At 46.7% G+C, this 143549-nt stretch overlaps 4 protein-coding genes and 1 long non-coding RNA gene across 13 annotated transcripts; 4 read left to right on the top strand and 1 right to left on the bottom strand.

The window, feature by feature from the left end:
* The first annotated feature begins 12287 nt into the window (after positions 1 to 12287).
* LOC144094100 (uncharacterized) lies at positions 12288 to 26807 on the top strand. Its single transcript, XR_013306401.1, has 3 exons — positions 12288 to 12541; positions 12939 to 13090; positions 26559 to 26807. It is a non-coding gene; the product is annotated as an uncharacterized LOC144094100 (long non-coding RNA).
* An 11778-nt stretch (positions 26808 to 38585) lies between these two features.
* On the top strand, positions 38586 to 80266 carry LOC144094097 (uncharacterized). 7 transcript variants are annotated; one of them, XM_077628000.1, is made up of 7 exons: positions 38586 to 38801; positions 39167 to 39262; positions 40433 to 40470; positions 50502 to 50656; positions 57491 to 57688; positions 69819 to 70190; positions 76374 to 80266. In XM_077628000.1, the coding sequence occupies exons 4-7, from the start codon at positions 50546 to 50548 to the stop codon at positions 76605 to 76607; spliced, it is 915 nt and encodes a 304-aa protein (XP_077484126.1). In that variant the 5' UTR covers positions 38586 to 38801; positions 39167 to 39262; positions 40433 to 40470; positions 50502 to 50545; the 3' UTR covers positions 76608 to 80266. The 7 variants fall into 7 exon arrangements, with proteins under 7 accessions (XP_077484126.1, XP_077484125.1, XP_077484128.1 ...); XM_077628001.1 differs by having other exon boundaries at positions 38785 to 39087; XM_077627999.1 differs by lacking the exon at positions 40433 to 40470.
* LOC144094096 (pyruvate dehydrogenase protein X component-like) lies at positions 80253 to 81858 on the bottom strand. The gene has a single exon (XM_077627996.1). It carries the CDS (start codon positions 81819 to 81821, stop codon positions 80412 to 80414), a length of 1410 nt encoding a protein of 469 aa, XP_077484122.1. The 5' UTR covers positions 81822 to 81858; the 3' UTR covers positions 80253 to 80411.
* A 189-nt stretch (positions 81859 to 82047) lies between these two features.
* LOC144094095 (metaxin-2-like) lies at positions 82048 to 107088 on the top strand. 3 transcript variants are annotated; one of them, XM_077627993.1, is made up of 9 exons: positions 82049 to 82241; positions 82370 to 82417; positions 82528 to 82647; positions 82767 to 82843; positions 87161 to 87253; positions 88667 to 88705; positions 91585 to 91710; positions 97716 to 97792; positions 106815 to 107088. In XM_077627993.1, exons 1-9 carry the CDS (start codon positions 82196 to 82198, stop codon positions 106966 to 106968), a joined length of 780 nt encoding a protein of 259 aa, XP_077484119.1. In that variant the 5' UTR covers positions 82049 to 82195; the 3' UTR covers positions 106969 to 107088. The 3 variants fall into 3 exon arrangements, with proteins under 3 accessions (XP_077484120.1, XP_077484121.1, XP_077484119.1); XM_077627994.1 differs by lacking the exon at positions 91585 to 91710 and having other exon boundaries at positions 82048 to 82241; XM_077627995.1 differs by lacking the exons at positions 87161 to 87253; positions 88667 to 88705 and having other exon boundaries at positions 82048 to 82241.
* Positions 107089 to 115947: 8859 nt separating this feature from the next.
* LOC144094094 (uncharacterized) lies at positions 115948 to 117559 on the top strand. Its single transcript, XM_077627992.1, has 3 exons — positions 115948 to 116334; positions 116447 to 116626; positions 116710 to 117559. The coding sequence occupies exons 1-3, from the start codon at positions 116107 to 116109 to the stop codon at positions 117106 to 117108; spliced, it is 807 nt and encodes a 268-aa protein (XP_077484118.1). The 5' UTR covers positions 115948 to 116106; the 3' UTR covers positions 117109 to 117559.
* Positions 117560 to 143549: the final 25990 nt, after the last annotated feature.

Raw genomic sequence — 143549 nt, 5'->3', positions numbered from 1 at the left:
GAGAACAAGGACGAACACAGCGACTGTGTTCGTCCTTCTTCCCCTGGCCAATCCCCCGCCGTCGGTATGTGCCATTCAGCCTGAGGACATCATCATCATCACCGTCCTTCTTTTCTTTTGCTGTGTGCCGTTGCGCCGAAAAACTATGAGTTTGAATCAAGAATACCAATTAGCCCAAGAGCTAACTCTACCTTAGTGGGAGCAATGCCTTTCTGCTTGTGTTTGTATGTCTTGCATCTACGGTCTAGAAACGTTTGGTAAATGTTGTACTGGGACTGGAATATTCCATCCTTTTTGGGCGCACATAGGGAGGTACGTTGCTTGCTGGGCTTTTACGGCAATATTGAAGGTAATGGTCTATTCTTCTGATATGTAGCAAAATATTTCTTTTAAAGTGTTTCCGTCGGTCGCATCGAACAGGTGAGACTCCCTTAGAAAATCAATAGGGAACTCTTTTAACGATAGAAAAAACGTTAATAGGAGAAAAATTAAGACTGTCGTCGGGTGATCTGCAGATATGTTGATTGTTATGCTGAAATTTTACATTATATGAAAAAATTGCGTTCTAAAATGGTTTTGTCCAGAATTGCTGGGTATGATATTCACAAACGTCGCACGGCAAAATGCCGTGCCCATGCCGAATGCATAGACATTGGCAAAAATGGCGGACGAGTTCACTGCATATGTTTTTCCATGAACAGTGTTTGCGCGACCAACGAGCGGCGAGCTGCAGGATAATGCAGAGCCAGTGACACCACTGACATCCAGGGGATTGTCCCTACCGCAAGGGATATGTCCCTGCGAAATCTAGAAGGGACACGAGGATATCCCCAGGATGTGCGGAGAAACTCCCGCAGACATCCCTCACATATTCTTTTTGGCCACACTTTCGGTATCCAAGGGTGGTCCGTAGGAAGTCCGTGAGGATCTTCGAAGGCATTAACAAGGACATACTGTATATTTGTTAAATAACAGTAAATTTCCTTGCGGACTTTTATGACCCCGAGAAAAAATTGGCGGTGGTTTAGCTCTGGTTAAACCTGGAGTGACGCGATAGCTACAGCTGGCCGAGCAGAACTTGGTCACGTGACCAGCCACGTGACGAATCACGTGATCAGCCATGGCGCATCGCCGCCGGCAGCTGCTCCGTACCACGTGACCAACCGCGTGACAGCGTGGCGGCGCCGCCACGCTGAAGGCTCGAAATGCTAGCGTAATGTAGCTATCCCTACAAAAACTTGCTCGACCCGCGTGAAGAATATTCGCAAAGCCTGATTTACATTTTCTGCGATTTAGACGTGAAGAAATGACTAGCTGATTACTGGTGTGGTCACGTGGCACAGTGCTGACATTTTTACGACAAAATCTGAACAGCATCACACGCTGTCACGGAGAACATGTCTATAAATAAGCATGCATATGCAGAACACAGATGCTACAGAAACGCTACAAACCAAAGCCATGGAGCATCAACCATATTGAGCATACATTCACAGAACAAAAAAAATTTCATGTGCTTATGCATATATATATATATATATATATATATATATATATATATATATATATATATATATATATATATATATATATATATATATATATGTGTGTGTGTGTGTGTGTGTGTGTGTGTGTGTGTGTGTGTGTGTGTGTGTGTGTGTGTGTGTGTGTGTGTGTGTGTGTGTGTGTAAGAGCACCGGACGCGATATTCGGAGGTCGTGGGTTCGGATCCCACCGGCGGCATGGTTGTTTTTTCTGCTGCTTTATAAGTAATTTTCTTTACACCGATTGATTGGCACTACAAATTAAAAAAACATTCCCCTATGCACCTTGGTTTCGGTGACTGTTGGCTTCTTTAATATGTTTGTCAAACGAGCCCCTCATTTCCTTTACCTTGTCTGCTACTAGCATAACGGGGGTCTCGGTTCTGGCAGTCTTGTTGCCATAGGTAGCATAAGAGGGCTCTCGCACAGTTTCCGCCCACGCCGTTAGATGACGTTCTACGTCACACTCGCGGTATTACAGGACGTGCTACGTCCACCGCTATGGTCGAGGGTGGCGCTGGTGAACACTCTCAAGGTTCGCTTATACCTAGTAAACATAAATACACACGAAAGCAGCAGATTGGACAGCCGTCGCCGTAGCTCAGTTGGTAAGAGCACCAGACGCGATATTCGGAGGTCGTGGGTTCGGATCCCACCGGCGGCATGGTTGTTTTTTCTGCTGCTTTATAAGTAATTTTCTTTAAACCGATTGATTGGCACTACAAATTAAAAAAATTAAAAAAAAACATTCCCCTATGCATCTTGGTTTCGGTGACTGTTGGCTTCCTTAATATGTTTGTCAAACGAGCCCCTCATTTCCTTTACCTTGTCTGCTACTAGCTTAACGGGGGTCTCGGTTCTGGCAGTCTTGTAGGTAGCATAAGAGGGCTCTCGCACAGTTTCCGCCCACGCCGTTAGATGACGTTCTACGTCACACTCGCGGTATTACAGGACGTGCTACGTCCACCGCTATGGTCGAGGGTGGCGCTGATGAACACTCTCAAGGTTCGCTTATACCTAGTGAACATAAATACACACGAAAGCAGCAGATTGGACAGCCGTCGCCGTAGCTCAGTTGGTAAGAGCACCGAACGCGATATTCGGAGGTCGTGGGTTCGGATCCCACCAGCGGCATGGTTGTTTTTTCTGCTGCTTTATAAGTAATTTTCTTTAAACCGATTGATTGGCACTACAAATAAAAAATATAAAAATAAAAAAATAACAAAACATTCCCCTATGCACCTTGGTTTCGGTGACTGTTGGCTTCCTTAATATGTTTGTCAATATATATATATATATATATATATATATATATATATATATATATATATATATATATATATATATATATTATATATATATATATATATATATATATATTTGCAATGTTTGTTCGTTTTTCAAATCTGCCGCCACACCACCTTATCGCTTCCTTTGCAACGCAAGACGCGACTAGATTTATCTCGATTGATCGCAGCCAGGCAGAGCTCATTCTACGTTGTTCCGGAATGTTCTAGTAACTTTGCAATCTTTATCTCGAAAGTTCGCTATCAGCTTTAAATTGAGCACGGCCGACAGCGGGGGCCATTCTATTCGACGACTGCCGAGCACGCTTGTTGCTTCGCCGCCGCCGAGTGATTCTGTCCATTTTGGGTGCAAGTCAGCCCAATAAACAGTTTTCTTTTAGAAGACCCTTTCGTCCGTCTTCATCGCTGCTTCGACTGCCGTCATCACTACGTGACATCTGGTGGAGGTGCGGGGTAGCCTTCCATGTTCCAGACGCCCCCATCAAGTCGTGAAGCCAGGGCACTTCGATTCTGCGTGGATTACCGCCGCCTGAACAACATAACAAAGAAGGACGCCTACCCCCTCCCCCGCATCGACGACACTCTGGACCGCCTCTGCAACGCCAAATATTTCTCATCGATGGACCTCAAGAGCGGCTACTGGCAAATTGAGGTCGACGAAAGAGATCGCGAGAAGACAGCATTCATAGCTCCGGATGGGCTGTTTGAGTTCAAGGTGATGCCATTTGGTCTCTGTTCCGCATCAGCGACGTTTCAGCGAGTAATGGATACAGTGCTGGCAGGCCTGAAGTGGCAAATTTGTCTGGTATATTTAGATGACGTCGTTGTCTTCGCCTCGAACTTTGAAGAGCACTTCAAAAGACTTCGAACAGTACTAGACGCAATCAAGTCGACTGGCCTAACCTTGAAAGCAGAGAAATGCCACTTTGCCTACGAAGAGCTGCTGTTTCTAGGCCACATCGTTAGCAAGGAAGGAGTACGCCCAGACCCGCAGAAAACAGCTGCTATTAAACAGCTTACACCGCAGGCCGATAAGAAAGCAGTGCAGATTTCTCGGACTGTGCGTATATTACCGACGATTTGTCAAAAACTTTTCGCGCATCGCCGAGCCCCTGACCCAACTGACGAAGGCAGACATGCCGTTTAAATTGGAAACGCCGCAAGCAGAAGCCTTCAAGGAACTTCAGCGTCGTTTACAGTCCCCACCGATCCTTGCGCATTTTGATGAAAACGCCGATACTGAAGTTCACACCGACGCAAGCAGCGTGGGACTAGGCGCCGTCCTCGTTCAAAAAAGTGACAGGCTGGAGAAAGTCATCGCATACGCTAGCCGTTCCCTCTCCAAGGCCGAGGCTAACTATTCGACAACTGAGAAGGAGTGCCTTGCCACTATCTGGGCTACGTCGAAATTCCGCCCCTACCTTTACGGACGACCGTTCAAGGTGGTCAGTGATCACCACGCGCTCTGCTGGCTTGCCAACTTGAAGGACCCCTCTGGCCGACTCGCTCGATGGAGTCTGCGTCTCCAGGAGTTTGACGTCACCGTCGTTTACAAGTCCGGACGCAAGCACTCTGACGCCGTTTGCCTCTCACGAGCCCCTGTAGATGCACCGCCGCCGGACGACGATGAGGACGCCTTCCTGGGACCCATAAGCCCCAGTTCTTTTGCTCAGCAGCAACGCTCGGACCCCAACCTAAAAGGCCTCATCGAGTACCTGGAAGGCAAGGTTTCTTCACCCCCCGCTTCATTCAAGCGAGGACTGTATTCCTTCTGTGTGCAGAATGAGGTCCTTGTGAAGAAGAACTTTACAGCGAACAAAACAGCCTACCTCCTTGTTGTACCTACTTGTCTCCGCGAAGAAGTTCTACAGGCTTCACACGACGAGCCGACAGCTGGACATCTCGGGTTTACTCGCACCCTCCGCCGCATTCAAGACAAGTATTACTGGCCCCGACTGTCTGCCGATGTCGCACACTATGTGAAAACCTGCCGTTATTGTCAGCGACGAAAGACTCCTCCCACACGACCAGCAGGATTTCTGAACCCCATTGAACCTTTTTCAAGGCGCTTTCAGCAGATCGGCATGGACTTGCTTGGCCCTTTTCCAACGTCAACATCTGGAAATAAGTGGATCATCATAGCGACCGACTACGTGACCCGCTACGCCGATGCGAAAGCCCTACCGAACGGAACAGCAGCAGAAGTCGACAAATTTTTCGTGGAGTGCATTCTTCTTCGACACGGCGCCCCCGATGTGCTCATCACGGACAGAGGAACAGCATTCACGGCGGAACTAACGCAAGCCATCCTGCGCTACAGCCAAACCAGCCACCGGAGTACAACTGCATACCATCCGCAGACCAACGGACTGACCGAGCGCCTGAACAAAACCATCGCCGATATGCTCGCCATGTATGTCGATGCCGAACACAAAACCTGGGATGTCATGCTGCCGCACGTCGTCTTCGCCTACAACACCGCAGTGCAGGAGACCACCCAGATGACGTCTTTTAGACTCGTCCATGGCAGGGAGGCCACGACCACGCTAGACGCCATGCTGCCCAATGTTACAGAAGAAGGGAACGTCGACGTTGCCGCCTACCTTCAAAGCGCACAAGCTCGAAGGCTTGCCCGATTACGGATCAAAGATCAGCAGCGGTCCGACGCCAGAGGCTACAACCTACGAACACGCAATACGGAATACAAGCCAGGAGACCAAGTCTGGGTGTGGACGCCCATTCGCCGCCGTGGATTGAGTGAAAAGCTTTTGCGCCGCTATTTCGGCCCGTACAAGGTTATTCGTCGGCTAGGTGAACTGGATTATGAAGTCATCCCTGACGCAATGACTGCATCCCAGCGACGCCGCGTACGACCAGAAGTTGTCCATGTAGTCCGTCTGAAGCCGTGTTATGCGCGATAGAGGCCGCTGCATTTCCGTGCTCTATTTTCGTAAGATAATTTTTTTTCTTACTAGTCGCATTATTTGTTTTAATGCATCGGGTCGATGCTTCTTTAAAGGGGAGTAATGCCGCGAATATTTGCAATGTTTGTTCGTTTTTCAAATCTGCCGCCACACTACGTTATCGCTTTCTTTGCGACGCAAGACGCGACTAGATTTATCTCGATTGATCGCAGCCAGGCAGAGCTGATTCTACGTTGTTCCGGAATGTTCTAGTAACTTTGCTCGCTTTATCTCGAAAGTTCGCTATCAGCTTTAAATTGAGCACGGTCGACAGCGGCGGGCATTCTGTTCGTCGACCGCCGAGCACGTTTGTCGCTTCGCCGCCGCCGAGTGATTCAGTCCATTTGGGTGCAAGTCAGCCCAATAAACAGTTTTCTTTTAGAAGACCCTTTCGTCCGTCTTCATCGCTGCTTCGACTGCCGTCACCACTACGTGACTATATATATATATATATATATATATATATATATATATATATATATATTTATATATATATATATATATATATATATATATATATATATATATATATATATATATATATATATATATATATATATATATATATATATATATATATATATATACTTCAAATCTAGAGACTCTCCTTTTAGTTTAGAGCCACTGTCTCTTGCACGTTAAGCAACATTATATATATTTCATTCAATTGTGAATCTGTGTTGGCACAAACAAGAAATGAAAATGAGTGGACCACGTTGCAGATTTTCTATTAAAAATAAAATAAGAGTTCACTTTGCCATCTTTGTCGCGAACTATATGCAGACGTAATGAGACATGATTCAAGTTAATCATTCAAACGAGATATGCAACGGATAATGTGTCAGGACAACTAAAACGAGGACTTGCTACGGACGGCACCCTGCAAGTACACAAAGGTATTAGGATATGATTCGGATATCCCTGTGACCTGGTGTTGTCACTGGGATGTTAGTGTTTTTAGGCCCACGCGGATTTGCATGTGGTCCCCGCAGGTACTTGCAGACAACACCAAACGTCCCGAGGAGGTCTGCATGGTCAGAACATCCTCACCCCGAACAAGACATTCTGAGTACTTTTTGAGTGCATCACGCGTCCAAATGTTGTCATGAGGATGTCCCCAGTTCGTAATTTAGTGGACGACTCGAGGATGAAAATTCCTCAGATGTCCTACAAATGTTTTTTATGAACAAATCAAATAACAAATGTCCTATTGCCCGACAATACTATGGAATTTAACTCAGATAAAACCAGCTTTATAACACTCGGCTTTCATTACTTATAAACCGCAGGTTTATTAAATATATTGTGTTCAATAGCAATATAAGTAAGGAAACCATTGCGGCTGAAAAAATTATATGCCTTGAGGAGACATCTTAAGATATTTTCGTTGAGATGCCTACCAGACAGGTTTATTCCAGCCAGGCGAATACCGGCACGAGCACGAGACACGTGCCAGCCGCCGCGAGCCTCACGCGCAGTGATGCCAACTCAGGTCAACGTTTTATCCCTAAAATGAACCCCCAAAAATCTCTAGATTGAAGAAAAATCCCTAGCTTTTAGTTCTTTACTTGTTAATGTGGCGATTACATCTTTAACAAAGTCTCAACGCGGTTCACGCTTTGTTTCATGTCTTGTACATTTTATCAGAGATAAATAAATGTGTGTTAGCCGCAACTGTAGCTTTTCTCTTAATTTTTTGTAGAGTTACCATGCATAGAAGGTCCACAGAAGGCACCACCAGATAAAGGGGGAGTCAGCAACGATGCTCTCTGACTCCCCCTCTATCTGAAGTAAAATTCGAGCAAATGACTCCTGTTTCACCACACCGCCTTTTGAGCTGCTCCTTCAGCAGGCTCATCTTTACGCGCAAAGAACCCTTGCAGCCCTTTGTAAATAGAATGGAGTTGATCCCAAGAGCTGGCATTGTTTGCTAATTGCCCCCTTAACGCATCAAAGTATTTTGTTCAGACAACGTTAACAGTCTTTTTAAGATGCAGACAGAAAGACGAACACGTTTGACTTCGTGAAAGTCCCGTTCTCGCCTCAAACAGAACACTCAGAAGCGGTGAAATGGCGTACCTCACCGCCCAGTATTTAATTTATCAAAGTTTCAATCAAAGATCGTCAAATTAACAGCAGTTGGAGCGACTAAGAAATGACATCACGAGAACTTGACATCGTCAAAAATGTAGTCTTGCTAGTTATATAACAGTGATTCAGACGTAGAGTTGGTAATTACAAAATCAGAAAATGGTTCCTTAAAACTGAGAATATATATGTTGTTTTGGAATTGAGCAGCACGTTGAAACGAAGCGGTCTAGCAAACGCTTGATGTAGCATTCAAGTATGCATTTCAGCATGGCCGAAACTTTTTCATGGAGCAAGTGGATTCTGGTTTCTTCCGACTGCATTTCCTTATTTAGGTTAGTGAAAAAAGGCAGGACATATACTCAAGGAACTCGAGGTATAATTTCGTTGACGGGTCAATCAGTTTTTCTAGAATGGCTTCTGCAGCAAGCAGGCGGTCGTCAGTGGCGGCTTTTTTGAAAAACAAAATCAGGGCAGACATCTGCTCAAGTAAGCGTGTCACAACAACTTGTAGAGATGACAGCCACCTTGTTTGGCTTGGGTGCAACAGCTTGTGTGGTTTCACCTCTGCAAGCTTCTGGAATTCTTGGAAGGCAGATGTCTGCTTCGGCGACAAAAGGTAGTTGAAAACATCGCGTGCCAGATCCTCAACTCCTCTCGGAAAGTGTTTTACATGCATACGAGGTGCACAGATGCAACGAATGACAAACGCACTTCATAATGAAGGGGCCTGGAATTTCTGCCTGTAGCAGCGACGTGACGGAATGATGTGCACCCATCATCACGTTCGCTCCGTCAGCCGCAAAACCAATCAAATATTTGTCGTACGGAATTTCCGCAGCACTGAACACTGCCTTCAGGCTAGTGTAGAGAGGGCTGGCAGTCGCATCACTGAGTTGCACTAAGTCCAAAAACGCATCCATTATGCCGCCGTAGACGTTCATTACTCGGGCGACGAGGGACAGATGCTTCACCGTTGCCATGTCAGTGGATTCGTCGACTAGAAGTGAGAACTTCTGTTAGCGCAAAAGCTCACAGAGCCCTTCGCGACTCTCCTCTCCAAGCACATTCTTTATGATGGCAGCGCACTTTGTCCGGCGGCAACTTAAGTTCTTTTCAATCTGCGACTCGTCACACGATGCTTTGACAACATCAACTAAATGCCCCATGGCATTAAAGGGTAGATTGTGTTCCGTGATAAACGCCGCAAGTCTTATTTCAGCCTCTTTGACAGATTTGTCTACTTGAGTTTGCCCACTTATTGAAGGCATGGATGTCAGCGCGCGGGTCGATTGCCAGCTCGCAGCGCTTTTTTTTGTGTGTTTGGAGCTCGCAAGGTATGTCGATTTCGGATTTTCCCCCTTTGTAATCGGATCTGCATGCTTTGCAGGAAAAGAACAAGGGCCCTTTTTTACTGGCTGACAACCAGCCTCTGTACTTAGGATCCGCCTCCCATTTTGTCAAATATTTTTGGTCGTATGCTTTCGCTTTCTTTTTGCTTGGCTCACCTTCCCCAGTCTCCCGGTCCAGAAGTTGCCATCTGACATGCAGCACGTTTGAACGGATAAGGTACGCGGTGAGTGTAAACGTAGCGCGTTGATCCAGACAATGCAAGTCAACACTCAACTTTTTTCTGTCGTAGAGCAGCAGCCACTCGTAGCGTCAGTGATGACACGCACGACTAAACAGTTTGAAAGTCATATGGCTTCGTTTCTCCTCTCTGTGCAGCAGCCGATTATTTCGCGTTGAAGAACTGCTTTCGCCATCTATCGGTTTGGCACAACACCAAAAATAGAGGAGCAGTAACTAGGATTTTTCATATTTTTTTCTGTTCGGAAGGCAGTATAATCAGATACGAATTATAAGGCCTCAAAATCCCTAGATTTCACAAAAAGACGCTAAATCTTTAAAGGAAAGAGAAAAATCTCTAGATCTAGGGAATCTCTAGGGTTGGCATCACTGCCAATCACTAGAAGAGGCTAGAAGTTTTGACTAGTGTCGTGAGCAGGCGCCCTCGACAGCCGCCGCGCCGAAGCCTGTTTCGATGCTAGCGTAGGTGGCGCTGTTTGCGGCAGGCGAGGTAGGCGAGCAGAGAAGCCGATGCCGCCGCCGCCGCCGCAGCTCCTCGTGTCGCTCGTCGAGTGAAAGCGCGTCTTTCTGGTGCGCTTCCGCTTCGCTAATCTGTGTCTGCATTGTGACCACGATATTGTTTATTGTGTTAATCGAAGCGAATTTCCATCTTTCCAGCATTAGCCCAGGAAATCAAGTGCGAGGTTCAACATCCCGTGGACAAAACAAGGAACCTTCATTTCATTTCTGATTTTCCTAACATCGTAAAATATATAAGGAATGCATTTACTTCTAAGGGAGTCCAGATCCTAGGTGGTAATGCATACGTCGGCGTTATCAAAGAAGCTTGAAACTTGACAAAGACGCGCTTACATTGAAAGTCATGCCACATTTAACTTTATCCCATTTGCAGCCGAATGCATTTGACAAAATGCGTGTCTACCTTGCCTTCCAGCTGTTAAGTGATGAGGTTATGAAAGGACTTTTTTTTTTTTTTTACAAGGATAAGCTAGACAAAATTTTTCGTACAACTGAGCCAACAAAACGATTTCTGAAGCTCATGGAACGCTTGATATTTGTCATGACATCAAGGGTGCTCTCCAAAGGGCTTCGCCCAGAGGCAGCAAGTGCGAGAATTTTAGAATTTCTAACCTTCTTGAACGAATGGGAACGGTATGCCGCTCAGCACGGCGGTGGATTTCTCAGTGCAGGGACTGCCTTCGGACTTAGTGACGCTGAAAAGCACACTGTCACTTGTGAATTATGTGACGCCATCACTAAAATACAATTATTTCCTGACAGCCAATTTGAGCCAAGACAAACTGGAGAATTTATTTGGAATTGTAAGACAATCATTCGGCTGCAATGACCACCCCTCTCCAGAGCAGTTTTTGCTTATAGTAATAACCTTGCCTTCTACAATAATTGGCAAAGCCGCCAAAGAACGGAAATTCACCAGCTGAGGTTGCAATTTCTCTTCTGCAGCCCTGTGATGCAAGGAAAGAAAAGGCGGCACAGATAGCAAGCCTAATTGATGACCTGTTGGACGAGGGAAACCTGGCACATGCTTCAGCAGTGCTGCAAGAGCAGGACAGCATGTTTGACCATAAAGGCTGCGTAGAAAAGAAAAGCAACAGCCGACTCATTTTCTATGCCATGGCTACGTTGTCAGGAAATCACTGAAAAGATTCCCATGCCCCGCATGTGCATCTGCCTTGGCTATTTAATTTGCCCCTACAGGCTGATAAAAATGAGATCTAGAATGCCTCACTGACGAGGCAGGCTGACCATGGAGGTTTGGTGTACGCTCCAAAGCGCATTGAAGTGCTAGTAACTAAACTAGAAAATGCATTCACTGCTTTTTTCAGCAGAAACGAGCTGCATGCTGGGAGCATGATGTCGTTTTTACATTTTCTACAAGGGCATGAACTCCAAGAAGTCCGCGGCAACGAGCACTCCCACGCTCTTACAAGGGATGTGATTAAGTGTTATGTTTGACGAGGTTGCATTTTTTTACTAAGGCAATGAGCAAAGATAAGGCGTCCAATCGCGAGAAGCAAAATTAAAACTGCTCAAACTGAGGCGATGCCGATGGAACTGCATCAGTGAAATGTTCCTGTAAATAAACATTGCGTTAATATGTTCTGTTCCCTTATTTATGTGATTACATTAATGTATTCGGGGCTGTAACGACCATCCGTGAATGGTGCGTTCCACACGTGAGGCCGTAATTTCGCTCAATCGTTATATACAAGACGCGCTCAATTTCTTGGATGACGAGCCTTTCTTGTTTCTACGCATGTCGTGTTGTGCTCGTTCATTTCCCTTCGTCAGTGTCTTGTTGCGCACCTTTTCCTTGTTCCTTTTCCCGCGAAAATGTGTTAACCAAAGCATAAACAAGCAAAAATAGAAGCGCTCGCGGCTTCAACAGTCTATGCCCACCTGAAGCAGTAGCTTCGAAAGTGGTTTGCTGAGAATATCGCTGCTGACCGACGCCGCATGCACCGCAGAACATATGGACACTCGTATTATATTTTGTGCTTTGCCCAGACGAATATCGCAGCCGTTATAGCGAGATGCTCGCAGCGAAATGCGTTTCCCGGCATTGCTGCCGAGCGCGCGCACAACACACCTGCTAGCTGCAGCGCCATCTGTGAGCCGTCATTGCAAATTATTTTCTCTCCGCTGACGCGTTCACGACACTAGTCAAACCTTCTGCTACAACCAGGCAAGCGTTATTTCAACCCATGACGTCGCATCCGGTTTGAAGCAAAGACGTCACGTCTGGCAAATTTTTTGCTGTTTGAGCCGAGCCGAGCATTGCTTTCAGTAGCATTATGGCCGGTTGACGGAAAGAGCGCGCTATCGTGTTGCACGCGAGTAATTTGTTCTTGCTATCTTTTGGTATGTACATACTGAGTGATTGCCCGTTATCTGACACTCAGCATTCCGTTGTCAACTTCCTTGCGCCCGAATATTTTGTGTTAGCAGATAACCCAGGACTAGCGCTGAGCCCGCTTGCCCGGCAGTGGACCCAAAGGCTCGGGGGGAAAGACTCATCTGTTTTTTCGTAAGTTCTGCTCAAAAGCTCTGTGCAGTTCAACAGAAAAGAGCTTGCGCTGAGCGTGTTTTATACCTTTTGTCAATCCAGCCCAACGTAGCTCATGGTCATGTAAAACACGCATAATTACCAGCTTTTGCGTGCTCCCGAAAAAAGGCGGGAAACTTTTGACAACAGTCTAGTTGAACTAACCGTTTGTGCGATGAGTTTTGTACGCGGTCCGATTTTTTGTGGCTCCGCGGCTGGGAAAGTCTGTAGAGTGTAGAATTAATGCTGCCCTTTACAGTTGTGTTCTGCTGTTACAATTCGCTTTCTAAAACAGGTGCAAAAATTGCGGCGAGATAAGCAATTACGCTTTGGTGCCTGCAGCGCGAAACATGTTCTTTTAAATTCATATTTATTTCAGAAAACTGGACTTTAAAAACTGACTGGCAGTTTCCTGGTATGCACGGACCTTCCCGATTCCTGCTTCGAGTCCGGCGTTGGCTTGCTGGCGCAGAGGCTGAACAAATGGGACGTTAAAATGCTGAGGCAGCAAAGGCTCTAAGGCGCCACAAGGTGAGCCCTCAACCTTCTGTGAGAATTTTAAAATGAGTGCTGTGCCACCTGCGCCGAGCATTGGTTTTACGTGGGAAAGGTGCTTGGACCCAGGTAGCCAACTAAAATGGAGCGCATGAGGCAGCTGGAGAAGCAAGCTTAATTTTAAAGCCTCTAAGCTTAAGACTTTTTTACAGCTAATGGTGTAAAGAGCCCTTAAAGAGATGAACATTGTGGACAATGTGCTTGATGTCCTTTGACTGTTTGGAAGCTTGTGAGGTGCATAAAGCTCACAACGCACTGTTGCAGTGTGTGACAGGTCATTGTGGCGATACTAGAAGAAGACATAGTGCAGCGCAATGGGACAGAGAAAAGGAGCACACAGGATAAGCGCTTGTCCTGTGTGCTTTTCTCTGTCCCATTGTGCTGCGCTATGTCTTCTAATATGCTATACGAACAAGCCCAAACTACAACTTTGTTAAGATTGGTCATGATAGCTTTCTTTGATTTGGCTGCACTCTCTGAACTAGTTCTGTGAAGTTCCGCGTTGGTGTCGGCAGCGTGCAACAACAGCTCAGGCAGTTCAAATGCAGCTTGGCACTGACCGCTTCCAAAACAAATGGTCGAGTGCAGGCCCGATTGTCCAATAGCCTTGCTGTCGTCACGAAATTGCAACACACTGCATGCCGCCGACACCACCAAAATCCTGAAACACTTGGAAGAATTTTCAAGCAGCAAATCGCAATGAAGTTTTACCATAAACCTGCTCTAGGAAATGGTCGTTTCACAGAAAGAAAAAAAAAATCGTTGCATGTATACACACAGGCGACTTACGAATTAGCGCTGAAATGCTGCCCATGCGACTCGACTTGACCGCTCAGGTTTTCATTATGACTCCTCAAACAGTCACTCACCTCCTCTATGTGTAGGTCGAAGAAGCAGAGAACGTATGGTACAAGCTATTTAATGAAATGGTGACAGTTATTTGCTGAAAGGTTATGGCTTATGGGGGTTTAACGTCCCAAACCAACTCAGGCTATGAGGGACGCCGTAGTGAAGGGCTCCAGAAATTTTGACCACCTGGTGTTCTTTAAGGGAGCATAGACACCTAACTTTTGGGTGCGTGGTTTCTTCTTTTTTGAATGTAATGATGCCACTGCGGTGGCTCAGTGGTTATGGGGCTTCGCTGCTGACCCAAAAGACGTGGGTTCGATCCCGGCCGCAGGGGTTGAATTTGGATGGAGGCGAAATTCTAGAGGCCCATGTACTGTGTGATGTCAGTGCACGTTAAAGAACCCCAGGTAGTCGAAATTTCCAGAGCCCTTCACTACAGTGTCCCTCATAGCCTGAGTCGCTTTGGGACATTAAACCCCCATAAACCAAGCCAATCTTTTTTTGTAATGAGGTGTAAGGCGTTATTATACCCGGATTACCATGTGGTATGCTCCTATGGCTGCTAAATAATTTATAGCTGAATTTCTTTCTTGAGCTGTTTCAGTTTCACTAGCTGAAAGATGACTGTGACCTTAAAGAGAGGTTGTAGGTCATGTGAGGCGTGAAAAACTGCAATATAATTGGTGCTTCTACATTTGTTGTCATTCCTGCTCTTGAGGAAGGCTGGCTTCAGTACTGCAGTAAATTAAAACGATTAAGCAGCAATTATATCGCAGTTTTTCTCTGCCTCATGTGACCTAAAACCTCTCTTTGACGTCACAGCTCTCATTCGGCTGTTGAAACCGAAACAGCATGACAGAAATATTCGATTATAAATTATTTAGCGGTTGTAGGCGAATACCACATGGTGATTCATGCATAGTAGTGTCTTCCGCATCATTATAAAGAAGAAAATATGCCACCAAAATTAGGTCTCTATGCTCTCTTAACGTGCACTGGCATCGCACAGTACACGGGCCCCTAGAATTTCGCCTCCATCGAAATTCGACCACCGCGGCCAGGATGAAACCCGTGACCCGAAAGACGCGGGTTCGATGCTGGCCGCGGCAGTCGAATTTTGATGGAGGCGAAATTCTAGAGTCCCGTGTATTGCGATGTCAGTGCATGGTAAAGAACCCCAGGTGGTCGAAATTTCCAGAGCCCTTCGCTATGGCATCCCTCACAGCCTGAGTCATTTTGGGACGGTAAACCCCCATAAACCATAAAGCTTTCAAAAAAGAACTGTCATCATTTCATTGAATAACTAGTGCCATACCTTTCCCGCTTCTTCGACCTACACATGGGCACCGCCGTATTGCTGCACCGCAGCTGCGCTTCCATTTCGGCAAGTGCAAGCCAGCCTTGAACTAGTGCAGAAAGTGCAGCCAAATGGAAGAGACCTTATGATTATGTGGCTATTTCCTTTGCATTGGGTGGGCGACAGTTTTTGTCCTAGCCATTACATAGAAAGAAGAAACAAAAAGGAAACGTGGAAACATTCACTATTAAGACAACAGCTTTCACCTGCAGACCCCAAATGAACAAAGCCTGCCTGTATAGTGAACAAAGCAGCTAGGCTGTCACGGATCTAGCAAATTATAATTTTGAAAGTGGGCCTCCTGCTGTGAAACTGGCAACGTTTGTGCCCCTAGAGATAAGCAGAGGCGAGAAGCCACAGACGAATGTATGTAGGACAGGGAGCTGAACGAGGAAGTAGTTCCCATAATTGAAGAATACATGAAAAGACAAGGACGAGACACGTTTATGTTCTTCCTTCTGTGTTCGTCGTTTTGTTTTCACAAGTTAGGAGTAGATGTTTGTTGTAGTTTCACTTTTTTAGGAAAATGGGGAGAGGATTGTTCATCTTGAGACAAGTAGCCCAAAAGACAGAGCACAGGAGTGACTCACACAACATTAGTCTTTGCGTTTTGTTCCTACTGTTCTGTGTGCTTGCCCCCAAATTGTCCCCAAATGAGGCATTGACATGATCTTACGTGGTGCTTTGCTGGTAAAGGATGTGTGCTGCATGCATATGGGTGTGTGGCATTCAGATTCAAGCACCAACAAGACGTGTGGCTTCTAGTGCAGTAGGAATTATGGGAGGAAAAAGAGCCTCAAGGATGTAGATGAATAGTTTAGCTCTTCAGTTTGCCTTTTCTGAAAAATTTTGTGGCAGGAGGTTTTAGTACATGTCAGCCCACCCCTCATGTAATAGTCCCTTGTGGGCCTTTGAGGTACAAATAAATAAAAAGTAATGCCCTTTCAGACAGTATAATTTGCAGCTTTGGTGCAAGATTTTTGGTGGCCACTTCAGGGAGTGTTTGCCCAGAGCTTGTAGTGATTGCTTAATGGCGCTTGGTCCCAAGAACCGTACAGTTAACCAATTGCCCTCGTGCCTCTTGGTGAGAAAATCTGAGAGGTCAAAATGACAATTTACCATAGCTGTGAGCAGTAATGAGCTGGATGTATTGCCTAAGAGAAACGAGGTCATCTGCTTGACAGTAGTAAGAATTTTGGGTTAATTAGAGCATAGATGGCTTAACACCATCTTCCATATCTTAATAGATGTGGCATTGTTGGCATGTGTAATTAAAAATTTGTTTCGATGTGTGTGGCTGGTGAGCTGTCAGCTCTGGCATGACGAAGTTGTAAGCTCAACCAGAAGTACCTGTGCTGTTTGAGCTCAGGGCAAGAGCTTTGAGCGAGGCCGCTGCACTACGTCCTTGTTGTACATTTGGCTTTCATGGTACTCCAACTTCCTCCTTCCCCCACCTGTGTTAGGAATGTCGCCATGGGGCCGAGCAAAAGTGGTGGGGTATAATTAGAGCAGTGGCATGGCCATAAGGTCCATCCGAACAGCACTGCGTAAGACTTGTTTGCTGGATTGGCCCCGCAGTCAAAACTGGGGTGAGTTATGAGTGGGCCACTGTGGAAAAAGACAGTAGAGCAGCGGAAAACATGCCACGAATGGTGGAGAGCTATAGTTTGGAGGCAACCTTTGATGCCTTTGTTGCCATTGTGGTCAAAGTTATCTGTGCGACCATCAAGGGCAGCACCTGTTCTGAATGCATCGCATAGCAATAGATCAGAGCTTCAATTTTATAGTTGGATCATGGGCCTTACTGCAGGAGGTGTATGAATCGGTTCAGATTTCACATTGACATGCATCAAATTCAGCAACGTTAGTACTCACAGGTACAGTAAAACCTCATTAAGGCATACCTCGCGGCACTGTGGAAAAACTGTGTGCAATGCGGCAATATTGTCACGAAGACGACGAAGCTGGCAGTGGTATGGGAACGGAAAGGTCACGTTATAGGCGAGCGGCCATTAAAATCATCTCACTGCCATCATTCATCGCCGCTTATCATTTGGTGTGAGATGCGGGGTATCATCCCCATCCTGGTCCTGGATCTTCAGAGTCCTCCGCCTGCCGTTATCATCGGCCGTGTGCACCTGGTTCGCCCTGCTGTGCCCCAGCCCGCCGAACATGAACCGACCTCGCCGCTCACCCCAGTCCCGTCCCCTGCCCTGACCACAAGGCATGTTGACATAACAACGCTGCCACGACCCGAGACACCGCCCACACGTGAGGACACCGCCCCCTGCCCATGCCATTCGGTGCATTCAAGGGCTTCGTCCGTCGGCTACTGGCGACCTGTGTCCCGGAAGCTTCGTCAACCAGGATTCATTCACACATATCTTTCATCGTGGCAGCCAGCACTTCCCCCCATGCCATGTACCATCCTTCTCTGAACCCATCTCCACTGAGCCGTCTCTCCATCGGTGTCTTCTATTCACTATCGGGACAATCGCTCGGCAGCCCCGGGTAGTCTCACTAAAACGACGAAGCTGGCAGTGGCGCAGGAACAAAAAGGTCGCACTATAGGCGAGCGGCCATTAGAATGATCTCACTGCCATCGTTCATCGCCGCTTATTATTCGGCTGGTCGCCACTTAACAATATGCCCAAACTGAAAGCAGCCTGAGTATATCCGTTGACCTAGTAAAAGATGATACCTGAGGCATTTCAAAGAATGCGCAGGTGAAACCTTTTAATCACATAGCTACGAGTGCAGCCCTCGAAGGTATGTAAGCCAGGTCCCGTGTCCCAGCTGCTCTATTAGCCTTAGGCCGTATTTGAGTGAACAAGCAAGTGTCTAGCACGCATGCAGTTTTTTCCAACAGTACAAGTTTAGCTGTCTTCAGCTTCCATGTAGGCGTTACTTTCATTGGATGGCTTTTTACCAATGATGGAAGCAACAGTGTCAATACCAAACTGTGCTGAAGAAGTCTTGGTTTGCAGTGTCTAATACATCACCAATCGTGCAAAAAAAAATGACTCTCCGCAATGCGTCCTCTGCAACAAAATACCTCCTGTAAACAGGAGGTATTTTAGGAATACCTGCTCTATTCCGAGGCCTGGATTCAGAACAGTTGGGGATAAGAGTTAATGGAGAATATTTTAGTAATCTGCAATTCTCAGGTGATATCTCTAAGTCGCTCAGCAGATGAACTGCAAAGCAAGATCAGTAAGCAGAATGGTGGGTCTAAAGAATTAAAGGAGTATAGACACCTAACTTTTGGGTGCGTGTTTTTTTGTTTGTAATGATGCGTAAGGCGTTGTTATACATGAATTACCACCTGGTATTCTCCTATAACCACTAAATAATTTATAATAGCATTTCTTTCTCGTGCTGTTTCGGTCTCAGTTTCAACAGCCGAATGAGGACTTTGATGCCAACGTGTGCCTACAGGTCACGTGAGGCATAAAAATGCAATATAATCGCTGCTTCCACATTAGTTGTCATTCCAGCCCTTGAGCAAGGCTGGCTTCAGCCCTGCAGTAAATTACAACGATGAAGCAGCGATTATATCGGCGTTTTTCTATGCCTCACGTGACACAAAAGTACTCTTTGACGTCACAGCCATTGTTCGGCTGTTGAAACCTAAACAGCATGACAGAAAAAAATTATACATTATTTAGCGGCCGTGGGCAAATATCACATGGTGATTCATGCGTAGTAGTATTTTATGCATCATTGTAGAGAAGAAAACATGCCACCAAAGTTACGTGTATATATTCCTTTAACACGCAGAAAACCAAATGGAAAATGAACTTGGCCATTCCCTCCAATGCAAATGCTTTGTGGTGTATAATATTGTTACGTGGTGGCCGTCCAAAGAGTGAGGCGCGATGAACAATGGCAGAGTTATAATTTAATGGCCGTTGGCCTAGCGCGACTGCTCTGTAATGCACCACAGCCAGCTTCGTCGTCTTTGTCACAATATTCCTTTTTCTCAAGGACATTGTCACATGTAGGGAACTGGGTAGTGTGTCATTGTTTGCGTAAGTACTTAAGGACACTGAGAAGTTCCCTAGGCAGCCGCTGACCACACACCATGCGTGGCAAAATTACTTTTGAAAAGTAATTAAATTCTATTACTAATTCATTTCCTTGAAATCACAGAAGTAATTAAATTACATTACAAATTACTGGTCTCAAAAAGTAACGACATTACATTACAATTACCTGCCTTAAGTAATGAAAATTACTTAGTTTCGATGCTAAAATGTTGCGCATTGGTCATGGTTTGTGCAAAATTTCAAGTTTTTTGTTTGCACTGCCAATGAGCTTGAAAATGGGTGTTGGAAATTTTGCCCCTCTTTACTCAATTTGAACAGCCACTTTGCTGATGTCGATGGTCTTTCTCATATCACTCTTCAATCAGAAGTACATCATTCAATGTGTAATATCGTCCCACCATCCTGATTTTGAAGAATTTGTCATCCGCATAAACAGCCGGAGTACATTGACTGCTTATCCACGCATCATCCCAAAAGTGCACAGGGGTGCAGAGAAGCTGCCAGTTCTGCTGATATTCAATTGATTTGTTCTGCAGGCAAGTTGGTGGAAATAAATTGCATGTCAGTGGGACGCTGTTGCCTTTGTTGCCCTTAAGTTAGAAATAGGGCCTCAAATGAGGCCAAAAAAAACAACTCACGACCAACTTTCTTAGACGTGTCAGTTGAGACTTCTTGTCAGTGCGGCAATGTCAAAGTACTTGCTCAAGCACTCGCAGTGCATCTGTGCGAAGGTGCCATATGGCATGCCTTGGTCATGGCGCTCTTCTGGTGGCCATGCAGTGCGTTTGTGTGTGAGACCGTATGCAGTGCAGGAAGATGCGTAGCAGTCCTGTGACTGATATACAGACTTTTCACAAAGGCAGTGCTGGCGCCTGCGCGCACATCACCTCTCGTCTGCGTACGCCGCTTCCCTGGGGTGCTGGCTATTACTGGTGGCGCACTTTTAAGGCAAGAGCCTTAAGTGGCACTTTAATGCGATACCCGGCTATGTTGTCGATGTCCAGGAAAAGTGGTTCACAACCCCCAGTGACATCATCAGAAAAGAGAAAAATTTCTTCCGAGGGTGCAGAGAATTGAACCATGGGCCTTGAGACTGTGAGGTGATCGCGCAACCCATTGGCCACAAAACCGCGTTGCTTCGTGGCGAGTCATGATTTAATGTGTTGCCCTATGACTGTATGCTAATGAGTAGGTGTGTCACTAGAAAGGAAGGAAACAATATAAATTAAAAAATGAATGTTTTTCGCCTTCAAAGCATGGAAGTAGTCTCTAGTGCCCTCCGTAATTTATTTTATCTTTGGGAGTCGCCGCTGTGGCTCATTGGTTATACAGTAAAAGCTCGTTAATTCGACACTGACGGGACTGCGAAAAATTGTCGAATTAACCGAATGTCGAAATATCGAATGAACCACAAAAACCATGAAATTTGCCCCAGCATGACATACCTTTATTTGGCAAAGAAGTTTGTTATCGTCGTCTGCTTTTTCGGGCGAATTTGAGCAGCTACAATAGCTCTAACAGCTGCCAGATGCTCCGCGGCACGCGAACCATCCGGAATTTGTTCACAGAAGTCTTCCAGCACGGACAAGGCTTCTGCGGCTTCTTTCACCATGCGCTTCGGCATTTGGGGCAGGTGCTCACAATCGCCATCTTCCGACGAATCGTCGTTGTCGGCGCCTGTCACTTCTTGGATGATTTCATCCTCGGTCAGCTGACCGGCAATGGCGACACCATCATCGATGGACACGTAATCCCCGAGCCGCACGGCAGGAGGCAAAACGCTGCCGAAACAGCTGTCGTCTTCTGTGGTTGCGTCAGCTGCTTCTGTGGGCAGTTCCCCCACACCGCAGTTCAGTTGCACAAAACCGCTGTGCCGAAAGCAGTTCGCAATAACTGCTGTAGGCGTGTTGGCCCATTCGTGCGCCAGAATGTTCAAAGCGCTGAGGAGCGTAAGGTCGTACTTCTTCCCAGCTTCCATACAGAGAAGCCTGGGCACAAATTAAAGGCCCACTCACAGGGAGGTAGGCCTCACGTGCGTTTCTAATCCATCGCATTACGGCTTCTTCGAGTTCCGGGTGGGCCGCAGTCCGCAGTCGTTTCCTTTTGTCACCGTAGGCTTCACTGTCAAACGCCTCCATAATGCTGTTTTCATTCTTCACGTAAGTGGCCAAGGTGGTTCTTTTAACATCATACTTGACCATCACGTCAGAGCGTGAAACACCATCCTTCAGCACCTTCAATATTTCCACTTTCGTGGCTAGGTCCTTCGCCTGGTTGTACTTCGGCCGCTTTGCCGGTGTCGCCATCGGAGCAGGACGCGATGGCGAGGCGCGCAGGCACGGCGCGCTACGCACTAGAAAACAGCACAGTAAACACGCTGGCAAAGCACGCAATACCCAGAAAAGGCGTGTTAGGGTTCAATAACTGCGATCGTAGCAGCAAGAAACACGGGGCAACGACGACACGCCAAAACGAGACTTGCTGAAGATAGGGTTAATACGACGACTGAGCACGACTGCAAGAGACAACGAAGCACAAAGAAAGACACCGGGCGCTTCGGCCACTGCTAACCTTGCTTCCCTCGCCCTCTCTCGCACTGCTGATGACAATGACCGTACGGATGGCCTACGCTACATTCTTTTTTTCCAACTTTACAGTAGCGCCGCTCTTGGCGGGCCGTGGAACTAGGTCGAATTAACCGATGGGCGGTAAAATTTGTCCGAATTAACGAGAGTTTTGCCCCATAGACTCCTATATATAATTGTAGGGACCATGCGTGCAGGTCGAATTATCCGATTGTCCGAATTAACGGGGGTCGAATTAACGAGCTTTCACTGTATGGTGCTCGGCTGCTGACCCGAAAGACTGGTTTGATCCCGGCCTCAGCAGTCTCATTTCGGTGGAGGTGTAATGCTATAGGCCCCTGTACTGTGCGATGTCAGTGCACTTTAAAGAACCCCAGGTGGTCAAAATTCCTGGAGCCCTTCACTATGGCATCCCTCATAGCCTGAGTTGCTTTGGGACGTTAAACCTCATAAACCAAACTAAACCAAAGCAAATCTTTGTAGCATTTTTTAGGACATGTCCAGAAAATTTGGGACATTAAACCCCCATATACCCTACCTTTGCTTTGTATATGCTCATCTCCACAAACATGAGGCCAAAGCATGGCAGATGCGAGGAGAAGCATGGACTCGGTATCCAGCAAAAGTAATATTGCTAGTAATTGATTACTTTTCCATGAAATTACTGCTTGACAGTAGTTCATTACATCACTAAATTTCCAGGCCACAAAAGTAATGAACTACATTAGAAATTACTGAGAAAAATAATTTAATTACTGTAATTATATTGCAGTAATTTAATTGCTGGCTAGCCTGCCACGCACTGATTTCAAGGTGATTGCACGCTGCTTTTCAATGAATGCGAAATCCTGACATGATAGCTTCTGCAAATGGTACGAAACAAGGCCTTTTGCATTTTTAAAGGCAAAGGTTTGTGCCACCTTCCCTTTTATTTTTTTGTCCCCCCCCCCCCCTCCTTTTCTCCTTTCATATCTTTTTTTGGATGTTATGAATGCAATGTTTTAGCAACAAGCTTGAATTAGCCCCTATGAAAAATTTTTTTGCTGGTCTGCACGTGACTGTCTCTATGTCCAGGTTTTGAGCCATTTCCTAGTCCCTGGCATTTATTGGCACTTTCACTTCATTAAAACCTTTGTGAATGTGCTGGCACAAATTTTGAAAAGTTCCTTTTCTAGCACTTGCAAGTTGTTTCCATATTTTTGTTATCCATGGGGATGAAGTTTCATGGCATGTCCAGTCCGTCAAATATTTCTTACCGTTCTCAGATATTTTGTCCCGTTACACTTGTGCATTGTGGAAGAGCCGCAGCTGCTCTTAAGATGCTTTGTGTCTTTGCCTTTGTGCAGGGCAGCAGCGGCGTCTTCTCCACAATGCTCAAATGCGTGTGGGCAAAGCATCCAAAAATGATGACTAGCTTGGCTGGCATTTTCTCTTGGTATCTGAATGCATCATATGGTCAGAATTTGGCAAAATTATGGACATGTATGCCAGGGAATCATTTCAAAAAGTTCTCCAGGATTTGTATTGTGAATAAAAATAGCACAACACGCATAATTTTTGGTTTTGTGATACTGCAGATTACACGAATCAAGAACAGAGCAGCAAGGTTCTACTGTATTTCTTGGAAGGGCTGTGACGGTTTTAAAGGGTGTCTAGCAATCTAGAATTGTCAAGAGGAATTTCGTTTACCTGGAAAAATCGGGGAGTTGTGAGGGATACCGTCAAGAAAGTGGTCAAGTCTAGGAAAACGACGGACTGAAATTAACGCACAGACAGATCTGCTGCGAGTTTTAACGATACTGTGAGTGTCCAGCACACGGTCCGTTGTTATTGACATGACATATTTTTGCTTCTAATGAGTATTAGGCATGGCGGCTTGTCTGTTTTAGCTGTCTTTTTCTTGTCTTTAATTAAGTGAGCATTGTATATACTGGTTGGTTCTGTACAGGTTGCCACACTCCTCATTAAATTTGATCTGGTGCATATGAATAGACACAGCTACGTTCAAAAGTATTTTCTGTGGAATAAGCCGTAGTCATAGTAATGTGCAGAATTCATGCACTTTCAGTATGCTGATGCGAGGTGCCACGTCACCCCAGTGTGGCATCAAAATCGATCTGTAAATCTTGCTCTCAGGCCTCGTCAATCTTGTAGGCTATTGCAGAAACAAATAGAGGCTAGTTTCTCTGCGGTTCGAGCTGTTATGACGAGGTCGTATAAAGCTGTTACTTTTTGTGGAAATCGCTTGATGCTTGTCCTGTGCCATTGCTGCTATCGAAAGGGATGCCAGAGTGTGCCTTCATTGGAAAGGCAGTAAAAGGCAGTGCTTCTCAGTGATGAGCAAACCAACCTTTGTCAGCCCTCTTGTTCAAGGGTTCCTTCTTGAAAGCCTGAAGTATTCTTTTGCAGTACATTGAGCAGTGTATGGAGCCCCTGAAAGCATGCAGAGTGTTCCATTTTGAAATTTTCCAGAATTTTCTCAAAGTAGAGTTGTTTGTTTCTTTTGTGAAAGCACATGTAATGTCAGCACATATGGCCACCACTCATATGAACCATTAAAAGAAAGCAACAACTTGTGAGCATATTTTAACAAACTTCCAAATCTAAGACTCCGGATCACCCAGGCACTTTTCATCTAGTGAGAAGGGAAACAGCTGCTAAAATTCCTGCACAGATTCCTAGTTGAAATGTGCCAGCATCTGTGGGTCCGTTACGGCCAGGGATTCCAGTGTGGTAAAACCCATACACAAGAGTTAAGCGGCCCATGTCCCGTCAAGAATGCTGCATCTGGGGCAGCATTCCACAGCTGGAGGTGTCACAAGGGAGTGTGGAAGACGTCGTCTTGTTAATGCTCTCACTTTTGTTGTATCTTAAGCTGCTGTTCATAGATTTTTTGTGTCATTAATGTTTCTCAACAATGCCACATCACGTCATGCGCCTTTTCAGTGTCTGAACTGTGACAAGAGCATCTCCACCGCAGCTGTGGCCTCGTGCTTAAGTGCTCGCCTCGGCTACGGGAGGTCGTAGGTACGATTCCCGCGGCCTCCGGTCCACCAGCCAATTAATCCAATAGGAACAGGCGGTCCCCCAGCCTAGTGCTCGGCTCTCCAGGGTGCACTGCGTGGGAAGGATAGCCTGCACCTCAAAATTCCCGTCAAATGCGGGCACAAAAACGTCTCCGCGTGGTTAAAACCTGCAGTCCAAAACTCTCGCCTTGTGCCAGTTACAAAACTTATGTTCACTTCTCTAGCCTCAAGAGAGATGTGCCATAGCTCTCTCCGCTCACAAACCGCCTTCGAGCAAAGTGCAGCGGTATTTGCTTGCTACCGTTGTGGCTGGCGCACACGCATCGGCAGGTGTGCATGATGGGTTAAAAAAAAAGATGGGCTTCTACCGCACGAGGTGGATTTAGGGTTGCTTGATGGCGGAACTTATCTCTGATCCGTCAAGGCAACGGTTTGGTCGAAGACCCTTCTCCCAAGCATCTCACCCTGGGTGAGCCGAGCATCATGGCGGGAAAATCTTAAAACCGGTGGGTACCCGGTGGCACTGGGAATCGAACACAGCACCTCCCGAATGTGAGGTGGATGCTCTACCACAAGGCCGCGCTTCGGTGCTATGATCTTCGCCAAAAGGCTGAGAAATGAAAAGCCGAAAGATTGTCGTTCGGCAGCTTACAAAGTCAAGCTGTCATGTTTTTTCCTGAACACAGTTATGGCTCAGACTAATTGTACCATTCTACATGATTTTCCCTCATTCATCGAGATGCTCAATAAGCTTTAGGATGCGATAAATTATGAAGAGGAATGAAATGTTTCTTTTCATCACTGCATTTTGTGGAAACATGTTTGTATTGTAATTTCAAATATCTTTTTTATAATTTGAACTACTCGAAAATAAAGCATATCGCAGTACTGGCCGGCATTTCGAAAGGCCCTGGTATGTGCAGCATGTGTACGAGAGCAGACGATGCAACGGTCCCTGTGGCACTGCTTTTGGAGCCCACATGGCCAGGGTTGCTGCTCTTCCTTGGGAGTGACGTTATAACGCACCCTGACACTCAGAAACCGAAATCGCTCAGCATAAATAATGCAATATTTAATGCGCATATTTGAATCGCTGAGCACGTATCACGTGCCTGGTGGGAGTATGCAATGTTTGAAACTAAGAACACTCCAACCAAAAATTTGATGTCTCCGCCCCTTTAAGGTTTTGGGTTCAGCATACGGAGCTTGTGACCTCCTGTGTGCCAGTGTCAGAAGCCTTTCAGAAACCCTTTCGTTGTTTGTTTTGACTATTTTTATTCATTCTTGGTCTCTGCCTTGTACACACTTTTTGTGTGTGGTTTCTCCGGCACATCTTGAGCAATGTTCCTTTTATCCTTTTTTTTGAGGATCTCTTTAATGTCCATACACAAAGCCACTACAGGAGTGTGTGGGCTGCTGCTATAGTCTGTTGGGAGATGTCCTTATCTTTTTTTCTCTCATATGCATTCCATTTTTTTGTGTTTCTCTTAGTGGTTTATTCATTGCATTTTATTGTTCTGCGTTTGCATACTTTTTTCTCTTTTCATGGCATCCAACCCTGTGTATGACTGACACTAGTGGAAAGAGTGCAGCAGCCGACCTTGCATGACGCGGAATTCTCTGGTCCCAGGCACCTATTCCCTGTTCCAGGCTACTGGCTCAAGATTGTGCCCACAAGTCTGCACCTTGGCCTACAGGCAGAGTCGCATTAGGCCCACGTCGGCCAGGACTTCCTTGCCAAATAAAGTATTCCTACCGACGCGCCTTGTCAGTAATTGATGAAGCGTGTGAATAAATGAGTAACAACTTCGTTGGCCGTATAGAAAAACCGTGTTACAAAGCAGTTTTTTTTTTTTTTATGACGATACCCAGCCACCACATTGTTTCCTCTGAGTAACCTACTCATCTTTGAGGTAAGTGCTTGCCGTGTGTCGCATCACAGTCTGAAGTTTTGCTGCAGAACCGCATATTGCCTTCCTGTTTATGCCATTGCAGCAGAAAATTCTCCACAAAGCTAATGAAAAAAAAGAAATTTCGCCAACATACTGCTTTGAGACAACTGCTAAATGGGTGCTGAAGCCCAGTGAACATTGTAATTGAGGCCCTTTGAATTGAATGTTCTTTGTAGGTATTTTACAAAGGCAAGATAACAGCCCTAGCAGTGCTACTGGGATTGCAACTCTGCAAACGAGGTGGATTCTGTAGCACTGGGCTCTTGCTGGCAGTTTTCGAAATTCGCATTACCCGAAACTGCACTGTAAAAGCATAAAGAAAACGATGTCTTCCTCGGTAATTCATGCCATGCAACATGACATGGAAACCATCACATGGCCAGTTTATCCATTGCCTTCAGGTTCAAGACATCTGCCAGTTTCTATACGGTAGCTTCAGACTGTTGCACTGGAAAATTACATTTCTCTTGACACTTTTTGAGCAGGAATTGCGTTTACCCTGGTTTTCTTGATTTATGTTTCGGGTGCACAAACTGGGTAATATCAGGCTTTGCTAACAAGAGGCCCTAAATATTCACTAAATTTGATTTATAATCTTCTCTTACTGTTGTGACCTATCTTTCCTCAAGCAGAACAGTGGTCTGAGCTAGGTGGATGAGTGAATTCGCATCACCTGTTAATGTCAGATTATTTTTTTCGTTTCTCAGCTGCTGAGGGCCATTATTGCCAGAGGGGTATGTAAGGTGTGTACTGTGGACAGACGGGGAAATCGCTTAATTCAAGCCGGCGGTATTTACAAGCTGGCACTTCTCTCCCGTCAAAATCGCATATTTCAGTGCAACCAAGCTGCCGGTAATGTAAGCATACGCAACGGCCTTACAGCTTACCTGTCCTGATCGATGAAGCTTGGCAATGCAGCGTGCTGCATACGGCCATCGTGGAGAACCACTCGTCTACTACCCCTGTCACATGGTGCTTTCAAAGTGCAGTTTCTCTCCCCAGCTGCGCTCCTGTTCCTGCCACGACGTGGGACCCGTTTATGTTACCGTATGCGGGGCCTATTGAGTGGAATCTAAGAGGCGCCGCTGACAATGCTGATGAGCGGTCGCATAAGAATGAAAAGACCCGTACCAACCCTTCTGGTCGGGCTCTCTTTATTCCGAACTCTGCGTAAAGAACATTTTTCGGTCCCCTTACCCTTTGTTTCTAACCAGCATAGTTTGAACAAATTTTCGGTCACTTTATAGTTAGAAGTATCGAGGCGTCGAATGCCTGACTGTTGGTACGTGGCCATATATGTATATTTCCCACCCATGGTGTGCGCACAATTTGTCCCTAAACGTAATGATCGTTGGATATATTGTCTTCATCTTCAAAAGACTTGTCGAAAATCTCAATTTTATTATAGCGACAAATTTATATACAAGACTGCTCAAAGGGAGCACGGCTACAGAACCATCGCCGCGCACACGTGTTCACTCTTGGCGCTCTTAATTCACTTCCAATAGATTGACCGAAACTTTGAGCTATAAAAGCGAGCACAAAACAACGAGAATTCACAGTGTGAGCGTGTATTTGAAGGATCGCGCATAAAAGGTAATTTTACCACTAAACGTACTGATCATAATGCTTGCATGCGGCACAGCGAAACGGTGATATCGATATGAGATGGAATTCCGCATCTGGCAGCTTCTAGCCCTCGCAGTGAAAAGAGGCAGGATTAAATTTTCCCTTTGCAAAACAAACATCTAGTAGAACCCGCTGCTACGTTCGCGGTTGCTGCGTTTTTCCCGGTACGTTTTTTTTTTTTTTCATATGAGCCAGGTAGTCCAGCTGCCACAGAAGCCCCTACAACTGAAACTCGATCGCCTATATCTGTTACATAATGCAATTGTTGCATAATTCCCTCGTCGTACGTCGCGAAAGTCATCTCACGATGGTAGTTTATGCCGTCCCGGAATTCGTTCAATGCGCGCGTAATGGCGACGCCGGCCAGAAAAAGCGATACTATACACGTGCTCTATATAGGCACTTGTTCGCCACTGCGTTCGGCGACTTCTGGAAGCGCCCAGGCCAACGCCAGCACACTTACAGACCATGTGATTTTTTGTGCGTCTGTTGGCACAGTTACATCGACGATGCGACGCTAGCGCGAACGACAGCACAAAACGAAACTATGCCGCGGCAGACTGCACAAACAGCGGTGTACGAAATGCGCTTGCGCGGGTTCGCTCCGACAATTTTGTTTCTGCCATCCGCTTTATTCTTGTCGCCTGCACCTTAAAATACAGAATTTCTAGATTCCAATACAGCGATGATTCTATGGTATTTTTAATGCGGCCACCGCGATAACAGCGAAGAAGCGCGCGCGTACAACATCTTCGCACGCTCCAGGCATGCTCCCTCTTCATTGCTAAATACCTTCCACAGACAGCTGCTCAGGCTAACCGAGACTCGTCGCAGTGCGTTTCTGAAGGACGGTATTTGCTTGTCAGCTTTGTCCCCCTTTCCCTTATATATCGTGTTCATTCTACTTGATCGCCATAGGATGTGCCCAGTGTTTCCCACAAACCATCTTTAATAACGTTGCCGTAGGCTCGCCTGATATCCAGAAATGCTAGCCATTGGGGCCTGTGTTCCTTTTGAGCAATCTCTATATAATGTGTCAATGAAAACATTGTCCTAGCTCCAACCTCCTCTGTTTCCGGAACCCATTGTGTAGCTCCCCTAGCACCCCCTCGTTCTCCATCCAAGCCTGCAGTCTGTCCTTTATAATCTGCATCACCACTTTATAAACCACACACTTCACTGTTATGGGACGGTATTTGCTAATGTCAGCTTTGTCCCCTTTTCCCCTATATATCAAGTTCATTCTGCTTGATCGCCATTCATCCAATATCATTTTGTTCACTAACTCTATTAATGTTTGCTTGAATTTTGGTCCTAACTTCTTTATTAACATAATCGGAATACGATCTGGTCCTGTCGACGTGCCACTAGCAGCCTTCTTCTCTTGTCGTAACGCTAGCGCTTGGTTGCGCTCTGTGGAGGGCCACTGCGTCCGACACGGCCGCGCATCGAAGCGAAGTGGCAGATGACGCGAAGCGCCACGCCCAGGTCCAACTTCTGCGCCACTCGACTGCGATGAATGGCCGTGTCGGACGCAGTGGCCTTTCAGAGAGTGCAGCCACGCACTCGCGTGTTCAGGGTGGACGACCCTGTACGTATGGGACCGCTGCTCGCTTCGATCGACGGATGCCTCGGGGACTGCAGAACCACCGTGCCTGATCCTATTTCTGACCATTGCCACACGTTGTAAAGAATTCACATTACTAACTTGCCTATACTCTGCGCAAATCAAGACGAAAGCTCGGAACGGATGAGCGCACATATGCCCACTCGAACGACCCATATATTACGCGAAATGAAAGCGTATTTTCATACGGTCAATTACGACAAGATTTTCCTGAGAAAGCTTCGAAAAGACTTTCATTTTTCTGGAGCGCCTTCGAAGGCACATGCACTACACAAGTGCGAGCACACAAACCACACAAGCGTCCTTTCACAACGAATGTGCCACACCACACGTCCAGAGCATCCAGAGGCCGACCAAACAAGCAAGCGATGCAAAACGCCCGCGCCCGCACGACCGCGATCCACAAATGACGCCAAGCCAATCTATAATCCATGGGTGAAAATAACGCTTTCGTTATTACGACCAGGTCGAAATAACGATTTGGCTTGGCTTTCCGTTATTTTCACCTGGTCGAAATAACGCCGGCCTTTCACCTGGTCGAAATAACGCCGGCCCGCGCAGCAGCGCAGCCAAGCCAAGCTAACCGGCCTAGCCACTGCACGTGGCTACTGCCCACATCATCTCCCCTGACAACAAAGCAAACTCTTGGAAGGAATGACGCAACGGCCACACCTGGTGTGTCGGTGGGAGACGTCCGCGCAGGTTGTTTGTGAATCTTCTAGAGAAACTGAACTTCCAGGGAGTGTTGGTGCCTTGTCTTCATGTATGTCGCCATACAGAGATTCCTCGTGTACGACTTCTTGGTTGTCTCTCTCCTCTTGCGCAGGCTTGAGAAAAGGGTTAAGATTGGTTTGATTTCGCCGTATAGTGGCGTTCCCAGTGTCACCTATATATGATCTAGGCTCGCTTGCGGGCGCCACCACCTTCCCTTCTCGCTTAAAGTCTGTAACCCAGACTCCATCTCCTTCCAAAAGGGTCGGAAATTACCGTACGCCATGTCGTCTATCATAGTTTCTTCGCTGCTGTTCGCGGTATTGAGTTCCAAAATTCCGAAGCTTAGCGGCGTCTGGAAAACGGGGAACAAGCCTTCCGGGAGTCGGAGGAATCTTTGTCCGCAACCGTCTCCCCATCAGTAGATCAGAGTGGCTGTAGCCGTTTTTCAGTGGAGACGACCTGTAGGACAAGAGGGTCAGGTACGGGTCTTGGGTCGTCTTCATTGAAGTTCTGATGATTTTCACCGCAGCCTCAGCGAGTCCGTTGCTCTGAGGGTAGTGTGGGCTTGGTGTGGCGTGTTTGAACCCGTATTCTTGAGCAAACTTAGTGAAGTCAGAGGACGAGAACTGCGGACTTCCCGAATGGCGTGAGGAAGGTAGTAAGCTCCTTGCTGTCTACACTGAGCGGTATCTGCCAGAATCCTGAATTGGCATCGATCTTCGGTAGTGTTAGGCAGTGACGGAACGCTCCGCTTGTGCTACCTCGGACGCTTAAAACAGCTGGCCGCCCCACACCAGCTGTTGTGTACAAGTGCTGTGCGCGTGTGTCGCGGTGGTTTCTGTTTGTGGGCGCACGCGCGCAGCCATCTGCATTCCAGGCGGCGCCTGGCGGCGACGACACGGGCACCTCCCCCTTGGAGACGACGCGGCGCCCAACGCAGCCGGCCGCCTCCTGCCCAACGCAGCCGGCCGCCTCCTCATCGGCGACACCCCCCTCTCCCACCCGGCGGCCGCGGCGGCTGAACGCGCGGGGCCTGAACATTTGACTTGTAGTGTATATATGCCCTCACCCCTATCTCTTTCCTTCTATCCCCTCACCTCTTTTGTTTCACTTCTTCAAACTGCCTGCTATCCAGCTCAGGTGCCGCCGTTTAGTGATGGCAGATGCCGGGGTGAGCAAACATCTTTTACCTTCCTTTTTGTTATTTTAAATAAATAATCACTATATATATCGATCTTCGAAATCACTTTGGCTCCGTGAAGCAGCCCGAGTATGTGCTCGACGGAGGGAATCGGATGCCACTCTCTCAGGACGTAACGGTTCAGTTCAGTGAAGTCCACGCAGATTCTAACATCGCCGTTTGGACTACCACCATAGGTGCATGCTCACCATTCAGTCGGCTCATCAACAGGTGAAATGACGTCAATATTTTCCATTCGCTGCAGTACAAGCCTTGTTTTCTTGTAGAGCGGAATTCGTATGTGGCGAGGGTAGCTCAGAACAAATGGTTTCGCACCTTCGCGCAAACAAGAAACCATGGAACACCAACTCGCCCAATCTGCCGTCCTTCTACAGTTCTGTGTTCTCTTAGTAGCTTGCAAAGGCTTTGAAACAACGAAGGAAATCCGTCTCTTGGGCTCACCTTCTTTGCGACGTCGCTTACTAAGGTTAACACCTACAAGTCTTTGATGGCGGTCTTGCCGAGTAAGTGAGATTGGGCATCTTCCAGCATGATTCACGACCACGGCAGGCGAGTTGAAGACGCGCTGCGCCCCTGGCTGTGCGATAGGTCACTCATCAGGACTTAGAAGGGTCAGGGTTCGGGCTAGTGGGTAATCAGCATGAGGATTCATAGCGCAAAGAATACACAGGACACAACACAAGCGCTTACTTCCACTGAATGGTCTTTATTTGGCACTGACAGCCTTATAAAGGTCAGGTATTGCTCAGGTACAAACAACAATGATTATCTTGTCAAGGTCATGATGTGTCACGGAAAGACGAAAACCAAAACAATGAAAACATTAAAAATATAAAAAATAAAAAAACAACATAAACCTACCAAACCGTGCACAAGTTTCACACTTTCGCCCTCTGCCTTGCGCCTAAGAAAGCTAAGTCTTTCATTGATAAAAACACCGAAGGATCACTGATACAATTTTCCAGTCCCTCTTTTTCCATCTCTGCCGCTTCAATTATTTCCCTCGTTTTTTGATTGCTATTTTTTCCTAATACTGAACACTCCTTGAACTTAGGCGTGCACTTGTGACTATGGCAGTGACGGGCCAGATTACCTGGTCCATGATCTCTAACACTTGTGTGGTGCTCGCTGAGTCGCTTGTTCAGGCACCGGCCTGTCTGCCCGATATACAACTTGCCACATGAAAGTGGCAACCTGTATATAACGCTATCGGCACAAGTTACAAATGGTTTATGATGCCTTACAGAGCAGGCCTTCTTATCCTGCTTGTCTGGACATGTGTTCTTACACATGCGGGACAGTTTTTCTGGGGCTGACATGCAAATTTTTACACCAATTTTCTCTCCAATCTTTTTGAGGCCGTGGGAAATCCTGTGAATATAAGGTATTACTTCAATTTTGCGGGTACCTTCTTCTTTATCTGTCAACGTTGTGTTTTTCTTTTGTCTGCGCATGCTTTCTGCTACTGCTACTACAAGGTACCTCGGGTAACCCGCTTCCTGAAGGCGATGAACCTGATTATTGAAACTTGTTGTCATTAGGCAGGTGCACGACTTATTGACTGCATTGGACAGGCATGTTTTTACTACTCCTCTCTTGACTAACTTCGTATGTGCGGAGGTAAACGGTAAGAGAGACTTATTCCCTCTAAGCTCATACATCCAGCAAACCCGACTCACAGAAACTAATTTTAAATCAAGGAAACGGATCATTCCTTCAACAGGAAGCTCGTGAGTAATGGACAGTGGCTCAAGACACTTCGCGAAGGTAGATATAGTGCTTTCTGCTACCTGAAGAAGGCTTCCATTGCTCTTCTGAAGAACAACCAAGTAATCATCTACAAACCGGAACGTTTTTATCACCACTTTACTATCTAGATTACTCTGTATCCTCCTATCTGCGCTCGCAAGAAACAAGTCACTAAGGGCAGGCGCTATGCACGAACCTATACACACTCCCTTTTTTTGCAGATATACTTCCTCATTCCACTTAACAAAGGTTGACGAGAGGTACAGGGACACTAAATTCAAAAAACCATCAGCTGAAATACCAGCTTCATTTTGAAACGATACGGCGCCATATTTATGAATGCAGTCTTCAGTGCATTCTAAAAGCTGCTGATGAGGCAAAGAGTAGTAAAGGTCCTTTATATCTATTGAAAGAAATCCTACATCTGCACCCTGAAGCCCTCTCAGGTAGTCAACAACTTGTTCTGAGCTTCTGATCATAAATGGGTCGTCAGGTTTCAACAGCTTCAGCTTAGTCTGCAAAAACAGGCCTACTTCCTTCTGCCAAGAATCACGTTCGGAGACGATGACCCTAAAAGGCGCCTCTGGCTTGTGGGTCATGACTGAGAAAAACATCTCAAGTGCATATTTTCCTGAATTCGTGATTGCGAGCAAAAGCCTGGACAGATCCAGCTGCTTACACAATTTCTTCGCTTGTGCTTTTGCTTTTTGCACTAAGAAAGGTTGGTGCCGATCAAACACTGAATTAACAGCATCATGTGCTTTCTTACGATACAAATCTATCGGAAGCACTGCAAAGCCTCCCTCCTTATCTGACTGTAGTATACACAAGCCATTGTCCTTCAAGTACCTAACTGTCTTCCTCACCAGAACACACGTGCTTGACGGCTTCCAATTGTTTAGAAGATGCAGGCCTTCTACGTTGCACCATTCCTTCTCTGCGGACGGGGCACGACTCGTGACTTGTTTGACGAAGGATAAGAGTTCAGGCGCTGATTTCTTCGGTGGCACCGCATACTTCGGTCCCAGCTGAACAGTCCGCTGCACAAAGTCCGGAAGCCTGACGTTGCCGAAAATGTGGACCCTTGAACCTTGACCAGGTTTCCTATCCCTCTTCAATAAGCGAAGCCTCCACAAGCTGGATTGCCATAGGTTATCTGCGGTGCTGTCTATCAGGCTGCAGTATTCTTTCCATTTTCGTCGCTTGGACGCTGGCGGTGAACGTTGATGGAAAACTTGAGCATGCAGGGCATCCTTGTAAAGGCGACCTTGTCTTTGCCACTCCGAACGAAGAATTTTGCAGACCCGGTTCGCATGATTGATGGAAGGTGGAAGAGCCCCAAACAGTGCCTGAACATCCTCAGGTATTACTTTGACGCGGATGGCCCGTCACTGCCGTAGTCACAAGTGCACGCCTAACTTCAAGGAGTGTTCAGTATTAGGAAAAAATAGCGATCAAAAAACGAGGGAAATAATTGAAGCGGCAGAGATGGAAAAAGAGGGACTGGGAAATTGTATCAGTGATCCTTCGGTTTTTTATCAATGAAAGACTTAGCTTTCTTAGGTGCAAGGCAGAGGGCGAAAGTGTGAAACTTGTGCACTGTTTGGTAGGTTTTTTGTTGTTTTTTATTTTTTATTTTTATATTATTTTTAATGTTTTTATTGTTTTGGTTTTCGTCTTTCCTTGACACATCATGACCTTGACAAGATAATCATTGTTAGTTGTTTGTACCTGCGCAATACCTGACCTTTATAAGGCTGTCAGCGCCAAATAAAGACCATTCAGTGGAAGTAAGCGCTTGTGTTGTGTCCTGTGTATTCTGTGCGCTATGAATCCTCATGCATCAGGACTGTAGAGCTGCCGAGGCGCAAACGACAACGGAGGCTGATGTCGGAGCATGCTGAAAGTCGTAGGTGGAAGGACAGATTTGTCGGCACCTGCGTCGATCTTGAACTTGACAGGTTGGCCTTGCACGAGGATGGTTGTCTCCCATGTCGACTTATGGAAGGATGAGACGGCTCCGAGAAATCCACCTTCACTGTCGGGTCCGGATGCTTCAACGATGTCAACCCGGCGTGGCATGCAGACAGATGCGTAGTGGCCCTTCTTGTGGCAGCCCTTGCATGCCTGCCTGTGTCCGCGTTGGGCATAGTGAACGGGGGTGTCGTTCTTTCCCACACCAAGAACACAATGTCGGAACGCTGCCAGCTGGACGCGGATGTGGCCTTGATTCAAAGTGCTGTCTGCCGTCGTGGGGTGCCTGACTTCCTGTCTGCCTGATGCAACTTTGTTGACGGTCAGCATTTCGGGGTGAAGCTCCGCTTGCTGCTGACGCAGTACGCTTTCAACCTGCCTCATGAACTCAAGCGCCTACGGAAGAGTATGATCAGCGTCAAGTTGCAGTCTCGCTGACAATTTCTGGCCTGGAATGCCGACGACCAGTCTGTCTCGAACCAGTTCCTCTCGGAGGATGCCGTACTCACAATGGTTGGAAGGTATGTGAAGCGCAGTTGTGAAGTCTTCCGCGCATTCGCTGTCGTTTTGGACCCTCGTGTTGACGCATGCCCGTTCAAAAATGACGTTGCGCCGCGGTATGAAGTAGCTGTCGAACTGCTTCAGGACGACTTCTAAGTTCTGGGCGTTCTCTGCAGACAGTTTGAATGTTTCGAAGACGACCTCGGCCTGGTCGTTCATCAGGTAAATGAGCGTGTCGACTTGGTGTGACCTTGACTTGTCGCAGAGACGGGAAGCCGTGTAGAAACACTCGAACCGCTTCCTCCATTTCGGCCAGTCGGCAGAAGGCCTCGGGCGGTTGAATGACGAAGGACGCCATGTTCTCGCCGCGTAGTCCAGGCCGTAGACGCTGCTGTATTGTACGTGTGCCAACGTAGATGGGTACCCGAGCGAGAGGACGCAGCCCCGGCTGGGCTTACTGCCCGAATCGCGTTACTTCTGACAGCATGTTGAGATGCCAACCGGACAGGTTTATTCGAGCCAGGCGAACACCGGCAAGAGCATGAGACACGTGCCAGCCGCCGCGAGCCTCGCGCAAGCGCGCAGCCAAGCTAACCGGCTTAGCCACTGCATATGGCTACTGCCGCTACAACAATTTTGGCTTTCAAATTTCCTGATCTTATGTACTGCATGCTTCTGATGGGGTTGGACTGTTATATTTTTGGCTTTTCCATTCAGACGGTAGAGCAACTGCAGAGTATAATCATCGCTGTAGCAAAAGACTGAATATGATGAGCAACATACTGGTGCCAAGAAATGCGTTGAACGAAGCGGTGAACTGCTGATCATGGCGAAACTTTTGCAAAATTTGTTTGCCAGAATCCAAGACAAAAGAAGTAAAAAGAAAGTCGTTTCACTTTCCCCAGCTCTGCACAGTGCCTGTAGAGTATTTAACCTGCTATATGTGGACTAAATCGTTATCTGACGTCCTGAAAACATGCTAAGAAGGTCCTTCAGGGGCAATTTGAAGATATCCTGAGGACATGTTGAGGCCGGAGATCAGGACTAATTGAGGACTTGTTGAAGATCAGCAGAGGATTCCTCTGGAAAACGTAGTCTCCTCAAAAATTAATCCTCAGGATGCCCTGAGGATGTAGTTGTGTTGTCTGGGCTGGCAACAACCAAGAAGGCGTGGTCCTGATCACCTGCATCTTTGAGATTGAGATTAAACGGAGTGTACGCAGCGCTCACACGTACGCTACAACGCGCCAGGCGAGCCCGTAGAGGCTCGCGCTAATTTGTTCTAGCTGGACGAAGCCATTGTAAACAATTTTCACAAAAAAAGATGGGATCGAGTGGCCACCCTAGGAGCATTTTGCTTATCCGCAGGGCCCTTCTGGCCCCTTCTGTCGTCCGCTGTTTTGGCCCGCCGTATGGATATCCTATCGTGGGCCGGGCCACGGCCGACTCGATCCACGTGACCGGCCCGCGGCCACGTGCCCGCGGCCCAGTCCGTGGTCCGTCGTCTGGTGCGACACTAGAGCTTCTGCTTCTGTGAAAAGGGTTCGCTAATAGTCCATCAGTTACTGAAAGGCACCGTTCGAAAACGTTATGCTCGAAAAATTGAACGCACTGCTTCCATCACTGAAACGGTAAGCAAAAAATAAAAGCAGCCCGACGCATATTATATGCCTTGCCTGTCGAACAGATTTTTACGGAATCTTCTCCGTACTGAACCGAATCGATTCTGCTTAAGACTCAGCAATACCATTTTTTACAGCAGAGCGAGTCTGACAAGCGGCGGGCACGGCGTTTGTCACGAGGCACATGAATTTGCGGCCTCCAGAAACGCGGCGTAGTAATATATTCTTGGATATTTGCTCAACGAAACGCGCATGACGGTCACGGTGCGGTGGAAAGGGGAAGAGGCAGACCGGAAAAATGCCCTGACTCTGTCGTTCAGACCGTTGACTTAGTGGAACGCAAAACACTGCGTATTTTTAGACCGACGATGCGCGCCTCACCGTCAGTTCATCGCACTGAATGCCGCGCAAGACTCGTTGCGAAAATCGAAACCGAAACTAAAAATATACACTGCGTTGTTGTTGCATGCGCTTTATACTGAGTAAAACTTCATTATTGGTATATATTTTACTTAATAATTCCTGTGTTATACAGTCATGTTATTAATAGTTGGAGAAAAGAAGAACGGCCGAGAATATTGGGGAAAAGAGTTGGCAACCGTTCGCAAAAACGCATTTTTCTTGTTTGCTTTTGTTAGTTTTTATCGTCGCTCGTGTGCGTGAGTGTGGTGGCAACTGCGTGTGGCGCGTTAATTTTCTTTCTCCGCTATTTTTCACTTCTCCTAAACTTCATCACACGTCATAAGTGACTTCGATCACGCCTATTAATCAGCCGGCGCTTTCACCGCTTTCCGAGCACCTTCAAGCCTTTAAGGGAACCGTGCGAGTTCGCGCCATCGGTGATGTAAGCAGGTGAGATGTGCTCTTCGATGTGTGTGTCGTTCGGTTGTCTCTGGTGTCAGCCTGAACTGCCTACCACTTTACACGATTTGTGTATTCACGAGTAATCAGTGTATCTGTTCAGTGAGCGTGCTTGCCGGTTCATAATACGCATTATGAGCGCTCTTTTTGTTTAGTTGGTTCTGACGTGACCTGTTGCGGCCGCCTCGCATCTCGAACTTAGCCGCTCAAGTGATCCCTTTCTCTGAAGGTGGGGGGAGACGAAGAGGGAAAGGGGAAACTTTCGCAATGCTATTTCGTACGTACTGTCAAAACCAGAGCCGGGAACCGGACGTTAGGTTTCAGTCTGTGAGAGCCTAATATATCGTCTATTTCAGGCGCTGCGGCCTTTTCTTCACCCTCACTCGGGCGTTGCGCGTGTCACACGCGTGACAGCCGAAGGCGTGCGTACGACGTTCCGCTCTTTGTGCCTGGTAAGCTTGTGGTTCTTTTGTGTGACTCTTTCAGCGGGCGATCAGGGGCTCTGAGCCTTTCTTACGGTTTTTCCATTTGCATGAGATACAATCTCGCAGCCGTTGTCAGTCGTCGCGCGCGAGCTGTGAACAGACAACGGAAGCGATGTTTGTCCGGCTGCCGAGTGAGCCCCCCGAGCGGGTGATAAGATCGCGCAGAGTTCGTTCACAGCTGAGTTTCGTGCCTCAAGCTTGAAATACCGGGCGCTGGCGGGAGGGCAAGCCTCCCCGATCAGTCCGCGACCAGAACTAACGTCGGAGCGGGTGGGTGACACGATGATTCCAGCCCTGGCCCGTCAGGCTGAGGCGACATTGGCTTTCAGCGACGCGTCACGCCATGATGCTCGCCAGTTCTTTCTCCTTTTGTGTTGCTTACCTTTCAGCGCACGTGCCTCGGTTTCGGCTAATCGACAGGGAGCCTAGTGAGTAGCATTCTGCGCCCGTTGTTGTTATCTGTCATCGGCTCGGACAGAGTAGTACACGTCTTAGCGCAGCGTTACACTTGGGGTGTTTTGTGGCATGACTTCTCCAGCATTTTTATTGCCTCGTGGAATGGCAGCCGCTATTTCTGTGCCTGCTGGAATGAGGACTGGAACAAATTGATCGCATTGCCTCTGATAGTTACTACTTGCTGAGCTACTGAGTGTGAACATGACTAATTCCATATAAATCAAAAGTATGAAATGTGTTAGCCATATGTTCATATGTTGTAAAAATTTAATTTCTAAACAAAGGTAAAGGCACTTGTGTGTCGATTTTTTTTTTGTTTTGGATAGTATCAGCTTTAGTTAACTCAGGCATTAATGTTTTGCATGAAATGTCAGTGTGAGTTTGGTTCTGTTTTACGACTCTTTAAGCACTGTTTCCATCAAGTAATTAGCTAGCACTTTTAACTTCCTTTCTCATTGTTGTGAATGGTAGCTGCCATCTGCTGTACGTCCGGGATTGGCTCAGTTCATAATTCATAATTGGGCAGTTTTGCCTTATTTTCTTTTTACTAGCAGAGCTTTTCTTTTAATAGCATATTTAGACCTCATGATTATCGTGGAGTTAGTTGAAATGGCTATATAAGCTAGATTAGCCTGAGACACTGTTATTATAGACAAACATTGCACATTCATAATGTTGCAGGTGCGTACTGCCTTCATTCACGAGTTGGCAAGCCGTCGGTAAGCCATAACGGCATTTTGCTTAGAATTGTTGCGCTTATTGTGGCACATAACTTGGAATTTGTGTGCCCTTTCATTTTATTAAGCTTTTGTTCTCTAATCTCAGTATTATCTTTACTTGCTGGCTTTTGCTGCGACCATGGCAACAGCTCTTTCCTTTTGACATGGCAAGGAAGTTTTTTGCTACCTCAACTATTGTGTTGTCACTTGTTTTTTGATACGTGTGGGTGCAAGGATTGTGGGCTTGAAAGGGCTCTGTTAGTTTTCGATCTTGTGGGCACTTATTGTTCTATTGTTGTCGTAAATTACTTTCTGAGCTTGAAGACGATAGTAGTGTGACATCAGGTTAACCACCTAATGGACACTTTTTTTTTGAAAATGGTCATTTCGTACACATGCTGCCATCAGTTTGGCATTGCAAAAAAAAAAAAAATTGCTTTGAACGAGCTGTGCTCAGCTAAACCGGACACAGAGTGCTAGAAAACACAAGACAAGCCGGACTTGTCATGAGCCAGAAATTACAAAGAGTAGAATGGGCAGAAAAAAGAACTAAAAAGAAAGTTGCCCAGCCTGCAAGCCAGAAATGACAGTCTGCTGGTCCAAATCCGCTAGGAGGTTAATATAGAGATGGGCAAAACGGCTCACTTCAGTGAGCGGCTCGGAACGGCTCAGCTCACTGAAATGAACCAGCTCATTTGAACGGCTCACCTGCTCACTCAAATCTGTTCGGTGATTGGGTCGATCAGGAGCGAGCCGGGTCTTTTAAGCCACTCCTTTAAAGAACGAGTGAGCCGCGGTTCTTTTCTTTCCACTCCCTCTCTCCCCAAGTGCGACGCCGGACGAGCCGTTCTGTAAAAGTGAGCTGTGGTTCTTTTGGAGAGCAGGTTCTCTCTCGTTCAGTGAGCCGTGCCAAACCGTTCAGTCAGAGCCGGGTATTCTGGCAAAGTGCGTATTGCTGGGCAAATTGGTTGAGATACATTCTGAGCAAATCAGCGCTCGCAGAGTGCTGTATGTGTTGTCCTGCGCTGTTGTGTCTTCCTTGTTCTCGTCCGTTGTCTGCGAGCGCTGTTTCGCTCAGAACGTGTCTTCTGGCAAATCATTGGCAAAGGATGGCGCCATTCGTTGACAGCCGCTGTTCGAGCTATGTCTCACGACTTCCACCGATCGTGCATCGTGAGCTGGTGCAACACTTCGAAGGTATTAGTAAAAATACCTATAACACGGCTATTCTACTAATGCATATGTCGGTTTTTTCAAAGGCAGATAACTAGACTGCATAACGGAGGTTACAGTGTAACCTGTGTTATGCAGTCTAGTTATTTGGCTTTGAAATAAAACGATGTAAGCATTAGTAAAATAGCCGTGTAGTAAATTTAGGCATGGTCTTTTCTTTTTCTTTGGAGGGGCACAGGACATCTCCAGGCAGTGTTTGAAGAAGGGGACAATTGACGAATGCAGATGATGATGAGAGGAAATTTATTTACATAAATGTACAAGGGCGAGCTGAGTTACAGAAGCAGAGTCACACAGACGGTCGAACTAACTAAGAAAAAGGGAATTCTCACACAGAGAACACACTACAAGACCTTGCTTATCGACCCACGGGTTAAAGCCTAGGTACTTGTAGAATTGCAGTTAGTCACTGCAAGGAGCCTCTAGCTAAATTAGACAAGACTGACTTGTGACTTCTAATGCATTTGCTTGCGTTTTTGTAAGTTTTACAAACAAAGAAGTTAGGGCAGTCATATTTCCAGGCCTACCCTAAGCTTCAACAACCAATGAAGGTAGCCACAGCCCCTGAAGTTTGCCACAACCTCGAGCCCATGGCTTGGCTAAAAGAAAAACAAGCACATAACGAAAACATCCGAAGGCCCTCTCCTTACGGGAGCCCTTATCGCATGATGCTCTTTTCCTTCCTCGCCACTCCTGCGCGTCACCTCTCGAAGGATGACGAGATTTTTTTCAGCTAACTGGCAGGACCACCAACCCACTGGCTCGTCGTGGAAATGTCAGAGGCCCACAACGCTTCGGCGCCATCAAGAATGCCAGCAAAGGAAAGGGCTTGTCGCGGAACACGTGGCAGTTCGTATATTTTTGCAGAAGCAGCATGGAGATCTGCTGCTGTGGGAATGGAGCACCGGAACGAGCGACCCCACGTGCTCATTGTGTGTGCCACGTTTGCTTTCTTGGTGCGCTGGTGGATGTGCGCTCTTAACAAAACTAGGAGCCTTCAGCCGTCATAGCGATGCTGTGAAGCGGACAGTGACTCCTGCGCCTTTGTCAATGTTTCCGGGGACCAGGGGGGGAAGGGGGGGGGCACACCGTATCGTACACAGCCGAGGGACCAAGGAGCTGGTTGTGGCTCTTGCGAGGAAGAGCGGGAATGCAGTTGCTTTTTCGCACTGCTAATAGGTGGCGCGCAAATCGCACCCGGCAGAGGACCCCGCTCTCATGGAACTGTTTGGCACGGCTCAATATGGCTCACTGAACTAGAGAGAACCGGCTCTCCAAAAGAACCACTGCTCACTTTTACTGAGCCACGGCTCACTCGCTCTTTAAAAAGAGCGGCTCAAAAGATCCGGCTCGCTTCTGAGCGGCCCATCTCTAGGTTAATAAGAACAAACAGAGCTTCTGACCTGTGAAATAAATATTGAACCACGCAGCTGGCCTTCACATTTTTATGCTTATTAAATAGAATAAGTCATTGTTGTCGACGGCCAGATATCTCGAAATTTGCGTTTCTTAAGGTCACCAGCTCCAAGGTAACTCAGATTTTAACTCTGTGTTAATAGATGGCAGCACTCAAGTATCATATAAAGGACGTAACTTCTATTTCCAGTCGAGGCATGTAAATTCTACCGCGACACAAAAGTATTGGTTCTTCTTCTGCGTACAAAAAGTAGAGCCCAGAACTTTCTTTGGATATGCAGCCAAAGATGGGGATCGAAGCACAAAATATTTAACCCCTCTCACTCCATTGGTGGAGGGGGGCTCAGAGAACAGACATTTTTCCAGTAGGGTTTCCCAGTTGGGTTTCCACACCTATCAGCCAAAACAGATAGGTGTGAGTCCTCTATAGACACACCTACCTCGCAGTGCTTGTTATGTTTAATCCATGACTAAAGGACGCTTACCACGTTTTCTAGCTTGAGGCCGATGCGCTGCCAGGACTGTAGGGCCTTTAGAAGCTGCTAGCTTGGCATAATTGTCCTGCAGTTGTTTATCGAGCAAGTGTCGTTCCTGGGAAAGCACTCCAAATGAACCTTTCCCCCATTTCGCCTTGCATGGTCCATCAGGTGACTGGTAGTGGATTTGTTTGTTGAATTGGGGAACTTAACTATGAAGTTACCGATGGGACGACAGCAAACAGCAGCGTCGCTGTGCACGCCCAGAACTTGCACACATAGTGCACCTGAACCCCATCATACGTGCTACTGGACTCTGTGTTTGCGCTGTCAGTGTTTATTATGTGTTTTCAGTGTTTTTGTTGACCCTTCTTTTCAAGTAAAAGAGCGAGCTGATGCTTCTTTGAGTTGGAAGTAACGCCATAAAACTTTTGCACTGCTTGTTCTTGTTCAAAACTGTCGACGTGTAGGCATATTGCTTTGTTACGTGAGATGTGACCAACATTATCTTGAATTATTGCAGCCACGCGTGACAGCTTTGACTACGTTCTAGATTGTTGTAGTCATTTTTAATGCCATATGTTTGAGGTTCCTCTTCTTCAATGAATGCCAAGCGCGTTTCTTGGTATCGCCGCTGCCGTGATGTTCAGTTTCTTTATGGGCCAAGTCAGCCCAATAAAAAGCTTGTTTCAGTGCCATGTTAATCTGCTCATCTGTTTTTTCCCAGCATTGTCAGCACCTTGTGATGGTTTAAATCAATTGCTGCAAAAACGCTTCCGTTCATGTCAATGTCACAACAAAGCAAATCAAAGTTTGATAAAAGGGAGATAGAGGTGCTTTGTAAAAGCACTAAGATCGTCCTGATGAAAGCAAATTGAAAGCAAATTTTGCCATTGCATAAGCGATTTCTCACTGTGTTGAAATTGCTATTGCTGCTATGTGTTTAAAGAAAATACAAGTTGCAATGTACAGAGGAGGAAAAGATGTGGGCTGGCTGTGCCACCCGGATATGCTATTTTTGTATGTACAAACGGCAGCAACCCGCAGATGAGGCCCTCCAACCATTGTTGTCAACCGATAGTCGGGATGGCATAGGTTTGCAGCTGAAAATTCCATACCTCCTCTGGTTTCTGGGAAAGGCTCAGTATGTGCTCTGCTTCGCCATGTGTGTGTTTTTTTTATTCATTGCTCTATATTTATAGCGCCCCTTCTGTGTGCTTTTCTGATTGAAATATGTGACTTTCGGCAGCGTGGTGCTGGAGTTGTGACACATACTGAGGCAGCTCTAGTCGGGAGGAGAAAGGTGGTGGAACAACGCTTGACACATGCGATACCGGTTCAGGAGCGAAACTGTATGATTTTCTCCGCCATGTCATATTCTTTTGACATCACGTCTACACAAGGGAGAAGTCTATTCTCGAGTGTGAGGGCTAGAAACCTACGAGCTGCTTTCTGCAGAGAGGGTGCACCCGTGCCTTGCCTGCGTACAGTTAACAGCACGTGCACTGATTATGTGAACATTTCTGTAGAGATCTGCCTGGTTGGGAGGATAATTAAAGGTAAAAGACTGACGTTCGTCAAAAGATTGATCAGAGAATGGATGTTTTGATGCCGATTCAACAACTTCTTCCGGGCTGACTGGGTTTCGAGCAAGAGGCGCGCTTTTTAACTCTTTTGAGCCATGTTGTTTAGGGTTCGCCACCTTTCGGACGTAAGTCAAGAAAGCAGCAGCGAATGCCCCTCGTTGGAGGCTTTCGAGCCAATTGGCTTCGATCAGTTCTCATGATGTCATAGTTGCAGTGCAGCAGAGGCTAGGCAGTAAAAGGAAAGAGATGGTCCTTTTTCCCCCTTGCTGCTGGGAGTGGGGGATTGGCACTGCTTTAGATAGTTGTCTAGGAGTACAACATAAAATCGAAGGTGACTAGCAAGTGCCTTTGTGAAATGGGATTAACCCCGACCTCATGACAATCGGTCTTGGCCATTGGCGGCCTCCTTTGAGGGGTATCTGCCCCGATCTTCTTGACTTGCGTCCTACTATAAGTCATCTGAGTTAGTGCACACCTGGGTTAGTGTGGGAACAGTGCTGTTCTCTTCTCCAGCATCATCCTGAATGGGGCCATTGCCCTGTGAGTCGCCTGTGCTTTGTTGCGAACAATGCCTTATCTTGGCACAGCATGGGAGGAGGGGTTGCAATGGCGCCATCTCACATCCCACTACGTTTTGCTGGCTTTGGACATGCTTGACAGAAATCGCACACAAGGTCAAGAAAAAAAAATGCGGAAATACTTTAGAAATACAGCCCAGCAACAAGGAAGGAAAGAAAGAGGTGGAGGTGAAGTTCGTCCAAATTATGAGAAAAACATGCATGCACAACCACAGCCAAGCAAGTGGTTGGTGGTAGAGTGTAGTGTCGTCAGAATAGCCTGATGCCAGGTGGAGCCACGTCTCACTAGCTATATTTGGCATGAATTTCAAATCTTCGCAGAAAATACTTGCACAATTTTCAGAGCCTGTGGAATGCAAACAATAGGTCTGATATGGAAGAAAATTGCAGATTAACAATCAAGAAAGATAAAGGGAGAAAATGTTATTTTGATATCTAGCTCAGTTTTTTTATAAGATGACAAGAAAGACTGACATATCTAAAAGCACAGTTTTCCTGGATATTTACCTCTGATTTGTAAAAAATTTTAACAAAAAATAAACTCTGTCTGCAGCATTTCCTCTATTCACTAAAGAAGCAACGCTGCCAAATACCCCATGAAAATTGAGCCCCATTTAGACACGCTATAGCTTCTAGAAATTTCCTTGTATTTCCTATGGATGCTGGCACTGGTGAACCCTCTTAACTCTTAGGAATACTGGCTGAGGTGGGATGACATCACCTATTTGGTCGTAACAGTACTGTGAACGGAAAGGAGCGTGGTGCAGTGTGCAGAATACCGTTGTGGCAGCAGCTGGTTACAGAACAGATAGGTTTGGTTGAAGTTGATGCCAGTGAAAGCAGTTATTTCAGTTGTGACAGTTGTTTCAGTTGCAGAGCACGGTGGCAGTGAGGACTTCAGTGCTAATGTCTGCTATTTCTTCAAGACATGCATATTGCGTACAAACTTAACACGAGAAATATGAAGTAGTGATGTCAAGCGCAGTTCTTCTGATGTGTGTCCTGTGTGTTTCACACTAACCCAGTGTTGATTCCTAGTAGTCTCTTTGGGAAGACTTCATTGTTGAACAAATTCTTAATAAGGTATAGAACCTGGGCTTTTGCAAACACGGAGGAGGCAGCGCACAGAGCGCTTATAGACTGGCACCGATCTGCGACGTGAGCAAGATGCAGTGGGGCTGTTTTCTCCAGCTGTACCAGCTGGGAGTGACAGCTGGGGTTGTGCCCCATAGGAATGCACACAAACAGATGTTTTCAGAGCAGTTTCTGGTTTCACAGTGCAGCTTTGAGGTCACCTCTCGGTGAACCAAAGCTGAGTGCATCCTAGAACAGGATGTGAAAGTACGAACATTTTTTTATATGCGATATATTTTTAAAGGAGTGTAGACTAGACACAAAATTTCGGTTGCATATTTTCTCCTTTGTAATGATGCCTGAGGCATTACTACACACAGACCACCACATGATATTAACCTACAACAATAAATAGTTTATAATCTGATTTATTCTGTAACCTGTTTCAGTTTGTTTCCACAGCCGAGCGATGGCTATGACATAATAGGTCTGTATAGGTCACTGGAAGCATGAGAAAAACTGTGGTACTATCGCTGCTTTGTAATTTTAATTTTATTCATTTATTTGTTATTTATAGATACTGCAACCGATTGGTGTTGGGATTTCAGCAGGGGGGGAAAAACAAAACAGTTTAACAGGACAGGCAAACATAAACAATAAAATAACACTACAAGTTGAAGCTCTGCTGCCAGCATCAGTAGTGAAATAGATTGAACATGATGGTGGAAATAGTAAAAATAAAATATACGACAAAATACCAAATGTGACAAATGCAGCAATACAAACTAGGCTACAGCACTACAGCACTAAAGCCAGCCAGCCCCAAGAGCCAGAACACGAGTGAAGACACAGCAATTTTATCGCAGTTTTTCTCGTGCTTCATGTGACCTATATGGACCTTTGATGTCATTGCCATTTCTGAGCTGTTGAAGCAAAACTTTAACAGGTTTGTAGAAATTTGATTATTAATTATTCAGCTGTCGTAGGCGAATACTACGTGGTGATCCATGTATAGTAATGTCTTGCACATCATTATACAAGGAAGAAAACACGCAACGAGGTGTTTATGCTCTTTTAAAACACCATGATATGGGCATGCGGTAGTCACCCCCGAGTGGGATATCGGGAGTGAGGTAGATTTTGGCTCACTTTCAGTGGAACAAAATTTCATTGCTGACTCGAAACGAACCCGTGGAAAAATCGTATCGTGGGCGGAAGTGGTTGCGCGGAGCGCATGCTGAAGTGCGTATTGGAGCGCGTATAGGTAATATGGGCGCCACACTGTTCTCGCGTACAGAGCGCATGGCAGATGTAAATCTGACAACTATCATAGTGGTGAACGCCATCTGAGGCAGAACGGGCGAGGCTAGCACGAGCACCTGCCTAGCCTTGGCAGCCTGCCAGGCCAGCCCGCGGCTGTTGCTATCTCAACCAAAATCAGCGGATCAGCACTAAATGTGACGCCTTGCTTGCATTCGAAGGCAGCATGGCACGTTTATTGCGTTTACAGATGCCCAAAGCTTGGTAAGAGGACTGCAAGGTCAGTAACGTTGGCGCACTCGTCAGCTGTGAAGCCCGTTGCGTATTTCACACCTGACAACCTCGCTTCTCACTCAGATGATGTGCATATGTGCAACAAGACACACACTCGCGCTTATGGCAGAAGAAGAGCGGTGTTGACTTGATTTCATTTCATTGGTTGGTGATTGGAGGACACTCTCCTCGTTCTCGCCGGCATAAAAGACAGAAGAGTAAGGAAAATGCAAGGGTGGTAGGGGGCCGATGGCGGTGCCCTTTGCAAGGCCGCCGTCGACGGCCATGAGGTCGCAGTGGTGACAGCGGCGGAACGCGATTTATCTGCAGTGTACACGGGGCACATACAAGAGGATGATGATGACAGCAAAACCAAAATTCAAGACGAGTGCGTCGTTCCCATCACCCACGAGGTGGTTGGCGCGGTAGACATGCTGGGGCGGCTCACGAGCTCGCAAAAGATGCACATAACAGCGTTTCTGCTGGCGAAGAAAAGGCAGAAGGAGCGCAAATAAAGGCTTTTCCTGTTGGTTATCCACAGTGCCTTTTTGGCAATTTCTGACCATCCAAAGAGGCATATTTCGATGTTGTGAAATTCCAATATTACGAAGTAAACTGCTGATTTTGCCGACTTCGTTAAATCGTGGCTTAACTGTACTACACAAGTGGAGAGGGGATTTTCCTCTTTGCACTTTTCCACCCACAAACCGTGGCAGGTGGAGTCTGGCTCTTCTGTTTACCAACCTGGACAGGATTCTTCCCATGACACCCCTTTCTGACCTCACCCTCCTCTTCCTTACAAAAGGAAGAGGATTTCCCTCTCTTCACTTTGCCACCTGTCACAGCTGGCTCTTCCTTGTACCACCTGTTTCACCTGCCATGTGGTAGGTGCCAAAGTCTGACACTGACAGCGGGTGCGGGGTCATTCGCATAAAACATTCATTCAAACTAGGCAGCCTAGATGGGTCTGCATGAAGAGCAGTTCTTAAACGTCATGATAAGCAAACGAAAATGAACCACACACCTTAACAAACGATACTTCCAGCCACCCCCAGTGCCCGCGAGAGCACCCTCTAATGTTTGTCAACATGGCGTTGGTCTATATCTTTGCCAAACGTATTAAAGCGATAGCCTTTAATGGCATATACTCGCGGTGACCGTCCGTCCGTTACATCACCACCTAGGTCGGTGACCGTCCGTCCGTTACATCGCCACCCAGGTCACGTGGCGCCACGCTTTTGCCAGCTGCTCTTCTCCTCTGTCGTGCAATGAATTCAAGCGCGGCAAATTCAAATCAGTGCAATGAGTTGGAAACGGCTTTTGTCTTTCCGTAGTTAAAAGATATCTAAGTGCCTCCAACGAATTTTTAATGCCTGGTATTATGACAATTAAAAGTTAATTCCAAGTTAAATGCTGTTGTCCTGGTTCTGCTCGCTAAGTGGTATGCAATTATTTTATAAGTTGCCAACGATATCTGGATGTGTAGTCTCAAAAAAAGGGAAGTTTGGCAGCAGATGATGGCAGGGATCAGGCTGCAATTCTAGGTGGGTTTTTATTTAGGCATTCACAGCTTCTGTCACAAAGAAAATAGTTCGAGATTGGGAGGTGTTGCTTGCAACACGGGAAGGGTCGCACTAATAAAAGTTCTCACTTTTAAGCAGTGGCTGCTTATGTACAGTGCGCCTGTCACAACTATGGTCAGAGCAAAATGTGAAGTGCGAGCTTTCACCCAAGTCTCACCAAGCACTCCTATTTACTCGCCAGAAAGCAGCGATTGACACAGTTAACTGGGGAAGCAGGAGGTGATGCCCCCTCACCTTTTAACTCGATGGATAGAAAGAGTTCAGTGCTGGTGCTGGGGGTAAGGCCAATAGCTGGCTGATATCTCGCTCCTGTTCTTTTTTCGTGACTACATTCAAGCTGTCTCCTTTGGTCATGAGCAGTCGGATGTGGCCTTTCTTTTTGATTTCATTTTTATTTTCTTCAAAACCTCCTTTTGGGGGGTATTACTAAGGGGTGGGTTTAACATAAGGAAGTGTCACTTTTTTTTTCATGATGACATGTGCAACGCGACTGTATCTCGCCTGAGCCCCCTAATTTTGCCAAACCCATCTTTTGCTCTCACACTTGCCCAGAGTGCTGCGTGGTGGATGAATGCACTGATGCGAGGGCTACCACGATGGAACCCCTGAGCCTGCTTCGCTCCCAGTGGCAAGTGCTGGAGTCCTTCAGAGATCGGCTGGAAGGCGTTGTCCAGCGCTGCGAAGGCATGCTGCTTCTACTCAACCAGGTATGGCCTCTTCAGCTTCTGCACACTTCTAGTATTTTAATTGTTTAGGAGCGTTACAAAATTGTCTATATTTTAATGCAATAGCATTTACGTTGCTGTCTCGCAAAAAATTTCTGACTTCGCTGTAACAAAATTACCCGATTGGTCGAGGGAAGTCACGTGACCTTGCGATGTCATCATAACCTGCCACTGGATTGTGAGCAGCGTGCCTGAAGGTACTCGAACACTCTAGACGGTGATGACTCATGCAGACCATATAAGGACAATCGAACCGTTTCCAACTGGAGTTTTGGTGGGAAAATTTCAAGAACATTAGACACTCATTGCAGACACCAAAGTAGACAACCTAAATGATATTGCACTTTCTTTAAGGATGTGGTTAAGAAGGCCCCCAAGTTTTTCTTTCTGTTGCTGCCGGGGTACATGCACTGACATTTGGTGGATCGCCTAAGATGCACTTCATATGTCATTCAGTTACTTGAAAGAAGCAAAGTTGAAGGTCTCTAGGGCACTGTCATTACACTTAATGTGTGTCTAGGTGCATATTGCAGTGTACCGTATTTACTTGCGTAATGATCGCACTTTTTTTCTAAAAAAATTGATGCAAATTTAGGGGTGTGATCATTACGCGGAGTAAATTTTCCACAAAAAATTTTTGACCATCTAAAATGCAAAGTTGCAGGTCAGAGTCCTTACAATTGCTGTCACGATCATAACCAAAAATAGAAGTTGAGTAAGGCATACCTTTGTAATAAACGTACACATTGCACAGGCATCACATGAACTACACATTGCCGTTTTATTTTTTCTTATTCAAAAATTTATTCCGAGTCCGAATCCTCACTGTCGTTGCTGCACGATTCGTGTCGGCAGTGTCATCGCTGGGGGCATCTTCGTGGTCCCAAAGAAAGTCGTCGTCCGTTCCACCCAGAGCGTTGGATATGCCAGTTTTCTAACTCTTGGCCGCTACCTGGTCGGGGATACCGCTCCACGCTTTGACAATCCACGAGCAAAGCACCTCCACAGACGGCCTTCTGATTTTGCCGCTCGACGCCAAATCATGTTTGTCTGCCTCTTAAGTGTGAGGAAACTTGCCCATTGCGGCTCCGCGGATAGCCCGGCGAGTTTTGTTCGTAGCCATCAGCTTCTCATGCTGCTTTTTCTAATACCGTATTCCAATTTCGTCGACGCTGAAATGTCTGGCGGCAGCACGATTGGATTGCTCCAGCGCATAATCAATAGCCTTGAGCTTGAACGTGGCCGTGAAACTTGCATACACCGCCCCATGGTGAAATGGCACTGACACACACACACACACACACGATTACAAAGCACTCCGCAGACTTTCAAAATGGCGTACATGAGCTTTCATAGAGCATGGAGGAAGGAAAGAAACTCCATTTCTATGCGAATTTTTATACTATTTTTGTCAAGAATTATTGGAACACGTTTAGCTGCGGGATGTCTGCAGGTCAACCAACAGGCGGCTGCCGCTGTAGCAGTGCGGGACATCAAAACAAAAATGGCGGCTCGCAGAGCAAGCCGAACGTAGCGCGGCAAGTTCGGGGTGTGCGATCATTATGCGGGGAGTAAAAAGAACAGAATTTTGAGGACAAAATTCAGGGGTGCGATCATTACGTGAGTGCGATCATTGCGCGAGTAAATACGGTACTTGCATGACGAACTACTGTTGGCACTGGGGCAAGCTGTAACTTAAAACTTCTGTGCTCATTCACCTGCTGCCCAGAGAGCATATAGGCTGGCTGGAGAGCTGTGGCATCACTAGGGTGAGTGGCACCCAGTGTAATGGCCTGGTGGGCACAGTGGCTGAATGCCATAGCTGCCACAGTGGGTTATACTATCATTTCTATTATTATTTGATGTAATTTGATAGAAAGTAAGAAAGACAATATGTCACTGGTGGGAACAGGACCCGTTACCCCTGTATGTCATGCGCACTGCCCTACCCAATTGATTTATTGCAGTAAACAATTGTACAAGCCAGCGTAATCAAGAAATTAATGAGAGGCAGTAGCACGCAGCTGTGGGTCATCCCGCCATTAACGAAAAAGGAAGTAAAGAAAGTCTTAGGAGCAACGCAAAGCAGAAAATCAGCTGGTGAGGATCAGGTAATACCTGTACTACACGGGCACGTTCAAATGACATCTGAGTCGAAGGGCATTCGAGACTTGGAATGGCATTAGGACTCGACGGACTTCCGCGGTGCAACACGACACTTTCCAAACGCATTTGAAATTTCCTCAGCTCGTTTTCAGTGTACGATGACTACGACGGCGGTGGTCACACTAGTGCAACAACGACACTGTCACGGTCAACAGCAGCATATATGAGATTGTAGTGGGACAAGTTTTTGAGGCCAACGACACCGACGAATCCGAACAGCGGACGGTCAGCCTTCATGTCCTCGGCAGGCCGGCGGCTGAGCGAAAACACGCTGTTGAGGCGACGGTGTGAATATATTCGCCCTTCTACCTTATACATATTGTTAACAAGCGAAACTAACGGGTATATTTCACATGTGCACACTCTAACACTCACCAGCTTTTAAAATTAATTTGGTGCTTGCCAAATTAATTTTAATCGATGGCGACTCCCTTTGCTTCCGCAGCGACTAGGCCTAGTGAGTCCGCAGGGTTACGTCTGTGAATTCGGCGGTTGTGAAGAGTGAATTCACAAGTTTTAGCGAATGCAAATGATCAACGAGTGTAGTTTTGACAACAGTGACCAGAAATCAACTATTGCTCACATCGCAGGGCGCACATACGATGAACGGGAAGCGCCGGTGTGACCCAGACCGCCGAGCACTGCTTTACGGCCAGCAGCAGTCGTTGCTGTTGCTATTTTGTGGATAACAAGTTATGCCGTTTCAATAACCGCTAATGGTCACCAATCATATTTCTGAATAAAGCAGTTTAAAATAAACTACTGATCGTGTCGGAGGAAGTCGGGACAATTAGCGACAAGCGCCAGTCGTAGGTCATGTCAGCAGCCCGGCTGTCAAGTGTTTCTCAGGCGAGTGATCGTATCGGCGCTTCCTCCCACAGATCGTCACACTGCGTTAACAAGCACGGGTGCAAACGGTACAAAAGAGATGAGCTTATTTATTAGAACTAAAGCGCAGAATGCGTTTTATGTCGTGAAAACGAGCGCTACCTGTTCGTAGGCAGCGATGTAAACAACAGTATGAGCGCAGCCGTCCTCATCGGCGCACTGCTGGAGAAATTTCATGCTCATGCGGTAAATGTTCATTGGTGTACTATTACCTTCAAGCACTTACGTAGACATAACACGAGCTATTTGCTAAGTAAAGAGCAGGAAAAAGCGAGCAGCGGGTATCAAAATGAGCAGCCACAGAGCCGAAAGCAGTCGCGCGGCTGTGGGCGGGGCGAAGCGATGGCAGCGGCAACGCCTATTGGCCGGTTCGGGCTGTGTTCACGCTTCAAAGGCATTCCAAAATCTGGAATGTCTCCACGGAGCTCCGTCGACTCGAATGGCATCTGAACTGAATGCCATCGAAAAATTTCGTGTAGCAGCGTAAGTTCGGCAGTCGAGCCGAATGACATTCGGTTGGAAGGCATTCGAAGCGCCCGTGTAGCACGGGTATAAGATCTGTTGAAGGACGGAGGGGAGATTATGCTAGAAAAACTAGCCACCCTTTATACGCATGTCTTATGACCTCGAGCGCACCAGAAGCTTGGAAGAACGCTAACATTATCTTAATTCATAAGAAAGTAGACGTCAAGGACTTGAAAAATTACAGATCAATCAGCTTGCGCTATGCTGCCTATAAGGTATGTACTAAGGTAATTGCTAATAGAGCCAGGACAATCTTAGACTTCAATCAACTAAATGATCAGGCTAGCTTTCGTAAAGGATACTTGACAATAGACCACATTCGCACTATGAATCAGGTGATAGACAAATGTGAAGAATATAACCAACCCCTATATATAGACTTCATTGATTAAGAGAAAGCATTTGACTCAGTTGAAACCTCAGCAGTCATGCAGGAATTGCGGAATCGGGGTGCAGAGGAGCCTTATGGAAAAATCTTGGAAGATATCTATAAGCAGCTACCGTAGTCCTCCAAAAAGTCAGCATTAAGATTCTATTAAGAAAGGGTGTCAGGCAGGGAGACATGATCTTGCCAGTGGTATTGACTGCCTGTTTACAGGAGGTATTGAGACGCCTGGACTGGGGACAGTCGAGGATAAAAGTTAATGGAGAACACCTTAGTAATCTGCGATTTCCTGATGGCATTGCCTTGCTAAGTGACTCAGGAGATGAACTGCAAAGCATGATCAATGAGCTAGACAGGCAGAGCAGAATGGTGAGTCAAAAATTAATATTCAGAAAACCAAAGTAATGTTCAACTGTCTTGGAAGGGAACAGCAGTTCACAATTGCTAATGAGGTGCTGGAAGTGGTAAGTGAATACGTCCGCTTAGGGCAGGTATTGACTGCTGATCTGAATCACGAGAGGAAAATAACAAGAATAATAGGAATGAGGTGGAGCACATTTGGCAGGTTTTCTTAGATCATGAATGGCAGAGCACCAGTATCCCTCAAGAGAAAAGTATATAACAGATGTATCTTACCGGTGCTCACCTATGGGGCAGAAACGTGGAGGATAACAAAACGGGCTCAACTTAAGGTCAACAAAGTGAGCTATGGAAAGTAAAATGATAGGTGCAATGTTAAGAGACCAAAAGCGGGCAGAGTGGGTGAGAGAACAAACACGTGTTAATGACATCCTAGCTGAAATCAGGAGGAAGAAATGGGCTTGGGCAGGGCATGTAACGAGAAGGCGAGATAACCGCTGGTCCTTAACGGTAAGAGAGGGCACCCGTAGCAGGGGGCGGCAGAAACTTAAGTGCGCGAATGAGATTAAGAACATTGTAGGAATGGGGTGGCTGCAGCTGGCACAGGACAGGGTTAATTGGAGAGATATGGAAGATGCCTCTGCCCTGTAGTGGGTGCAGTCACGTGATGATGGTGATATACCCTTCAGGTGCCTATTGAATCTGATTCGAGGAAATATCTTCTTTTGCATTAATCACGATCAATAGACCAAGCAGAAGTTGAGCATAAAGAATTACGCAAGAATTTTCACATTTGAGCACATTTTATTTGCATCCACATATGTGGCCATAGTGCCTCAAAGCTGCAACACAAACATAAGCACTGCAACATTTTCTTGCCTTTTCTAACTGATATTAGACATCAATATTCATGTTTAGCTGTGAGAATATATGCTTCAGAGTTATTCTTCAGTTCGTGACTTATGAAACAGATAAAAACAGTTGTTCTGATGACAGGCAGAGGAAAATTCCGCCTTTCCGGCACTGAACGCAGCCCTTGGATGCACAGCCTTCATGTCTGCACCGTTGTGTGTTTGGCGTGTTCAAAATTTGGGGCCAGTGGTTGCTTCCAAGTAGCCATCATAGCAGGTCCATCTTAGGGCTCTTGTGTTTTTCGGCTGCGGCTCAACATTGTGAGGCTTCTTTGCAGCCATCTGGGTGCGGTAGTGCCTTCATTGCTTGGTCAACTGCACCTCTTTGGAGGTACTTATGCATTGGCTACTTTTATGAACAACACTTCAGCGCTGGAGTCATGCAACTTTCTTCTGGTAGAAGCATGCTTTTGAACATTTCTAAGCAATAAGCCCATTTCGTGCCACATTTGCCCAAAAGAACAGGACATAGTGGCCAAAAAATGTGACTCATATTTTCTGCATGTACCATGAGTCGTGATGGTATGTACCCAAGTCTGCATCTCTGGACGAAAATGCATGACGTTGTTGGTGTACTGTGTCTGTGTCTGTCATGCTGGCAGTGTAGATGATGCGGCAGCGGGCACAGGTTTGTAGCGTCGTGCGAGGCATTTCAACGCAATAGGCGCTGTTGGTGGGAGAGCTCCGTGGTCCCAATTTAATTTGCCAGTTTCGTAATAAGCAGCATGTCTAGGGTGCTCAAGCTCTGGAAATAACTGGTAAAAACGTAGCTTAAGCTCCAGTATTGTATACTGGTATGCCAAACTGTGATATGTAGAACTTAGCCTACACTTAAAATATGTGTTGCCAGTTTGTGGAATAAGAGAGCATTTTCTTTAGCTTAAGCTCTCGATGCACAAAACTGTTGCACTCAGGTATACCTATACTATTCATTTGCCCAATCACCGCATATATGCATCACATTGGCATCCATTTTAAACCAGCCAGAAGACGCGACACAAAGGAAGAAGCAAACAAGACTCGCCCAACTCGCCCAGTCCTCAACATTGGCATCACCTGACATCCTTCCAGATGATGTTGATGAAAAAGTGGCAAAATAATAATCTTCCTCAGTAAATATAGTTCATTTTGGTGGTACAAGAGAGTGCATTACAGTTGAAGACTTTCAAATGTTGTTAGGAGATTTTCTCCCTTTCAAAACTGAAATAGCAATTCTTCTTTGTTGAAGCCAGTGTCAGCGCATGAAATTTCACCTTTTTCTAGACCGTCATTCACATTCTTAGTATCACAGCAGGATTGAGATTTTTCGTGCCATGGAAAAAATTTGGACTTTAATGGAAAGTGCCTGCTAGCAGTGTTAGTAACAGCAGTTGCAGTAGCTGTTTGTTGTGTAACAACTGAACTTAATAAATCGCATTCACAAGAGAATTTGTTAGGTATCCCACATTGGGAACTACCTTTGCTCTATCTGTAAGTGGCTGTTTGTGTTGCCTTGAGTTTTTTTTTTTTTTAATAATTTTATAGGGTAAAGCTGTATGGGCATGTGTTTCAATGCTGTGTCGTCTTGGTGTTTTCGTTCAGGTGCTGTTTTTCATGCTGTGTGACCGGTGGTTCTGCCCCGACGACCGCCTGACTGGCCTCTATTCCCTTCTCTTCTACAACATCCTGTGCTATCTGTGCCATTATGCCGCCAACGTGCTCAGCTTGCGTGACTACACGCCATATGTCCATGTGTCCGACCAGTCGAAGGTTCGCCACCTGGCCATGAGCGTCACAAAGGTTGGCCCCACTTTGTTTTCCTTTGGAAGGCTTCGTGTGTAGTAAGGTGACTCTGAATCTTATAAGGCGCTTTGTGCTCAATTGTACACGAAGCAAACTCACGGCTTTCTTTGACAGTGTACTGCACCAAGTAGTGATTTCTTTGCTTCAGGTTAATTGAGCATCCTTCATGTTGCAAATAAGATGGCTTTTTTGCCATATAGCTAGGGGTCCGACCTTACGGTCTAAACCGAAAAACACCAATAAAAGTACAGCAAATTTATTCTTTGAAAATCGGTTTTAACCGAAAAAGGTCAGTATTTCTGTCATGCCTGTCACATCTAACTGGCTATTCATTGCCAGTTGCAGTAGGTCACAGCAGAAAATTCAGAATGTGCTGGAACCAGGAACGCGGTGCGACAAAGATATTTTAGAAATTTAGTACAGTTACTGTGAGTTATGAGGCATTGATTCATGGACTCGGACACGCCGTTGCAGAAAGAAAGGCTCGACCACTTAGCTAAGTGGTACTGGCTAGCATAGCACCATCTGCCTGGGGCCGTTGCTTCGTTAAATAGTTTTTTTCACTGTAAGGAACTGCTGCAACTAAGTAGCTGTTTTGTTGCTGCCTCAGCATGTGGAGCATAGGGTGCACAGTCCTCTCGTTTAGTGCAGAGTGCAACAAGAATGCGAGAATCAATTTTTTTGGAACTAAACTTCCACTTACATTTTTGTCTCATACCCAATCATTTAACTTCGGCATCTATGCTTTCTGTTACAACTGTACGGCTTTCCTCTGCAAAGGCAGCTCTTAAGATGGTTATTTATGTGGTACATACTGCTACGTGAGCAGCCAGTTTAAAAAAAAAAAAAGCTTAACGTAAACCATATATCACTTTCAACAGCAAAGGGACAACATGTTTCACCTAGAAAAGCAGAAAATTCTTATGTATAAAATAACATTCGACAAAAAGAACTGAAAGTGGAGTTCTGAAATAAGTACCGAGAAAAGTCCAACCCCTGCATATAGTAAATGCAGCATGTAATATTCCGCTGAACAGTAAATGGGGTAGCACGTCGTCCACCATTTTTGTGCAGACATATTTTGCCAGCACTAATAAAATTAATTTTTTTCGCAATTTCAAACATAATGCACATCTCGGAAGCAGATTTGAACCTCCGGGTGTCCACCTGACAAGTCTTGCCATTTCGATCTTCCCGTTCGTATCAGTTATGACTCTTTGTGCCAGATTTTTGCACATTACTGTAAAAAAATTTACCATTGTTCTGTGTTTGTAAACTAACACATAATTTTTCTTGAGGCATAGATATACTATTTGGGCAGGAAAATAACTGTTCTGAATTGAAACAGGGCTGGGACTCCTGCTCCAATTGCACCATTTTGATACAAATGCAACTTCTTGCGGAAAACTGCACCAACCACAGAGAAGAGACGAAAATTGCGCCACTTTGCGCCAGAACGGCCAGAACGAATTTGGCATCTATGCTGCGGCAGCGATCGCGAACAGCGCGGTCATTTGTTTTTTCGAAAAGAGAATGCAGCCATTCATATTCCGCGCTGCGGGCGCCACCCGCACAGTTTTTAATCATTTTCGAGCTCTTTTAGGCGGTTCCAGCAAGTGGTGGCGCGCACACGTGGCCACTCTTGAGTCCCGGCTGTCGTCGCTGCTGACACAAAGGAACTCAGTGGGGTTGAGTAGGCCGAGCAGCGCGGCCAAATGCGCGGCGTTTCATAACTTACGCACAAAACATTTAAAGGGCGCTGCGAGCAAACTCAGTGTTAATGGGGCGCTGAGCCATGTCGATTCTGAGGGAATGGTGAATTTAGAGTAAAGATAGATTGGAACAGTTACCGTGTCGATAGGGCCGTGCGTTTGGGAGCACTTTTGCCCGTCATGAGTATGGTAGCGCCACTAATGCTTTCAGTCTACGGGAATGCCTGTGCCATGCCGCCGTTCGACCCACTCTTTCATTTCTAATTGTCTGGCGCCCCGCATCTTGATCAGTTTGCGGCAGTACGAAACTACAGACGCCAGATAGAGTGATGTGCACTGCTGACAGTCTTCGCCCCAGAGTTAAGTAGTGTAGCACCCTCATTTGTTCTGTTTGAAAAGTGTGTGCTTCGTGCGCATGCCGTTGTGCTTGCTTTTTGTTCACGTGTTCTTTGAGTTTGCTACCCATGCCTGGATGGCAAAGATGAGCAAACATGAGTATTTTGTTCATTTCAAGGATAGTATAATTTTTGGTTTTGGTTTGAATGAAAGCTTGCAAGGGCGAGCCAACAAAGACTGCTCTTAATCGCATGCTCATTGGAGGCCTGGCGGGAGAAAGCGCATAGTCTTCTATCGTGGGCAATAATTCAACAGGCGGGTAGTGTAGTCGTGCCAAGGGATGGTATCTTGTTGCGCGCTGTGAACGCGTTGAAGCGAGAGGTAGCATGAAGGGGAGTGCACTGTTTACAAATTATAAAACTACTACCGTATTTATTCGAATCTAGGCCGATAGTTTTTTCAAAAAAACGAGATGTAGAACTCTTATGTCGGCTTAGATTCGAGGATTTCGTTTCGAGGTTTCGTATTCGTAAAATGCGAATAAATGTAGCACGCAGGTGGCGCCCCCACAAAACGCCAACGAAAGACAGCACTGTAGCCGTTGCTATCCGTAGCCGATACTGATCAAAGCACACATGAGCACTGGCTGCCATTTTGGCCTTGTTCTGTTCTCGTGCGGTGGCGTGAGCACATTCGCAGCAGTGAAGTTTTCGTGCGTAGTTTTTATCACCAACACCATGGCACCAAACAGGCGGTGCCATTATAGTGCCGCCTTCAAGCGGAAAGTTATAGTCGCTGCAGAGCAGTCGTCAAATCTTCAAGCCGGGCGGGACTTCGGCGTGGATGAGAAGAATGTTCGCCGTTGGAGGGGGCAGCGTAATGAAATTTTTGCTTGCGCGGCAACGAGAACGGCTTTCACGAGCCCCAAGAAAGGCCGCCATCCAGAAGTGGAGGTAGCTCTGGCCGAGTTTGTGGAGACGCAGAGGTCAGCGGCACTTCCAGTGACCACGGAAGTGCTGCAAGCCAAAGCAAGAGAGCTGGCGAGAGAGCGAGGCGTCCCCCGGGAACTGTTCAAAGCCAGCCGGGGCTGGTTGCAGAAGTTCATGAAGCGCTTTGGCTTCAGCCTCCGACGTCGCACGTCCATTTGTCAAAAGCTGCCGGGCGACTTCGAAGAGAAGCTGATCTCATTTCAGCGATTCGTAATAAGGAAGAGGATGGAGCACGGCTACGCCGTAGGACAAATGGGAAACGCTGACCAGACGCCGGTATGGTTTGACATGCTAGTGGCGTGCACCGTGAACGAAAAAGGTGCCAAGGAAGTGAAAGTGCGCTCGGCCGGATACGAAAAGCAGCGCATGACTGTAATGCTGGCCTGCACGGCGGATGGCCACAAGCTGCCGGCGTATATAATTTTTAAGAGGAAGACTCTACCAGCTCGGGAAGTGTTTCCAAGAAATGTGATCGTCCGCGCCAACGAAAATGGATGGATGGCGAGCGATATGGTTGAGCAGTGGATCAGAATGGTTTGGCAGCGGCGTCCAGGGGCCCTCTTGGCCAAACGTTCCCTCCTCGTCCTGGACTCTTACCGTGGACACCTCACTGACGGCGTAAAAGCTGCGCTTTCCGAAGCCGGTACCGACGTCGCCATCATACCCGGCGGCATGACAGGCCAGCTGCAGCCTCTTGATGTGTGCCTCAATAAGCCTTTCAAGGATCGGCTGCGCAAGTACTACGTGGACTGGCTTAGTGAAGAGCGGCTCGAGCTTACACCAACAGGTCGAATAAAGCGCGCCTCACTGGGAGTTGTAGCCACTTGGATAGCTGCAGCCTGGGATGACATCCCAGAAAGCTTGGTTGCACGCTCATTCCGCAAGTGCTGCATCTCTAATGCACTTGATGGCAGTGAAGATAGTGCACTGTTCGAGGAGGCCAGCGATAAAGAAGTCAGCGATGATGATGACGAATGAGCGGGGGCTGATCCCGGGCTGGCGTTGCATATGTCTCCTCGCCCAACGCCGTCCAGGGGCCCTCTTGGCCAAACGTTCCCTCCTCATCCTGGACTCTTACCGTGGACACCTCACTGACGGCGTAAAAGCTGCGCTTTCCGAAGCCGGTACCGACGTCGCCATCATACCCGGCGGCATGACAGGCCAGCTGCAGCCTCTTGATGTGTGCCTCAATAAGCCTTTCAAGGATCGGCTGCGCAAGTACTACGTGGACTGGCTTAGTGAAGAGCGGCGCGAGCTTACACCAACAGGTCGAATAAAGCGCGCCTCACTGGGAGTTGTAGCCACTTGGATAGCTGCAGCCTGGGATGACATCCCAGAAAGCTTGGTTGCACGCTCATTCCGCAAGTGCTGCATCTCTAATGCACTTGATGGCAGTGAAGATAGTGCACTGTTCGAGGAGGCCAGCGATAAAGAAGTCAGCGATGATGATGACGAATGAGCGGGGGCTGATCCCGGGCTGGCGTTGCATATGTCTCCTCGCCCAACGCCGTCTCTCCTCCTCCTCTTCTCTCAAAGCTCCTTTGGCAGGTTTTTTTTTTCAACGGTCCCTCTCGGGGCCATCAATCACGCTTCGGCAGAGCATGCAGGCACGATGCTTCCCGCTGTGTCTCACTCGAGTTCCTCTCTCTACACCAAGTCGCCTATGCGCAGACACATGGTGCAGTCGTTTCGCGCCACGCACTTTCACGTGCGCGGCGACGTAAGAACAGTCGTGTCGCGTCATAAAAATAATTGTGATAATGAGGTATAAACAGTGTTGTTTTTTCGGCCGGCCTACAATCGAGGTAAGTTTTTTTTTTCTGTGGCCTTCAACTTTCGGGTCTCTGCTTAGAATCGTGGCCGGCCTAGATTCGAGTAAATACGGTGCCATATATACTTGTATAAGGGCCAGTGCTGCGGCACCGTGTGTTCGCTGTTCCAGGCGAAGTCCGGTGCGCAGGACAACGCGTCCGTGGTCACACTGAATGTCGCAGGCAGTTAACGTCTATTAGCTTCAAATTGCTTGAATTGCTCGTCTATTATCTCCAAAGTGCAATTTTGGCTATGCCTAACTGCTCCAATATGCAAATTTTCCTGAGCCATATTGCTCCAAAACACGATTTTACTTGCTTCAAAATGACTTTGTGCAGTCCCACCCCCTGCTGAAACAAAAAATGTCACCTGAAAGGAGTAAAGATGGGAAAAGTAAATTTTTCCCTATTTGTCTTCAAAAGCACATGGGTGAGAACTTCTTTTCACAGGTGTAAAGAGCAAGGAAGAATTGAAGGCTGTGAAGCCAGATGTGAAAACTTCAGGGCAAACTAGTCTCGCTTTTTGTGCACCATGTATCCATGCGAGGTGCCTTGAGTGGTTAAATGAAGGTTGGAATTGCTGAGAAAAGGTGCTATGACCAGCCTACCTTGTGAAAAGTGCAGCTGATACTTTCCTCTTGCTTTTTGTTGAGTACTTTGCAGGCTGATACAGGTGCAGAGTTTTTAAAGCAGCTAGACATGCATCAGAGTGTGGATTGTGCTTTTAGTATTTCCACGCAGATCGTGTGAGCTTAGCGAGCAGAAGCGATTTCTCTCTTTTCAATACATAAACCTGAAAAGCCAGTACTCTGTAAGACCAAGGAAAGCACAGCACACGGCATGATTTTAATCGTACGGTAAATCTCGATGATCCAAATCTCACGGAATCTCCTGAGGGTCATACCACGCCAAACGTCCCAGACGTTGCGCTCGACCATCTCCAATTTGTTGAAAAAAATTCATGGAAACTTTTCCTAATGTACGTAACCAAAGCCTGAAATATTTTTGCCAAAAAAATGGCAGTGGCTTAGCTCGGCTATGCCAGGATATACGTAGCGAGAGGTACGTTCACCTGGCTAAGCTTGTTCTGGTCACTGTAGGTTTAGCAATGAGAGACATTGGGCTCCATCTCTGCGGCTATGCGCCGTCTATGCGCCGTCTATTATGCACAGCAGTCTGGCATCTCCGTTTGGCAAGCTGTTCCTCTCTCTGTATGGGCGTCTCCGCTGCTCTCTTCGCCATCTGACGCTCATTCTCTTTGTTGAGCAGCCAACTGCGAGGCGACAAACTCAGGATCAGAAGAGTTCACCTTCTCTTGTCTATACCGCCGTTTAGCAGCGGCTGGACTCTCTCTGCATGCATGTCAAATAATACAGACGCCCAGTACATCTCCGCCTTTTATACACAATGCTGCGCATGCGACGCGCGGTTCGGGTGATAGAGCGGTGCGCGGCGAGGCTGCGATGAAGAACGCGGTGCGCTTCGTTCCGACGGTGGAGTGGGCGACGGCGAAGCACGCTGCATCTGCTGCTCCTCTCCGGTTGCCGCGGTAACGGTGCATGCGCACAACTGGCATCTCCCAGGCCACCGCGAAATGCTCAACTGGTGGTCCAGTGTAGCTCTCACTACAGAAATTTATTCGTGAGGTGAGGGCAGTTGGACATTTAGAAAAGGCAGGAAACCAGGCACTGCTAAATAATTAATAAAAATTCAAATCTTTAGAAAACACTTCACCAGTTTTTTCATTGACATTTGCACAGATAATGCCTTTTGATATAATTCGGAGCATGCAGCTATATTAGGCATAAATGTTTTTAAAAAATAAAAAAAGTATGAAAATACGATTTTTGCCATTTTTTGTTTTAAATATCAGCTTGCTCTCGGAAATTTGGAAATAGCCGTATTGTTTTTCTAGGTGTCTAAGTACCTGTAACAAATTTACAGGTAATGATACTTTGTACATTGAACTAAAAAATACTAAAGTTGAAAAAAGTGTTTTTTGAGCCATAAACACTCGTTAATTTCACCCTGAGGTGGTCCAAGTAAAAATACAAGCAATAGCAGGGTACGTAGAACAGTTTATTGCCTTTCTTTTCCGAAATTTTGTCGGGGTAATTTTTGTTTAAAGCGAGAAAAAAATGTTTGAAGTTGAGCTCTCGTGCCACAAGTTGCGTTGTCTCCTAACGCCTCTTCACCACAGAGCACTGCAGAGCCTACACTGTGGCCAGGCGAAATGTAGAATTCTTGTTCTTAATTAAGGTTTGCACCGCAGGCAAGCATGGGAACGTTGAGTGTCAAACAGGTATTCGTGGGAAAAGACCTTCTTAACGCTGCAGGGGCGGCACATCCCCAAGTGAGCTAGTTCGGTGTGGTTCTGTCGCAGTCAGCCATTCTTGTCAGCTCCATGACAGACGTAAGCACCAGCATAACAGCTTGTGAGACGCCTATCTGGAAATGACCAGAATGATCTGGTGTTGAAACACTCTGCGATGCAGCAGCACCACATGGTACCTGAACCTTTTGGTCATCAGTGGCTCATGCCCGGTTGTCTCCGATGTGAGGCCTTGGTTGTATTTTTTAATCAGTGCAATTCCTGCATTAATACTCCAGCGACAACTGTAGATGAGCCACTATGTTGATGAAGCACCTTCATGCGAGCGACACGCCTACGGGCGAGCAGGCTGCGTTCACCGCCAGCGCATCTCGCGTTACTCGCCGCAGCGGTGTGCACTTCGCACCTCTACGTGCGCTCCAAGGCGCGTGCTCTCAGTGATCTTATTCAGATATAAATAAAGCACTTGTGATACGCCTGCCATGCCAACTGGTTATCGCTCCTCGTGGTCCATGCGAGACAGCACGCTGAATGCCCTTTTTTTTCTTCTCTTGGCTGCCCCGCACCAAAGCGGGTCTATTTGAACATCAAAAGCAGAACTTTCTGGCTTATTGGATACCACTCGCCGAATGTCACGCGATATCTTCTTTAGCTCCAGCCCTAAATATGGACGACACTGAGCGATGGCAAACTGCAGTCGTTATCTGGCCATAGGTGTTGCGCCATGCCAGGTGCCGTGTTCTGCGGTGAAGAGGCGTTAACAGACGACGCAACTTGTGGCGCGAAAGCTGAACTTCAAAAATTCTTTTCTCGCTTTAAACAAAAATTACCTCGATAAAAATTTCAGAATTGAATGGCAATAAACCGTTCTCTGTAACCCGCTATTGGCCATAAGTGTTCTTCCATGCCAGGTGTCATGCTCTACGCTGAAGAGGCGTTATAGAAGCTCTGAAACACCTTCTGAGGAGAGCACATCAACTCGCTCAATCACTGCATTGTGTTGTCATGAACACCTGAGCCAAGCAGTACACTTCTACATGTAGCAGAGAACCCATAATCACGCGCAAAACTTGGCGGGCCCTTCCCAGCGACGTTTTCATGCTCGCACCTGCGTAGGTTGAGAGATGGCTATTGGTTACATTCTTTCAGACATCAGGCAGCAACCATGGCCGCGGCCAATAAGCCGCGTAGCTCCGGCGGGTCGGGAAGCTCCGCTGCCGGAAGTGGGGCTGGCGGAGGAGCGCTGACCTTCCAGCATGCAAAAAGTGGCGAGAGAGGGAGAGGCGCGAACATTCTGAAATTCAAATTTTGACTACAGATAACCCAGCTTCTACAAAGTGCACTAAACAAATACTTGCCAGACAATATTCGTGAAGCAGCGTACTTTAATCCCAGGCATGCTGCAACACTATAGAGCCCCTTTCAGAGCCAGCCCCTTTAAGAGACGACACAACTTGCGGTGCGAGAGCTCAACTTCAAGAATTTTTTTTTTCCTTTAAACAAAAATTACCTTGACAAAAATTTCAGAAATGAAAGGCTATAAACTGTTCTACGTACCCCGCTATTTCTCGTACTTTTACATGGGCCTTCTCAGGGCGAAATTAACGAGTGTTTATGGCTCAAGACGCACCTTTTGCAACTTCATAATTTTTTTTTACTTCGATGTACGCAGTTTCATCACCTGTAACATTTGTTATAGGTACTAGGCATCCAGAAAGACAAGATGGCTTCTCGCCTTTTCTATATGCTCAAACTGCCCTCACCTCACTAATAAATTTATTTTGGCAAAAATATTTCAAGTTTTGATTACGCATGTTAGGATAAGTTTCCATGAATTTTTTTGAACAAATTGTATATGGTCGAGTGCACAACATCTGGGACATTTGGCGTGGAATGACCCCTGAAAATTGTATAATAAAAAATGAACAAAATCTGCGTTCTGAAGCACGGGAAATACATTCATGCAAATCTGTTATGGCGGACAGCACTTACTTGCTTAACTCTTTCGTTACCACGCCACTAGGCTTCGGTCACCAGTGATCGAAAAATTCTAACTGCTATGACAGCGTGCCTGCGGCCATTACGGACTTGCTGGGTCATCTGGGTTGTTGTTCGCACACTGAACTTTCATTTCCTGCGTAACTTGTATTTTTGCCTTAAGATGGTAATTTTTGAAGCTCTCCTGAACTTGAGGGTGCGGCATAGAACGCTCCGAGCAAGACGTCAAAGTTGGGAACGGCGTGCACTCGAAACAACCCAACCCCGTTGCATGCAATTCTGCTGCGTCTACAGAATTTATTTTTGATGCATAGAACATCAGGGACTCTGACTACGATGTTGCATCGTCAGATTTTGTTTCCGAAGCTGAAACTGCACAACCAGGGCTTGGAATGTTGACCTGTTTGTTTATTTTCTTGTTCCCGGCCCATTTCTGCCAAGTGGAGCGCTCCTATGGAGCCGCTACAGTGATGCTGCACCATCTACTTTGTTCTTCAGAGACTATAGTTTCGTTTTCTGCATAGACTGCTATTTTCTCATGAGGCACGAATTTTTGAAATGTCTTGAAGCGGAGGCTACCGCGTAGGGCGCTGCCAGCGTGGCGACGGTGCGCACTCGCAAAAACCCTGCTCCATGCGATTCTACTGCATCGGCAGCATATATCTTCAATACATCGAGTAGCAGGGTCTCTGACGATGACATCGCATTTTGGTTCAGATGCTCAAAACTACGGAAACAGAGCTCGGAACGTTGGCCTATTAGTTTCGCTTTTGGTTTCCGGTACGCTTGTGCGCGCAGAGCGCTGCTATGAAACACATGAAGTCTCTACGATGATGCGGTGCCATCAGGTTTGTTCAGAAACTAGTTTCATTTTTCTGTGTAGATTGCAATTTCCCCACAAGGCGCGAATTTTTGCAACGCCTTTGAATCGGAGGTTACGACGTAGGCCGCTCCAAGCATGGCGCCGAGAGGGGGATGGTGCACGCTTGATTCTGCTGCATCGGCAGCAGATATTTTTGATGCATAGTATCAGGGCCTCTGACGATGGGATTTTGGTTTGGACACTGGAAAGGCACAAACAGAGCCCGGAACGTTGGCCTGTTGTATTTGTATAATACTCGTGTTGTATAATTTTCCTCGGTTTTTCCTGAAATGATATTAGTTACAATTTGTATTTTTAAAAAGCACGCTTATCAAGCTTTATTTTGGCACATAACATAATACTTCCATTTTTTTTTGTCAAACTATAAAAATCATATCGAGGACACACTGAAATTGGCCTTTTCAAGGAGCGTAAAGAAAAAGTTTCTAGCTCAAAAAGTATTTGAGCTATAACTTTCACACTTCAGTGCCAAATTATAAAAATATTTGAATCATTTTGCAATTCAAACACGTTCTTTTCATCTTCGTCTTTCGCTCTGTGGAATTATGCAATAGATTCAACTCGCCCAATTTTCTGTCCTAAGCCAGCTGTGCTGAGAGTGAGAGAAAGACTTGTTGACAGGAAAGTGTTTATGTTCAACAAAACGCATTTTACAGGCACTTTGATACTTGCATCTTGGCATCACTTGTTGTGCTTCCTTTCTAAATACACTTGGTATGCCACCTGGACGTATTGTAGCCTTTTGTTCAGCTGAATTAGCTCACTAGTAGCCGACTTTCTAACAGATTCGTGCCCATCCGCTCTCATCTGTCACTGTCACCTGTTGCGACCCTTTCTCTGCCCAGCCTGTAATGCAATGCAAGGGTTCGCAAACTCAGTTCTTCAGAACCCTTGGCTTCTGTGAAGAGTCGTTTGGGTTCCCAAGCATCTAAATCTACTTGTTCCTCAAGCTTCAACTTTCCTTTACCAACCTTACTTTGGGACTGACCATTCTTGACTTGCGTGTAGCAGTCTCTTTCATTCTATGAGTATGCAGGCAAAGTCACGATGGCCACCATCTCATTGTACATGGAGCACGGCAAAAGGCTGTGCACATAACTCATTACCTTATTGCTACTTGCTCCTGCCTGCACCGCTCAAGCTGTGCGCTGTACAACAAATGGTGTCAGTGACGCCACATGAATACCTCTTGTACAGCGGCATTATTAACTGAATTTGGGCATATTTTCAGAGCCTCTGCACCTGCATGCTCAATTTTTACATTCATGTTAGGCAGGAAGGCACAGAAGCCAGGAGATGTGGGGTTCCCTGGCACCTTTTGAAAGCCATGGGGGTACCCTGGGGTTAAAAGATTGAGGACTCCTATAATAAAGCAGCGATGCCGTATAAGTAGAGCACCCGTTTCGTGTGCAAGAAAACCATGGTTCAAATCCCTGTGCCGCGCAATTCTGCACGGATAATAAAAAAAGAAATGCAGGTCGATGGAGTTGCATAACCAGTCCTGGGGTGCGGCCTGATCTCGGTGACCGGAATCGATAACTCACCCCCTCACCAGAACAGGATTTGGCCACCGTGGTGTAGTACTTGGCCACAACCTCCTATGTGAATGAAGCTAACGCAGCAAGCTGTGGAAAGGAATATGATTAGTGTTACGTTAAATGCCAGGAGGAGAGCAGAATGGGTCAGAGAAAAATGGTGTAGCATTAAGAGACAGGAAGAGAGCAGAGTGGGTCGGGGAACAAACGTGGGCTTATGACATCTTAGTTGAAATTGAGAAGAAGAAATGAGCTTGTGCAGGGCATGTAATGTGAAGACAAGATAACCGATGGTCATTAACGGTAACTGACAGGACTCCAAAGGTAGGAAAGCATAGCAGGGGGCGGCAGAAAATTAGGTGGGCCGATGAAATTGAGAAGTTTGCGGGGATAGAGTGGCTGCAGCTGGCACAAGACAGGATTAATTGGAGAGATATGGGAGGGGCCTTTTTCGTGTAGTGGGTGTAGTCAGGCTGATGAAGATGACGAACATAGAATAATACATGTTCTCTGCATCTCTCTCTCTCGCAGGTGGTGCTGGACCTGACCAAAGGGGTGACCTTTGTCATCACGGGTGTGTTCATGCTGCTGGTGTTTGGCCTGGAGCAAGGACTGGAGCACTTCAGCCCCAGCTGGCCATACCTGGCGCTCACAGCCGCCTACTTTGCGCTCACAGAGCGCGCCTGCCAGGAGCGGCTGCCCTCGGTGCTGGGCTGGCTGCAGCTGGAGTCCTTGGAGAACCTGGAGCCTCTGTGGGCACCCGTCCTCAGCCGCCTGGCCTCCTCCCTGGCCACCCTGCTCCTGGTGGTGGCCGTCTCCTTTTGGGGTGGTGATGGCGTGCGTGGCGGAGCGTGGGGCCTCTGCTTGCTGGCCAGCTACTTCAACGTCTACCTGGGGCTGAAGGTGCGCCTCCTCTCTGCTTGTTTATTACTGCTTTGACAGTGTAGTCCTCCTTCGGCAAAAAAGCCGTTGTGTGTGACGCCTCCCCCCCGTTCTGGTGGATGCGGAAGTTCACTTACCGGCAAAAATGCATCTCCCACTTACACGAGCCTCCATGCACCGTCGTACACATACCAGAAGCACATACAGCACTGGAACGAAAAAGCGACAATTTGACAATGATTCTAACATTTTTTAAGGTCCCTTGGAGATCTTATTAATGAGCTTTTACTGTACTCTTACAACATTTCCTTGCACCCCACGCTTCTCCTTTATGAAGACTCGTTGATTAATGACTGCATTGTTTTATGGCCTTTAAGTTACATGAGAGGTTTATCCTATTTGTACTGCTATGAAGAGAACACAGTTCAAAAATGACAAAAACATTAATTTTAATAGGGGACGTGGGTTTTAAAAGCCGAAAATTTTCCAAGAATTTGCGAAAATTATCAATCTTTCAATTTTGTCATGTTCGGATTTGCGAGGTTCTTTTCCACCGACAAGTGAAGTTTGGAGTCTGGGAATTGCATAGTTTTTGAGAAACTTTCCGTTAATAAAGAGTTTCAGCCGCGCCACACGCGAGAGTGTTGTTTTATCACCTTTTATCCCCATTTGCCCCAACTCCTGGCTTATTGATTGTATCCATATTTTTGGCCAGCGAGAGGTGCGAATAGGGAAGGTTGGCGTTTAGACCTAAATATACAGCATATGTTGCACAGTTTTTCATTCGTAGAGTTTCTTTAGGATGTGTTCGCGAAATTTGGCATAATTTGTGCACCCCATTTTTGAATCTTTAGTTTTAAGAGATAAAAAGTGTACGAATTATGTGAGTAAATACGGTTATTGTGAGGTAACACTTGAGAAATTTAGTGCGCGCGACATTGTCGACCGCAGCAAAGCTCCCAACACAGTAACGCACTCAGTTTCCCATGTGGCAGTGGCCGACATCATCGCTGTACCACCGCTGCTTTGCATTTTGCAGTGCCCAGTGCTGTGCTGTTTGACCTTCTTTACTTTCCTTACTCTTTTACCTTCTATTTCTGAACAGCCTTGACATCCTCATTCCAAATTCATAGCCACCCTCTTCTTTGCCAGTGAGCTGCTGCGGTGGCTGAGCGGTTATGGTGCTCGGCTGCTGACCCAAAAGGCATGGGTTCAATCCAGGCTGTGGCAGTTGCATTTCAATGGAGGCGAAAGGCGAGGCCCATGTACTGTGCGATGTCGATGCACGCTAAAGGACCCCAAGTGGTCAAAGTTACCAGGAGCCCACCACTACCCCCACGGCCATTGACGTCCAACGGTTATCCCGCTTCGGACTTTGGGATATCTGTCGGAACACCCATTTTTTACCCAAAGTCAACCACGGGACGTCCGTCAGACGATCTGATGCAAAACCGCTGACCATGTGTAGTTCATGCGACGGATGTCTGAATGTGGATGTACGGACATTTCTCGAACAATCACACGGTAGCATGCATATCCAGGTTATTCAAGCGGTTTCTGCATGCTTTTCTGCCACAGGTCCTCGGCAGGCAACTATTGTCATTAAGAGCAAAAATAACTACCAATAGGTGCTACAAAAATATCATTTACTGTACGAGAGGGCTGCTTCCGAAGCGGAAAACACAACACACAATATACATATACAGCAAAGGACAAAATCACAGCAAACGCAGTCTGTCCACGTACACAGAGGTGAGCACGTTTGTCTAAAACTCTCGAGCGGTGGCATGCAGAGCGGATGAAATTTTACGCAGCATAAGGATAAAGTGCTTGTTTCTGCACGAGGTTGCGTTCCTATGAGGCTGTACTTCAGTGCGAATGCTTCTGAAATTCAGTATCTGTTCTAAAAATTCGCTTTCTTTCCTTCGTAGAGCACTGCTCGAGTGCTTCAGACAAATGCACTCACCTATCGCTGCGTTTCGCGCATTCCAGTTGAGTTCTGCAGTACAGGCTAGGTGCATGGGCGTAAGACGCCGATGCGACGCAAGGAAACTTTTTCTAACTTCCAAGTTTTTTTTTTCAATCACTGGTGTTACTTGACCACCCGGGGGTGCATTTTCACACATTTGCTTCCCTTCAGTAACCACTCACAAGAAATGTTCCACTGCCCAACTTCAGAATACAATGACGCTTAATGGCGAATTGCTCCTTTCTTTTCCTGTAGAATGTTCTTTGCATGAAACAGATGTCACCTACAGTTACATGAGACACTTATTTGTCAATCTCGGGAACTGCGCTTGACGACAGAAAAAAAATCGACAAGTCGAGCTCGCAAGTACACAGCCACAAAGAACGCCAGCCATATTCGTTGTTTACTTCAGTGTGGCTTGTGATCGGCTTTGGCAAGTTTTGGCTTTTAAGCCGGTCTTCTCTTTTGCAATCAAGAAGAAAATAAAAAAAAGTGTGTAAGTAGCTTCTAAAGCGTTTGAAATTGTAGTTTAACGTTCGTTATCACTAGAAGGCATTTCTTTTCGGTTAGAAGCAATACTGGATTCAAGATTCAAGTCGATTCAAGTCTAGCAAGAATCTGATAAATATAAGCAAACATGATGGACCAAAATGAATGTGCTCTAGAATACTGGGGCACTATACCAAAATCAGTCGTTCACGTTGTTTGAAGCTCGCTTTTTGTTCATTGCTCAAATTAACCTCTCGGCACGCATTAAGGCTCGATGTGAGGTGCATGTGTCCACATGTGTGCATCTGGCTGGCGGTTTGGGTGGTAGCTGTGTCTGCGTAGTCAGTCGCGGGTTACACTAAGTCTGGGTCATGCTGTCAAAAAATGGCTAAGCACTGCCTCCTTGGCTGGAATGGGGCAGGAAGGACACGTTAGTGGAGGGGCCTGTGATGTCCAGGATACAGTACTGCACCCACTCGTATTCTCAGTGCAACCTCCTCACAGCGAGTTAGACCGCTGGGAAGGTTATGTCCATGCGATGGATTCAATGCACATGCGGAGCTCCGCATAGATTCTTTTGTAGAAGGACTCTCCCTCTGAAAGGTTGCTCGCTTAGATGTACGGGCCACCATGATCGTGCCAAATACGAAGTTAATGCGGCGCCTGTGTTTAAGCAGCTGTGCTAAAGAACAGAGTGCAGACACAATACCATGTGCTGCTCTTACAGCCTGCAATATGGATAAGTTTTTCAGTAGCATCAGTGTTGCAAAGCACAAGAAATAAGACTAGAGGTCGCCGAGCTAATTTGAGCTTCTAAAGAGTCCTCAATGGGCAGCTCTCTAGCCCTCCCCGCCTCCAACAACCAGACACGAAATATACCTTTTTACTGCCGAATGGGAAAGTGATTTTTTCATTCTGCCTGTTTTCAAAATCGGTCCTAAGTAGAATGCCCCTCGTAAGACCATCGGACATCCAGATTTGGATGTCTGCTTTCGGATCTGCTTCGTTCTTACTTCGGATGTTCGGCTTTGGATGTACGGACCTTAATCAGACGTCCGTTGGACATTGTTGGCCGTCTGGGTATGGCGTTCCTCATAGGCTGAGTCGTTTGGGGTAAACCTTGAACTATCTGCTTGTCCACTGGCTCTCTGCGCGGCCCCAAAGTCATTGAAAAGCTGGCGTCTCCTAACACAGGGGTTCTCAAACTTTTTTGCCCCAAGGAACCCCAACAGCTTTCAATATGTGCCAAGGAACCCCTATCTCATAATCGGTCTTCACAAGCTCCGCAATGGGTCTGTGTTGTTTGTGAATGTACCTTATGTGCCTTTTTCTCTAGTTTCATTCACTTTTGTAAGTATTTTTTTCCCTCCTTTCGGCGATCAGTTTTTTTATTCGGTGTCCATCTCTTGCTCATGCTCAGACTGCCACCCCAAGAGAACACATAAAACTAGTCACAAGACAAACGTTCCCTCGCATTTGACTTGCTGGGCTGCACGCAGAATCACATGACGCCTCGTCCAGCTTTCATTGGCGGACTGCTGCTCCCCGCTTCACCCCCGCATTCGACTTGCTGGGCTGCACGCAGAATCACATGACGCCTCGTCCAGCTTTCATTGGCAGACTGCTGCTCCCCGCTTCGGCATTTTATTTGTCTCTTTTTCTTCCCTAATTTTGACAGATGCAGTTGACAACTGATTTTTCGGACTCTAGGGGCCGCGTAATTTTCGAAAAATCGGGCTATCCAAAAAATCAAATTTCAGCAAAGAAATCACTAACTTATTTGTTATTTCCAATATACCGAAGGAAGTGGTCAGTTATGTGCACATTCTGAAGCTTCTAAATTACTTCCTCGAATTAAATTACTTCTCTCTGAAGCTCTTCATGCCCAAATTTAGCCATGCGTCGTGTACACGCATGACTGGCGGCGACTGCTTTCACGAGTTCGGTGTACGGTGACTGTATTGCCTTTGGCACGTTGCCGACGAACGCACGGGTTGGGACGTACAAAGTCCAGACGTGAAAGCGAACCCACCGCTGCGGGAGCTATGCTGCGCCCGTACTACGAAGGGCCCGGAACGACAAAAAATGGCGAAACGATATGAACCGGTAAATAGCCAAAGCAAGCGCTCCACGGGCGTTGGCCTTCGTAATTAGGCCTACTGACTAGAGCCAAAATCGGCAACGTAACCGGCAGTGTGCGGTGGCTTGCATATAATGACAGGCACCTTGCCTGTAATCAAAACGCCAGTTGTTAACTGTTTTACAACAGAAAAGTCAGGGTTGCGGTGCATTTTGCCGTGGGTATGCTGACTTCGCTACAGTGCTTGTGTCGTCTCTTGTTTCTTCCACTTCATCCTGTGTATCGCGCTGCTTTAAGATGAATCGTTTCCAACATGCCCAGTTTTCTGTTCTCGCTTTGAAATGCACCACCAATTTCTTGTGCACTCGCCGTCTCCGTGAAGCCATATGGCTCCCACGCGTTTTGTTGCCACCTTTTCCTGTATTCGGGGTGAAAGACTTGGGATATATGAGTTCTGCAAACTGTGACTACTGTTCAAGCTTATGCGGCGGATGACATGCAAGAACGGTACGAATTCGAAACCACGCGGGTGCAATGTGCCAACTCGCAGAAAATATCAGCCCTGCCATTTAAGAGGCTCCCTTTCAGCTTGAATTTCATTTGTTTGATCAAGTTTTTGATATCTCCTGCAGTCGGTCGCAGTTAGCGAGATTCTATTTACACATTATATGGCAGCTTAGGCATTGGCAGTGAGTGTGAAAGAGGCCCGAAAAATCGAGCAGTCAGTTGCGTTGCGACTGAGATTTCAGGTGCTTTTATACATTGGCTCTGTGGGCCATGTCACGGCGCCGCGAAAAAATTTGAATAGTCAAGCATGTCCGAAAAATCAGGGATCCAAATTTTCGGTCATCCGATTGTACTGGCTTTGAGGTGCAAATTGGCTCGCCAGGAGCAAAACTCCGCCCCAGTGCCGCTGATGCCATTGAATCGCCTGAAAAAACGCCTGATGAGACATGCACGCTTCCTTTTTTGTGTTGGCAGGGCTTGGCGGTGCGGCCCACACTTCGAGTTGCCGTGCCCACGAGTGCACGTAACTTGCGTCGCCTTGTGCGCCATGCCCCTTTCACACCACCTTGTTAGCGTTCTAAACATTTGTGCACTGGCGCAAATGGGCGCAGCAGTGCCCGGCACGCTGCCAGTTTCGCCGGGCGAGCCACTGCCACCTGCTGTCCCGATATAACATAAACATGCGGCACCGTTACTAGCGCTCAGCGTCTCGGCGTGCTGCCATGGTCTGTGCTGCCGACGGCACAGACACCGACTGCACGAAATTGTGGAAGAGCTAACACTCTGAAATGAGTCTTAACAAACCAGGTACTGTGTCTGCTTTGCACACGCCCACCAGAAGTGTACCGGTAAGGGAGACAGGCCAGTGTGGGTGCTCGCAGAGCCAAGTTTGAGAACCCCTGTCCTAGCAGCTCATGAGTCTGGTGGTGAAGGTCCTTAGTTATTCTGAGGAGCAGCGAGTAAAATATTCATGCCATGTTCGTACTTTTTTTCCGGATATAACGCGAGATGCATACTGAAACTGATGAAGTGAGGAGAAAAACACGTGCATTATGTTCAATTAGATATAGTACTTTGATGATAAAGTGGCCAAGTCAACTTCACATGAGCCAAGTGATTGATGTGGTGTTGTGTGCTCATCTCCCTTGCCCCCATGCAGGCTATGGACCGGCACCTGAAGGTGCTGCTGCAGGAGCGTGCACGACTGGGGCGCTTCCGCTTCGCCACCCGCCAGGAGCTGAAGGGCCTGGATGACGTGTGCCCCGTGTGCCTGCAGCGCATGAGCCTTGCGCGTGTCACCCCGTGCCGCCACATGTTCCATGGCGACTGCCTGCGCCGCAGTCTCAAGGACCGCAGCACCTGCCCCATGTGCAAGCAGGAGCTGTGGTGCTGACTGCCCCCTCCCTTGTAGTAGACTGTTCGCTGCAGTGCCCCCCCCTCCTTACCCACGCCACCACCGCAATGTCGTGCTTGCCGCGACTGTCTGGACGTCCATGTTGGTGCCAGCATGCAGCTAGCGTTGCTACTACTCTTCCTTTCTGCAAGCCACCAGTAGTCGAGTTTGAGAAGTTTGTGATATTGCCGATACTCTCTTAGGCACTGGTCGTACTGTTGTGAACATTTTTTTTTTTAGCTTGATACAATGTGCGCTTGCTGCTTGTGTGCGGTGTTGTTTCTTTAGTTATATTTGTCTCATCTCTTTCTCTGTTTTGTTGGAAACAGTTCGATGTGCAAGAACATTTATCATTATGTGTGTGTGCGTGCACTTGCGACGACTCCTGGCTGATTGCTTGTGCAGTTTTTAGCAGTTTTCTTGTATATTCTGCCCCCTCCTCATCTAGCAGTATGTTGACCGTTTTTTTTGTTTCGCGTCATTTGTGTTCAGAGACTAGGGCTCTGATTGGAGCAGCTTCCCGTGTGCTGTGTGTGTTTGTGGAAAAGCAAGAGAAGTGCATATCACAGAATGCAAGAAAGCACTTGTGTTGAACTTTCTTCATAATTGCCGTGACATTACAGGCGATGGAACTGATAGGCAACGTGTAGTAACAAGGGTACCTGTATTTGCGCCTGCACTGTGGGTTTGTTTCGCTGCATACTGTGTGCCTGCAGACCACCTCACAGTGTGCACTTGATTCCACAGTTTGCCTGGTCTGTAAATGCAAAGTATTCTTAATTAGGAAAAACATTGCTATCAGTGTGTTGTTGCCATTCATGGCTGTTTACCAGAGTGGTGTTACTTGCAAAACTATGGCAGTTTAGGCTTTTTCTTTATGCACATGCTGATTTTTCCTTAGCCTTGCATGTTGGTTTTCACTCACTGGTTTATAATCTTGCATCTGTGTGCTTAAGTTACTGTTCATTTGGAGACAAGGGTTTCTTATTTCCAGGCAAAGCATTGTAATGAACGTGGGAAGCTGTCCTTATTGCCTGGCAGTGGTACATGCCAGGAAGGCTGTGTTTGTCGTCACTCATGCAGCATAGCTGTATTTCAAAACAGTCTGGTAGGCTGGTACCACTGGTAACTTCCTGTTGTTTTTGCGTCAGTCAGCATCATTTGTTGAATTTTTTGTCACAGTAAATGATTGGGGAATGCGAAGCTATTTGCGACATATAGAGCAGTGCCTTTCAAAGAATGGAATTGGCGTGCTATGAAACTCACTCTCCCATGTACCGTATATTGCTGCGTATAAGTCAACCCTCAACTCACAGCCGTCGCTGACTAAAAAATACATTTACTGCAAGTATAAGCCAACGTGTACATCTTCCCACTTTCTGCAAGACGACATTGCAGCACGCGCAGCTCAAAGCAAGAAACGCTTAACGATCGCCTTTGCTCTCTGTTTGCCTCCAAAACGGTGCCCCATCCTCCCTTCCATATTTGCAAAAGCGGTTGGCTGATTAGCTGTAAACCGAACAGTCAATGGTCTTGTAGTTTCAGACGGAAGTTTTCTGTCATGCTGTCTACCTCTCCTCGGGAAAGGCAACCACCAGCGTTAGCGAGACGGGCAAATGGTGCACATTTCGAATATTCATAGAGGAACCAATTTGGCCGCGAATGAACAATTATTATTATTTTTTACACAAGGAGCTCCATGCGTCCCTCCCGGAATAGGCTTCAGCATGAGCAGCTTGCTACCTGCACCCTGGCCGAAATGACGTTAGACGCCACAAATAGGTCGACTCCAATTGTAGGCAGACTCCCCAAGCTCTGTATACATGGCAATATACGGTAACCGCACCAGCAGGAAATCTCGTGCTGCTCAGAGTTTAACTGCTTCATTTTGCTGCCATTTGCCCAAGTGACTTTGTAACCTTTAGGTAATAATGCAAGCATCAGAGAATATTCTTTCGTTGTTTACCACACACCACACTTCAGTTTGAGGAAAAAGGGGTCACTGCACTTTAGCGGTAACCTAAGCTGTACAAGTGGCAAGTGTTTCTTGCGCATTTTGCATGCAAACCTTTGCAGTTATTGTTGGCCATGGGTCATAGACATTTAGACATTGTGCTGGTTACTTGGAATTGCTAAAAATATCAAGAAACTTAATTGGCGCAATGCATGGCAAAAAGCTCTAGCCACAGTTTTTGCGAAAGAAAACCCTGTGAAGCCAAGCTAGAATTTTTGACCTAGTCAGTCTGCATAATTTTGCTGCTTTTTCTTCAAATGAGGTTTCATTTGAAAGTAGCGTTGTAGTTTTTAAGCACAGCTGTACAATTATAAGCACGCTGTAGCTGGTGCTTCCTCATAGACAACAGAATGCTTACTGTGGACCAGCCCGGATCAGAATGGTGCTTGTGTAGAGTGTTTAACACTCAGTTATGTTGTGTTGAGCTACAAGTTTCCCGCACCTTGGAAGCGCCAAGGCATTCTTGACGCTGCTGTGCAATGCAGGTGGCAAAGTAGAGCCATCATTCAGGTCACTGTCTTGCTGCCTTGCACATTCTACATTTTGCCGCACCGATTTAAGTACCACTTGCTCATGGTTGTGACACGGCCTTATGAAAAGCCACTGACAATCGTCTTGAGACACTTCTAGTCCTATGACACGTGCCTACAGTCGAGATCAGTTTTGTATGTAGCGCTGTTACCACATGCTTGAGTGGTGGTGAAACGTGGCAGGTTTTTCTACACTTGACTACTCTTTGGCCAAACGAGATACTTGTGTGCTGGCACTGAAACATTTGGGTTTCATTACACAGGGCTTTAATCGCCTTAAACAGCGATGCATAGAAAAGAATGAGTTTGCACATTGATGAACATTTACTTATTGTCTAGATGTGTAATGACTAACATACATGTTTACTACCTAGGGAAAAAGTAAGATTTCCTCTGACCGCTGGCACTGAACTTGTGTACCGTCTCCCTGTGGTAAAAGGAGTATCGAAACGTTGTAGTAGAGATGCCAGTCAGACATGCGCAAGTGTTAGGCTGTCTTTATGGAAGTAGCAAGCGCGACGAATCCTTGTTGGCATTGCTACTGCATCATGTGGAGTTTTGTGTACTTGTAGTCCATATGCATGTGTACACCTAGCAGCAAAAGTTTGCTGGACATAGGTCGCATGCATACAACTGCAGACGCGCCTTTTCCGGACTGCATAAATGGCTGCCTTTTTTTTTCATATCTTCAACTTGTCAGTCATTTTGCTGTCAGGTGTGGAAGCCGTGCAGGGCAGTCTGATATTCCGTTGCCATCCTTAGCCCGAAGTGAAAAGGCAACTGTTCTGAACTATTCTTAGCTTTGGAAGGGAAGTGTTTTTGTGCTTGGAAAAAAAAAGAGCACATGTAAACCGTTCTGCAAAGGTTGTACAGCTTTATCACGTTTTTAGCACCATGAATTCATGCATACAACACTTTGTGCCACATTCTTTTGCTCTCGTGTATGTTAGAATTTTCATTGCTGTGCAAAGTGATGTACAGCAAGTGACCCCGGTGGCTTCTCTAGCACAAATTCAGTGCACAATTCTGTTTTGTTGTTGTTTCAGTGGTTGCCCCTGTTCATATTTCATCGGTAGCTGGCTGAATAAATTATGTTAAGTGTTTTGCCAATCAAAGCTGAGGATGTTTATTTTTAGCACTACACACCCATAGGACTAGCAGTGTGGACTGAAGCCACACTTCAGCAGTCAATAAATACTATGGCATCCAGAAACTGCACGGTTGCCTTATGTGCGTACAGCGCAACTTCAAGTCTGCGGCCTATTGCTCTTGGGCAGCTTCACAGTGTTTCATGACTGGCATTCCCAACATGTTCAGCGGTTGTTCCACGTGGTCCTTGAATGCTCTCACAAACTCGGCGGCAGTTTCCTCGGTGATAATCCGAGCATCGTACGACAGGGTGGCAGCCATGGCATGTTGTGGCATGCCATCGGAACTAGGCACAAGGCTGGACCCTCCTATGGCCAGGATAGACGCCTGCGGGGGATTGATCACGGCACTGAAGCTTGAAATGCCAAACATGCCCAGGTTCGAGATGGAGAAGCAGCCCCCTTCAAACTCGTGCGGATTAAGTTTGCCCTCTCGGGCGCGGCCGGCAAGTTCCTTCACTGTCGTCGCGATTTCATCGATGCCCAAAGCGTCCGCACCTTTGACAATGGGCGTGATCAGACCCGTGTCCGTAGCCACGGCGATGGAGATGTCGATGTCGGACAAGAGTTCGACGCCTTCGTTCTTCCACGTCACGTTCATGGCGGGAACTCGATGCAGGGCCATCGCCGCCGCCTTGATGAAGAAGTCGTTCACAGAGACCTTGATGCCCTCGGCGGCGTACTTCTTTCGGGTTTCTAAAGTCTCGTCGATGTTGCACACAATGCTAACGTAACTGTGCGGGATTGTCGTCTTGGACAGGGTCAACCGCTTGGCAATTGCTCGTCGCATGTTGGTCAACGGTACGTCCTCGAATTCGTTTTCCTCTTCCATCGCAGCCGTCGGCCTAGGCTTGGCGGTCGGAGCAGCGGCGGCCTTCGGGGCGCCTTTTGCCGCCACATAGCGAGCAACGTCTGCTTTCAGCAGTACGTTATGGGGTCCCGTGGCGGGCACGTCCTCTGGCTTCAGTCCGTACGTGTCGAGCAGATGCTTGACAGCAGGGCCAACCATGGTTGCTTTGGGACGCACTCCCGTAGGTTGCTCCACTTGTTTCATTTGAGGGGCAACGGGCGCAGGGCTTGTCGCGGCGGGTGCAGAAGGCGCTGCTTTTTCCTCATCAGCGGGGACTTCGACGTCCTTCCAGTCCTGCCCTTCCTCGACCATGAGCCCAATCAGAGTGTTCAGCGGCTGCACACCGGAGTTTGCGTCTTTGAGTATTTTGGCGAGGATACCCGAGTCCTCAATCTCGTACGCGACAACAGCCTTGTCAGTTTGAATCTCACAGAGAACGTCTCCGGGCTCGACCGCGTCCCCTTCGTTCTTGAGCCATTTGATGATCGTGCCTTCTGTCATGGTGGGTGATAGCGCAGGCATCCGAAGCTCAATACCTTTGACACCGAGGAGGTAGGCTGTGCGATGGACATTATGTGCAGACAGGAATATGCGACTCGATGACCGTAGTTTGGCAAACAACCGAAATGTTTGGACGAGACGGGAGGGTTTCCCCATAGTCAAGGGCGCCATATCGACCGCAGCCGCACAGTGTCGCGGCGCGAAGCATAACTGTAGCTATCGATGCCAAACACAGCGTAGATGTTTTGTTTGAATGAAAACAAACTGATACACCTGCTTACATTATATGACGCTTAATTTTTGGTTTATAATTTTTATTTTATTTTAATATGCACTTAAGTTTTTTCAAGGTGCATACAAGCACTACTTTCAACGCTTTCAACTACCCGTCAAAACAGCTGATACGACGTCTTGACGTGAAAATTGAAGTGCAAATATTTTCACGCGCTGGCGTGCGCTTATTTACTGAAGAACCGAAGTATACTGAAGGGATATGGTCCAAATTTGAATTAATATTTTTCTTGCAGCTTGTATTATTCGGAAACATGCCTTCTGTACTTTTGGCCGATTCTATTGCCGTCGAGCTTGGTGGTAAGCTTTGGTCCTCGCGCACTGGCCTTAAGCAGAACGCCCGTAGTTGCTGCTACACCGGCATCCGTTTTGCTGCTCATGTAATCACAGCAACTGCATTTGGGAAACAGCATTTGCTTTCCTTTCAGCCAACCAGCCATGGCCAGAAGACGCGAAAGTATTGCAGTCCTTCGAAAGTAAGGTGCCACTTGTCTCAAACATCCATTTCGTTCCCGGCTTCTGTTTGCAAGGTCATGCCTTCTTTCCTCTCCCCGATGTGTCCTTCTATGTATCTGCTCGAAACAAGAATCTCAGGTTCTTCTGCCAGAGAGTGCAAGTTCTCTAGGCGTCCAAACATTCCTCCGAATGGCCGGCCTCGATCACGAAGTGGAGATGCGACCCAACGTCGAGAGCATTTCGCCTTCAGGTAATTAAAGCGACCTAAAGTACGACTACAATGTTCGTGTGCGTGCAGAAACCCATCGTTTGTTCCTTTCTTAGCCTATCGCCACTCCGTTCCACAGCAGAGCACTTCTCTTTTTCTAGGTAACGTGCCAGTATTGAAGTGTGGGCCGTTCGTCATTGCAGAGATGGACCCCATCGTTGCGTTTGTTAATACGAAGGTGAGGAAAGGAGACCCTTATAGGAAGTATTCACTGAAGACGCGCTACCAGACGGCGCGAGCGTCGTCGTGGCAAGCGCGCCATGTCGGCGGTCGTTTCATGCCAGCTCGCGCGGTGTATGAGGTACCCGGCCTGAATTGTTATTGATCCATAAAATGTTTGCACGTGTGCGTCGACGTCCATTTTTTTTCATGGAGCGCATATTGTGCATGAAGTTTGCAGCAGAATTCTTCAGTGCCGTTATACAACCTAGCTGCCTTCCACAACTCGGCAGCAAAACTGGCCAGCTGCACTGCACGCAAGAATGTACATGGCTTGCAGCTTCTAATATCAGTTGATAACTGTCAGCTACTCATGCAAGACTCACCGTGGATAAAACAGCACATGTTTACCTACCCAAATTCCAAAACTGGCGCCGCAGAATCACGTATTTCTAGCGGCTGTAGTCCGCGAGCTGCTGGAGCTTCACAGACGGCGTTTCAGCAAAAAGGCAAAGCGTCATAGCTGCCCTATTTACGCGACAGAATGGTCGAGTAAATATTTTCATGTGCTTGGAACACGAACGGCAGACCTAGCGAGAATGCCTTGCAGTTTTGATTGTAGCAGCATAGCGGTGCTTTGAATGCACAAGACCTGGAATTTAGGTCGGCTCGCAGCAATGTGATGTGCAGCGATTTCGCTAGATTCAGTAGTGACGCGTCACTTTCAGCAGATAGAGATGACAAGCTAAGCTAGCTAAATGAACAGACGTGTAACTACCTTTCCAGAAAATTCACTGCAGCCGTCGGCACCCTCAGCATGGCTCTTGGGCTTGCCCACTTGTGAAGAATTTGCACCCTCTCTAGATTTATATGCTTTAATTCCTTGGCCTGTCAGCACACTTAAGCCATGCACAAAGCGGGCCTCGATATCAGTGAATTCAACGCGCGGTAGCAGTTCTGTATGTAGCACACCACGCCGGCGCCTTTGTATTCCTACGGGTCGATGTTTTCTCAAAGGAACCTTTTCAGCGCGCCCGCTCTTTTCTGTTATGCGCAGTTTACGGAGTATCTCAGTCACATGGTGTTACGGGTCGGACAGAAATTATCTGCGGCGAGACACAAAATACGCTCACATTTCACACATCACCAGCGAGTTAAATGCTGCGACTTGGTGTGGCGGCCGTGCGTGACCACGAACATGGTGAATGCCGTGTCGGCCACTAGCGCCTCTTGCAGGTGACGTCGTGTGAACACCTCTTATATGAAGTGCCGATGCAATATATTGCCCTGATGATTGCATTCATTCTGTATTAAATATAAAAAGCGTGAATGCCACTTATGAATGCTGAAATGACGCTTCTTGTTTTACCAGGGCACTAGCTCTGCTAGAACTGTGCTGTGTGAACACTTGATGGCAGCAATACAAACGGCTACATCGTGACAAGGAAAATTAACTGGCCCAGCCTCTGGCAAAACCTTTAATGTAGAAGCAACAATGTGTGCCAAAGATGAACCTGAATCTGGAAAACGAATTGTAGGATCTTTGTAAAACACATGAAAACATGTATAACAAAGGTATATTGCTTTCAGAGTGGAAGATTGGTGGGCAGAAGCACATAATTGTTTTTTCTGAACCAGATGCTTTGGCCACGTAATGAGCTTTGTGATTCTTGTGTTCTAAAAAACACTAGTTCATTCATATGGTGACTCACAGCCACAATTTCTATTGCACATACATTTGTCAGTGTGGTGACCTGTCAAAATTATTGTTTTTCTTGGAGCAACTACATAGTTGTTCAACTTGTAGATTAGATATTTTAGTAGCTCCATTTCTCTAGCATTCAAACAATGATAAAACCGTTTTGCCTGTGAGCCTGTTTGCAATGTACACTTAAGCATTATGCTAGTTAGCCAACTAGTCCCCAGGATTTTGGTTCCCGACTAATGATGATAAGCAAAAATTCTTCAGGGCGCATGCCTCTATCACCCTTACTAACAGAGTGTTCTTTTTGCTCCATGTATGCCTGGCTGATTCGCTTACTTGTCAGCCTTGCGTTGCACATACTGTTCCTATCTTTGTGCTTGTTTTACTTTCAATTATTCTGTTCAAATACAGGGCACAGTCTACCCCCTAAGCAGTTTCTCCTCCTTCGTAGTGCCTACAAGTGCATCCATTTTGCTCTGTTGGCTGTCTGTCCAGTAAGCATAACAGTACCTGGATGACTTTTATCATTGTTTGCATTCCTCATGTCCTGGCACACATATCTCTTGCACTTCTTTTGGTAGCTTTGCGTTGGGTTATCTGTGAAGCATATTTTGATGGTGGTTCAATGTAATTGAACATCTTCACCATGCAGTCAGAGTTACATTTGAGGTGGTTTTAATGATACTGTTTCCTCGTTATAGTATAAGTGTTTCAACAGTCTTGAAAGCTTCATCCTTTGGCTGACTGAAAATCAATTTGCCTCCAGTCAGGTGTTCTGTTGATAAATTTTGCATGAAGTCTAAATCAGTGTCGTCATCCGGCCTGTGATTCATTGTATTTTATAGCCTCTGTTGTCATGCTGTCTTGTTTCTAAGTTTTTTGTTGTGTCCAGTGGTGTTTGATGAGAAAAAAGCAAATTCGACCAAAATTCGCCTGTCCACATGCTTATGGGCCAGCCTTATGTTAGGTGGGCTTTTGTCGCAGGATGCTGGGATTAGGGAATTGGAAAAATGAGCGGAGAAGTTTATGTATTGTAGGGTGGCTCTGATAGAGACATCATCTGGATTGTCTGTGAAGTTTTTACGCCAGCCTTATGAGAAGCTGTGTATGTAAACTATGTCACTGAATGAAGTGCTTCTTGAAAACTTGTGCATTGCAGACTGACTCGCATGTGGTTAAGGTACAAAGTTTAGTATCTTTTCGTTGCATGTGAAAGTGTGTGCAAAAATATATGTGCATGGTCATCATCATAAGAGTGAATTTGTTGCATTTTTGGTGGCCATGGTTTTGTTTTGAGTGCCTTGTACGTCACTCATGATCAGCAGTGAATGAGAAAGGTTGTCTAGCATGCAACGAGCAGACGTGCTGGTGTCAGTTCCAGTTGATGTCAAAGGCACAGATCTGATTCAACACCAACCCTGTTTCCTGGTTTCAGTTTGATCTGGATTAATTTGTAGACTTTAGGTAGTGTAAATAAGCATTGCAAATTGCATGAAGAGCCTGGGCACTTTTTCTGATGGTGAGGCATGCTCCAAGTGAAGCTTCTCACAGCAGACAATTCTCTGCTGATGACGGGAGATTCATTTTTGTGGTTTGCTTGAAGAGGATTTCTCAGTCAATTTATTTTGGCATAGAGCTAGGACAATACTTTTGCATCTTTGATCACAGCTACCGTGGTGGTGAAGTGGTTATGATGCTGGGCTGCTGACCCAAAAGATTCGGGTTTGATCCTGGTTGCAGCGGTCGCATTTGTTGGGGACGAAATGCTAGAGCTCGTGTACTGTGCATTGTCAATGCATGTTAAGGAACCCCAAGTGATTGAAATTATCCGGTGCTCTCCACTACGGCGTCCTTCATAGCCTTAGTTGTTTTGGGACATTTAACCCATAAAACCGAAAACCAAAGCATCTGTGGTCATAGAGAGACCCAATGAACTGTCTCAAAGACCACTAGAAACCTGGGGATCGATGTTTCTAAAAGTGCTCGTCTTGTGAATTCATTTCATGGGGAAGACTAATGTGTCAAATTGTATCTAAGACACTTCGTGCTTTAAGAAGAACGATGTGCCTTCTGTGCAGCTTTAGTGTGTATTCACTTTTACGCTCGAAGTTACTGTGCTGATGGACTACTACAGTGAAAGTGTTCTATGAGGCCAAATGAAATCTGAAAAGCGCCTATAAACTAAACAATGTCGTATATATGCAGGTAAGGGTCACTCTTTCTTTTTGCAGTTTTGGCAAGTTTCAGCTCTTACCTAAAAGTGGAATTTTACAGTTCAGTTTTTGAGTTGTGGTCTGTGGAATCTACTGGAATCTACTTTGTTGTTCTATACAGTCTGACTCTATACGTGGCACCTACACGAGTGCAGTCTTTACGCGTATGATGTGATGTATTGCCTTTATAATTTGAGCTATAGTACACAACTACTGCGATACATATTTTTGGTTGCAAAGGATTGTCTTGCCGCACGGTAGAAAAATACTGCATATGACTGTTTGCGTTTCAGTTCGACGCAATAGTACATTAAGCGGCACTTGTTATCAGCGCCTCATCCATGGATGTTTGCGGTTGTGTTGTTGTTGCATGGAACTCACTTGTTTTTTCTATACTTATTTTTTGTTATTATTGAAGGGCATACAACTGACCCAGAACCTGACTGTTCAACAAAAGGCAGACATAAGGGCCTACATGTCATTAATCAACACAGTATTGGTCAATGCAGAGGTATGTTTTGTTGAATCTTATGGAAAGTGCAGTTTGTTATGAATGTTCAGCCTCTAGAGTTAGCTGTTTGGAATATAGGACAGGCCTAGCAAAGGGATGTGCAGGAGCAGCAAAATAGAATGAATTACTGCATGTGAGGGAGCGTATGTAGCATGTAGTTGAACAAATTTAGCAGATTGCATTTTTTTCTTATGGTCTTTTACAGTAAGAAACAGCTAGATGGCTAAACATTCCTATGTTCAAATTCACCTACAGGGGCACTGTGACATATTTTTCGCTGCCGACAATTCTAGTTCAAAGGATTCCTCATGCATTCCAGGGATCAGTGTAAAAGAATTATAGAAATTGGTGTATGAAAATAAAAATTATTCAACTTACAAAATTCAAAATATTAAGATAAGATAAAATCACATTTCACTTGGCCTGAGCGAAGGATGCACGCTACCAATCGCAAACGCTCCTTGTATATGCAACGCTAGCTTGCAGGTTATTTTTGCCTGCGAGGGCAGCTCGCAGCCTCATATATTCACAATGTGGTCATTCCACATACACATGCCCCTGACAGGGATGGTATGACTAAAGGATAGGACCACAGCAGTGCTCAGATGCCTGCTTGTAATCCCTTGGGTTTTGTTGTTGAAAAGCTTACCCGTTCCACTCCCATCACCCTACCCCACTCTTAGTCTCCCTCTCTTTTTTTTTTGCCCACAGTCTCCCGTTCTTTTCTGCCCATAGCATCCATTGACCGTTTCTTTATTTCACTGTCTTCGTGGTATCTGCAGCTCATTCTCCTCAGAGAGAGTTTGAAGCGAAAGGGAAAATGTCACCCCTAGTGTTACTCTTCTCAGTTTTCATTAGCTTGTAGTGCTCCTTTTCGGTTTGTTTCATGTGCAATACACTTTCAGTATGCAGACGCATTATTTTTAGATAAATTATTTAAAGTATGAAAAATTAAGTTCAGACTAGTTGCTGACTCAATCTGAAAGGCAGTGCCCAATCTGGTTGCCACCTCATATTCAGTGTCAAAAATCGCTGCTATGTTTCAACACCATTGGCCCGAATCATGTGTTTCCCCAGCTTAATAAAATATCAAATGTTATGGTTTTGGCGATCTTAGAATCCGTTAAGGCATCCCCATGCACCATATTCTGCATAAAATGAATAAACACTATGTGCATGATATGCATTGCAGGCCTCTTTAATGATATAGTGGCATCTTCTTGGGTGAAACTGTTTGGGCATGTTTCATGTGGTAAATGAAAGTGCAGTTTTTTTTTTTTTTTTGAGGTTGCAAACACTTGCCGTGTGGAAATGTTTGCCTGTTTGCTTCAGTTTAAGATTTTTAGAAGCATTGTAGAGATAAGTTTGTACTTACATCGCAGTCCTTCATATTGTCTGAAAAATCACTTCCAGCTTTACATCTGTTGGGCCAATGATGAGACTTATTATGAGGTAAGCCAACCAATTCCTTGAACCTTGCAGGATGCAAGTTTCATGCAATACTGCCTTTCAAATACAAATCTTCTCTATTATGTAAATGTTCATGTCCTTGGTTAGCCCCTTCATTCGTGTTGTACACAAACATACTATATGCAAGTCATTTTGTGTCTGCCGCCGCGGTGGCTGAGTGGTTATGGCGCTCGGCTGCTGACCCAAAAGACGTGGGTTCGATCTCGGCTGCGGGGGTCAAAGAAATTCTAGAGGCCCGTGTACTGTACGATGTCAGTGCACATTAAAGAACCCCAGGTGGTTGAAATTTCCCGAGCCCTTCACTACACGTTCCTCATAGCCTGAGTCGCTTTGGGATGTTAAACCCGATAAACCATGACCATTTTGTGTCTGCTTCAGTTTCTATGGGGATATAATGTACCATGAATGGGCGGAGCGTATGTTTTTAACCTTTTGTGACAAGCAGCATAGAACTACAGTTGAGCCCACTTATAACGGCCGCAGATACTATGAACGCTCACTTATTACGAACATTTGCAGTGCTGCTGTGAAACTGTTGCATTAGGTCAATGGAAATTCGTCTCAGGTACAACAAACAACTCTGGCCGCACAACTTGGTTATAGCGAACGAGGAGGCGTCGTAAACTTGGCCCTAAAGTTGAAAAACTCGCGCTTCCAGCAAACAAGGAGACTAAGGAGCGTCCCTGAGCCCTGCGACACAGACTCAAAAAGAAAATGAAGAGGCGCCAACAAAACTGCACGTAACCACTGGTCAAGCACTCGTCGATCGACTACTAGGTCAGTCATCGCCTACTAGGTCAGCATATACACCAGCTGGCCAAAACATCCCAAGTGGAAGCAGAAGCTACTATGCATGAATGTGTACTTAGTAACGGCAGCGATTTGAGAAGTTTGAATGCGTTGTTGGCCACGCTGTGGTATGCGCCGCTTGCTCAGTCAGCTCCACCTTTTGAGCTGCTACCATGTACGTACGGGCAGCATCAGGTAGCAGACAGTGCGTGCACTGCACTGCTTTCGTCGCTGCTTGGGCCCAGAAATGATAGATGATGCTGTCGAAAACAGACGTGATCAGACAATGCAGATTTCTAGGAACGCATCGTTGATGCATAGGTGACCGTTCGTTGACTTGAATGACTACATTCGTGCGGAGAAAATATCGCTGAGCCGTGCTCTGCCAGAGCCATTGTATGCGAAGCACGAGCACTGCCCGGCAACTAGGAATCATTAATGTGGTTTTGACCAGCCGATTTTTGCAGGTTTTTGGCAGCAAGGGTCTCGGCAAGCAGAACATTACCGGTCTGTAGAGCCTGGAAAGCGCCTCTGTATGTTCTGCTGTCAAGAATTAGGTGCACATAAAGCAGTTTTTACAGAATTAATGCCACCTTTCGAAGACTTAGTTATTTTTGCACTACAAGGGGCATCCACTTACTACAGCATTGGATACAACGAATGCGATCCATGTGACTGTCAGGTTCGTTAAAGTGGGCTTGACTGTATTTCAGTTCTAGGCACGCAAAATAAATGCAGAAAACTGCTTTTAAGATGGATGCTTTCTTATTTCATGAATGCACTGGTGTGGCTTTAGAATGTATCTGTATTCATTCAATTGTTTGATATGCATCAACGTTTTAAAAACACCCTGATATAAACAGAATTGGTTTATGGTTTATGGGGGTTTTAACGTCCCAAAGTGACTTAGGCTATGAGGGACGCCGTAGTGAAGGGATCCGGAAATTTCGACCACCCGGGGTTCTTTTATGTGCACTGACATCGCACAGCACACGGGCGTCTAGAATTTCACCTCCATCGAAATTCAATCGCCGCGGCCGGGATCGAACCCGCGTCTTTCGGGCCGGCAGCCGAGCGCCATAACCACTCAGCCACCGCGGCGGCTATAAACAGAATTGCTAGCATAACGAATTCTTACGAAAATTAGTCAGAAAAAATGCAGTTAACATCCTGGAAAACATTGTAGAGTTATGACATGGATATGTCGGTACCCAACAGATATTTCAGAATTAATCGTCAGGGAGGGATGAGCTTTTTTTATGTGCTGTCTAGGCATATTCCTTGCAAAAATTGGTATTTTGAAAGTTATCCACCAACAGGACTATAATTTGGGACTGAAAGGACTAGGTAACTAGTTGTTCTTTTTGCCACTGGCATTATTGCTTACGACAGGTTGAAGATTATTTTTATCTTTACCTGCCCTAAACTAGAGCAGTGCTGCTGCTCTGAATGTACCAGTTTTATGGGGCAGGTTATCTCTTTAGATAGTGATATTGTGTGCATATTTTTAAGCCAAAGAAAAGAAGTTTGCAGTCTTCTGATGTCTGGGAAGCTGTGCTGGCTACATAAATCTCGGTGTTAATATTTCAAATATTGATTCAGGTGCACTGTCCTGGTCTAGTGCAAAAAGCCTTCCTTGCAACTTCACTCTGTGGCTGTAGTTATTTTTCGCTTCTGGTCCTCTGATCCTTCAATTCTCCCAGTCCTATGTTTCCTTTACTTGAGACAGGTGTCAGAGTATAATGTTGGGTGTATGGGATGAGGTCTACGGAGGTTTGGAAATGTGTTTGTCTGTATCTGCCGCCAAGAGACGGAATCTGCACTCTTCCACATTTTGTGGGGATGTGGGGTCAAACCAAACACTCTACAGATGGAAAACACGTCTTTTGAGCGGTAGGAGGCGCTGCTGACCAGCGATAACCTGGAGGACCAACGGGCCCTCATACAACAGGTTCGCAGGGCAGCTCAAGCCAGTGGAGCCCTGGAATGAGGGCCCCACCCATAAGTGCACCCAACTCCCCTTCAGTTTAATAAAGTTTTTCCTCCTCCTCCTCCTTTACTTACACACACAGGTCACAAAACCCCGGTATGGCTCTGTGTACCCATGGCCTCTCAACCATATTCTGTGCTTCCGAAAAAGACGGCAGATTCTCGCCAAGCTCTCTGTTTCTGAGTGGAGTGAGAAGTCACTAGAAGAGGTAGGCAAGGCATTGTTCACGTGTGTATTTAATTTGTTCTTGGCACATCAATCCATGCTGTGATAAAATTCACAGCAGCAGCACTGTCTTCCTCATCTCAGTAGTGTCATGCTCTGACAGCAAGGATATTTGTGTAAAAATTGTATGTCTGTAACTGCTGGCTATTGATGATTGTTGTTGACAATGTTAGTACTTTTGCTGAACAAAACTTCGTGTTCAGTATTATGTTTGCTATGGCATGCTGTATGAAGGAGATCTTTCTTCCTTGTCATTAATTATTTACTTTTAATATTCTAGGGCTGCTGTGCAGCTTGTGGCAATGTAGCTATTGTATATACTCACATAATGAATTTTTTTTTGCCGAAAATTGTTGCTAAGAGGTGTGCTTAGAGGTGTGCAATTGTGACATGGGGAGTATGTCTCAAGGCTTGTTACTTTCTTGGAGATCGGGGAGCACTTCCAAATGTGCTTCTTAGGTGGCACAGTTTATGCTGCTACAGCTTATCAGAAATAATAGTAACCATGTCTAGTGTTTGTTGCACTAGATAAAGGCAGAAAAACTTAAGCTGCAGCTAATTGTGTTTGACACAGAACACAGTCATGTTATGATAGTGTGTTCTTGTCAGAGCAAGACTTCATAGTGGCACTGGGCAATCTCATGCTTTTCAAACAGGCATGGCAAAAGGTGCAGAAGTGAGAGAGTACTGTTTTCTACAAAGGGAATGCAGTCATCACAGTTAACATTAGATAATGTGGGTTCAAGAAGTGTTTGAATACTATGAATGTCTGTCTCATGACATTTCATGACCTCTATGAGAAGAAAGTGTGTACATGTGCGATTTCGTTAACAAAAAAAAAAAAGTCGGACTGCTCAGTTTAAAGCACAAGTGTAGAATTGGGGAGCAGCTGAAGGTTCATGGTACAGACAAGAGAACCCTGAGGTTGCTGCTTGCAGTTTGTCTGTGAGCAGTGATTGAAGCTTGAGTGGCGCAGTTGTGTCTCCAGAAGGTGGCAAAGGTGGAACTTGAGTAGTGCATTAACCGGAAATTGCTGGTAAAGTCGAAAAATTTCTAAGGAAGCCTGTGAAACCGGTACGGAAAGCTTATTTCAGTGTGCACTGTGATAAGGCAGAGCCATGTGATTGTGAAGAGGCGCATATATATAGTCCGTTGGATGTGAAGAAGCTGAAGGTGACAAAAAACTGGGTTGGCTTACTGTGGCAAGCCTATGGCTGTGGCTTTGCTCTGGCAAAGGAAGAAATGCGGCAAAAATAATTACATTTAAAGCGGATGACCGCACGTGCCCTAACAACTATCGTCCCATTTCCCTCACTAGTATACCGTCTAAACTACTTGAGCACATTATTTTTTCCAATCTTATGACCCACCTAGAATCAATGAACTTTTTCTATCCGAATCAACACGGCTTCCGGAAGCAGCTGTCATGTGAGACCCAGCTCGCCGAATTCACCCACGACATTCTACAATACTTAGATAACCTTGTCCAGATCGACGCTATCTTTCTCGACTTTTCAAAAGCATTTGATCGTGTTTCCCATAATCTTCTTCTTTTTAAGTTGTCATCGCTCGGCATTCCACAAACTTTGCTCTCCTGGCTAGAGCAGTTCCTTAAAGGATGTAAGCAGTTCACCTGTGTTAATAACTGTCGCTCAGCTTTTTCCGACGTAACATCCGGCGTACCTCAAGGTGCAGGCTTATCACCTCTTTTGTTCCTCATCTACATCAATGACCTACCGATCAACATAAAATCAACGCTACGTTTATTCGCAGATGACTGCGTAATTTACAGCCCCATCCACGGCGCTAGCGCCATTGCCGCTCTTCAACAGGATCTAACCACTATCTCAGCGTGGTGTGACAAATGGCACGTGCCTCTTAATCTAAATAAATGCCAATCCATATCATTCTCCCGCAAAAACACAGTTATTGATAGCACTTACAACATAAAATCGGTCGCCGTCACGAGAACATCATCTTATAAATACCTAGGAGTACACATAACATCATCGCTGTCATGGACAACACACATTCAGACCATCTGTTCCAAAGCATCACGCACACTTGGTTTTCTCCGGCGCAATCTAAAATCTGCATCACCTGAAGTAAAAAAGTTGGCATACATAACATTCGTACGTCCTAAATTGGAGTACGCGTCATCTGTCTGGCATCCATCACAATCGTATCTCATCTCAGACCTTGAAGCCATTCAAAATCGCGCCGCCCGTTTTATTACATCGCAGTACTCAAGAAATACCAGCGTAACATTACTAAAACGATCCCTCGGCCTTCAAACACTAGCAACTCGCCGTGTTATTTCCCGTCTATGCCTCTTTCACTCTTTCTTTTATCGCTCACCAAGACATTTGTTGCTGCAGCCACCCCCACGTACGTCATCCCGCCTAAACCACAGTAACCCAATCGCACGCATTAAAACCCGCACCTCCGCAATGAGCAGTTCATTTTTTCCCGACGCCATAGTGCTCTGGAATGGCCTTCCCGACAACGTAATAACATGCTCCGATCGCCGCCTTTTCCGCGAGAAACTGGCTAATCACTTCTCATAAACATATTCATACTGCGACACCGAAGTGCGAACTGTTTTCTTGCTTTTAGTTTGTATATTATTGTACACTTTTTTGGTACCCCGTGTATTTTTCCCCCTTTCTTTCTTTTGTGTTCTCTGCTACTACCCTCCAACCTGTATGTACGCCCCCCCTTATGTAATGCCTTCGGGCCTTTAAGGGACAAATAAATAAATGAAAAGTGACTAGGAGGCTGGGCATTGAAATGATAGCAGACATAGCTGACATTGAAAACAAGCACGACTGCTTGGATATTCATGCACTTTGTGCAGGCGTAGCACTTAAAGGCTGCACCCAGTAACACAGAGACTTTTGGGAGCGTATCTGTAGTGAGAGATTTTCTATTATGATTAAACAGAACAAAAGAATCACTGTGAATGAAAATGGCATGTGCACGGGAGAATTGAAAGTGAAGACTGTGCCTTTCTTTTAAAATGCTGGTTCAGTGGGCCCTACTGGGTGGGGCACTGATACCGAAGCGTTACGACTGGCTTCTGGCCGCACTGAAAGAAAACACATGAAAAATAAACTGCGTGAAGGAAGGCCGTTCAATACAATGCTTTTTAAATGTAGTGAAAACTCTCGAGGGTCCTTTGGATTGCAAGGAGGCTGTATCAGTCCATTCTGAAGGGAATCAGCCCTGACTGTTCATTAGGATGTGAAATCCTGACTACAGGGCACCAATACTTTAACTGCATGATTATGCCGGATTCATTAGACAAGGCCCTGACTGTGTCGCTGAAGCAACCAACATGAGCTTGAACAAGCCTCAAGTGACAGCCTTTAGTCCATGAGGTCGCAAATATTCAGACATGTCCGTGCGACTTAATGAGAGCAATAAAAGAACAGGCTGTATTTGTTTTCATGCAGTGAGCAGTTGGCCCATTTTTTGTGTAAAAGGTCACCAAGGCTTGCTTGGCTCTGAAAAAAAAAAAAGTGTCCTTGCAAAGACAAACTCCCTTTTAGTGTGCTAGCACTTATAGTGGCCATTCTGTGCATTTAACCATAGACCCCAGGATGACACCATGCACCTTGCTCCACAAAAGCACAAATAGCAAGAGCATGCAGCAGCTGCGCTGATCAAAGCTATTATGAGAGAGTATAATTGTAGGGTCGTTTTTCTGACAGCTCCACTGACACTCAGGGAGCACTGTGGAAGGAATTGAAAAATTGGTTTTAGGAGAGGAAATGGTGCAGTAACTGTCACATTTTTCTGTGGACACCTCGACTATGCCCTGAGGGAAGGGATAAAGGAGGGATTGAAATAAGGGGGAGAGAGAAAGAGGTGCTGTTATGGTGGGCTCCTGAATAATTTCCACCACCTTAGGATTTTTAATGTACACTAGTACCTTTCGCGTTTCACCTCCATCGGAATGTGGTCACTGAGGCTGGGCTTAAACCTGGGTAGTGTGCTGTGTGATGCCAGTGCACGTTAAAGTTCCTCAGATGGTCGAAATGATTCCGGAGCCCCCTGCAATGGCACCTCGATCTCTTCTTTCACACCCTTCTTTTACTCCCCCTTTTACTCCCTCCTTTCAGTGTGGAAGATCGAAGAACAGCTACAGTTGCCAAATTTAAGGCAAAGAAGAAAATGGCACATAGGCTTGTGGTGTATAAGTCTTGGCCATAATGGCGTGTTGTGTCTGCCAGACATTTATTCTAACTTGAGACCGTGCACTGTATGTCTAATATGCGTTGTGATCATCTAATCCACCTTTGTTCGTGGTAAGCAAGCGTCATGAGTGAGCTCCGCATAGCCTGAAAAACAATCCAAGTGTTAGATAACACGGGTTCAGAAGTTTATTTCTGAATGCAAAGGTCATGGGTTTGATCCAGGCACGGCAGCCATAGCTCACTGGATGTGAAATACAAAACTGCCTGGGTGCTGTGCAGTGACAGCGCATGTTAAAGAACCCCAGATGGTTTAAAGTAATCCAGAGCACTCCACCATGATTTTTCTTATTGCCCATGTGTGGCTTTGGGCTGTTAAACCCCCCATTTCCATTTTATTTGTCAATGAAAACTGTCACAGTAAAAGCTCGTTAATTCGAATTCCATGGGGATGCCAATGCATTTCGAATTCACCGAAGTTTGAAGTAATGAAATTGAACAGAATATGTGGTACACTGCAATCTGGAAGCAGTAAGGTAGTGAGATTACCTTATTCTATTGTTATAAAATATTCAGTGATCACCTTTTGCTTTTTTTTCCCCGGAATGGAACGGCCACCACCTTATTTCTGTTCGGCCATATTTATTAGAGGACTTGCCGATGCAACAGTTGGCGGAGTAATGGCATCAGTGCCCGGCTGAGGCAACGGTCCCGAGCATTCTGCCCTGCGCAAGCCCACTGCTTCATCTTCCTTGCGCGAGCTTAGGCAGGGGCGCTACAGCCTGAGCTCGGAAGGACTCTTCCTCGCCTTCAAAACTGAAGAGGCGGGCAGCGTTCAGCGCATCCCAACTTAAGCAACGGAGGGCCACACCCTAGTCACGAAGTGCGTGCGACCGCCTGTGAACATGGTCGCAAGGCTGGAATATGGAATATAGGCTGGAATAAGGCTGGAGCGTGTGACCGGCCCAAGACTGCGAAGACGGCCAAAGCTTCACTTCGTTTCGCGCACATTGCAGTTCTGTGCATGACCGCGTGATTTCGGATTTGGAGTGCCAGTGCGGCTGGAGTCGCTGTAACATGCATGATTTTCTCTGTCTCACCAGTGGTTGCGTCATCCATCGCTCAACAACTAAGCTACTGCAGCCTTCGAGATAGATGAAACAAAGTACAGGTGGCACAGATCTTGGAGGAGTTTCTTATTCGGAGTGCCAAGGGCCCTGCGAGGCACCTGATTTTCTGTGCCTCACCGCTGGTCGTGTCATCCATCGTGCAACAACAACAGCTAACTCAGCAAGCTACTGAAGTCCTCAAGATCAGCGTAGCAGTTTACAAGCAACAGCTAGCTACAAATCTCTGAGTTCACGCATAGGTGTCCGTCACCATGCTGGCGCTAATGCTGAGAGAGAGCCCCCACATACCCATTTATCCAGCCTTGCACCAATTTTACACTCTCCACATATGCCCCCAAAAAAGTGGTGCAGCCTCATTGGAGTGTTGCTGCATGCCCAGGCCACCCTGGATGCAGCGGCTCTTAGTTGTAATTATCGGTGGCACAGCCCATTCACATTCGAATTAACGGGCTATATTTTAACATAGACTCCAAAGGTGCCTGGATGGACCAAGTCGTGCGGTTTGAATTATCCAGAAATTCAAATTAATGAGGTTTGAATTAACGAGATTTTATTGTACTGACATCTTCGGAAGAATATTTCTTGCCTTACGGCACTTGTTCAGGCATTTTTCAGTCATACTGTCAGCAGCATATTTGGCTCTCTTTGTTCCATTTGTGCAGGTATTTGAAGAAGTCCAGTCCTGCTGTGCAGCTCTGTCTGAGCGTCTCGGGCAAAACAATTATTTCTTCGGCGACAAGTGAGTGACTTGCATAAAAAGGGTGTGTTTGGATGTAGTCTTTGAGGATTATTTTTTTTGCTAACCTACTTTAAATGCTTTGAGGGCCAATTTTGTAAGGGGTGTTGTCACATAATCTTAAAGGGACACTGGAGACTAATTGAAGTTGACCTGTGTCAGTGGATTATGACGTTCTGTCAACCAAGGCTGCTTTCAGTTAATGCAGAGCTTATGTCGGCAAGGAAAGGCCAAAAGAAATGCAGGTATTGTTGCACTGGCCGTTTTCACAAGCAAACTACAAGCAAACTGTTATGACATCTAGACAGCTTATTTATGCGAATTTCTGAAACTAGACCACACTGCCATCCGCTTCAAAATGGTGGTCATGGAGTCCTTTTCGTTACTGATGTCATAAGTTTCTGCCAAAAGGGGGAAAGAAAAATGTTTCTTCTTGGAATCCAGTTTTCTCGGCAGTAAATCAAACAAACATCAACATAGCCACAAAGAGTCAATTTTTAAGCAAAAATTGATGCACCACGGGAAAAACAGAAACATGCTGTGGTGACGCAGTGCAAAATTGATTGTGCTAAGTGAGGTGCAGGTTTACCAGTAATAAAACAAAATTTGTTGTGAAGAACTTAAAGAAGGTAATAACAACAAAAAAAGTCTTCAACATTTGCTTATGCTGCTTGGGAGAAAAAAAAAATCTTCCATGACTATCTGACACTGCTTTGTGTGCCTTTAGAAGACAGTGCAGAATGGGACGCACGAGTGGTTAGACGAATAAATTTTGTACATATTTAGAGCAGAATAAGAAAGCAAAATAGTTTCCACATCTGCATGGAGTGCACTGTTATGAAAGATTTCTTTTGCTGTTTCAGTGATAGAAAAGAATGTATGCATATCATTGAGTAAGGTTAAGAGGTTTACTGATTCAGTTCAGTTTGCACTTCATTGTCACCTTTTGTGCACAACAGATTGGTCATATTATGCTGATCATGCTGTGCCTGTTGGCTGGACTGGCTGGCAGCAAAAACAACAGATTGGTCATATTATGCTGATCATGTTGTGCCTGTTGGCTGGACTGGCTGGCAGCAAAATGTTGATAATCTATCAGCTTGAAACCAAGGGTAACATTATTAACATTACACCAAGGGTAACATTACTCAACAAGGCAAAAGCAGGCTGTTTGATGCTTCATAGAGGAGATATCGCGCTTAACTGATACAGAGAACAGGTTGAGTATTTTCTCTATCGGTTAAGTACGATATCTCCACTATGCAGTGATCGGAATGCTGCGCCAATTGCACCAGTCTGCGCCATTTCGATAAAGCTGCTACATGCTGCTCCAAACAGGGGCTTTCTTGTGAAACTGCGCCAAAGCTGCGCCAAAACGAGCCGTCGCCAACGTTAGGTACTACCCTGCGCGGAAACTATGCTCGCGACTGTTGTCCGCCATTGAAGGCTGAGAGAGTAGCCGGTAAAATCCAGTACGATCCAGTTCTCAGTCTTCGTCTCTAATGGGAGAGCATGGAGGAAGGTGGGAGAGTGACTGAGCGAGGGTGTCACTGGTGTAGCCGATGAACGCTTCTCGCTTTCCACCGCGTCCGAGCGGTTCCGGCGGGTTTGTGCAGTGTGGCCAGTTGTGTGGCCTTGGCTTGTAGTGCTGTGGTACGCGCTCTTGCACGCTTTGGCCGCTCGGTCGCCTCGACGGCGTGGTTTCAGCGGAGTCGTGGCGGTGTCACGATGGCACTCTCGAAACTGAAAGGTAAGCTTTTTCTCTTTCCTTGTGCCTTTCAGTTTATTCAAATGAATTTCTCTGCACATTGCGCGGAGTCAATGTGTCGGGGTCCAAATTTAGAAACTGAACGTGACTTAACAGTCACAAATTGAGTGAATGGCAACGGCTGCTCGTCGCAGTACTGACGATTACGTAGTTTGAGCCCGCAGGAGTGTGTGCTGCTGATTCCCGGTTTGATCACTGTTTATGAAAGAGGGCGCGTAGTTTTGTGTGTTCGTCTTAAGCTAGTATAACTGATTACTTCGAAAGCCCTGCAGCATGTGGCGTGCAGGGCAGCCATGTAATGTCGCTCACTAATTTCATATTGCCATGCGCAGTTCTGAGAACGCCAGGGTTGAAATAAAACTGCAGTGACGTCTGGGCTGCCCATGACAACAGGCTTGCGGCACGAAATGGATAACTCGCAGGCAATCGGGCCATTTATGCATGCCTTATTCACTCGACATGCGAGGTCGCTTGGTAGTTTCGGATTGTCTGGCTATGGAGCCTACGGAATGCGTTTTCCTGACATCACTTGGGCGGTAGGAAGATATGTTCTCAAAGCAGTGCCTTTGCAGCACGAGTGTTTCATGGATATGAACAGTGAACTCATGCTAAGTAGTTTAATGTAGCGGCTTCTGAAATAAGTATATATACCGCGTGCGCATGACGCCGTAATTTTTCCCTTTTTTATAAGTTCCGAAATTGTTTGCAAATACAGTTAAATGCCGTTATAAGTGGCACGGCAGCAACATGTCCTGATACAGCAATCGGGAGGCGGACATTTCTCACTAAATTGGTTGGCGCTGTCATTCCCAACAAATGGACCCCTTGCGTAGCAGACATAGGGTGTAGAAGGCATTCGTAATAAAAGACACGTTACATTTGCATTTTGACCAAATTTATCGCTGATAATAGACAGTTTAACTTAATATGTTGGCATTCTTCCCTACACCGCAGATGCGGCACCGTCGCTCGCACCTCGCTCACGCATCCATGTTAGAGGTAGACCGACGTCAACACTGGCGTGGTATTTGTTACTATTACAACTTATACACAGCGGGTCGGCTAGCTGTAAAACAGCAACGAGGGGCTCCTTAAACGTGAGTGCTTTGTAAAGGGCTTGCAACCTACAGGCGGGGGTGCAGGCGCTACTGCCTACGAGAATGGCGGAAACGCGCAACAGACGTGTACTCGTGCCCGTGTCGTCGCTCCCGTAATCAAGAAACTTTCGAGTCGAAACTCAAAGAAAGGGCCACGGAATGCGGCATTTTGTGGCCCGCTAGCTATACGATGAAACAACAAGCAAGCCTCTTCTAGCACGCCCGCGACGTTCGTACGATTTTGGCGCTGCGTTAACGGCCATCACATGTCACCTCTGTTCCTGTTCTCGAAGCTTGGCAGGCTTAGTGAATTGACGGCGGAAGCTTTCAGAAACACGGAAGGGAAACAAGGAGGTTGTTTTTTAGGGCGACAATTAACGGGCGGGTAGGGGATACGCGGGAGAAAGCCTCCGCCCTTCCACGGCGGCCGAGGCCTGATTAGCGCGATCGCGCGCTCAAAGCTGGTGCGCTCTTTGTCGGTGATGTTTAGTGAGCTGGTTTGTCGCAAAGTGGTACTGCTTTTATTATAATTACGCGTTCAGTTTGTGTAATGGACCTTGCTCTGCCAAACATCTAGACAGAAGCCTTCAGTATTTAGAATTTGCAATTTTTACGCTGCAAATTTTGGCACTTTGCTTATTCTGGAACTCCATTTATCTCAATATGTTCTTTTGTTTTTACGTGTTCAAGTTGAAGTTTAGCCATACTTTTCTTCAGCAAAGTAGTGCAAGAAAGAGTGCCAGTATGTGCAGCTTAGGTGCATAGAAAGCCCTGAACTGTGCTAAGCAACATAGCAGATGAAAGTTACTTTTGCAGCTATTAAATTTGTGCAACAAGCTATAATCTCCTTGTTAAACTCATAATTACTGGATAACATAAAATGAAGGACAGATCAGCAATTGATGTAAACATGAAACCTGGCATATCTGGGACGTCTGCTCTTTAATATGTGTCGGTTATAATTTTTAATATTCGATTCTGTATCGACGAACGTGTTCTTATAACCTGTACTGCCACTTGTGGACGAAGCGAAGAATTGTTATAACATGACTATTGCGGGAAAAGAACCATTGTGTTTCCTGGGCCTTTATTTTCTTTAGAATATGTTTAAGCTCTCTAGAATAATTATTCTCTAATTTACAGGATCATATTGCTTGTCTAACAGCTTTCTGTTTCATCAAACTAACATTATTATTTGTCGTTTGCAGGACGCAACAGCAAGTTTAACACTGACCTATTGAAAGATGTCGACGGCAACGAGGATTGCTTCGAGGTGTGGTGCAGACCAGGAAAAAGGGATGAAAATGATTACTGCATTATTTGTAACCAGACAATCAACTGCTCACAGCATGGTGTCACAGCAGTGAAACGGCATTCACAGAGTAAAAAGCACTTGGAGCTGACCAGTAAGCTTCGGGACCCCGATGGGAGGCTGAAGAGGCCAGCTGCTGTTCAAGCAGCGTTGGATTTTTCATCAGCGACAGGCATGGTGACCCATGCAGACCGTGTCACAGCCAGCGAAGCACTTTTTGTTTTGGCACTGACGATAAAAAGTCTCCCGTACTCATGGGCTGATACGGCTACACCCCTTCATCGCTTGATGTTTCCCGACTCGAAGGTGGCTAAAGATTTCTCCTGTAGCAGGAAAAAAGTGTCTTACGTTGTGTCAGATGGGCTTGGGCCTTATTTCAAGGGACTTGTGCATGATGAACTGAATCGTCCTGGTGTGTTTTACAGTATCAGTGTAGATGAAACACCATTGCCAGAACAGCGATGCCAGCAGTTCGATGTCCTGGTGCACTACTTTTCTGATGCTGAAAAAGCAGTAGTGGTTGAGCACCTGCAATCGTTTCGTTTGGGGAGGGCAATGGCTAATATCCTTTTGAAATGTGTAAATGAAGCCACTCAAAATATTCCTCGAGCAGGGTTTTTTTCATTTTTCAGCGATGGTCCAAACCTAATCAAGTGTTTAAAGAAGAAATTGATCCAGGAAAATGGCCCCTTGATGGAAATTGGAGAGTGCTTGTTGCACAAGGTGCACAACGCTTTTTCATGTGCTCTTTATTCATTTGGTAGCGAAGTTGAAACTGTTGTCAGTGATGTGTATTACTTTTTCAAGACATCTTCGGTGCAAACTGCCCAGCTCAAAGAAAAGCAAGCGGTTCTTGGATTGCCTGAAACTGTGTTTTTGCGTCATGTCGACTGTCGCTGGTTGTCTATTGTACCAGCCGTGGAAAGACTAGTCGAGCAGTTTTCTGCCCTGAAGAGCATCCTAGATGCCCAGACACCAGTGCGTGCTGCAGGTAGTGTGAGGGCGAGACTAAACAGAAACCTGAATGACAAAACTTTGTATGCAAAGGCGCTGTTTGTGAAGAATGCAGGTTACCTAGTTGTGGGATTTCTGACGCTGTTTCAGAAGAGTGAACCTTTGTTGCATGTTCTTTATGATGAAATGGTGGTGATGTTGAAGAAGATTTTGGGCAGATTTCTGAGGCCTCAGGTGTTCATGTTGAAACAAGGACATGAGCTTGCTTCCATTGATGTCGAAAGTTCGCAGAATTGGAAGGAAAGCATAGTAGTTGGTGCAGATACTGAGGAAGCTATGAATTCTTGCTCTGCTTCAGAGAAAGCTGAATTTAGACTAGGAGCAAGGTCGTTTTACATAGCATGCTCAAAGTACCTTCTGACAAGGCTCCCTCTTCAGAATTTGACACTTCAGTATCTCAGGTGCTTGCAACCAAACACCCACTCCCAGGAGTCTTCAGCAGAATCGTTCAGATATCTTGCAAAATGTGCACCTCAAGTGATACAACCTAGCCAAGTTTCATCTCTCTTTGATGAGGTGACACTCTTAAGCTCTGAAGTGCTGAATGTAGGTCCTGATGTGCCACTTGACAAATACTGGCATAATATATTTATCATCAAGAGTGCTCAAGGTGAGAGAAAATATCCGCTTTTGACTAAGCTTGTCAAGGCACTTCTTTCGCTCCCGCATGGGAATGCTGACATTGAGCGAGGCTTCGGCCAGAATAGAAGAGTTTTGAATGATAGGTCGAACCTTTCTCTGGCAAGCGTGAATGGTATTCGCCACATAATGTCATTTGCCAAAAGGTAGAACAGTGACCCATGCCAGCTTTCATTTGGTCCAGACGTCATTAGGGCCGTTAGAGGCGCATCAAAACGGTATGCAGATCGCATTGCCTGTGAGCAAGAGCTATCGAAAAGGCTACGTGCAGATGTGGATCCAGTGCTAACAACTGCCAGCTTGTCTAAAGCACAAGCAAAACAGAAGGTGGATGAAGCACAGCGCATGTTCAGAAATGCTGAATTGTTGATTCAGCGGGGCATGAAGCTGAAGAACTTCAGTGACATTGCGAGTGGCCAGGCAATATTGAGCCAAGCTAGAGAACAAATGAGTGATAGTGTCTGTCATCTCGCTGCCTTTAGTAAGGGCCCAGAGAAAGGAACATAGGGCTGTCCAATTTGAAATCAGTATTTGTAAAGCACATGCCTGATTCCCTGTCATTTCCCTTGATTCTTGTGTGAAGGGTTGTCATACATGCTTACTGCAAGCCACATGGTCAGTTCCTTTTTTTTTTCAAATGCAGTTTTAGTTTAGTGGCTGCTTTTGTTTACACTTATCATTTATTATTTTAATATTTTGAGTGCTTCGGTCTCAGTTTGTGTTGCTGGGGAAGTCATATATTTATTTGTCTTCTGGTAAAATTACCATGCTAATGATAACCAGTGGTAGTCAGTATACACTTTGTGTGTTTCTGTATTGTATTGCATTTATTTATGCTCTGCAGATCAGCGGGTATAGATTTTTTGGTATGATCTTTTATTATGTTATCTAGTTTACCTGAAATCTGCTGCACAATGTTTTGTAATAGTTGTTTTGCTGGCAAGCGGTTTTATTTTCAAGGTGAATTTTTATTTGAGCTGGTTAGCTTTTGTTTATTATGTGTTGCATTTGTGCTGTTTCTGTTGCAGATGGCAGAGCAGTTTTAACAGTTGTGCTGCTAAAGCCATGTTTTGCTATTCAGTAGTTCCTTTTCTGGGTTCTTTTACTCATGTAGTATGTCATGGGGGAGTCGCTGCAATATTCCTGATACCACGAAAAATCATACCTGTTTTCTCGAAGTGTAATGGGAACTTAGTCATATTCAAATAATTTTGATCTGCTGTTCTGTGGTTAGGTGAATTGTTATTTGTGATATTTACAAGAGATGTTGTTACAAATAAAAAGCTATAAATTTGTCTTCTGAGCTTTTTTTTTTTGAGATGCCGTCTCTTGCTACAAAATGGGCGATGCTTGCTACAAAACGAAAATTTTCCTGCTACAAGGCCTGCTACAAAATGTTCTTGGCCATTCCCATCACTGCACTATGTAACATTACTCAGCTGCTTAGAATAAGCAGATCAGCAATAAATCTTATTAGTTTTTTGCTAACTAAATTCTAGTAATGGGTGCGCGTAAATGAGTGTAATGTTGACTGAAATGGTGGCTTTTTGTGAATTTGCATCAGTTTTAAGGCAGCTTCAGCATGTCTGTGCACGATGCACACTGGCAAGGTGAACTCAGCACTGAGCCTATCTCAATTATTGAAGCTTATCTCATCTATGGTAAAGCTGCTGGTTCCCAAGTCATATCTGTTACTACTGCTTTATATACCTCATCCAGATAATTCCTAACAGTTTCATTACCTAGCTAGCATGACCAATATTGTTTATTTGTATTGGCTCATCCACAGCAGTGGCATGCATTGCATTAATGTACAACTTTTGTAAAATGTTTGTAGCCAAGGGGATTTGCTTCTAAGCCATGTAGTGGGGCCCTTGTAGTATTCGTTGAAGTTCTAACCTCCAGAGGGTGCAGGACCAAAAATCTTATTGCCTTCAGTAGATTTTGACCACAGTGGATGCATTATAAGCCACATAGTGTGGCTCAGAAGCAAACCCTCTGGGTTGCGAACTTTTGACCAAGGGGGTTCTGGTCATTTATACACCTTGAAAGGGTCGAAGTCAGTATGAAAAAATGCGTGCCAGTTTCTTCACCTAGGAGCATGGCTCACTATAGGTTAATATGGTTCCTCTTATAGATGCTGTGCAGTTGTTGCTGTGCTCTCATTTATATTTGTAAGGACCCAGTTGCTCTTTTGCTGAAGTGTTGTCTTGTGGGTTTCCATGGTTTCCTCGTCAATCACCTTGCAACCACAAACATCTAGACCATTTTAGTGCGAAAGCACTACTACAGCCGTACCAACCCTGAGCAAGAATCTTGTCTTGTCCTATATGCCTTGTCTTGGTCGCGAGAGATTGCTCGGGAAGGGCAACATGGGTCGCACAACCCCTACCGATGGCTGGGATAAAAAGAGCCACCTGCCAGTGCAGTGGCGCATTCATTGCTTAACCGCTGCGCCACTGCGCTTGTAGTGGTACGAGGACTCACCGCGATCTATGAATGTTAAGTAGGGAATGACCAATTCTGCATATATGGGCATTAACCCATTAAAGCTACTACGTCATACGCTTAAGGCAGAGCTTAAATGCCTCCTCCAATTGAAGAATGAATATGTGCTTGAACACATGAAAACGGTCATACCCATGAGGAGCAACATAAGCAAAGGTCTAGTCATGTTAGGGGACTTTAATAAGGATACAAGGAAGCATGCACACTTTCTGCAACACGAGTGAATCGTTTAATTTTAATTTGATCAATCCGCATGCAGAGCCTATGATCCGGTCTGGCACACGGTTAGATTTGGTGTTTGCAGATAACTGTGTCGTGCACACATATGCCATGGCGAATTACTAGACTGACCACAAGACTGTTTTCATCACCTTGAACGTGCCTGAAAGTGATTAAACAATGATTGACCGATATCATGTCTGCCTGATTAATGCTAAACACAACATAACCACTAGTTAAACAATGTGCAAAACCAGTGCTTTCGCACGTTGTAATCGGTATAACCAAGGTAAACCTGGCTAATTTTTGAACCAGGACTTAATTCTGGTAATATTTGTGTTATTTCTCCAATGAGTCATTGAAGTTAAAGGCAAATTTATTACTTTGCAGTTTTGTGCTAGGTAGCATTGAATACTTGCACAACCCTGCTAAGGTAATTTGAATGCATTTTAAATCTGTCTTGCGCAGGCCAACTGAACTGGATGCTCTGACTTTTGGCCACCTCTACTGCCTGATGACTATTGACCTTTTGGATGGCCGGCTGGGTCAGATTGTCAGTGGGTTTAGCAACCTCGTCGACTTTTGTCATCGAGTCGAATCTCAATACTTTGCAGATTCGTAGCATGCATTTTGATATAGGTTGCATCCTGTGATTGTGTAGAGAATGTGGCCAGTGTTTTAATCAAGGTCATTAAAATATTGCTAAGAGCATTGTCAGGCTGCTGTGCCTGTTTTACTATTATATTGTGTTCTTCCTGAGGAAAGTGCAGTGTATTGCTGTCACGTTACACCTACACTTGTAATGCACTGTGGGCCTTCCTGCCTTTCCTTTCATAAGTTCCCTCTTCAGAAAAGTCAGTCAGTGGGGTGGAAATGTCAGATAAACAGAAATGCATATGCAGCTTCAACATTTTCTGCCATGGTTTTCATATTGTTTCGAAAATTAAGACTACATCAAAGTGGGTGGGAAAGAGGAGGACCAACAGGAGAGAGGAAAGGCAAGATGATTAAACATGCCTAATGTCCAGTTGGCTACGGATCCTCAGCCATACAGGGGAGGGGGATAGAGAGAGTGAAGTAAGAGCGAAAATTGCAATGGGGAGTAGCACAAGTTCAGAACAAATGTTTTAGCAGCCAGGATTAAAGTGATCAGCAGCCCGCTATAGCATGTCATGAGATTGTTGTCAAGATGAAAAGACTGTCCTTCATATTGAAGGAGTAGAGCACTGTAATACTAAAGATATGAGGATTTACAATTTTATTAATAATAATAATAATATATATATATTTTATTCACTTCCATTCACAAGTACATGCTCCAGCCCGCGTAAGCGTTATCGCTTGTGTGCGTGGCTGGGCAGCCGGGGTGTGAAGTACATGATTCAGTGAAATAAAAATAGAAACACAAAAATAGAGCTCGAACAAGACATAGACTCACAAATTGCTTCCGCGATGCAATAAAATAGAAACACAAAAAACACACAAAAGAGCTCGAACCAGACAGACACAGAAATTGCAAGGCGAACACATGTACAAGAAACGTGGAGTGCAAGAAAGCATTCCACAATTATCACTTTCATGCATGAAATGACAACGCTGAGAACATGGAAAAAAATAGATCAAAAATTTGTCACTCAATATTACTATTCAACCACGACTGAAGAAACTTGTTAACTTGTTTTAATTCATTAATGCTCGGGGCGGTTTGTATCTTATTAAAGTAATAAGGAACATAATGACTGCGGGTTTTTTTCCATAATTAGTGTAAATCCGTGGTATGACGTATTTTTCCGACTGACGGAGAGGCCGTACTTTGATGTTGTCGATTTTAAAGACGCTGTGGAAGAAATTTTTTTGCAATATGTCAAAAATAAATTGCTTGTGTACAGGTAGCATCTCAAAATGTTCCATACTAGCTATAACTGCTTTATCATGACATCTAGTTCCGTAGGCGAGATTAGATGCAATTCTGTACAGTATGCGGCTTAGTATGTTTAGTTTATATAATGATGCGGTTCCGTAAATTGTTATTCCATATTGCAATATGGATCCTCCTAACCCTTTATAGACAATTTTTCGAACCGACACATCGCAAATAGATCGTAGGGCATACATATAAACACACACCAGACGCAAACGTTTGGCTAGCTCTTGAATATGAAAATTCCATGCCAGAGTTTCATCAAATGTCATGCCAAGATACTTGAAGCTCGATTTAAGTTCCAAAGGTGGGCATGAACAGTATGAACAATTCTTATCATGAAGATATATATTAGAGCATATTTTAAGTTGTTTGTATGGACTATGAAAACAAAGAAGGCAGGTTTTTGAGATATTAATATAAATCTGATTAGCGTTGAACCATTCTATCAAAAAATGAACATCCCATTGCATCCTGCTGCATGCTTCTTCATAAGTTTCACTTGGTATCACCAGAGCAGCGTCATCTGCATATAAAAAAATCAGAGAGCTTAAAGGAAGATAGGTCACGTCATTGACGTAAATATTGAATAATAAGGGTCCTAAAACTGAGCCCTGAGGAACACCAGTAGAAACGCGTAACATTGTACGATATGATTCGCTTGTTCGAACGCATTGTTCTCAATCAGTAAAATAGCTCTTGAAAAACGACATATAAGGACCTCTGAAACCAAAATTATCGAGTTTGGCTAATAGTAAATTATGGTTAATAGTATCAAATGCTTTTTGCAAATCAATAAAAAGTGTAAGGACAATGTTATTTTTATCTATTTCTTTACAGATTAAATTATGAAAATCTTCTAGTAGGCTTATGGTACTTTTACCTTTGCGGAAACCATACTGGGCGGGATTTAGTAGATGGTACTTATCACAAAAGGACATCATGCAGGCGTGTACAATTTTCTCCATGATACAAGCGATGGCGGACAAGATCGCAATTGGCCTGTAATTATTAAAACCTCTTTTAGAGCCTTTTTTGTGCAAAGGTCTTATTAAACTTATTTTCATATGCCTATGAATGTGTCCGGTTGTGAAAGTTTCATTGATAATATAAAGTAATATGGTTTTAAGTCTGTCAAAATGCACTATGAGATCCCTCATCCTAACACCATCATACCCTGGCGATTTTTGTGATTGACATTGTTTTGAATACATCCCGTAATTCTAGCTCAGTAACAGTAGGCATGTAAGCTGAATGGATGTTCGAAGTAGCAGCCGTAGCTTTCCTCATTGATTTTCCCCGTTTACACAAGAAGGAAACAGATTCAACAAAGCGCTTATTGAATTCGGTGGCCAAGCCTACGTTGTTTTCATCTGGAAATGCTTGTTCTAAGACGTCATCAATGCTTTTCTTGGGTGGTTTTCCTATAGTGTTCTGCACTAAGTTCCATGTTTTTTTTACATCCTTACTGCATTCCGAAAATTGATTTAGTTGGTACTGTTTTCTTGCCAGTCGTATTTTCGCTGTGATTTTATTCCTCAGCTGCCTGAATTCCTCTCTTTGTGCAATGTCATGTGGGTGGTCATTGCACCTTCTTAAAAGTTTACTTTTAATATAGGATAATTCAATGATTTCTTTGTTTACCCAAGGACTTGCCTTATTTCTACGTTTCATCCAGACCTTTGTTTTTGAGGCGTTATAAATTGATTTTAATTGCTCAACAAGGAGTTCATAAGCATCTAAGTGATTGTGCTGTAAGAGCGAATTCCAGTCAAACGACTTAATTAGTTTATCTACTTTGCCATTGTTAATTACAAGCCTATCCGCAGGTTGCTGCTGTGCCTCTATTTTACTCTCTTTTAGCACTGTAAGAGAAATAAAATAATGATCAGCAACCTTTTCTTTGATAATACAGCCCCACGTCTCCTGTTCCATCACGGTTGTACTCATATGGTCAATGCATGTCTGTGCTAATCTACTGCCAAGAAATTCTTCTCGCGTGTAGCCTTGAATATTATTCTCCAAACCAAAACTAGCCAACAACGTTAAGTATTCGCTTACGCCTACTTTGCCAGCTACAGAAATGTCAATATTGAAGTCTCCAGTAAGAATCACACGTTTGTTTACTCCATGTCTTTTAAGGAAACTAGCCAGCTCCTCTAAAAAAACTACAATATTTTTGCTAGGAGGTCTGTAGATAGCACAAACTAACAATTCCTCATCACAGTTTGTAAGATTAAGAGCTACAACTTCTGCTTCATCAAAATCAACTTTCAAGCGTTCACAAAACCAAGAATTTTTAACAAAAACTAACACTCCCCCACCACGTTTGTCCTCCCTGCACAATGCATATGATTGATAGTTGTGTATATTGTAAAGAGATGATTCAAAATCACGGATATTGATCTCAGTAAATGCTATGACATCCAGAACAGCTAAATAATTCTCAAGGTACATTTGCAACATGTCCCAATGTTTGTGAAGGCTTCTCACATTTGCATGGATAACATCAAAACTTATGCAGGGTTGGACCGATACAAATTCCCGGCATATCTCCATCCATTCACAAAATGAACGCACACTCGCAGCCATCACGTTATCTTGATCAAATCCGCTTCGTTTTCAACAGGAATAACAGGGGCACCTTCAATTTTCCTTACAAATATACGACCGTTTCGCACCCAAACATATTTGTACTGTTTTTCAGTTGCAAGACGCTTTGCCATCCATCGAAGCTTCTTAGTTAGGTATGTTAGATTTTCATTGATGTAAATGTTCTCATCCTTGAGTGTGGTTCGTTTCGCAAGCCACCTTTCTCTTGTTTCCCTCCTGGTGAAATGTACTAATATGGGAGCCTCAGCATCTGCTTTGCCTTTGATCCTGTGCACTGTTTCGATTTCCTCATTGCTGGGAATGGGGAGTTCGTCTACCTGCAATTGAACTTATTACTGTTTTCAAGTTTTCGTTCTCATTGCACCGTGTATCTCCAAATTATTGTGCCTTGAATAGGATTCCAATCTATTCACCTCCATTTCCAGCTGAGAAAGCCTAGTGTCCTTTACTAGCAGTTGAGCCTCCAGATCAGTAGTTTTTTTCTTTAGCTCCTTTACTTCTTGCTTCTGTGATTCGAGATTTTCAAGCACTTCATCGTACTTAGAAGAGAGTAAATCGAGCGATTCTTCCATGCACTGTATCGTTACTCCTTGCTTTTGAAGATTTTCATTGGTGGTATCATGTTTAGCCAGTTGTTCCTCCTGTTTTCTTTCAAGTTCGTCTAAACGGCGCAGGACAATGTCTAACTTTGACATGACGTCAGACAAAGAAGGTTGATCACAATCTGCCGTCGAGCTCCCACGCCCATAGCCAGGCTCGCTTTCAGTCAAACGTGTTTTACGTTTAGCGCACGTGGGACACAGCCAACTACGGATGTCTTCTGCTGACATGCTTTTCAGGGTAGTCTTTGTGACACCTGAACATTTGCCAGTGTGATAAGGGTTATCACAATCGCTGCAGCGAATACTCTGGCTATCAGGCGCAAGAGCTTTCAGGCACGCGAGGCAATCACTTTTAGACATCCTGAATACAAAGTTGTGCAGTCCGGCGGAGCAGGAAAAAAAAAAACTTACTAAAGGCCGCTCTTACCTACACAAGCGAAGAAACAGCGTTATTCCACGCTCACGTACTCCGCCGGACTGCACTCGTTGACAAGCTGCAGTGGCTTTTTAAGCTTCTTTGCCCGGTGTCGTCGGCCTGGATTGGATGCCTCCTGGATGACGTACCGTATTTACTCGAATCTAGGCCGGCCACGATTCTAAGCCGAGACCCGAAAGTTGAAGGCCATAGAAAAAAAAAAAAACTTACCTCGATTGTAGGCCGGCCGAAAAAACAACACTGTTTATACCTCATTACCACAATTATTTTTATGACGCGACACGACTGTTCTTACGTCGCCGCGCACGTGAAAGTGCGTGGCGCGAAACGACTGCACCATGTGTCTGCGCATAGGCGACTTGGTGTAGAGAGAGGAACTCGAGTGAGACACAGCGGGAAGCATCGTGCCTGCATGCTCTGCCGAAGCGTGATTGATGGCCCCGAGAGGGACCGTTGAAAAAAAAAAGCTGCCAAAGGAGCTTTGAGAGAAGAGGAGGAGGAGAGGCGGCGTTGGGCGAGGAGACATATGCAACGCCAGCCCGGGATCAGCCCCCGCTCATTCGTCATCATCGCTGACTTCTTTATCGCTGGCCTCCTCGAACAGTGCACTATCTTCACTGCCATCAAGTGCATTAGAGATGCAGCACTTGCGGAATGAGCGTGCAACCAAGCTTTCTGGGATGTCATCCCAGGCTGCAGCTATCCAAGTGGCTACAACTCCCAGTGAGGCGCGCTTTATTCGGCCTGTTGGTGTAAGCTCGCGCCGCTCTTCACTAAGCCAGTCCACGTAGTACTTGCGCAGCCGATCCTTGAAAGGCTTATTGAGGCACACATCAAGAGGCTGCAGCTGGCCTGTCATGCCGCCGGGTATGATGGCGACGTCGGTACCGGCTTCGGAAAGCGCAGCTTTTACGCCGTCAGTGAGGTGTCCACGGTAAGAGTCCAGGACGAGGAGGGAACGTTTGGCCAAGAGGGCCCCTGGACGCCGCTGCCAAACCATTCTGATCCACTGCTCAACCATATCGCTCGCCATCCATCCATTTTCGTTGGCGCGGACGATCACAGCGTCCCTCGCTCTCTCGCCAGCTCTCTTGCTTTGGCTTGCAGCACTTCCGTGGTCACTGGAAGTGCCGCTGACCTCTGCGTCTCCACAAACTCGGCCAGAGCTACCTCCACTTCTGGATGGCGGCCTTTCTTGGGGCCCGTGAAAGCCGTTCTCGTTGCCGCGCAAGCAAAAATTTCGTTACGCTGCCCCCTCCAACGGCGAACATTCTTCTCATCCACGCCGAAGTCCCGCCCGGCTTGAAGATTTGACGACTGCTCTGCAGCGACTATAACTTTCCGCTTGAAGGCGGCACTATAATGGCGCCGCCTGTTTGGTGCCATGGTGTTGGTGATAAAAACTACGCACGAAAACTTCACTGCTGCGAATGTGCTCACGCCACCGCACGAGAACAAGGCCAAAATGGCAGCCAGTGCTCATGTGTGCTTTGATCAGTATCGGCTACGGATAGCAACGGCTACGGATAGCAACGGCTACAGTGCTGTCTTTCGTTGGCGTTTTGTGGGGGCGCCACCTGCGTGCTACATTTATTCGTATTTTACGAATACGAAACCTCGAAACGAAATCCTGGAATCTAAGCCGACATAAGAGTTCTACATCTCGTTTTTTTTGAAAAAACTATCGGCCTAGATTCGAATAAATACGGTACTTGTGCCGTAGCCCGTGTAGCCATGAGCGCTCACATGGAATCTTGTTCCAGGCTGTGCTGATAACGGCGTCAATGATGGAAGCAGCCGAAGCAGGGAAACACCCACGAAGCAGGGAGACGGCAATCTGGTCCCTACACAAGCGAAGAAACAGCGTTATTCCACGCTCACGTACTCCGCCGGACTTGAAAATCTTGCAAGACAATCTGAGGGATATCATGTGACGAAGTTTTGCTCTTGTGGCTAGCGGCACTTGATGAGCTAGGCGACTGTGCCGCATGCGTTTCCACCATTACGTAATGCGCGTGCCGGCGACACAAGTCCTGTGACGCCATCCACCAGTACAGGCGGTAACGAACTTCTAATTTGCTCATTTTCGACGTGGTGGTCAACAGAGCGGAGGTAAGGCCCCTCAGTAATCTTGAAGGGCTTTAAGTGCTGAAGGTGGCGGCGTCTGGCTTAGGCGAAAACCCTAGCGTTCTGTGAAGCACGAACTGGCACTCTCCCATCTTCTTTAGCACGTGGCAAGCGCTGGTTGCACGGGCTATCGTACATAAAAAGCCGAAAAGAAATGTACTGTTACTCGCGAAGAAAAGCTAAGGAAAGAACTAAAAGGTTACTCTTTTCAAAGAAAGAAAAGCGGCTGATGGAGGACACTCCCCAAGGCTCGAGCGCAGCGGTCAATATCTATAAATGCGTTTACATGAATGTGACTGAAGTCGACTCCTGTCCACTTTTTGAGGGAAAGTGAAAAAACGTCGAGGAAGAGAGTACGGGACGAGTCACCCCTTCTCAAAACCGGCTCTTTCCCTCTAGAAGTGGACTTGAGTGGACTTCGCATTCATGTAAATGCGGCTTATGAGCAGCCCTAGACTACGCAACGCCTTTCCTGAAGTACATTTCGTGCTTACGTCTACTCTCAACGACGAAATATTTATTTTTCCGTGTGTAGAAGTTCTGGCACCCAACATTTTATTTGCCTCTGATTTAAGCTCACGGCTTGGCAGTTTAACGCCGTCAACAACGAATGAGTCCTGTAATATATGTAATTGTTCAAGAATCCATGGAAACAAGCGGCGCGCAGATGCGGTCGAGCGCACCTGCGATAACCAGATTAAACGGGCTCTGAAACGCCTTCCGAGGAGAGCACATTAACTCACTTAATCACTGCACTGTGTTGCCATGAAAACCAGAGCCAAATAATACTCTTCTGCAGGCAGCAGACGACCCACAATCACGCGTCAAAGTTGGCGAGCCCTTCCCAGCGACTTTTTCATGCTTGCGCCCTCCTGCGTCCCCCGAATCTGCTTAGACAAGGTGAGAGGCGGCCATTGGTTAGATTCTTGCAGACGTCAGGCAGTTACCGTGGCCGCGGCCAATAAGCCGCTTATCTCCGGCGGGTCGGGAAGCTCCGCACCCAGAGGGGGGTCGGCGAAGGAGCGCCTACCTTCCAGCGTGCAAAAAGTGACGAGGGGAGAGGAAAAGGCGCGAATACGCTTAAATTCATATTTTAACTACAGATAACTCAACTTCTACAAAGCGCATTTAAAAAATCCTTGCTGGACACTATTCGTGAAGCGGCGTGCTTCAATATCCCAGGCATGCCGCAACTTTATTAGAGCCCCCTTCACAGCCCCTTTAAATCTGCATACAATTCAAAATAGCTACGTAAAGTCATTGGCAATGACCCCATTGTTCACTTCGTAGGTATAGAAAAGCGATCGCGTTGATGGAACAGACGATGCCTCACATGGCTTTCGCGGGCGGAACTGCAGACAGCGCTTCTGATAGCAAAACCGCCGGTGAAATTGCAGTGGTGAGCGAGGCGCGAAAAGACGGGCAATCCTCGCAGTGTGGCCGCACATGCTCACACCCAGCAGGTATTGCGGACGACGGACGGAGGGTCCCTTTTGAAACGGGGTGGTGGCAGATGGATGGATGGACGGATGCTGAACCCTTTAAATCGGGCGGTGGTTCAAGCCACCTAGCCATGCGTCGGGCGCGCCCGTTGGCTCGCTCCGGACGAGTGAAACGAGCGGTGTGTTTGTGTGGACGTTCGCGTGGCTCAGGCGACAACAAATGGGAGACCCCCCCCCCCTTCCCGAGCGGTGTGAAAGGGGGGCCGGCGGACGGCGAATGCCCGAAGATGGACGGACGCGGGCCGTCCGGCGCGCCCGAGAAACGGCCGCGTGCACTGGCCGAGGGGGCGGCAGTTGACGCCGGGTGGGCGGCTGACAGAAGCGTTTGAGTGCAGGTGGGCTGGAAACTCTGATTGGTCGATGGGATGCGCTTCTAGGTGACGTTTTTCTGCTTCTCCCTCGTTCTCAACCAGATGTGGGGTCGCCGCGCCTCTCTCGGCCTGTCCCTAGACGGCCTAGGGAATCGCTAGGTCCGGCCGTCCGCCGTGCTTGCGTGGTGCGCGGGCATTCGCTTCGTGAACCTAAGCGGCGGCGGGCGCGTTTCGGGAGCTGTCCAGGTATGGCTTTTTTGCGTGGTGCGCTCGTCGGCGAGCTGTGCAGTTCTCGCTTACGGCTTTCGCCGTTAGTGAGAACATGTACTTTCAGCTTTAGCGGCCACGACGCAATCAGCCTAGCTGAAATGATTCGAGAGACATGCTTTCGGCACGCCGATTTTGTTGTCCTATATGTTGGCGGCAACGATCTCGACAGAGGGGATGACCCGCGAGAAATCGCCAGCCACATAAAGGTACGCATTTTATCTCAAATTTCGCTTCCAGCCACATAAAGGTAGGCATTTTATCTCAAATTTCGCTTCATGAAGTGTTGTACCGCTTACCTACATGTCTTGCGCATTCCAGGACCTCGTTTTGCTGCTGCAGGAGAACGTGGCCAGTGTCGTGCTGGTCTTCAAAGTCTTGCCACGCCATTTCGATGAGCCACGTAAGGCGCAATTTGAGGACCGCCGGCGTCGCCAGCTGAACCGCCGTCTGTCAGCCACGCTGAAGCGCTTGTCGGGCGTGCACATTCTCAACCCCGAGGTAAGGGTTGAACAACATTTTCGCAAGTTTTCTCGAGCAGAACTCACCAAATTGCGGCGCTTGTAACGTAACTTTTTTTGCAGCATCGTTTCCTGGATGCTTCTGGCAAGCCGATGCTGTCCTTGTTTGCCGCAGACCGATATCACGTGGCGAGAGACCGGGGCATCGACCAGATGTCAAAGATTATCGTCGCGGCCCTCGTCAAGATCTACGGACCACGGATAGCGTCGGCTTCAAGGGCAAGACCAGGAGAGGTGTACGTCGTGCACCGGTGTCGTCGGTGCGGAGCCAAAGGGCACAAGACGGACCACTGCTGGGCCTACTGCTCACCGCGCCGCTGCAGGTCGCGGTTGAAGTGCTCCTGCAAACGGCCCTTTTTAGGGCCACCTCATTGTTTCCTGGCAGATCGCGAGCGTCCCGTTTCGTGCCCGTATTCCCTCTCTGTCGAAATCGACGCCAGACATCAAAATCGCGCGGTGTGAGCTAGTAAATCGCTGGTAGAGACAAAAACTCGTGCTTGTATACAGACTTACCCATCTCCAGTGCGCCTTTGTTTATTTCCGTAGGCACTACTCGCGCTTTGTAGAAATCGACGCCAGCCGCGAAATTTTGCATGTTAGACCTCGCTACAGCATTAGCGCAGCGTGCCTTCGTCTCTTTACGTTCTAACTTTTATGCAGCGCACCTTTGTTTGCTCGTTACTTTTGTTCTTTTCAGTCGTTTCCTGAATCCGTCCAAAGAGCCGGGCTAAATGGATGATTATGGAACCACATGGCGATTGCACTGCATACAGCACGACTTTGGTCCCTGTGTTTTTAAATAAAAACATCAGATGTCGAAGGTCATGGTCGTGTCCGAGGATGGCTTCCACAGCTGGGGCCTAACCATAGGGACCACACACGCTTTGTCGTCGTTGCCAAGTGGAGAGGCCCAAGATGGCTGGCATCCTTAATAAAGACCCCTTCTCGGGGCCGCTTTAGTGTTTCCTGGCAGATCACGCGCTTTCCACCCTGTGCACATGCTCTCATTTCCAAGTAAAAAGGTCCTTTAAACCCTGCAGAAGGCATGAATTAGCAAGTGCTAATAACAAGATGTTGCATGGTACTTGAACAATAGCGGCTACAATGACAAAGGTGAAGAAGTGCTGGAGTTACACGGAAATAAAAAAGGTTGGGGGTGCCCACATAACAACCTGAAATGGTTTTGGACAGGACTCCTAGTTAATTGCATTTGGAAGAGAAAGACAAGGTTTAATTTTGCAGTGTAAGCTTGCTTCTCTAGAATGAACAGAGAACGTTGCCTCACACTGCTTGCGCCACCTTCCTTGACCCCATGAAAAAAAAAAAAAACAGGATGCCTCTGGGAAACTGCGGAATTTCCGCCCCCGATTCAGAAGGGGAAGGGGGGGGGGGGGGGGTTGACGGCCTTTTCTTTGTCGGGCTCGGCGCGACGCACGATGGACAAGACGGCGAAAGGAAGGGGGCTGTCAGTGACGCATGTTCTGCGCTGTCATTAGGACGAGCTGCCCGGCCTCTCCGCGGCAGCTCCCCTTTGAACCCCCCGCCTGTTCAATCGGAGGCGGGCGACGGCGGGGTGGTGCTGAAAAGGAGCGCCCTTCGGGTCAAGTGCCCCCCCCCCATAGAGACAGAGACGGCCGAGCTCTTTGAATCTCGCGTATTGTTCGCGCCCGAACCGAACAAACGCGGCTGAGACCAATTTGAGTCAAACCAGGTCCAGATGTGGCGGTGGCCAGCCGATTTACCGGCTCCGCGCGCGAGCAACGCGCAATTCCCCTGGAAGGTCAAGACAAGCGGTCATGCGGGCACAGCGAAAGCGCCTCGCGACAGACGATCTGGCGACACAGCTAATTGAATACAGCGGGAGCGGCCGATCGTCAGCGAAAATCAGTCGCACGTGTGCGCGCGATATGCAGATATGCAGCTAGTGGTGCTCTTGTAGCATGTTTCGTCTTTGTTATTGTTTGCATAGGTCGTGATCGCTTATGCATCTTTTTCGAACCTCAAACGTAGTACTTGCCCAGAAGATGGCACGATCAAAAATGGCAGATGGCAAATGGGACAAAAAGAGAACATTAAAAAAATAATCGCTTCACTAGCAAGAATGACAGTGGTAAACCGGCACGATAAAGCGCAAGCTTCACGAAACCTGGTGAGAGGATCGGTGGGGAATCCTTCGATGTAGACGGCTCAAGTACAACTGGCTACGTCTCATCGACTTTTATCTTCCCTTCAGCTTCATGCAAGATGTTGCTGTGAACAACATATCTAATACACGTGCAGCAGGGGATTCCTCCTTTCTGTTTTGTTCATACGCTTCGATCAGTGATTTGATGCTCCCCTGCTCCACGTGTTTTATAAATACTGTCGAAAATCGTACTCGGATATAACAACTTCGAATTCATCAATCAACACTATTCAGAAATTAACGGCACAGCCATGGGTACAAGGATGGCCCACACCTACGTCAACATCTTCATGCATAGTAATAAGTCTAAATTTTTGAAAGATTGTCCCATTAAGCCCACCCTATACAAACGCTACTTGGATGACATCTTTTTAATTTGGACTGACACACCTCGTCCACCCCAACATATCTTTCACTTACACGTGCGCCCACACCACAATTAACTTCCTAGATGTTGAGATTTTGGTAAACGAAAGCTCACTCACCACCAGCGTATATAGAAAACCGACGGACCGTCAACAATACGTACACTTCCAAAGCTGCCATCCTCGTCACTCTAAAACAAGCATCCCATACTCTCAGGCACATCGATCTAAAGGAATATGTTGCCAAGATGAAGACTTCGTAAAAAATTCCAAACGCATGCAAGAAGTCCTCATTAAGCAGCGATACCCGTCGCCATTGCCGACGATGCCATTCAAAGGACATCTAAACCCAACCGAGAGCAAATACTGGAGTGACGTCGATACAGCGAGCAAACAGACCATCAGGCAAATCTCGTACTTCCCTTCACCAGTAACCCAGCCGCCTAACGTACGTAAACAAAATCTTCAAAAAAACTTTTCAACATTCTCAAACAAAGCGAGCTAGCGCCTCGCCAAATTTTCACTGCTCTCCCTCATGCAGTCTACAGACGACCGAAAAACATTCGGAACATTCTAATACACTCAGTCACATAAAGAGCCGGTTTTGGGGTGTCGACCTTGTGGAAAAAGTAGATTCCAGGTCTGCAAACACATTACAAACATCAAGCTGTGAAATAAGCACAGCTTCAGGATTCAAATGGAAAATTAATGACAACTCTGATTGGGATTTCTGCAACGTAATATACCTCCTAGGATGCAGTGTGTGCTGTACGCAGTACATTCGGCAGACCGTTAACTTTATACGAATTCGCTTTAATAACCACCGCGCGCATATTTTATCCCTACCTCCCCTTGTTAAAACACATATATTAATGAGAAAAACGACCAATTTGATGCAATTAAGTTAACAGTCCTACAGGATGGGTTCCACAACAAAGAGATCTCGAGCAACGCGAGTCGTACTTTATTTACAAATTTAATAACAATTCCTCACGGCATTAATGAAAGTCCGGGTGTATTGACCTCCATCGCCCCTTGCAGAGCCAATGCTGACCTTAGGAATTCCGGCGCGACAAACCTCGGTCGTTTGTCGCCAGCGGCATCTTTTTCAAGCTTGGCTGCCGGCTTACACAAAGCTCTGAATTCATCCCCCACCTCTGTCTTGCCAATTCGACGCACCACCTTGCCGAGCGGGGTGCAATTGAAGAACCAAGAACCCTTGATGGGCACAAAAGAAAAATACTAGAAAAAGAAGAAAGAAATAAAGAGAAAAAGAAAAACGCTTTGTCCCCTGCCGCCCAGCGAGCTTGCGCGGGAGGCCAGCCCTGGGGAAAAAAGGAATAACGAGGGGAGGGAGGGCATCCGGGCCCTCAAAGCAACAATAACAGACTTTGGCGGAGTCCCGGAGCAGATAAGAATCATAGATGCATGTACTGCCCGTGCCGCCGGCCAAAACGAGCAAACAAATAAACAATAAATTCAGACAGGGCAGGAGACGTTCCAGGAGCGTCTTCGGTACGAATAGTGAAGGCGGAATCAGCGGCGCAGTTAGCTTAACTACACACACGTGCACTGTGCATGAAACACACACACAAAAGAAAAAGAAAAAAGGCGGCAAAACATACGAGTTCGCGAAAGTGTCCTGTGGGGGGGTAAAGGTGAATGGCAGGAGCATTTAATCAAGGGTTCTTGGTTCTTCAATTGCACTCCGCTCGACAAGGTGGTACGTCGAACTGGGAAGACAGGGGTGGGGGATGAATTAAGAGCTTTGTGTAAGCGGACGGGCAGCGAAGCTTGAAAAAGATGCCGCTGGCGACAAACGACCGAGGTTTGACGCGCCGGCACTCCTCAGGTCAGCACTGGCTCTGAAAGGGGTCAATAAACCCGGACTTTCATTAATGCCGTGAGGAATTGTTACAAATTTGTAAATAAAGTACGACTCCCGTTGCTCTCTTTGTTGTGGAACCCATCCTGTAGGACTGTGAACTTAATTGCATCAAATGGGTCGTTTTTCTCATTAATATATGTGTTTTGACAAGGGGATGATGGGTAGGAATAAGATATTTACTTATACAAGAGTGACTAGCTATGCGCAAAAATTTCCGTGTTTCAATTTTCAAAACTGCGAACTTTGACCGCAGCGTCCCGGACAAATAATTCCAACTCCCGACCGCGTTTTTAAATTCATTCTAAACGGGGTACGTGTTTACTGGTACCTGCAGTGGTCGGCTGCGCAACTATATATATAAGCTATCGCGTGCAGCTGTCATATTATAAAAGAAAATCCGCACAAAACAAAAATTACGCAGCAACGGGCTGTGGCGAATGATTGCGCGCAATATTTTTTCGCGGGTTAGTGAAACGAACAGTTTTGTTTTAAATCACGAGAGTTGTATCAAAAGCCTTTATATGTCGTCATTAATTACGATATGTACGACGACACAGTGAATAGGAGTTTATATAGACTGTCGTCCTTCAAAGACCCAATGCTTTTCTCCTCCAAAACGTCGTGCAGAAAAAAACCGGACCGCCAAATTTTGACACGGTTGTACGAAATTTCTGAACTAACGAAAGCTATGAGTGTAGTCTCCTGCATGTAGAGAATGTAGAATACAAGGAAAAATTATAATATGTATGCTCTAGGTCAGGTTCATAGTTCTACAGCACTCGATTGTAAATGCAGGCACTCGACGGAGCGCTGATAGACGGGCGTGGTCACCTGTAGGCGCATTTGCGTGGCTTTGCATGGATAGTACGTGTTTAGCCTCTCAGGTCTGCAAAAGCTGTATCGGGTCCGCCAGGCAGTGGCGATTATAATAAATGCACAACGAAGCGCGCCGTTCGAGCGCACTAAAATAATACACCAGCAGTTCAAGGATATCATATATAATAAAAATATAGAAACGCGCATGCAGTGTGTGAAAGCGCGGCGCATCAGGTGCGCTTTTTGAACCCGCGCGCGCTGTCAAAAACGTGGGGAATTCCGAGAAAAATCTAGGGAAAATATGTCTCTTCCCAACCAAACATGACGTCATTAAAAGTCACGTGACCATGACGTCACGTGACGTTTTAGACGTGACGTCACATTTTCTTTGACCAATCAGCGTTTCCAGCCCACCTGCCCGCAAACGCTTGTGACGGCCGAGGCGAGATGCTGGCCCCTGAGAAGTACGCCGGAGAAGGGTATTCCCCGATAGGACCAAGGTCTGCGCCTGTAGAGGCGGCGCCTCCGTAACGGCCGTCGGATTCCGGGAACCAGCCGAGATGCCTTCGCAAGGAGCCGGCCGAAGGGAGCAACGGGGAAGCAAGGACGAGAGAGAGCAAGCTGGAAAGGAGGAACGGCACAGACGGGTGGTGGATGCCGAGACGAGAGGCCGCATCCTGAATGGTGTCACCGCAATTGTGGACAGATGTGAATAAATTAGGCACTGTGTAATCGGTGCGGTCTGGCTGAATCGGGAGGAGAGGAAAACAATTAAAATAGAGAAGGGTGGAAGGCACCTGCCTGACTCCATGACTTGTAAAATTTTACTCTTGTCTTGATTTTAGCCACCAATCAGATAACCTTCGCTTGGTTACTTCTACCCGCTTAAATCTACCCGCGCGTGCTGCAATAGCGCCCCTAGCGGGAGAGAGATGAACTAGCGCCTGCGTCGGAGCGAACGGAGGAGTTTGAGAGGGAAAGGGAGTGAGAGAGGCGCATAGTCGGAAAGACTCAGAAGGCATATATTAAAAGCTAATTTGAAGAGTAAAATCATGCTGCTGATGCATAAATTCCGCATCGCATTGTATGAACTCCTGTCTGTTTTTTTAGTTCATCACTTTTGACGGCCAGCAGTCGCTATCGCTCTAATAAGATGTTTCCAGCTCCGGAATGCGCGAAGGCGGATGCGTCCACTTTTCGAAAAATTCCCGGTAAAATTCGGCGTTTCTAACAAAACCGTCCTGGATCCGGATACTTTCGACACCGTTTCTCGTGTGGAAAATGTTGCGCGTGCTTAACATGCAGTTGCTGGTCCCTTTAACAATGTCAGAGCAAGAGCAGTCAAGTACTCTGCTACCGACATACTGGTTTCAATCAATACCCCTGTCACACGGGTAATCTCAATGCCTATCGAGATCCATCACTGAGGTCGATCCAGGTATAGGTGCTGTCACACGGCAAATTTCAATAATCATTGAGTAGTGACCATGCGATCCAACAGATGGCCTTAGGCGGAGCACTGCGTTTTTGACGGGGACGGAGGGCATCAGGAGCGACTCGCAACAAAAAGGGAGTTTTTTTTTTCGTTTTTCTTTATTATAGTTAGACATATGCTTGGAAGCAGAATTTAAGGGTAGCTTACTGTCCTCGCGGCCAGGCTTCGTCAAACTGACAGCCGGGAACCTCGGGCTTAAGCGACTCTGTCAGTAGTACATAGAAGTCCAACAACTGCAACAGTTCTTTGCGTAAGAGCTCAAGGTTTCTCTCCGGGAGATTTCCGTGACTGCGTGGCATGCAGCTGTGTCGGCACGTAGCGGTAGGCCTATTTGCGTAGAGGATAGCACTAGCACTGCTTTCTCGATGAGAACGGATGACGTGGGTGCAAGCTACGAGGAGGCGTTAACACGGAGAGATCAGGTGCCTGAGAGCACAGAGGCAGTAATCGCGGCATGCACGATTAGCGAGGCCAGGGTAATAAGTCAGTGCTGATTCAAACGTGGGTAGGTGCGAGGCAGCAATCTTCAAGAGGGTTAAAGTACGACAGAATAGCGCAGGTGGCCACGTTTCCGTGCCAGGCGCTGACGGGTGTAGTGGAGAAGACGAACCAGAAGTTGGGAGAGACTAAGCATGACAGGAACCTAGCGATGGTAGCCGGAGGACTCGAAGGTGCTCTGAATGGGATTCTCAGTAAAGTTGCGGCATGCCTGAGATGATAAAGGACGCCGCTCCACGAATATCCTCCAGCAATACTTTTTAATACGCCCTATAGAAGCTGAGTTATCTGCAGTCAAAATTTGAATTTCAGCGCCTTCGCGCCTTTCTTCTGTCGTCACTTTTTGCACGCTGAAAGGGCGCTCCTCCGCCGAAGCGCGTGGGAATTCCCTGGGGGCGGAGCTTCCTGACCCGCTGGAGCGACGCGGCCGAGTGGTTTGTTAAGCACAACTACCAAAGCTGCGATGAGTGCACATGCAACGTTCTAACGCTGCAGAATGTATAGTGTCGCTATAAAATAGGCATACGGACATAAGGCATGCGGTCATATGGAATAACGTGTTTTGTGGTTCGTATGCGCCAAACGCAATTCCATAATTCCATATCGAGCCTTAAAGGGCACTGAAGAGAAATTGAAGTTGGCTTGTAGATAGAATACCAGGTAATAAACATAATAACACCACTCTTTCTGAAAACAAAGCTCTTGCAAAGTATAGAAAAGAGCAAGTACTAAAATACAGGTATCGCCGCCACAGGCCAATCTCTGAAGTACAAGCGGGATGATGAAACAGGAGCAAAGACAGCACAGATCTCTGAGACTGACAAACCTGCATGAAACGTGTTTGACAGATATTAAAATATAGGAGTTTTGTTTTGAAACCATTAGTGGGCTTCTGTCAGACGAGGAAAACGGAAAAAAAGACAACCTGAATGTTGGAAGTCAAAGAAAACCTGCAAATGGCGACGCAACAGGCGGCCAGCTGAGTTCCGGTATGTTTCGAGGTGCTTCGCGTCTATGCGTTCTGCGTGCCCGCACTGTTTCGTTGTGCACCTTGATTTACAAGGGCGGAGCAGCAGAGGACCTCCAAGTGCCTCCTAAGTGTTATGTGTTACGTGTTGCTTAAGACTGCTGAAGTGTGAGAAGGCATAAGGACATCTGTGCGACCGTTTTTTACCCGCATGCGGACGCGTCTTTGCGACTGTGCGCATGGGCCAACAATGGGGCTCATGAACGCATCCTCCTGGGCGCGCACCAAGTTCGTCAGCTTCAACTTTCGGACGCACGAGTGGATGGTGGCATCACAGCTATTGGCTGCAGTCCCGTGGCGTGCCAGGGCATGCGCCAGGCCGCGCCTCCTCAATTTTACCTGTGCAAGATGGTCGCCCGCGAAGCGGACTGAGAAATCAGGCCTAGTTGGTTGCAGCAATACGAAAAACATAATATTAGCCGCATGTAACTTTTACGAGTGTCCACAGCGGCTTCGAACTTCGTCATGTGCAACAGCGGCGAGCGACAGTCACCCCGAATTATTTTGTCGCCGTCTACACTGAGTTGACTGAGCGGCCATCAAACCTACGCTCAATTCTGCGCATCCCAAGTAACCACCAATATCCTTCGGACGGCCGACGGTGGTCCGTTTCGGATGTTCCGAACATCCGCGAACAGCCGGTGGACGTCCGTCGGCCGTCCAATAGGAGTCCAAAGGTATACGTTTGTCCCGCCTCGGACGTACAAGTGAGGACGTCGGATCTTTCTCGGATATTCGCACATATGGTGCATGAATGCTTTTTTCCCTCCCGCGAGGCAGTAAAATGGACAATTTAATCTACAGCAGGCATATTTTATTGTGGTTGATGTGCATCAGCAGGGGACTGGGTTTATTCGTAAAATTTCACAAATCTGACTCTTCAAATATGAAGCTTGGGATGCACATTCATAACTTTCCCACCCACAGGTTTTCTGGGAAAAAAAAAGAGACCAATAACATCAGTCTTGTGAAACCTACGACAAAATGCAGTAACCATTTGAACCCGGCCTGAAACTAATTAACATAAACGTTAAGTGCTGCCACTATAACAGACAATGCATTTAACATCTCAATAATTATACTACAATGACAGGTCTCAGTTTTTCAGAGCATATGATTTAAAACCGTCAATTCACGGCCATAAGGCACTGACCTGGTCAGCACTGTACGTGACTGCACAGGAAGCCGCAAAGCTTCAGTTGCGTGCAAACCTCGTATACGCGTTCCCGTTGCTCTGCCTTTCGCGCGTTGGCCCTTATAGGAACAGTGAACCTAGCGAAGCTTTAAAAATGCACAACGTCCATACTGCGAATCACTAACGTCCATACTAACCTATTAGAAAAAAAGTTGAATTTTTCTGCATGTACACTCATTAGAACGCGGTATTATTTTCAGCTATATATTCATCTTTCACTTTATTAGGCATTCATACATAGGCACCTCAATTACTGTTTATCATCGTGGGGTAACACGTACTATACCCATCTTTCTTCTTTGTGTCATCTTCAAAACCAATTTGTTAGAATAATGACATTCAGCTCATACACCGCGTTCAGTGCTCCCATTTACCGCCGGCTCAACATATTACCTCTCGTTTGTTGACTCCAACTGAACCTAGGTTTATTGATTTATCGCTCCCAGCACAGTAGCACTAACATCCCTATGTTTACTGCATCACATCTGCCTAATATTAATAGTACTAGGTTCTCAGAGCATAATCTCTTACTCCCGAAAATGAAAACTATTTACAACAAACAGACTGCTTTATTCTCAGCAATCACTGCCTGGAACTCGTTACCCATCATCAAATCATCCCGCACCGAAGCATCATTCTATAAAAAATGAAAATGTATAGACTTTTTAATTATCAGTTACCATGCCAATGAGCCCTGTAGTTATTGTGTACTGCTCTTATTGCTTGAGTGCTTTTATATAGTACTGTGTTCTCTTTTTGGCCGTGTTTTTAAACGTATCTAAAATTTGACATGCTTAACCAAATTGCGGTTGTGTTTATCCATTCTCATTACACCTGCTTTCTGTGAATGCATTTGTTATCTGCCTCATATACAATTAATAACAGGAGGTCCCCCTGACAGTTTCTACTTTGGGACTTCCTTCTGTACTAATTAATGTACCCCATACTTGTACTTTTTCAATAAGTCTGAATAAACCTGAAACCTGACCCATGGCACAGAAGCGGGAAAGAGCACACGGATAGGAGTAATTTTTGCTGGACACGTAGAGCACTCAGAGTTCGTTAAGTGTTTAAGCCAGAACTTAGAAGAGATAAAAAATAATGAAACGATCACCCTAATAAGCGGAGATGAATGCCCACATTGAGGAACTTGATGGGCACAGACTACATCGGCACACTGTTAGACCTATGTGAAAAAACATGACCTCGTCATTGTTAACAGAGAGGGTAAATGTGAGGGACAAATAACGTGAGAATCGGGAAACCTACAGGTTAGCGCTGACAGCGTCATCTCCTGAGATATTCATGAAAAGTTAAAGAGAATAAAAATAGATGAAGAGGGTATGTGCAGCTCAGGGAGTGACATAAACGGATTACCCTGTGCTGGGGCAACGCAGACAGAACGATAAAGTTGGCAAAGGATGTGAACAAAACCTTTTTGACCAGCAATAAAGTTTTGGACATTGTGAAACGAGTGGAGAAAGAAGCAGCAAAATCCACAACAAAAGTCTGGGGCCATGACGAGCTGATTGGAAAGGTCCCTATTGGAGAAAAGCATATGTTGGGTATATTGGACAACAGCATCCATTATCTTGGTGGATTATTGTAATGGATTACACGGTGGTTGCTGGAAACGCCGATACGATGGTTGGTGGAACGGTGGAATGTTGGGAGAGCGGCCATGTTGATGCCAGAACAGCGCACGCGTTGTATGTTGGCATGCTGGGGCAACGGCCATACTGGTGTATGATGTGAATGCGGCCATGTTACATCTGTTGCAATGCGATATAAAAAAAATGTCGAAAAAATTCTCCGCCAACACTGCCTCAGTGTTCGACTTAAAGGGAAGCTGAAGCACTTTTCGAAAAAAATTAGTTCTCTACGTCATTTTATAGCTTTTAGTCCGCTGAAAAAGAATATCTCATTCGAAAAGAGCGGAAATAAACGCAAAAAGTTGTTTTTTAGAAGAAAAAAAAGCGCCCCATCGCCTCAGGGCGCCGAGCGAACGCCGCTCTTGCCCGCGATTGGCCGGAACCGTCATGACGTCATCCACGGGGACGAGAAGCCTGGGAACTGATGCTGCGAAGCGAGTCCCTCGCCCACCAGCAGCAAGCCATCCACCTGGCGGCTAAAGCCGCGAAGAAACACTGTCGCTTCGCCTGTCTTTAGTCGCGGAGACCCCGGCCCCCGTTCTCCAGGCCTGCGTGCCGGGGATGGGGAGTAGGGGGTCTCCTACATCGGTGGAAAATAAAGTTCTTACTCACTCACTCACTCCGGCCGGCACCGACGGCGTTGCTGCGTAGCGCGTTGCTTCAGCTGGCTTTTAAGAACTACGTCTTGGAAATTATGCATAATTTAAGCAGTGTTGAACAGTTTGGACTTTCGCCATACATGTTCGAGCCATTAGCAGCTTCAGAAAACGGCGGAACCAACGATGCCGCGGAGTGCGCCGGCAGCGAAAGTCAAGCCGCGACATTTTCACCTGTTGGAAATCTCGACTGGATGGATGGGCGGATGACAGCTTTTATTTCCACCGGAAATGAAGTCCTCTTACTACTCACCGCCCCCGGCACGCAGGCCTGGAGGGCGGGGGCCGGAGCCTCCGTGACTAAAGGTTAACAAAGAGATTTTATCTCTTCGCGGCATCAGCCGCTAGGTGGATTGGTTTGTTTCTGCCGAGCGGGTTCTTCGCTGCGCAGCAGGGCTTCCCAGCTTTCTCTGCTGTCAATATCTTCGTCGACTTCGGGGTAGTCGGCGCATTCCCATATTCTCTGCTTCCGGGTAACTGTGGAACCGCCGGACTGTCGCAACCTGAACGAGCGAGCGCAAACCTATTCCGAAATCGTTGAGAACTATACAGACTAAACAGAAAACTGGTGCCGCCGCCTGATAAGAAGATAAGTAATTGAGAAGCGACCGCATGGCGGCACCTGCAAGCCGGAAATTTCGTTAACCCATGGGCCTTTCACGTCCTACCATGGTAACACGAAAACCAAATCTCGGCTGATACGTATGTTTTGCGTAATTGCATGCGCGTGCATATATTTTGTGTAGGTGCAAATGGCAATAAAAAAAGTAAATTGCGTCGAAACGTTTTTGTGTACCGCTGCTGCATAAAACCTGGCCACCAACTTCTTGTAACGCCTCTAAACATGATCTAATTCAGATCACCGGCAAGCTTACACGAGTCACGAGAGGTAAAGCATTTGTTTGTTCATTTATTTATAGTTACTTGCCTAATTACTCCCGAACGCCATTTATAACTACAAAAGAATGCCAAACTGGATGAGTTGGAGTGGGTTCACTGCTGTACTGCAGCGCGAAGAGACGAGGCGACCGGGAGGAAGCTCCCGTGTGCGCTTTCCTTCTGTCGCATGTTCGGGCTACTACTGTTCAACCATGACTCTTCTGCACTTACCCCCGTACGCTTTTTTTTTTTTTGCATGCTGAACACGCTTTTGAACAATAATTATGGCTGCGTTTCGGAGCTCGCAGTGCTGCTCATCAAAACTAGTGTGCTGCGAGATATATATATATAGTTGCTGCTGTTGCGTGTCGAGATAACTGGCAGCATTGCTTGTGGCAGATACATGCGTACCGCGGCTCGACAACTTTGCCGTTCTGACTCAAGGACAAATTTGCATGAATTCTGGCGCCATTGTTGATCGTCAGCCATGACCAAGCGCTCATGAATGCAAATGTTTGCTGTGCTCAAGTATACTAGGCTTATATAATCGGTTTTTTGTTCAGTTAGGTGCAGCTGCATGTGCTCCGCGCTGATGAAAGATTAAGAGAATTGCTTGTGCTGCCACGAGGTGCAAGCTATCAGGAAAAAGCCGAAAGGCACACAGTGCGTAACGAGCTCAAAAGAGTTTAAGACTGTGTGCCTCAAAGACATTCTGGAAGTGGCCTTAGCTCAGCATGGATGTCAACCAGCTGGAAAAGGCAATGCGTTTGCAAACAGGTAAGAAAGTAATATAACAAAAAGAGAAATATTGATGCACATAATTTGTGCAGGCAGCTTCGACATGCTGCGTACCTCCAGATTGTCTGGTTAACGTGGGAGAGGCTTGGGGAGAACAACCGACGGATTCTACCACGCTGTGTGCTGAGTGCTGTTCGAAAGAAGTACCATGCCAAAACTGGTTAATATACAGGCTTGAAGCATTACACGGAACGCCTGAACGAGAGAAAGTAAACGGTACTGGCAGAAGATTACGTTGATCTGTGGTTCGCCAAAGCGCGGGCCGCAGCGAAGCAAGCGCAGCCGGACGGCCGGCCGACTCTCCGTGAATGGCGTCACTTCCGCCAGTTCTCCCTCTCTGCCGTCCCCCCACCCGGCGTTTCCGGAAGCGACGAGGGCGTGCCGGCGGAGGGTTTTTAAGAAGCGATTGCAGCTCTGTTCGCGGATACAATCGGGAAAAAATTTACACACATGATTTTCAAGGTCCTTTCTTCCCAACCAGAGCGTTTCATGCGATTTGAAAACCGTTTCAGCTTCCCTTTAAGAGCGTTAGCTACGCCAGCTTCAAGTGCTTACATCGGTGTGTGTCAAGATATCGCGAGGGCGGCTGTGGTGTTGGTTGGCGCCGAAGTTACAATTAATCGGGCCAACCTGCCCACCCCTGCACTCTCCGTAAGTTCGGAGGGGGAGGAGCGACAAACTTCTCCACCCCGCGTGCGAAAGATTGTGATTCGACTGCTGACCGGCGATAGGGGCCACGCCTGATTAGTCGTTGACCGGAGGCATGAGGCGTAGGCAAGTTCCGTATCGAATTAATTTAATTAGGCAAATAACAACCAAGTATTACAATATGTCCGACAAGGTAGCACCGTACACTGACGTGACGCAAATAGCACAAGCACCAATTTAACACGTTAACACAACAATTAACACAAAGAAAGAAACATCAGGCCGATTGCTATACAAAAATGTTACGAGTGGGAAATACAGTACAAAGGATTACAACGAGAAACACAGAAAGCAAGCAAAAATACAAAGATAAAAGAGTTGAAGTGAGTGGTGAGAAACGATGGCTTAGCTGCGAAGTGGCAAGGTCCGGTCGCAGGGAGCGTCGGGCTGCGGTTGCTCGTCGCGGGGCTGATGGGGGCTTGCGGATACGGGCGAACTTGGGCCTCGGTGTCTTCGGGACCACCGTCGCCGCGCTCTACACGTCAGATCTCCGCCTAGGCTCCTTGCCGACCACTTCCCTGGCTGACCTCACTCACGACCGCACGCACCGAAACCTCCAGACCAACTGCCAGCGCGCGGCGTTCCCGTCGCCCCCTTGGCATGGCAAAGAATGAAAAAAAAACAACACAGGGAAAAAAGACTCTTCAGGAGCCACGCACAGAGCAATGCAGCTCCCAAAAAGAAAGAAAAGAACACATGAAGGAATGTTGAAAGAATTCGGCACAATGCCTTAATCCCACGAGGAGTCATTGGGGGCCGCGAACAGTGCCGGGGCATTCAATCCGCTTCTGCTGTTCCCAACACGTGCAAGCGCTTGCCACCTGTATGGCAACAATGCTAGGAGGGGGGGGGAGTAGTTTTGAGTGACCCCTCCAGCGCTATGGTTAGAATGCCGTTCCCCCGCGGGGGGAGGGGAAAAAGTCGTCGAACTTTGTGACAGTGTGCCCAGCAAACGTGGAGAAGACCAAATCCAAACATCAGCGGATGTCTCCTTTTCGGAAACATCCCTTCTAAGACACAAGCAGCGCTCTCTACATCATGGATTTTGCACTAGCATTGCGGTTTAACGCCACACCTTCGCTACATCTGGTATATTTCCTCGTTATATCGGTTAATAAATTTCATAAACGTGTCCGTCACAACACGACGAATCATTTGACATTATCGGGAACCCCCTGCGACAAACGGTAGTGGCCATCTGAAGGTCTTCGGAATGCTCGGTTTGATGGCGGAAAGGTCGTCGTTGCGGATCTCACACATATTTGGGCTTCATCTCAATTATTAAATTTGTCCTCAGGGACATGCCAAGTCATTTGACACCACTTCGAACATTCTGCGTCAAACGAGTGGCCTCCATATTTTATGCAAAGGGTGAACCAGGGGGTGGGCGGGGTCCCACTTCGATGGCCGCCATACTGACACATATATAACAGATAGAAAGTGCAGATATTAGTTGAGGCGCTGCGTGCCCTCTGTTGCTATGTGATATAGTGTGGGCACGTGGTTACTGTTTTGGTCAATTTGACCTTGGTTGGAGACAGGCGCGCCCTTGACAAACGCAAGTAGTAAGAGCTAACGCTCTTAAAAGTTGGAGCTCGTGCAGCCAGCTTTTTGTTCGTGCTCCTCTTGCTCTTCACTCACTTGTCAGTGCAGCTGGGCCTCATGGAACAGCCTTGCTGATGTACTGGTGTTGCATGGGGGCTTGAAAAAACCTGGCGATGCACTCGCCAGAAAAGATTCATATCAATGGCAACATTAGGGTCCCTGAGACTTTTGGCTTGCGTGTATAGAGTGCTACAAAGCAAGCACTATCTCGTCTGCACAGGAACAAAAGGCACCTAAATCTAGAGCCACTGAAAGTATTTGCACTCTAAGAGAAAAATAATCCGAAGTTCTTACCGGTACACTGCTTAAACAACTGAAGTTAGTCAACTTGGAAGACTAATACGATTTCTGTCTGTCTAAAGTCCTAATAAAAGATAAAAAGCAAAATAACTTCCTATCATAGTTGGCTAATAGGTAAAAACTATCAACCATATCATACACGACACAAGGAATACTGGGAGGTGCCTTCATCGAGAACAAATTACGGAATGCAAATGCTGTCGAAAATAATTCTGAGATTGTTAAACAACCTTCCTACTAATTATACGATGCATGACTACGTTAGAAACGTTAAAATAATGTACACTTGATTTGTGTCACCGCATATGCATTCTGGTGCATGTAGATCTGGTTGTATATGACCTATATTTTGGTGTTTTTGTACTTTTAAAAACTATTTTCTGACGTTTCAGTGAAGGACGCAACGTCTTTTTCGCTCTGTAAAATTGGTATATTAATGCTGTATTTATGGAATCGTGTAATATGTTGCAATACCACGTGATTTTCTCTCTGGCAGTTATGTTCGCAAATTGCGCTGTTTCTTTCTGTTTCACGTACCGCCTGTACTGTGTCTCCCTCGCCCTTATGTATTCGGGGGTCAACCTGTCAACCTGCCCACAAGGCATCTTTTTTCTCTCGCCCCATCATGTACTTCAGTGCGTGGAATAAATGAAATGAAATGAAATTAGAAGCATAAGCAAAAAAGCATGTGGCCCTGATAATATTCCGAACATTTTTCTGCGAAGATACGCCGAATCAGTTGCAAAGTTTTTGTATGTTCTATGTCAAGCATCCTTGCGAACTGGGAAATTGCCAGGTGACTGGAAGACCGCCCGAATCGTCCCTGTACTAAGAAAGGATATCGTTTAATGCTATCAAACTACCGCCCAATCTCCCTTAATTCATCTTGCTGTAAATTAATTGAGCACGTTATTGCTGACCGCATAAATGAATTCCTTAATCGGCACTCTATTTTATCCAAATTTCAGCATTGTTTTCGTAAAAAAATTTCAACGGTAACCCAGTAAGTAACAATGGTTCACTCGCTTGCATTGACCTTAGACAGTAATGGACAAGTTAACGCAGCATTCTTAGATTTTAGCAAGGCTTTCGACGACGTCCTTCATGGTAAATTAATTCTACAGCTTAAATCTATTGGCCTTCCTGAGATATAAGTTACCTGTATTTCTAACTAACCGTAAGCAATATGTCTCAATTGATGGAGAGGAATCGGACGCTCTAGCAGTCACTTCTGGAGTGCCTGAGGTGAGTGTACTTGGACCTTTATTATTTTTGCTGTATATTAATGACATCGTCGACACGGGTGTAGAGATTCGGTTAATTGCGGATGATCGCTTGTTGTACCAAGTCATTATATTTTCTAATCACCATATTGGCCTAAATACCTCTCTAACTAACATCCTTGCATGGCGCCAGAAATGGTACACGGCCTTAAACAAAGAAAAAACAAACTTCCTTCGCGTGACACGTAAAAAAATATTTTTGACCACAGGTATCATCTTGGACAAACACCACTACATGAAGTTTCCTGCTTTTCCGCCTTTCCCAAACTATGTTTTTTAGGAAATAAACTTTCCAAAGCCCTCGCTCAGGTTAAACTGCTCGCGTATAACTCACTAATCAGGCCTAAGCTCGAATATGCATGCGTGGTGCGGGATCCTTATACTAATACCAATATTAACAAACTTGAAAGAATCCAAAGAAAAGCCGGAAGATTTCTTTACTCTAAATTTTCACCGTTTGATTCTCCGTCTGAGTTAATGAGCTCTAACTGCATCCAACCTCTTGAGGCAAAGAGAAGAAACATTCGACGAGAATTTGTTTCCTTGCTCATTTGATAACAAATTGGCGTTTGATCCTGCGCCCTACTTATCATTTTAGCTACAGCATCACACGCTACCATCATCCTGGTTCATTTACCCCGTAATTTGCTAGAACTGACGCTTCTAATTTTTTTTTCTTTTTCCCGCGTACCATCAGCGAGTGGAATTCACCGACACCGTGAAAGTCAGCGCATAGTCATTCTGCATGCCTTTTTTATGTTTAGTGTTTCTTTTCCTTTTTACTTGTTGCCCTTTGTTGCGACGCATGCTTCTCGAAGCTCAACCGACGTTACTATCGGGTAGCGTGGCGTCGTCGGCGGGCTGCAGGCATCCGGTAGACCATGGCGACCGAGCAAGGACGAGGCGATTTCTAGTGCGAAACTTGCACTGTTTATTCCAAACTTCGTGAAAGGTGAAGAGAATGAATGAATCAAGAGTACATTTAGGAGCCCCTTAAATAGGCTCTCTACAATCGTCGGAGGGATCTTGCTTCCGTCGACGTCACGTGACCGGCACAGAGTCTGATTGGCGGAAAGAAGTCACGCCTCATTTCGACGAGGCATGGTGAGACACGGTCGGGTGGAATTCCTTTCTGCACGTGGTGCCAGACGCCAACCCTGTCAGGAGAAGTGACGCCTCATTTCGACGAAACATGGTGAGAGACGGTCGGGTGAAATTCCTTTCTGCACCTGGTGCCAGACGCCAGCCGTAACAGCATCTCCGGCAGGGGAGGAAGATCCCGACGCGTAGGGGCCAGCGGCCGCTGTGCGAGGGATCGGCGTTTCAGTAGCAGAATTCCCCTTAGAGGTGACGATCCCTTAGTTCGTAGCTGGTAGGTTCCTGGGAGTTGTCATCAGTCCTCGTGGCGCTCTTGTGGCTTTTCTCCCTGGTCTTGTCCGGTGAAATTGGTCCTGCAAACAGGTCTCGCAGCTTTTCGTCTCCGGCGTGGGCAAGCAATCCCCCAGGATAGTGCCGGACCCGCAACCACAAAACAGCGAGCACAAGGCCACCCTCCTCTAAGACACACCAGGCTTTAAAAAAGAAAGAAAACCCGCTACACCTTTCCCATTCCTTACGCGCGTCCCTCCCCCCTGAACACTAAAAGCAGCCATTTCTTGAAAGCGCTAAGACGTGGTTAGTAAAATCAGCAAACAATCGGCTACACTTCGAGAGAAAAAAACGCATGAACGAACGTAAAAATACCACGGAAACCCGGGTGAGCTTGAGGCTATTGTTACTCTAGGGGCAACGACTCAACCCGTCGGCATTGCCGTTAAGCTTACCCTTCTTGTAGCGAATATCGAAGGAGTACTATTGAAGAGCCAAGCTCCAGCGCAAAAGACGGCCGTTTTTCGTAGACGTGGACTGCAGCCAGGTGAGGGGACAGTGGTCAGTCTCTATGGTGAACCTTGAACAAGCTAGCTTCTGCACCGCCCATACTACGCAGGCGCTTTCCTTTTCTGATGCACTGTATGCTTCCTCCCGAACTGAAAGCTTTCTACTGGCGTACAGTATAGGGTGTTCGTTCTCGTCATCTCTCTTCTGACAGAGCACCACCCTCATACCCCTGTCGCTGGCATCACACTGAAGAATGAATGGCTTAGAGTACTCGGGTGCGTTCAACACTGGTTGACTCGTTAGTGCTTTCTTCAGCATACTAAAGGCCTTTTCTTTTACGTCATCCCACTTTATCGTTTGTGGTTCTGTATTTCTGAGAGCATCCGTTAAAGAACTCGCAATCTTGGAATGTCGCGGGATATATCTTTGGTAATAACCCGCCAAGCCAAGGAATGATCTGATGTCCCGCTTGGTGCGTGGTTGCGGGAAGTTGTCTATTGCGGTCAGTTTAACCTCGGAGGGCCGACGATGACCTTGCCCTATTACATGACCTAGATAAACTACCTCCGCGCGCCCTAATTGGCATTTGGGAGCCTTAACAGTTAAGTTGGCCGCTCGTAGACGACCCAGCACGGTTCGCAGGTGTTGCAGATGGTCCGCCCATGATGAAGAAAAGATCGCTGTCATCGAGATACGGAAGTGCAAAGTCCTCCATTCCTCGCAGCACCTGGTCCATAAGGCCAGAGAAGCAATATGGCGCATTCTTCAATCCAAAGCTCAGGGCTTTCGGACGAAAGGTTCCCATCGGGGCAATAAACGCCGCAAGCTTGCTTTCCCTCTCGGTCAACGGAACCAGCCAGTACCCTCTGACTAAATCGAGCGTAGAGATGAAATTAGCACTGCTCACTTTCTCAAGCCTTTCCTCGATATGCGGTATTGGATAAGTCTGGTCCTTCGTGATTAAATTGAGCCTGCGGTAGTCGATACATGGTCGCGGCTCCTTTCATGGGACCTCAACCAAGATAAGAGGCGAGGTATAATCACTCTCTCCTGGCTCGATTACACCTAGCTCTAACATCTTGTTTATTTCAGCGATCATGATTTCACGCTGACGAGGCGAAACGCGATAAGTTTTCGAACGAACTGGGTCCGACGAGGTTAACTCGATAGCGTGAACGATCGCAGTGGTCCTGCCCGGTGTGTCTGAAAATACGTCTTTAAATTCAAACACGAGTTCCCTCAGTTCGGCCTTCTGATTGGGATTCAACTCCGCCTGTTCTACCAGCTTGTCAATGGTCTCGTGAACGTCTTTTGCCTCCGTCACGGCTGTTAACTCCGGAAAGTCGACAGGCATCTCCTCAGGTTGGTAAAGGGACATGTTCACAATGGCCTCCCTCTGCCGGTAGGGTTTAAGTAGATTGCTATGGTACACTTGTGGTGTCCTTCGTTTTCCCGGTACCGCGATTACATAGTTTGTTTCAGATAATTTCTGAATTATGTCAACCTGTCCCTCTCATTGAACCTCTAGCTTGTTTTTCAATGAGGGTTTCAGGATCATTACCTTTCCCCAACTTCAAAGCGTCGCGTGCGAGCCGTCCTGTCATAGTAATACTTAGAGATTCTTGAGAAGTGTGCAGACGGTCCAACAGCTCTAGCACGTAGGCCACAACCGAAGGATCGTCTGCCCGGCCTTCCCAGGCTTCTCGAACAATGCGAAGAGGGGAGCGAAGGCAGCGTCCGTAAACGAGCTCTGAAGGTGAAAAATCTGTTGATTCGTGCGGTGCAGTTCGAAGCGCGAACATCGCTGCAGGCAAGAAACTCTCCCAGTCGGCTTTGTGCTCATAACACAGGGCTCGCAAAAGCCGCTTCATGACTGAGTGGACTTTCTCCACCGCGTTTTACTGCGGGTGGTACACTGAGCTATGAATGGTCTTAGTACCGCACCTTTCCAGAAACGCCGAGTTCAGTGCGCTCGTAAAGACGGATCCTTGATCTGACTGGATTTCTGCGGGAAACCCTACTCGCGCGAAGACAGACAAAAGCGTGTTGACGATCTCCACCGAGATTAATTCTTTGAGAGGCGCTGCCTCGGAAAATTTTGTTGCGGGGCATAGTGCAGTAAGAATATGTCGATAGCCAGACTGCGCTGCAGGAAGTGGCCCCACTGTGTCTATTATGAGCCTGCGAAATGGCTCCGTGATAATGGGAACAAGTCTCATTGGTGTTTTAGCCTTATCTCCGGGCTTGCCTATGCGTTGACATGTGTCGCAGCTTCCTACAAATGCTTCTACGTCTCGAAAGCAGCCGGGCCAGTAAAATTCCTGCAATAAGCGGTCCTTTGTTTTACGAAGGCCCAGATGCCCTGTCCAAAAGCCCCCGTGAACCAGGTGCAGGAGCTGCTCGCGATAGGGATGCGGCACCACGAGTTGGTCGAATTGCACTCCCTTTCGACTGGTGTACTTTCTATAGAGGACGCCTGCCCTCTTGAGGAACCTTACGTTCCGTTTGGCCACACCTTCTTTAGCGTCCGGCCTTAGGTTACGCAGGGTGGAATCTTTTTCCTGCTCAGCAATCAATGTAGCATGGCTTACATTCAATAACTTTTGTCTGCATTCTGCCTCGCGAGACATTTCAGGCTCCGCTGCTTTCCTGACCCCTTCATTAGCTGGCGTACTTTCTGCATTATCCCCTATAGGGGTGTCCTGTTTGCTGCTGGGTGACGAATCCTCTGTCAAACCTGTTTCCTCCACCACTGGACACTCATACACTGCCTTGGCCGTGAGCTCCCTTGCCTTAAAACGAGTTAAGGCTTGCACTATCCCTTCACTAAACCCGATTCCCCTGCGTCGCAGCAAATCCTCAGATTTGTTAGAAAACAAATATGGTTATTGAGGCGGGAAATGTGCCGAGACGGCAGCTTCAGTGTCCAGTACTCCAAGAGGGCCTTCGATACGAATCTTGGCCACAGGGAGACAAGCATTGGAGGTTTCCATGGCTTGCCTTATCCAAGCACATTCTCCCGTGAACTGGCCTTCCTCTACGTACGACGGATGCACCACGTCTTGTGGCTGCCGAGTCGCGAAGCACTCTACGCGGTTTGCCATTTACCACGAGGTCTCGAATGTACGGTTCTAGCAATTTCAGATTTTCCTCGTTACTAGTTAGAGACATCAACACAAGTTTGGGGTTTTTGCATCCCACGGAGATATGCCCTGTTTGCTGGCAGTAGTAGCAAACTATTGGTTTCTTGGCCTCGAAAGCGTTTTTCTTTTGCCTTTCTGCTCTCTGTTCGGGTGACTCCTCCCTTCCCTTGCTGTTCTCGTCACTACTTTTCACCGAATCTGATCTTTCCTTTGATTTATACTGATTCGACTTTGACCATCGCTCTGGCTTGTCGGGTCTGTATTTAGTCACCTCCTTCTTAGGAGCTTCGTTGCCTTCGAACGCACGGCGGGTTACGTACTCCTCAGCGAGATTGGCCGCTTTCGTGATAGCGTCTACGCCTGGCCTATCCTGAACCCAATACTTGATGTTTACTGGCAGCCGGCGGCATAACTGTTCTAAGGCAACGTACTGCATTGTCTTTTCGGCGTCGCCGAGTGCACCCTCTTCTCTGAGCCATTCCTTAAGTTTTAGCCCCAAGGTGTATGCAAAATCTGAGTATGACTCGCTTTTGGTCTTCTCGACTTCCCTGAATTTTCGCCTGAATGCTTCTGCTGATAATCTGTACTTTTTAAGCAGATTTGCTTTGACTTTATTGAAGTCCTCTGCTTCTTTCCCCATGCGGGCGATGATATCAGCTACCTCACGTGGCAGTAACGTAAGCAAGCGTTGCGGCCACGTGTTTCTCGCGAATTGTGTCTTCTCACACGTGCGCTCAAACTGTACCAGAAAAAGACCTATGTCCCTTCCTACTGCGTAGGGTGCCATCAAGTCTGTCATTCTGCGCTCGCTTTCACGTGCCTCTGTGCTAGATCTTTCAGTATTTTGAGCTTTTAGAAGCTCAATCTCTAGGCGCTTCATTTCGAGGTCGCGCTCTTCTTTGGCCTCTAGGCGCTTAAACTCTTCTTTTTCCGCTAGGCGCTTACGCTCTTCCTCTTTCTCTGCGATGCTCTCTCGGCATTCCTCCAGTTCATCGTCGTCTGCACCGATCGCTTCGATCGCCTCTATGATATCCGGCTTTCTCTTTGATTCGGCAATTTGGAGGCCCAACTCTTTGGCCAAGCTCAACAATTCCGGCTTCTTTAGTGCCTTCAAGTTCATGGCTGCCCTTAGTGCTACCCGTAGCCACCCTTGGCTTAGTACTACCCATGGCTACCCTTGCAGGAAAAGTACCAAATAGCACGAAAGTCCATTCGGTACTTAGGGCACATTGTTGGTTCAGGGCTGCATGCACCCGACCCAGAGAAGCTGGCAGCGATAAGGGGGTTGAAGGCACCGGCAACGAAACGGGAACTCCGCAGTGTGCTAGGACTGTGCGGGTATTACCGCAGCTACGTACCAAACTATGCCGAGGTGGCGCGGCCGCTCACAGAGCTTACCGGGAAAAGGATTCCGAATAAGATCCCATGGTCGGAAAAAGCTGAAAGTGCGTTTCGACAGCTCAAGGCTGCGCTCTGCGAAGCGGTAGCCTTCGCTACTCCGGACCCCGATCGACCATACTGGCTGCACACAGACGCGTCTGCGTTTGCCGCGGGAGCCTGCCTTTCACAACGAGCCGAGGACGGCTCGGAACGGCCGATTGCATTTGCGAGCCACAAGTTCTCCCTTGCACAGACCCGCTGGTCTACCATTGAAAGGGAAGCATTTGCAGTGATTTGGGGACTGAATAAGTTCGATCACTGGCTCTTTGGTGCCCCTGTCACTGTCGTCTCTGACCATAATCCCCTTGCGTACCTTACACTTAGCACACCTCACGGCGCGAAGCTGACACGCTGGGCGCTAGCGCTCCAGCGGTACAACGTGGTGGTGCAACACCGGAAGGGTAGCGAACACGCCAACGCTGACGCCTTGTCACGCGTGAGTAATGATTGCTGGGATCTGGACAGCCAGCGGAGCGGGAAGGGGCTCCCCTTGCCACTTCTATGTGACAGCCACGAGAGTGAACTCTGTGCGCGAATGTGTGTTGGGCAGAGTGCGTGCGTGGTTGTAGGTGGACTGGATGCAGCCTAGCAACTTTGGCTCCGTTTGAGGGCGCCCAGCAAGCATGCCACCATGTGCATATGAGTGTGCATGTTTTTTTCTCTTCCTTTTTGTTACCTGGATATTCATGTTGTTCGGTCCCAGCGAACGGCGAGGGGCCTCTTTGCTGACAAAACCAACCCCCCCCCCCCCCCCCCCCCCCCCCCCGCCCACTCCCGGCGGGCGGTTTCGGGGCTGTTTACGATCCCTTCTTGGGTTATGATTCTACAGGTGCCATTTGGGCCCCTGGTAAAATCTTGGGAAGGGCGTGTAAAGGGATCGTACGACTCGCGGTGTCATTAGAACCGGTCGCCCACTCGTCGTCTCCCTGAGCTGCCCTGAGGCGGCCTCCTCTTTGAAACTCTTCCCCTCCCCTTCGGTGGCGGGCGGCGGCGGGGCGCCGCACTGAAAAGGAGCGCCCTTGGGGTCAAGAGCCCCTGACAGCGACGGTCAAGCGCTTTGACCCTCGCATTGTTCGGTCCCCTCGTCAGAACGGCGCCAAACGCGACGAGACCTTGCGACAAGTATCTCGTGAAAAGGGGTAAGCTCGTCAAGGAGGGTCGTAAGTAAAAACGAGCAGACGAGCTGCATCGCGGAAGCGCCCCGCTGTAGTGCGATGACAGAGCTAATTGCGGAACAGCTTCAGTCAAGGGAAACCGAGAGTCAAAGGAAACCGCTTGCACGTGCGGGTACGATGTGTGGTTGTTTGTGCTTTTTTTTCTCTTCTGAGGGAGAGAGTTCGAATCATACTGTGGAAGTATGGGGCGTGGCACGTAAACCTGGCGGGCCACTCGTTTCGAGGGTCCATTCCCGAAATCTATTTTCTTATAGCGATTTTGATGCTCTTTTCCTGCTGTGTATTTTAGGGAGAGGGTTTTGAACCTTGCCGAAACTGGAAGGCGTGCCATGCAGTTTGTAAACCAATCATAAGTTAGTTTGTTGTGATTGGGTGATGCAAGGGATGGGCTGGGCCTTTAGGTCTTTAAAACTAGGGCCCAGAGCCCTGGAAAATGTTGTGGGCTAAGGTCAGATGTAATGCATCTTCGACTATGCCAAGTAGGGGCCTCCCCTAGTGTCAGCCAGTTCCACCTTTTTGTTCTTTAACCTTTTTACCGTTTTCAAGTTGTCTCATGTATGTCAAAGTGCTTGCAATGTAAACATTTCGTATAATGCAGTCAATTCATACTCCCCTTAACGCCTGCATTCTGAGTCGTCGCAATACCGTTCACGACGGAGCACCCCTGGTGCGGAAAAGAAGTCTGCGGTCATCCAACAAAGCAACCGTCTCGGGCGGTGGGCACCTCTGGTGCGGAGAAGAAGCAACTCAAAGAACCTAGTAAGGTCTGCAGCAAAGGAAGAGACCTTACAAAGAAGAACGTTTAGTGACACCTTCCTTCCGAACGTTGTCACCAGGACGAAGAGGCTACGGTCTCGTAGTTGTCGTCCAAGTTGGGGTCTCCAGGGTTGCGTATCCCACCGCTGCCAGACAGTTGTTGCGGCGCATGCCTCTCGAAGCTCGACCGACGAATTACTATTGGGTAGCGTGGCGTCGTCGGCGGGCTGCAGGCATCCGGTAGACCATGGCGACCGAGCAAGGACGAGAGATTTCTAGTGCGAAACTTGCAGTGTTTATTCCAAAGTTGGTGAAAGGTGAAGAGAAGAGAATGAATGAATCAAAAGTACATTTAGGAGCCCCTTAAATAGGCTCTCTGCAATCGTCGGAGGGATCTTGCTTCCGTCGACGTCACGTGACCGGCGCAGAGTCTGATTGGCGGAAAGAAGTCACGCCTCATTGCGACGAGGCATGGTGAGAGAACGTCGGGTGAAATTCCTTTCTGCACGTGGTGCCAGACGAATACCCTGTCAGAAGTGTGACATTCCGTGTGTGCTACGAGGATCCACGTTCGACGGCGCGGCGTAGACGGAGACCCGTGACAGCGGCATCATCAATTACCCAGCCATGCTCTTTGAGTGACGACCAGAAAAACCGGACCCGCCGCCGCCCCGGGGAAACAGGCTTTATCCTCCCCAATTTCCGGTTACATTCCAGGACAAAGGAGCTGTCAGCGGGCCAGAGCGCGCCGTACCACAGCCGACGCTATGCGCTACCGCGAAGACAACATTCTTTCCCTCCCCCCCCCCCCCTTTGTCGTGGGCTATCGCCGGGAAGGCACCCACAGCTTCCCAGAAGGGCCGCGACGGACACCTGTCATGGCGGACAGGCAGTACTCGCGAAGAATGTGGAAAGACAGGCGCTAGTGAATTAGCTCCGAAGAGAGAGCCTGTGTATACTCTCACTTGAGAGAGAGTGGTGGCGTTTTTGTTGTTTATTTAGTTTGTATTGTTAACAGACTCTGGGTTCGAGGCTAAGCCCAACCCAAAGGGGTGGTCCCCATCTCGCATGTTATTTTGGATTGGAGAATTGATGCTTTGGGCGGGCCACTGGAAATGACCGCCCTTAGCCCTTTGTTAATCAAGTGCTTAAAAGCGCATG

Source organism: Amblyomma americanum, chromosome 6 (genome assembly GCF_052857255.1).
Source record: "Amblyomma americanum isolate KBUSLIRL-KWMA chromosome 6, ASM5285725v1, whole genome shotgun sequence".
Classification (NCBI taxonomy): Eukaryota; Metazoa; Arthropoda; class Arachnida; order Ixodida; family Ixodidae; genus Amblyomma; species Amblyomma americanum.
Note: the sequence above shows the minus strand (reverse complement) of the source record. Positions and strands in the feature narration are given on the sequence as shown.

Bases quoted from the DNA above. Each gene is read 5' to 3' on its own strand.
- LOC144094097 (XM_077627997.1), top strand. The intron at 50,657-57,490 runs GTATGGCCTCTT...GTTTTCGTTCAG, and splicing joins TGCTGCTTCTACTCAACCAG to GTGCTGTTTTTCATGCTGTG. The intron at 70,191-76,373 runs GTGCGCCTCCTC...GCCCCCATGCAG, and splicing joins ACGTCTACCTGGGGCTGAAG to GCTATGGACCGGCACCTGAA.
- LOC144094096 (XM_077627996.1), bottom strand. From the start codon at position 81,821: ATGGCGCCCTTGACTATGGGGAAACCCTCCCGTCTCGTCCAAACATTT.
- LOC144094095 (XM_077627993.1), top strand. From the start codon at position 82,196: ATGCCTTCTGTACTTTTGGCCGATTCTATTGCCGTCGAGCTTGGTG. The intron at 82,242-82,369 runs GTAAGCTTTGGT...CTTTCCTTTCAG, and splicing joins TATTGCCGTCGAGCTTGGTG to CCAACCAGCCATGGCCAGAA. The intron at 87,254-88,666 runs GTATGTTTTGTT...AATCACTTCCAG, and splicing joins CAGTATTGGTCAATGCAGAG to CTTTACATCTGTTGGGCCAA.
- LOC144094094 (XM_077627992.1), top strand. From the start codon at position 116,107: ATGGCTTTTTTGCGTGGTGCGCTCGTCGGCGAGCTGTGCAGTTCTCGC. The intron at 116,335-116,446 runs GTACGCATTTTA...TGCGCATTCCAG, and splicing joins AAATCGCCAGCCACATAAAG to GACCTCGTTTTGCTGCTGCA. The intron at 116,627-116,709 runs GTAAGGGTTGAA...CTTTTTTTGCAG, and splicing joins TGCACATTCTCAACCCCGAG to CATCGTTTCCTGGATGCTTC.